General features: G+C 35.8%; 1 protein-coding gene across 1 annotated transcript; it reads left to right on the top strand.

The window, feature by feature from the left end:
• The first annotated feature begins 24023 nt into the window (after window positions 1–24023).
• On the top strand, window positions 24024–102543 carry LOC111504793 (uncharacterized). The gene is made up of 9 exons (XM_074186374.1): window positions 24024–24428; window positions 37700–37852; window positions 45773–45930; window positions 47242–47845; window positions 49991–50273; window positions 73461–73728; window positions 80346–80477; window positions 90273–90538; window positions 101575–102543. Exons 1-9 carry the CDS (start codon window positions 24350–24352, stop codon window positions 102476–102478), a joined length of 2847 nt encoding a protein of 948 aa, XP_074042475.1. The 5' UTR covers window positions 24024–24349; the 3' UTR covers window positions 102479–102543.
• The last annotated feature ends 1665 nt before the right edge of the window (window positions 102544–104208 follow it).

Genomic DNA, 104208 nt, shown 5'->3' with positions numbered 1-104208 from the left:
TGAATGAATCTCTAAGCCTTTACCATGCCTCCTATTGCCAACTGTTATATTCATCACTCTTCTGATAATGAATATTCAGACCTTATAGCCTATGATAGTTGTAATCGATTCTTACAGAAAAAATTCTTTGGTCTCAATGCAACTGAGAATCCGTGACTCTAGTCACGGATCTCAGGGGTTCCCGTCAAGTTCACTTTCACTGCAAAGACTGTCAAGAAGGTCTCTGACAGGTCCCAAAACTCATAAAGGCTGTAGAGGAATCACGAATTGAAGTTTAATAAATCAAATCTTTGGGTAACTACAAGTCTAATTCACCGCAATATCCGAAGAAATATGATGCATGCCAAAGACGCTCCTGCAATCTGATGGTCTTCAATTTGACAGAAAGTGACGACGAAACCGGGAAAGTCGAAGATGTGTTATGTGAAATCGTGATCTCTCTCCCACCATCTTCAACATGCAGAGGATGCGGAAAAATAATTCCAAAAGGGGTAGAGGCAAGTAACATTCAAGTCTACCTATGACGTTCATAACGTTATGAGGAATCGAAGCAAACTCAAAGGTCAGAACATCTTTTTAAATAATTCAATAGAACTGGCCGACACAATAGCTTTCTCAAGCGTAAACAATCAAACAACGTGAGCGGAAGAAGCTTTTGAAGAACGAACTGAAAACAAGGATTGATAACGGAGAAACCGACATTGGTATGAGATTTGTAAATGGCTGTCCTAAAATAATGAGTATGGAAAAACCCAAAATCTCAAATTTGCCACACCACTCTCATCACAATATAACCAAATTAAAATTTATTATCAAAATATTCCAAGTATAAACCTGTAAACTCCCCTCTATTATCTGTTTTTAATATGTGCCTGTCAACAAATCTATGAAATATTTAAAAACTTGAATGCTTCTAAAAGTCGTGGTCCAGATGGTATTCCTCCATCATTATTGAAGCACTGTACATATTATCTTCAACAACTGTGTTGGACTGAGCATTTTTTGAGACTTCTAGAAATATAGCTTCATAACCCCTATATACAAATCTGGCGAAAAGTCTGATATAAAAAATTACAGAGCAATCTGCATCCAAAGTAGCATTCCCCAAGGATTTCATTTAGCATCATTGATACAATGTTTTATGGACAGTATTCAGTACTGCTTTTCCAACTCCAGAGAACTCCTGAGCAAGCTGAACCAACTTTCGAGTTGGCTTTCTAACAGATCTCATTTTGAACACGTATCTTCTGTATGGAACCCATCATATGCAAGCCACATCCATATATTAGAAGTAGTTCAGAGAAAATTCCTGAAATTGATCGCGTTCAAATCCAGAATTACTTTATAACTATCCTCAACTACATTCTCTTAAATCTCAAAACACTCCGTAACAGAAGGGATACTGAAGACTTGAAGATATTATTCAAAATTTTTGCTATCAAAGATCGGACTTTCAGCCTCTCCTAAATTTACTCGAAATACTACATTTTCTCAACTACACTGTACAAAAAATCAGTACCTTCATTCCTTTCTATTATAAAAACAGCAAATGAAACGGACCTCAATTTCTTTACTTCTGCACCTGAGTCTCAGTTTCAAAGGCAGCTTGATTCAGGGTGGAGAATTTCTGATAGAACATTCAAGCTAGTGATATATGTACAGTTATTCGACTCTTGGTTGTATTTTGTATTGGTTGTATATATATATATATATATATATATATATATATATATATATATATATATATATATATATATATATATATATCTGATTTTATATTTATTATACAAAATTTATCAGATATCGTTATACCAGAAGATATAACACATTTTCTCGCCTTGGGTTCCAATTTCAGCTTACCACCAACTACCAAATAGGTCAAAATACCAAATTTACTTTCAGATATTGAAAACCTGATAACTGGGTTTTGTATAGCAAAAATAATCTTTTCAGTGCGAAAATAACAAATATTGTAACTAACTTTTTGCAGAAACCTCATGATAATGAAAATTATCTTAATTTCCTATTTGAAAAAACAAAAAAAAATTTGATGGATTGTCCAGAATTGATACTTACAAGTTCTGATAAAGGCAACGTGACAGTGATTATGAAAAAATCTGATTATATTGAAAATTTTTTGCCAAAAAAATTATCCTATCAAATTTGTCTATTTCTAGTCATGTGTGTCGAAATAACCAATGAAACCATCATTACACTGATAACTACCCATGGATAGTTTTCACGGGTAGTTATCACTTATGTCATGACATTGCTAAGCAACCAACACAATAAAGTTGTTTGACAGGAATAATTTTGTTCGAATTGCAAAAAATTTTCTCACCAAATATCCCTCGAACATTGATAAATAACTCATAATTTTATCACAACTTCCTCAAGCACGTTATTTTAGGTAACATCCCTCCGCCTTCGGCGTCGGGATGTTACCAAATAACGTGCTTTCGAAAACTGTGATAAAATTATTTCGTTAGTTATCAATGTCCTTGGGATATTATAGCTGAAAATTCTCTTGGGATTATTAATGATAGTGATTCTTATGTTGAACTCAATAGAGATCATTTTCCAACAATACAACAAAAGACGAATAAAATTTTTGGTAAAGAAAGTTTTTGGCTTTCTACTACTCCATCTTGATACAAAAAAATGTGGGAATCTTCCAAAGAAAGGAAGGAAGTATTTAATTTGAAAATAGGTAAATCTATACATGGATGTGTAGATAATGCAAAGAGGCAACTTTTAGACACAAACTGGTAGAAAGCCCTCCTGAAACAGTTACTTTCATATGAACATTGAAAATCATTTCGAAACAAATACTTTTATATGAGCACTGAATTATACAGAAGATACTTTTTTCTACTCATTTTGTATTCCAAACATTCGTTATGGAATAAAATCAGATATCATTCACAGGAGTTCTACTTCAAATGAATGGTATAAAATTGCACTTACATGGAACACTGTCATCCTCACTGGTAGACAGCGATGTTTCGCCGTAAGACACTTGCCTTAGGGCTCTTCAGTACCACTCTGGATAATATTATAGAAAATACACACAATTCATGCATGAATTACGATTTTTCATGTCACGGAATAACTTTGATCTACTTATGTCATCGATGACATCGTAATGACATTCATTCACATATTTGATTAAATCCCAGCCAAGAGGAATCTTATTTGAATTGAAGGGGTTATATTTTTAGGAGTGAAAGGAGGGAAAGAAAGTTTTTGGCTTTCTACTACTCCATCTTAATACAAAAAAAAAATGTTTAAATCTTCCAAAGAAAGGATGGAAGTAATCAATTTGAAAATAAGTAACTCTATACATGGACGTGCAGATCATGAAAAGAATCAATTTTCAGACACAAACTGGAATAAAGCCCTCCTGAAACAGCTACTTTCAAATAAACATTGAATTACAAGAAAGAAAAAAATTACTTCAAAATACTTTTATATGAACACTAAATTATACAGAAGATACTTTTCTCTACTCAGTTTGTATTCCAAACATTCGTTAGGGAATAAAATTCTCACAAGTCAGTATGACAGTGTTCCATGTGAGTGCAGTTTGTTACCATTCATTTCTAGAACTCCTGTGAGTAATAACTGATTTTATTCCATAACGGATGTTTGTATTTATATGTTTGTATTCGTTTCGAAAGATTTTTTTTCTTTCGTGTAGTTCAATGTGTATATGAAAGAAGCTGTTTCAGGAGGGCTTTCTTTCAGTTTATGTCTGGAAGTTGATTCTTTGCAGGATATAAACATTCATGTATGAAGTTACTTATTTTCAAATTGATTGCTACCTTCCTTTCTTTGGAATATTTTTATTTTTTTGTATCAAGATGGAGTAGGAGAAAGCCAAAAACTTTCTTTACCAAAAATTAATCACTCCTAAAAATATAACCCCTTCAATTCAAATAAGATTTCTCCTGACTGGGATTTAATCAAATAGGTGAATGAATGAATGTCATTACGATGTCATCGATGACATAAGTAGATCAAACTCATTCCGTGACATAAAAAATCGTAATTTATGAATGAATTGTGTATATTTTCTAAAATGTCATCCAGATTGGTACTGAAGAGCCCTAAGGCAAGTGCCTTACGGCGAAACATCGGTGTCTACCAGTGAGGATGACAGTGTTCCATGTAAGTGCAATTTATTACCATTCATTCAAAGTAGAACTCCTGTGAATGATATTTGATTCAATTCCATAACGAATGTTTGGAATACAAAATGAGTAGAAAAAAGTATCCTCTTTATAATTCAGTGTTCATATAAAAGTATTTGTTTCGAAAGAATTTTTTTTCTTTCGTACGATTCACTGTTTATATGAAAGTAGCTGTTTCAGGAGGGCTTTCTTCCAGTTTGTGTCTGAAAGTTGTTTCTTTGCATGATCCATACATCCATGTATAGAGTTATTTATTTTCAAATTGATCACTTCCTTCCTTTCTTTGGAAGATTCCCACATTTTTTCATATCAAGATGGAGTAGTAGAAAGCCAAAAACTTTCTTTCCCAAAAATTAAGCAATCCTGAAAATATAACCGCTTCAATGCGAATAAAATCATTACAGATTTGAAAAAATCATAAATGTTATCAGAAAATGAAGCAAAAATGTATATGATTCATAATTCTATATCACCCAAGTATAATGGACTCCCTAAAATACATAAACCGGATATGAAATTTCGACCCATTCTTTCTTCCGTTGACGCTCCAAATAGCAAAATTGCCCACTGATGGATATAATTATGAAAATGAATTGTATATTAAGGATTCTTTCGATTTTTCCAATTTCAAAAATGAAAAATCATTTCCCCTAGGTTATATTCTGATCAGCATAGATGTGATTTTACTTTTCAGTAATATACCTATGAATCTATGAATCTAACTCAAGTTATTTCTCTTTCGAAGGTAAATACTATAAACATATTCTTGGTACTTCAATGGGAGCTACTATTTCTCCTATTATAGCTCAATACGTAATGGACGATCTTTTTGAAAATATACTTCCTAAACTAAGTTTTGAAATTCCTTTTTTATAGAAATACATTGACGATGTCATTTGTGCAATACCTTGTAACAAATCTCATGAAATTCTTGATGTTGTCAATAGATATGATAATAAATTGCAATTCACTATCCAAATAGAAAATACTCAGACCCTTGCTTTTCTTGTTACAAGAGTTATTTGTGAAACTGATAATTCCTTGATCACTGATTGGTATATCAAACCTACTAATTCAGGAAGATATGTCAATTACTATTATTTTCATAAAAAATCAGTTGAAATCAATTCAATACTGTGTTTGAGAAATAGAAAGAAAAATTAGTACCTACACCCTTTCCTCAAGAAAAAAAATCTCAGACTTTTTAGAGACATTTCGATCTAAAATTCCTATCCCAGAAAACTTCTCAATAAAATGATTTTCAATACTGGCAGTATTACAAATTCCGATGTAATCAACAGAAATTTATATAATAATAGTTCACCTATCAATTTTCTCATAAATTTAAACCTAATCTTGGAAATTCATCTTCAAATATCATAAAACTTTTTCATAATGTACAAAATATCAAAATATGCCAAAAAATATCAAAACTATCAAGAATTTGAATACCAAATCGAAAGATAAAACGGATACTAAAAAAAAGTAATTCCTTGTAACCATTGTAATTTGGATTATATTGAAACAACATCTAGAATTCTTGAAGATAGAATAACTTCACATAAAAATTATATAAAGCTTAATAAGAATTCATGAGCCCCAGTGCAACATCCAATTGAAACAGGACATAAATCAAATTACTCCAATATCAAAGTTTTACATACAGAAAAAAATATTTCCAAACGCCTTCTTCTTGAAATGGTTGAAATCAATAAGTCTTATAATAATAATAATAATAATAATAACAGGTCTTTATTCATCGTAATAAAAATAAACAGTAGAAAGATATGATGAAACATAATATGATGAATGGGCGAGGTTCAGCTATTATAGCTGCTTTTAAACCTAACCTTTCAAACTATAAAAGAATGCATGGTATCGTAAATAAATAATAAATTATTATGAAATAAAATAACACAAAATGATAAAATCGCAATATGGTAAAACAACATCTGGGAAATCGAAACCTATTTGATAAGCATGAGGACAGTATTGTGGTAAGTTATTGACTCGTTGACATTAGAGCTTTGAGTCTTTTTTTAAAGTTCTTGAGAGGTAACTGTTTGAAGTCTACAGGTATGGTGTTATACAATTTAGCTGCCATGTATGAGAAACTACGTGTAAAAATAGCCGAATTATGATTGGATATAAACAAGAGGTGTTGATTGCGACTGTTATTGTTGAAAGATAGTGAAATGAGTTTATCACGCAGATAGGATGGAGTTCCAGTTTGCAATATTTTATGAGTGAACGTGAGAAGGTGCAGTTTTCTCAGGGCATTAAGTTTCAGCCAACCTGAATTCTCAAAGGAAGAGCTTATGTGATCGTATTTACGGATTCCATACGAAAATCGAATACAACTATTTTGTATTTTCTGAAGACGCCGATCATCAGTTTGTAGTAAAGCTGGTCCGTAAATGCTATCACAGTAGGCCAGTCTTGAGAGTATCAGAGACTCACAGAGGCTGAGTTTCAAGTTTTTAGACATTACAAGTCTGTTAGGATATAACTGCCTCAAAATATTGAAAGAAGACTTGCATACGTAATTAACATGTTTTGTGAATCTAAGTTCGGTGTCAAGCCATAAACCTAAATTTTTACTTGCCTCTACAAAAGGGATAGCGTGATTATCGATGTGAATAGATAGAGATTCACGCACCGTACTTCTTCTATTTTTTGGTCCGAAAAGCATAACTTGCGATTTATTTGGATTGAGTTTTAAATTGTGTGTGCACAGGATATATCAAATAGCGATTTAAGATTTCTATTGATGAGTTTTTCGACCTCTTTAGTATCATGAAAACTGAAAGACGAATATAGTTGGGTATTATCGGCGTAATGGTGAATTTTGCATGTCTGTATGTATTTATGGAAATCACTTATGTAGAGAGCAAGAAGAAGTGGTCCCAACACTGAACCTTGTGGTACTCCATATCTCCTGACCAATGAAGTAGATTGTTCACCATCCAGTATGACATTTTGAGTCCGTTCTGATAAATATGTGTCTAAAAGAATTACTGCGCTGCGAGAAAAACCAAAAAACTGAAGTTTTTTATACAAGATAAAAGAATCTACGGTGTCAAAAGCCTTGCTGTAATCAAGCAAAATGAGACAAGTGAATTTTTTTCCATCGCATGACTTGAAAATATCATCAGTGATAAGGGTCAGTGCTGTTGTTGTACTAAATTGTGGGCGAAACCCCGATTGCACGTCAGAAATGAGATTTTTCTCCACAGAGTAGTTGGAAATTTGATCCTTCATTATCATCTCCAGTGCTTTCGACATAGTAGGAAGTAGGCTGATGGGTCGAAAATCAGTAATTCGGTGGGATTGCTACATTTTGCTAGAGGGGTAACTCTGGCATGTTTCCATATAGATGGAAATCGACTTGTTGTGATAATGGAATTGAAAATAAATGTAATATGCGGCAGTAATTGAGGTATCACCAGATGTAACATACGGATAGAAATTTTGTCACAACCTACGATACTACTTTTGATTTTATTTAAATATCTTCTGACTGTTTCACTATCAATAGTTTTGAAGAAGAAATCATTTTCAGATATCTGTGAAGCATATCTCCCGCAAAAATCAATTTGATAGTCTGTTTCATTTACAATGGGTGCATTTGTAAAATGTTCGTTTAACAAGTTCAAGTTTTTCATTTCTGGAGGTATGGCAGGAGTACTTTTATCACGAAGTATACTGAGCGATCTAAGCGTAGTTCTGATTGTATGAATAAGAGAACTGACATTGATAATCTCAGCAATATATACAGTAACTTATTGGAACTACACCAAAACACATAATGATGATAATGAAAATTGTATCAATCCCTATAGTCAAAGATTATCAAATCATCATGCCCATTAAAAAATGACATTTATGTGAAGGTATGACACTATACATTATTTCTGTGTTGGGTATTTCAGTCAATCTCTGCGGGCTATGGAAACACTATTTTTTGCTATTCAAGCTTTCGGAAATATTATTTTCCTTTATCGAAAAAATCTACAAAATTAAGATCATGCAAATATTATATGGAAATAGATATGTTACAAAAGACTCACCAAAGTTAGTTTAACGTATAAAAAAAGGCATTTAAATCCAAACATAAAAACGAAAAGTCAAATGCAAAATTTGAAGTTGAAAATTTTGTTACAGCACCAGAGAAAATGTGATTATTATGATATTTATACTTTTCGTTTTTATGTTTGAATTTATATGCCTTTTTTCATATTTTAAACTAACTTTGGTGAGTCTTTTGTAACATATCTATTACCATATAATATTTGCATGATCTCTATTTTGTAGATTTTCTTGATGAAGGAAAAAATGTATATTTCCGAAAGCTTGAATAGCAGAAATGATGAGACATTGGTGGAGATAAAAATTTATATACAATTCTAAATGAGTACATTTTTTTTTTAATATATTTTTTTGTCAAACCGTCGTTGACTTCGTGTGTGCAAGATTCAAATGATTAAGTTCCAGGTTAGAACTTTGAAATATGACAGACTGACTAGTGACAAGTGATAGAAGGCTTGAAATTTCACTAGGAGTACCAAGTGTACTCTAGTTCATAATGTAAAATTGTTATGTTTAAAATTTCTGTGATCAGATCAAAATTGAGATCTGATTATACAATGGAATTGTTCAAATTGATATTATCATTGTAAAAGTTCTTGTCTAGAGTCAATAAGTAGGAATAAATTTCACTTAGGTGATTATTGTCTGTTCTTTTGTTCATACAATTTTTGTTTTAAAAAATGTAGAACATTTCTAGAAAGGACATTTTAGCTGAGATTGATTCAGTGGTTAACACTTTCATTGAGTTAATATCCATATGGTGGTTGAACTTATTCACATGGTCTGCTGAAGAGCATCTTCCTGGGTGTAATCTACAGTCACTTTTGTGTGAAGTAATTCTAGCACCTAATGACCGCAAAGTTTGGCCAACATATATCTTATCACATGATTGACACGGAATACATATGACACGGATAAGACATATGTTATCCAAACTTCGCGATCATTAGATGCTAGAATCACTTCGCACAAAAGTGACTGTAGATTACACCCAGGAAGATGCTCTTCAACAGACCATGTGAATAAGTTTGACCACCATATGGATTAAATCTCAATGAAAATGTTAACCACTGAATCAATCCCAGTTAAGCCGGCTTCCAACGGCGCGGGACTTGGCGAGTGACTTGCCGAGTTCATCGGTTTGGCAAACAGTTGGCCAAGTGGCAAGTCGACGAGCCGTGACTATTCCCACGGCGCGTTGAACAGCTTGCAACGTCACTCGCCAAGTTCTAAATTTCGCTCGACGCACCCACTGGATTGTTATTCTGGTGAAAACAATGGAGTAGTTTGCATCAAGGAAAATGATGAGACGCCAACAAGAACGAAATCAGCGTATTGCAACTTGTGCTGCAGCTTTTATAGTAATAAGCGGTGAATATTTAAAAGCAAACAAAAATAAAGAAAAAAGAAAAAGACGATGGTGGATGACGTCTTTGTATAAAAGTCGAAGTAGGTAAGTAAATCATTTGCAGGATTATCTAGACTGTAGAGATTTCGTTTATGAAGTGAATGCATTGTGTTATAATTTTTTAGCTGGTGATTGGTTTTTGCTTAATAATAACTCACAAGATGAGGCTTTATTATGGTTCAACAAAAAGAAAAAAGTTAACAAATTTTGATGAAATTTCAAGCAAATTTATAACATATTTCTGGGGAGCATTACAACAAGAAATAGAAAAAGACGAATTATCAGGTGGTAAATATAATCCAAATAGAGGGTAGAAGCTGTTCCCGCCTGGCATCGCTCGGTGAGATACCATCGCAACGGCTTAGGCCGCGTGAAGTTGCTTTCGAGCTAATGTTTCATTGCTGTGCCGCTGTTCGGTTTCAAGGGTGGGAATATTAGGAAAAATGCATGATGGCGCTCATAGGGTTAAAATACGCCAGAGGTAAAGTAGCTCCTCCATCGGATCTCCGGGTGGGAGCTGATTCAAGGGCATCATCCTGCAGAAGTTATTTGAAAACCACTATTTATGACAGTCAGTAGGGTCTTACTAACATCAGTCCACAGGGATATAGCATGGTAACTGCAGTTGCAAAGAGACCCACTAGCAACTTCAAAGTCGATTTCTACAACATGAGAGGACTCAACTCAGATATAAACTCGTTGCAGCAACATCTGCAATAAATTAGTCCTCATATTCTTGCACTAACAGAAACCAAAGTCAGTGCTTCAACAAACCCCGTCAATCATCTATATCCCGGTTATGATTTCCACTACCGATTCAGACGTAAATTTGGAATATCTCTTTTTATCAGAAGCGATATATCCTATCAACAAAGTGAAATAATAGAACCCTGAAACTTTGAAGTTATGTGGTTCGAATTAATATCACAAAAGTTCACCAAATTCATATGTTGCCTTTATCGACCACCTAGTGATACACAATATAGGAAACTATCCTCTTAACTTGCAAACACCATTGATTTTCTGCAAATGAATCATCCCAGTGCCGAAATTTCCATATTCACTGACTTCAAAGTCCACAATATAGAATGGCTCAAATTTTCAAATATCAACGACGAACAAGGTTTCGAAGCAGAGGCTTTTGCAATAAGCAGCCGACTTACTCAAGATTATAAATGAGCCAACCAGGATTCCTGACCAAACCAATCAAAATCTTGAAACACTGTTCCAAACAAGAAAACTGTACACACCTCGGCAATTTATGATGCTTTATAAAGCTTAGATGAGACCTTCATTGGAGTATTGTTCTCATGTATGAAGCTCCGCCCTGAACAAACCATCACTTACAACCTTGATAGTCTGCAACATCGAAGAAAGGTCGGACATTTACTCTTCAATAGATACTTTCATGGGAAGTGTTCAAGTGACTTGGCCCATTTGATTTCACCAAGAGCGGTACATATCAGAAATACGCGACGGACTGTGGCTACTTATTGTTATGAGGTTCAACTCAGTTCACCTCGAACTTCACTGTTTAAGAACTCTTTCATTTAGAGAACGGCGTTTATGTGGAGTAAATATCCTGAGAACGTTTTTTCAAGTAAATTTAACCTCCAGCGATTCAAATCCAATGTAAATCACTACTTTCGCACAGGCACCGCTTTAAGAGCGCCTTGAGGATTTTCCTGTAGTGGTTTGTGCTTGAAAAATCATATCATAAATATGCAATGCAAATTCATAGTTCATCACAATATTTCAATTGTAATTTCACTGAGGAGTATATAATTAATTTAATAATCCAGCATCAGTTTGTCAATTTCTAATAACCCAAAAAAGACGAGAAATGAACTATAGTATATTACAGAATAGGGCAAACGATAATATCAGACAAAAGTATAAAAATTACAATGATGTTGAGTATAATTACAATAACAAAAATACAAACACTCAGGCAAATATAAGTCAAAATTTCAACATACATTATTGCAATAACAATAACAATGGATATAATAATAGGTAACAGAATGATAATGATTATAGATGTAATAATACAAATGATAGCAATAACAATTACAAATCACAAAGATATAACAGTAATAGAGAATATAATTCAAATAATAACAGATTTGGACAAGACAGATACAATCATAATAAATTATAACATAAAACATATATGATAATACATGAAAATAGGTATGAAAATAGATAGACATAATGACAGAGATGATATAGCTCACGATGACGAAACAAATGAGGGTATGTACCTACTTACAGACATAGGAGAAGTAGAAGTGTGGAAAGAAATCAGACTGGTAAATAATACACAACGGACACACGCTACGAATGAGGTACAAAATACTAGTGATGAGGTTGAAATGACTAATTAACAAATAACTTATCTAATAATTGAATAACTTATCTAATACAAACAAACATTTGAAATATCAAAATATTAGTGAACTTATCTAATATTAACATGCATTTAAAAATAACAAAATAGTAGTAAACATATAGATATATTACATTCACAAGAACATTATTTTGAAAACAAGCATATTGAAGATGAAGAAAATGTAGTAGCAGATGCACTTACTAGGTCACATAGCAAGGTGGAGAGTGAAATAATATTCCAGATTAGGGTGAACTATATATCGACCAACAGGGAATATTTTCAATTAACCAAATTGAAGAAGATCAAAATAATTTAGAGAAAAAAGATATAATGAAATGTAGAAAAGTCAATGGTATTTGGATTAGGACGATTAAGGATCAGGAACAATAGGAACAATAGTATTGATTTAGCTTATAATATATTGAAATATTCATATGAACATAATGGTCATCCTGGAGCGAGAAAACTATTTTTGTAGAAAAGATATCCAAATTATCAAAGATTTGACTAATAATTATAACATTTGCCAATATATATAAGAAGAAAAATTTTGTTAATACCAATGTTCCGAAAAATATCAGTACCACAAGTAAATATGAAGGAATTGCCATCGATTTTATTAGCGACTTAATAACAACAACAAAGAGAAATGAGCATATTCTTGTAATAGTAGACATATTTTCATCAAATTATACTCTTGTAACAGAACAAGTGTGAAAGTAATTACAAATTTTCTCAAACAATATTTTGACGAAGTAGTTGAACCATTAAAACGCTACATATTTTCGAAATGAAAAATTCAAAGATTTTTGTAATAGAAATTGAATGAAGTTAATATTCACCGGCATAAGACAATCATGTTAACAGAAGTAAAAGGTAAACAAATTGTAAGTCAACTAGTTTTAGAAATATGTAATTGCCTGAGAGAGGAAAATACATAACTACATGACATTTTAACAGAAGTGAAAAATAAACAAATTATAAGCTAAACAGTTTTACAAATATGTAACTCCGAAATTTGAACTTGTGATAATTAGTGATTCATATCCAAGCAAAGGAGATATTCAACTTTCTTGTCAACAAAAGTATTTCTCCCCCAGACTAAAGAGAGAAGTCTCGCTCATTTCATGCTCCAAAAATATTTGAAAATTTGATGAAAACAACATTTACAATCCAAGTATAATATCAATAATGAATTATAATTCAATGAAATCTAACACTACCTACCAATCCAGCGAGGAAGAAAATGAAGAAAGTATTTTGAAAAAGGAATTCTTATTTCCAAAGGCAAGTCTCGGTGATTTTCAGCAAATTGGTGCATCACTTCACACGAAGAAGATAAACCAGGTATTTACACCAACAATATCCCAAAGTTCGAACTTGTCACCAAATAAAAATATGCATATATTGTCCGAATAGACAACAAGGACAATACATTTGAAATTATATCCATGGATATCTCCTGAATTTCCAAATAACGAAAAGGCGATTTGTGTCTGAACTTATATTTGATGTTTCCACAAAATAAAGTGCGTTTTGTATTCAACTCACAGTTCGGGTTTAGCATAGAACATATTTTTAGGCTAGATTGATGTTTTATTTATTTTATTTATATCAAATATTCTTTTACACTTTTATTAAATTGCACAGTATTAATTATCCGATTGTATGCGTTCCAAAATTTATCCACAGGTACATCTGCAGATCGTGTTGTTTCCTGGTCAACCCAAATTTATAAAAATTGATAATAATTGATAAAAACAACAATTTTTCTATAAAAATCTTTAATCTTCCATTCAGATCATCGGCTTTTTCATAATCAATACATCGAGAAATGCGAGCTGGTTACCTTCTTCAACTTTTTTCGTGAATTTGATCCGTAGATAATTTCGTTTGTCAATTAAAATCCACGATGAAGTGCACACATTGTGAACACTCATCTGTAACCTTCGACCCTTTCTGGGATTTATCACTCCCCATATCACAAAGAACTGGAGTTTATTACAGTGCTTGAATTTCTTCATAAGAAAGGAAGCTTTGGATGGACATGAAAAACCGACGTGTTCAAGTTGCAAAGAAAGAAGAAAATGCACAAAGTCTCAATCGATCCATAAGTTTCCCTGTATTTTAGTCATTCATTTTAAAATATTTTCTCTAAGGGAAAGATTTAGAGGCAAGTTGAATGTTGCTATCGAGTTTCCTCTAGATAGATTAGATATGTTCATGTAACCAAATCAAGAAAATGTCTTCGACATATCACATTTGACGTCACACTTGAAATCTAAACTTTGCCTGAGATATGATCATCAGGTCCTACTACTCACTTGACACCACTGAGCTATTTGGTATAATTTACAAAACGATAATTTCCATCTTGAGGCCATTCCACTGGCAGAATTTATTTTGTGAATAAAAATATCTATAATGATAACATTGAAGCCGTTTCTGTACAGAACAAAAAGTACCTACTGAAGCGTCATATCAATGCGGTTGGAAAAAATATGTTTGATTCGATAAAACAAAATTATTATGAGTAATCAAGTTGTCAAATATTCTCAAGTATATAATGACAATGTCATAAATTATTGTAACTACTGAATATTTGTCGTTTTCCCATCAAGAAAAATGTGATATATTAGTATCCTACTTGGTTTGCCAGAAAAAGAGCATAAGAGCACTTCAACAGTTTAACAATTCATTCTTCGATCGTGAATTACCTAATCGGCGTTTTTTTTTGCTGTGCTTCATAGTCGATTCAGGAACAATGAAAAAGTTTTTGAGAAAAGGAGAACTGAAAAACGTTTTGTATTATCTGTATTATCAAGAAGGCTTATATATGAGCTGGAAAAAACAACAAACAATCAACAACGTATAATTGAACTGTTAGACAAAAATTCAAGCTATGACAACATTAAACAGAATCACACAGTTGACAGCTACTCTTCAAAATTAAAACAATCCGATGAATCTCGAACCGGAAATCAAAATGTATCCCAGGGTGGAAACAAACTTATAGTAAAGAAGAATGCTTCTGATTCGAAATTAATAGGACAAAAAAGTAAGAATTCCATCATCAATCAGAAGGATGTAAATTCTGCTGTTATCCAAGCCGAAACTCAATCTGTCCTCAATCATTACATTAATTTAGCCGAAGACAATGCTGGTCTTCCCAGTACCAGCGAAACAAAGCAAGAGAGCTGGCAGATGGTTCAACCTAAAAAATCCAGATCAAGAAAAAATCTACTTGTTGGTGAAAACCCTGACAAAATTAAAGGTGTCCAAAGTTCATCTATTTGCATGTGTGTAGAGTGGATCCAAACACATCAGCAGAGGAACTGTCAGGACAGCTAAGGGAAGTTCTTCCCGAAGTTACTTGTGAGTTTCTAAAATCAAAATCTCCCACGGTATATTCATCATTTAAGGTTGGTCTGTATGAAAAACATTTTAAGGCTGCCAAGCATCCAGAATCATGGTCAAATGGTGCATATATAAGCCATTTTTTACACTTTCGTCACAAACCAATTGTAAAGCTTTAGTTCAAACTTTGTATAAACCAAATTTATTATTGTTAAATGTGTAAACACCATAAGTGTAGATAAAATTAGTATTTTAGAGACAGAATTAGGGAACCTTCATACCTTGCAATTCTTGTGTATAACAGAGACAGGTGTTAACGAGGCAGTATTGAACGGTATACATTTTTCAGGTTTTACTTTGAGAAGTTTTATACGAGACCCACTAAAAAATGTGGAGAAGTTGCCATATGGTCGAAAAATGATATTATAACAGATGTGATTGATTTTGGCAAGTATTGCATTGAACAACATATTGAGATTTGTGCTAGCCTATTTACAATAAATAAACGCAAATTCATGATAATAAATTGCTACAGATCCCCTTGTGGAGACATTGATATATTTTTTAATAATATTCGTGACGCAATGAACTCAGTTTATAAACCTGGAATAATTTATTATTTTTGCGGAGATTTCAATCTCGATTTATACTCGAATAAAAATTTCAAATCATGATGTGATCTAATGTCTTGTTTATGACCTTCGCTCATTGGTTGGTTGGCCCACAAGAATCACAAACACCAGCTGCACCATAATAGACCAAATTTTTTCGAATTGTACGGACGGGGAATTGTGTTACGTTGTAGATAATAATATCTCTGATCATCGCACAGCTTTACTAGAACTCGACGAAAATCTCCATTTGAGGGTAAATAACAAAAAGGAAATGAGAAGATCCTTCAATGAGGGAAACATTACAAATTTCAAAAACCTTTTAGAGAGGGAAAATTGGTCCTGCATTTATGCATATGACAAAAGTGATGAAGCCTTCCGTCAATTCCATAACATTTTCATGTACAACTTCGAAATTAGTTTTCCTAAACGGAAAAGGTACTTAAACAGTAAAGATGAAGGCTGGATAGATGATACAATAAAAAAGTCTAGTTCCTCATTAAAGCATCTTTTTAGTCAAAAGCAAAATAACTGTTCTTTAACTGAAATGTACAAACAAAACAAAAAAAGTCATATAAAACTTATTAATGAAACAAAAAAAAGGTATTATTAGGAGAAAATAAGTATGTCTGACAACAACCCTCGAACACTGTGGGGTGTCGTATCAGAACTTTCAAACAAAGGTAAGAAATTATGTGAAAATATCGTTAATAAAAAAAGAGATCACACCATTGAAAATACTTCTTCTATTGTCACTGAACTCAACAACTTTTTTATTGAAGCGCCTCAAGTCTTGGTACAAAGTATTAACGTAGAAGATTATAATACAAACTGCCCTAGCAACATCGGCTTTGACTCTAATCCACACACAATGTTTCTGAAGCCATACAGTGAAATGTAATTGCTTGAGTTGATTATTAAAAAAATGAAAAACAAAAAATCATCGGGTATAGATGAAATACCTGTTTTTATTATAAAAAAATATTGCACGTCATTATTGAACCAATTACATATATATTGAGCCTCTCTTTCCTAACTGGTACTTTTCCAACGGTTCTGAAAGTTGGAATTCCTATTAAAAAAAACAAAAAACTATCATCCATAGAGAATTTCAGACCAATCACTATTTCCCAGAGCTTCTCTGAGGTTTTCGAGTACGCGTTTTTGGAACGTTCAATGGAATTCATAAATTTTCATAGAATTTTAATACCAATGCAACATGGTTTCAGATCAGGAAAATCAACTCAAACTGCTTTACTTAGTTTTTATGATGACCTAATGAAGTTTATTGATGCGGGCGAGTACCCTGTTGCAATTTTATGTGATTTAAGCAGGGCGTTCGATTGCGTCAATCATGTAAAATTATTGAATATTCTGGAATCTTACGGTCTGAGGGGAAATTCTTCCAATTGGGCTTCTTCGTTTCTCACTAATCGAAATCAATGCGTGTCTCATAAATTTGATTATGGAGATACTATCTGTTCTTCCACATCCGAAATGAAAACGGTTCAGGCTGGAGTGCCACAGGGATCCATCCTGGGACCGATTCTCTTCATACTGTATATAAACAATAAAGATACAGAAATTTCATACCCTCTATTTTATGCCTATGCAGATGATATATCGTTACTTATACCTGATAAACGAACAGATGTCTTAATTAATAAATATGAAAATGTTATGACTCTGACTCCCAAATATCTCAAAAATCAAGATCTAGTTTCAAATACCAAAAAAACTCAAGTAATTCGTTTTCATAATTACCAAAACAAACTCGAAACACTTGATCTGAATATCAATAACATAAACCTGCAAAGTACTCACACTGCAAAATTTCTAGGTATACATATCGATGAAAATTCAAATTGGAATGCCCATTGTGATCAGCTAGTATCCAAGTTCAGCTCAGTAACTTATATGTTCAGAAATTTGGGGGTTGTTCTTAATAAAGACCAACTAATGAAGGTGTATTATGCTCAGGTCGAATCCAGGTTGCGTTACGGTGTTTGCTTGTGGGGCAACTCAACAATGAGCAAGAATGTTTTTACTGCACAAATAGCAATACTTCGATGATTATTTGATATTTCTCAGAGAGATTCCTGCAAAATAATTTTTAAAAGATATAAACTTTTAACTCTAGTGTGTATATATATTTTTGAGTTATGCGTCTATGTGTTTACGAACAAAACCGATTTCACCCTGAAAAGTGATATCCATAATTTTGATACACGTCAAAAGGGACTAATATACACTAAGGCCCCTAAATATAAAATTACTCAAAATTCTCCTAAATCATTGGGACCTAAAATTTTTAATCAATTACCAAATATAATAAAAACCACCAAAAACCCAACGAAATTCAGAAATAGACTGAAGTCGTTTTTGTTCGACCATTGTTTTTATACACTGAATGAATATTTTAATCTTTTTGCCTCATGATTACTCATATTTTATCTGAATATTTGTATTTGTTTCACCTCGTATATATTTATTCACTTGTTTTATGTTGAATATGTGTATGTGCTTTGACAATTCCTATACGAAATGTAAATGTTCGTCATAATGAAGGAAATAAAGAAATCTAAAGAAATCTACGATACAGAAATTGACGTTTTAGCCTACTTTGAGGTAAATCCAAATAATTTCATCAGAGATTCATCTAGAGAAATAGCTATTCCACCGTCCGTTATTCAACGAATTCTGAAGAAACATAACACAAGATTATTCCTCATAAGTTAGGACCAGTGCAAGCAAACAATATCCAAATTTCTATAGAAATATCATATGACGCGTTGTGGCTAATTTTTCAAAATGTAGGATGTGTAATAGAAATAATATTCATTATTGTAGTAGACATAATTAATTTCTAGTCCATCTCCACAATCCACAAAGACAATTTTTGGTTTGGTCTATTTAGAGGCAAAATTATCAGTAGATTTTTTTTTCTTGGTTCTTTGAACGGGCCCCCTTACATTTATTTATTAACAAAAGTGTTGGAAAAGTTTTTCGATTATCTTGATCTGAAGGCTCGTCGGATGATCTATTTTCAGCAGGATGGAGCACCAGCACGTAATGTTAGTGTCGTGAAAAGAATGTTGCAATACTGTTTTAAAAACAGATGGATTGCTACAAATGGTCCTGTTAAGTGGCCTGCTCGTTCACCAGACATGACACCTCTAGATTTTAATTTTGGGGTTTCTGAAAAATGAGGTGTACAAAATAAAACATAATGTAGATGAATTCAAAATATATATTGAAACTATAATTAATAGAATTGATGGCCGAATTGTGTACAAAGCAACACTTAGTGTCAAGAGAAGGACCCAAATATGTGTTCAATGAAAAGGCGATGTTTTTGAATATTCACTCGATATTTTATAGCTCTTTATTCGCCAACACAGACATTTTTGTACTAGTGCACGAAATAAATATTTCCACATAAGTCGCTCATTTTCAACTTTAGGAAGAAAGGTGATATGATTCGAAATGCATGATAAAATATAGGTTGAAACAAGAAATGTTCGATTGCTATCAGAAATTTGAGATATTTCAACGAAATGAAATTTTTAACCCTAAACAAAAATCCCAAAATTCGTCTGATTTTTTTTCAACATCTCAATATGAGTATTCCAGCCAAATTCTCTTTGTTTATTATTTTGTATATAGTTATCAACATCGAAGGAGACCTACCAATTCCATCCCTACTAGCCACTTTTTATAGAACAACCACGATTTCAACAAGGACTACGATAAGTTACAAGCAGAAAATAATGAATGAAATGAAACCTGCTGGAATATGTGGAAATCAATGAACGCAAACATAAAAATTTCATTTTAAATAAACAAAAAGAAGTTATTCACATACAGCTGATAAACCTACCTGTATATCATTATTATGAATACTGATATTAGAGTACATGGATAGTCATGAAAAACGTTTAGTGGAGAAATTATTGTTTGAAAATTATTGTTTTTATTTACGAATTGAAGGTCAACATGGTCAATAACGTATTCTAAAAACACTTTATTGTGTGATTTTCACTAGATAGTTTTACAAAAACGCAATACGTGTTTCATATATTCTACATATATATATATATATATATATATATATATATATATATATATATATATATATATATATATATCGATTTAATTCGTGAGGTTGCAGTCAATAGCTGGGCTGTTACAAAGAAAACTCTTTGTTATATGTCAAGCTTTCGGTATATTTCACACCTTCGTCAGGACAACTACAATAATAAGATTATATATCTTGTAAAAAATATATAAATATGGAGAACTTACTAACGTGAGAATAAAATATAAAATGGTTCAAAAACAGATAGAAAAACATTAATAAATGACAGTTAATAAAAATTTTGGCTGACAATGTCAAGTGGGAAAATTCTGAATGATACTCGAATTACTAGATTTTTTATTTTCTTTATCATATTTCAGTAGGTACGATTTATAGTTAATCCAGTCACTAATTATTCTGTTATATATATATATATATATATATATATATATATATATATATATATATATATATTTATATATAGCATTTAATGTGTAAAATTAGTTATTAAGACACGCCCGAGGAAGCCATTGTATGGCGAAACACGTGTTGCATTTTTGTAAAACTATCTAGTGAAAATCACACAATGAAGTGTTTTTAGAATACGTTAGTTATGGATTTTCATCAAGTATCTGCCGATTCCATCATATAACATGGTCAATGTTAACAGAACAAGTCAACAAAAGAATATAAAAATACATATTGAGGTAAATTTATAATAGAAACTTGAATTTGTACTGACTCTGTAATTGACGATTTTTCTACATTTATCGATAGTGAAATGAATTACTGATACTTTAGTTTAGATGAACGTAGTACCACTATGATTCAACCGGTAGCAATCACTATGATTGATACTTGGTCAAGAGGGGTCTGCAAAGCAGGATAACAAACTGTCGTTCCAAATGTTTTGGTTGGGATTGAAATAGTTCCCCCACGATCGAATTTTGTTTTGTTGACAATTTGAATAGTCATCATTCATAACTATCTGAGGTAATATTTATCTGAGGTAATATTTCACTTTGATTCAAGACCTGATTCCAGTTATAAAATATTTTTGGACTTTGGGTAGTTCTGGTTGAATGAAATTTCTTGAATCTAGTTCCGAAAAGATAGTTGTTGAAGTATGGTTCAAGTGAATATTAGACTTTTGACTGCCTTCGATAGTTTTTGGGCCAATATTTCAATATAGCTCCAGTTACTCCTATTCATATGAAAGGTGAGTTCAAAAATACAGACAATTATAGGCCTACTTTTCCATTATACCTGGTATTCCAATAATATTTGAAATTCACCTAAAAAATTGATTATTAGAATACTTTGAAAAAAATCAGTAAGCAATGCTCAATTTGGTTACAGGCAGAGGAGATTTACAGATACAGTGGACCACGGTGTATTTTTACAAAAATTAGAATATTATGGGATCAGAGGCAAAACCCTAAATCTATTTACATCCTATCTTACAGGCCGCCAGCAACGTGTTAAATCCAACGGAGACATATCAAAGCCTTTGAAAGTCAATTATGGAGTACCGCAGGGTTCAGTCCGGGGTGCATAAATTATTCACATTAACGATATTCCTTTTTAACGTAATGTATGTACGGTGATGATGCCACTTTTTTGTTGATTAACACTACGCCATACAATCTACTTTCTAATGCTAATGCATCTGCAAACTTTATTGCTTACTGATCTAGAAACAATTATCTTACTATAAATGATGATAAAAGCAAAACGTTACTTTTCTCAAATACGAATAATATGAAAGAATAATCAACCAATCAAGCTTCTCGGAGTGTATTTTGACTCATCTTTGAATTTCATTCCACATATTAACAAATTATCAAAGCGCCTATCCACGTGTATATACATGATAATACAACTCAGCAACATAATAACAACGGATTGTTCAAGAGTAGATTATTTCGTAATTTTTCACAGCATAATGACATATGGACTAATAGTATGGGTTTCATCATATCATCTAGATGTTATAATAAACTACCGAAAAAGTCGTCAGAATTATGGCACAGGCTACCTATATATAGATTAGGTAAATCGCAAAACTCTTATTTATATAACATCTTTAATTCTTTTTATATATTACCATATGAGTTTCAGACTTTGGAAGTAAGTATAAACACTTCTGAGGTTTAAATCAAGAATATTCTCTTACAAAATGCCTTTTACACATTCGAAGAAGAGTATTATGACACATCAACTAATTCATTGCCTGTCTAATAATAGATATATTTTTGTATAACAATAATTATGTTTTCTACGTAGGTCTTCGTTTCGCGAGATACCAAAAGCTGCTTATAGACTATATTGTATTACATTGATTTTAATTAATACTACTATTTATCCCATTTGACGTATGCGAACATTATTCATGTATGCATTGCACGAATGAATTATATTCTATTCTTACAATATTATTCCATATCTTGTTTACAGCCTATTGATTATATTGATGCCTCAAATTATGAATAGCGAACAAAGATCCTCATGTTCCTACAGGAAAACAAGGATCCTACTACATGGGCTGAAACGTCTGGGACCTAAACTTTCTAAGAATTTTTTAATTTTATTGTACTTTGAAAAATTCTGTGCAACAAAAGTTGCATGAACTACTCGATTTGTAAACTAAAAAAAATATTATAACTTCAAAACTAATGAAGATGTGAAAAGACCCATACATTAGAAGACCAACTGGAAAACCCCGATTGGGAGACCCTTGAGAATAATGAAAAATTGAATAACTTAAACAAGATTTGTTGAAAATACCTAAATTGAAAATAATACTATGAAACAATCTGTTTTCTTGTAGAAATTTTAGAGCTGGCCAATCTAGGCTAAACACTAAAAATTTAAGATTCACAATTCACTTGAAAAAATAATAATTTCGATAGCAAGATTTTGAGACCGAACAGATGTACATTTGTGTATGTATATATGTGTATATGTACATCTGTGTAAAAATTGATATAGTGTGTATATTTGGTAATTTTATATTTATGAGTATCGTCTTCATCGCAGTATTTGTATGAATGAACTATCTTTATCTAACTGTATATTGACGAACTTAACATATTTTATATGGCAAAAGAAGTAATAAATCTTCCAAATAAGTTTTTCAACAAATTTGTCTCTTAAATTGATTAAGGCTCTCGCGGCCAAGATTTTCACTATTACGATCTTCATTCGCATTTGAAGGCCGGCGTGGTTTGGAGCTGTATCCTAACGTTTCGCCAGCACGAGTGGCTGGCTTCTTCAGAGGTCTACTCATCCTGGTGGTTCACCGATGACTCGTGATTTCTAGTTCGTAAGCTGTATTGATGTTGACACAGGTTCTCAGATGTTCATTCTGCCTTGTACCCATGGATCTTTTGGTGATACCGATATAAACTTTTCCACAGGTGCATGGTATACGGTATACCTCCGCAGCTGATAGTGGATCTCTTTTGTCTTTCGCAGATATCAGGCTTTGCTGTATTTTCCTGGTGGGCTTGAACACTGTTTTTATGTTATGCTTTCTTAGGATTTTCCCGATTCTATCTGTAACCCTACGGATGTACGGTAGAAATGCACGTGCAACCGTTTGAGTTTACTCCCTATTTTGACTTGTAGAAGTCTTCAGTTTCATGGCCTTGTTGATCTCGATTAAACTGTATCCATTCGATCTTAAAGCCACTTGAAGATGTTCCAATTCTTCTTGTATGTGTTCCGGTTCACATATTCTACGAGCACGTTCGGTCAGGGTGTTGATAATTCCCCACTTTTTATTTATTCAAAAATAACTTCACTCCTAAAAATAACGTCGTTTCATTTTGTGCTTCCTTGTGTTGGTATATTTCATGCTATTATCATTTATATAAATAGATTGGAATCAGTTAATGATAATGTTTGAACAGGTGATAAGTTACGTTTCAGGCCTTCACAGGAACTCCACTTCAATTCGGTGATGTTATTTTATTGAAGTTAAATATTACTGAAAGATATACATTTTTTCAGCGGAACGCGCTGATTCAGTAGTTTGAGAGAATGAAATTGAAGATTAAATATTGATTGGGGCTATCGAAGATTATCGTGCTATCGAAGATTGATAGGTGTTATCAATATGTTATAAGTATAGTTTAATGGTTTCATATCTGCAATTCACATTTCGCACTATTACTTGTGAACATTGTTACGTAATTTGTTGGATGAACCAGCCTCCTGATGGAAAGTACTATCACGTTTATCATCAAGTACGAGAATAAAGAAAATATTTTGACACTCCAAGGATATAACACAGTTGGTGAGTTGAAAATTTGAAACGATTATTTGAAAATACTCTCTATTATTGATATGTTAGTCATTTGCTGGTTTCGAGAGAAGAGTTATTGATAATCGTTAACGTGTGAGGATGGTGGATGCAAGAAAAATCAGTGTAGTTTGCAATTGGCATTTCACATGATTTGAATTTGTCTCCATCGAAAACTACGTCATTCGATTCGTCATTTAATCCTTTTTTTCATTCCACTATACTGTTCATAACTCTTGAACAATTTATTTCCGTAACTTAGCTTGAATCGAAAATCGCTCTTGTGAAATCACGAATTAAATAACAACTCAATTATAAATTTCCGAGAAATCGAACAATTATTTGAAATAGCACTTCTGACTAGATTATTATAGTGAACTTATAATGTCATGGATAGTACCCTTCCCATCTAGAAATTACGAAAAATTGAGAAGTATCCCTTAATAAACTTCATATGAGGCTGAAGTTAGCTTTAGATTTAAATCCAATTACTTCAAATTCACAGTTGACCAGATGAATGGTGGTAGCAATAATAATTCGTCGACATGCGTCAACTTATTTTTTCACGTATTAACTTTCATTTGCTGAAGCAATGATGGTAAAATCAACCCTTGAACATCAATGCCTTTTTTCTACATAAAAATATTGGTTCGAGTCATTTTGCATTGCAAATTATTCATGGAGCTAACGCATTTTGATAAATTATTATCGCAATCACCATTCATCTGGTCCACTGTAAAAATGATGGAATTGGATTCAAATCTAAAACTGCTCTCAACCTCATAAACTTTATGACACTTCTATAAAAGATAAGTTAGTCTTCATGTACCTGACTGTTTGATTGATAGGCGTTAAAAATTATACAGATAATCTCTCTGAATGGATATTCGAACAAGACCTGACACTGACACTAACACTGATACCGCCAAATACGTCCTCACTTTGCCGTGGTTTGTAAGCATGTGAGCCCTGGTGAACTAAGTCGGCCGTAACTTGCTTCTGGTAGAGCCTTCCTTGCCAAACAGGTAACGGATGTAGAGTCAGAAAAATATAGGCGCACAAGAGGCTAAGAGACAGTCTCTTATTACCTTGACCCGTGATTCAACAATATCAGTGAGGCGTGGCTGCGGTACGTTGCACGGGGACCCCGGGGTATTAACTTAGCTGGCCGGCCTGCGAGTAGAAAAACTCTATAAAACATCCAACAGCCCAGTCAAAAAAAACCTCTAGGGCACTAAGGCCGACCACAGACTACATATGAGTAGAGCGACCAGATATCGACCTTTCTGGTGGAACAAAGAAAAAAGAGATAAAAGTGATAAACACCGGAACAGTTGGAAAAAGTACACCTGAAGCCGAGTATAACCCAAAGAAAACACAATACACATAGGGTAACCCTTTCGCGAGAAGTAGCAAGGTAAAGGAAATCCTAATGAATGAGGTGCGAGCAATCTCATTAGGGACACCAGAGACATTACCTGATCTGTATCTGTAGAGTAGGGGGTGAGTGTGAGCCCACAGCACTTAGGCCACATGTGACCCATTGTATATCCTCCCGAGGAGTTGTCCTCCTAGGTCATCGTCCATCCTATCCTTTCCAGGAAGGTGGACTCGCCGAACACACACTCTCTTATTGACGATAACTTCGGGCATCCGCATAAGACATGCTTAGCAGTTTCATCTTCCTATTCACACATCCTGCATAGAGGTGTGTTTACTAGCCCCGTATTATGGAGGTGTTTCCTTAGTTAACAGTGGCCAGCCAGAAATCCTACTGTTAGGCGTATATTTTTTCTGGTCATCGCCAGATATTACTTCGGCGCCAGCTTCCCAGGGTCGCCCATGGTGATCCTGGCAAGATTGCATCCTTTGATTCCATCCAATCTCTTTAGAGATTGAGCATGGGTGTAACATTTGGCTGGTTCCGCAATTGCCGAAGTCATAACGCCTTAGGTGCCACTGGGTCCTAAAATTCTTAGTTCAGCCGCTTCCATGGCCAAACAGTCGGCAATGCCATTACCTTTACTCCTGTCGTGTTCTTTAACCCACCTCTGGATAATGTTATTATCTACCAAGGCTTTTGCTAAATCTTGGTGGCTATTAGGGTTTGTCTACTGTCAGAGCAGATTGTTACGTTTTTGCCAGAAATTCCTTTCCTGGTTATTTTTTTTGTGGCCATTGAGATACTAGCCAGTTATGTTTGGACCACGCTAGTATTCTACCCATTCCTCACTCAATCCTTAGGCTTAGTGATCTGGAGTACACTCTACATCCTGAGCCTGCTTTGGTTTCTGAGCCGTCTGTATATATGCGTATTACATTCATGCATCTGACTCTGTGTTCTGTTATATTTGTATTTTGTAGGGTTTACTTAACAAAAACCTAGGTTCAATTGCATCACTGGTATTTTGTTTTACTTGTATTTTGTAGGGTTCACTGAACACAAACCTGGGTTCAATTGCATCATTGGTTTTCTGCAGCAGAGGTTGCGCAGTGAACGCTTCTCGCCATGGGCTCAGTCTCAATTGAGCCATTCCAACTTCGAGGTTTACACCAGCCGTGCGTAGTCGTTACATGACCATTAACGCAACCTCCTTAACGTCATGTCGTGGATAGTACCAAGGTATTTCACCTCTTTAGAGAAGTTCAGTTTGCTTTTGAAGATTTCGGGAGGTTTTAAGCCCGATAAACTTCTTTTTCTGGTGGAAAGGACCATCTTCGTCTTCTTGGGATTGATCGACAGTGAGTGTTCCTTACACCATGTTCCTATTAATTTGCACAAATCCTGCACAATCCTTGCGGTCTGCAAGATAACTATGTCATCTGCATATGCAATTATATAGATTCCATTATTGTTTAGGTGATTAATCAGGGTATCCAGAACTATATTCCAGAGAAGGGGTGATAAGACCCCTTCCTGTGGACATCTCCTCATGACTAGTCCCCTCACTGTGATGTCTTCTACACTGATACTTATTGCTCTACTAGAGAGCATCACGTGTATGCATCATTCTTATACTACCAGGGGTACATTCCTGGAGTGTAGTTGCTGGGTAGTTGTTGGAAAGGTTGTTATATCAAACATTCCCTTGATATCTATAAATATACCCAAGGTGGATTCTTTGTTGTCCAATGATCTCTCGATTTCGCCCATCACATGGTGAAGGGCCGAATTGGTAGACCTTATCGAAGTATATGCATGCTGATTTGAATGAAGTGGGTTGTGAACTAGTACATCATTTCTTATGTAGCCTCTCCATAGTTTTTAAGAAGAACGATGTGAGACTAATTGGTCAGAATGCTTTTGGTAAGGTGTAGTCCATCCTACCTGGTTTGGGTATGAATACTAATCGTACTTCTCTCCACTCACTGGGAATATACCTCAGAGCTAGAGAGGCTCAGAATATTCCAACCAGGTGTGGCATAAGAATATGCAGTCCTCATTGAAGTAGGGCTGGTCTTATACCGTCAGGTCTCGGGGGAAAAGCCCGATACGGTCCATCTTATTTTGTCTTTGTCAATTACTGCACTAGCAGATTGACAGTCGTATTGTGAGGGTGTTGTTGGTACTTTCAGGAAAGACAGAATCAGGGAAATGAGTTTCCATAAGAATCCCAGCACTCCCTTGAAGGTTGGCGGCTTTGTCGCCACTTTCCCTCGTCAGGATGCCGATACTCTTATGGTGGTCATTTGTGCCTTCTGTAACCTAGAAGCTAGTGGGAAGTTTTCGACTGCCTCTCAGTGGGCTCTCCAGGCTTCTCTTTGTTTTTGTCTGCAGACTTTTTTGAACTTTCTGAGGTTAATATATACCCCAGTCCTCTTCAAGTCTTTTACGTTTTGCCTTGTTAGAAGTCATTCTCTCTGTCTTCCTGAGGTGTTCCAGTTCAGAGCATCTGTTTAAACCATCTGTTTGAACCATCCTCATCGGACAGGATTCCTTGTAAGCAATGCCTATGTTGTTTTGGATAGATACCGTGTACCTTTCCAGTTTTTCATTATTGCCAGGAGTCAGGACCTTCATTCCCCGCAGAGCTCCTTCTAAGAGTCGATTGTAGAAGAGTCCGTCCTCTTTTGGCACGAGATTTTACAGTGATTCTGAGATTCTAGCTTACCGTATAGGTCAACCAGCGGTGGTCTGGCATAGAAATATGGTCCGAGACTTGCCAGTCCTGGATTTTGTTTGATATTTTGGCTGTCGTTAGCGTGATATCTACGGGCGTTAATAAAGGTCGGCTCCATGCCTCTGTTCAACATTGTTAGATCATTCTTAATTATATTCATATAGGGACTTACCTCGGACGTTGATATCCTTGCTACATCAGCTTAAATGGTGAGAGTTTGAGTCGCAACCCAATATAAGCTCCACTCTCTGGTAAGGCAGTGATGTACTAGTACATCTATTTCTCTGATGTGTGGTAGGGTGGCTACATCTGAAAAGAGGTACACCGATGCGAGTTTCAACGCCGTATATTTGCCTTTTTCATCTGGACATTCCACTTTAACCGTAGTGAGGTCTGAGGTGCTGAATTGTGCCATCAAAAAGGCTATGTAATCCCTAGGAAAATAAACGGCGGTCGTAGGTTGCTGATTGCTTGATAATCTGAAAATTTGACCAGTTAGGCTACTGAAACCAGTAAATTTGGTCTCTATCATCCAGGGCTCCTGGATCAAAGCTATTGCCTCCCCCAATACATTAAGGTGGCGACATAGTGTTGCCGTTGCCGCCTTTTTGTGTTGGAAGTTGCATTGAATCATTTTATTTTTTCCCAACGTCCTTGCCTATGAGACAGTTGTTGGATTTAAAGTTACTTCTAGAGGTCTATTTGCTCCCCCGCTGTTTTTGAGTGCCTCCTCCGTCAGGTCATCGACTTTCATCTGTTCAGATGCTTCGACTTCCTTTTCGGGACCCATGGTGGCCTTGGGGTCAATATCCACTTTGAGTGGCTCGACTTCCAATGACCTAGGATCTCTAGAGGTACCCTCTGCTTCTTTTCGTGTTACTTTTATAGTTAATGAGGTGAACGCGTAGCTTATCCTCATCGACTTTTTCTTCAGGATAACCGTATCATTGTCTCCGATCTCGAAGACAAAGAGGTGTCCTTATGGGTTCACCTTCACCTCATGGTGGAAAGTGCACCATCTTGCTACTCTCAGGTCGGGGTTCTGCGCCTTCAGCCGACCCAGCACCCTCTCATTCTCACCGGATGTCGTCTTGTGAACGTCCTTCGGCATCCAGAGCGAGGCTTTGGTAAGCTTTGGGAGCCTATCCACATTGACGACCGCAAGTGATGCCTTTTCCCACGGCTTATTATTCATTGTAGCTTTCTTCAGCCACTCTAGCATCACGTGTCGTTATCGCAGACCACTCTGATGATCACCGGAGTATGTCCACGACTTTTTTTTTTATTAATATACTTTATTGTCTGAAGAATAAATTCTTATTGACAAAGCCTTGTGCGAAATATAAATAACATATACATGAAATCACAAAAGTAAAATCACTAAAAGTAGGTTATAACATGAACTGAAAAGAGACACGTAAATAATAACAAACGTTCAGGATATAAGAACATGGTCAACAAAATGTAAATAAATCAATTTAAACTAAATTGAATGAAATGAAATCAATAAAATACCGTTGATATTACAGTTAGTCTTCTCAATTAAAATTATCATCATAGAATTCTGCTAAGCTATAATAAGGTCTCCCAGAGAGCAAGTCTTTCAACTCTTTCTTAAGAGCTCTAAGGTCATTTATGGTTCTTATAGCTTGAGGAAGGTGATTGAACATTTTAAGACCGTTGTAAATAATAGAATCTTTAACTAGCGACGAAGAAGGCAGCGGTAATTTAAAGCTGAATCTTTGCCTGGTTTGATACATTGGCGCATCCAAGTTGTTAAACAATACCCTATTTTTGAAGACAAGGCAGATTGTCTCGTATATAAATAGGGAGACCACAGTTAGGATTTTGTTAGAGGCAAAAAGAGGTCGACAAGAGTCCCTAGGCTTGGCTTTGCATATGCATCGTATTGCACGTTTTTGTATTAGTAATACTGATTGAAGGCATGTGGTAGAACACACACCCCAAAATCAAATACCATAACGGAGGTGTGGTTCAAAAAGGGAATGATAAACCATTCTAGCTTCTGCAGATCCAAGCTTGAACGTGGGCGGTTTCCTGTTGCTGCTGGAGGCGAAAAAGATGATCTTGTCCAGCTCCTCCAGCAATTGTATTTTGATGAGACTCCCCCGTTCTGCGGTAACCTTACCGTACGGGTTAGTCTCATCTATGAAGGCAACCTTGAGGTTCCTCAAGGCGGCCTCCACGAAGATTTTGGAAGGTGCAGCGACATTATTGTCGCAGGAGCAGCCAATTCCTTGCCTTTTTTCAAGGTGGAGCTCTTGGCGCTCGCCGCAGAAAGTGCCCTTGCTGTTGGAGGTGGAGTGGAAGTGCAGAAGGGTGCACTTATAATTGCTGCCACTCCTGCCTCTTTCGTTCTTTTTCTCCTTTTGGTCTTGGCGACGCAAATGCGCTTACGCCTTCCTGTTCATCCTCAGCCACCCTCATAGATTGAGGTGAGCATTTCTGTCCAGCCTCGGGATTGGTTTTTGTTTTTGTTGTTTCTGTTGTTTCATTCAGGTGTATTCCTACGAGTAGTAAGGAAAGAGTTCGTCACCTCTGGCGGAGCCCCGCATTTCCAGAGGTAGGCTGATTAGAATGAGGTTTCGCCCAAGGGGATCGTTCGTGACCGCATATCACCCTGCGGCCATTCAGCTGTCGGCACGATTCCTCACACCCTACTCATTTCTGCCACTGACCAGGAGTCCGACGATCCCATCCGTAAGGCCACATTGGCTTTCCGGGCAGGGCCCCCAGACCCCTGGCCGTTCCCCTATCTGCCACCTGGGGACGCGCTCAATAGATAACCCACGGAGACAGTACCTGATGAAACTAGAAGCGGAAAACAGAAGAAAGTGTTAGCAAAGGGGCCAACAAATCTTCACATCGCAGATACTTCACGTGGGAATGAAAACGAAAACAACCGGTAGGAAAAATGCAACGGATTCAAATCCGAAGAATAAAGGGTAGGCAGATAATGAAAGCCCACCTATTGAGGCAAAGGATAAAAAACTCATGAATGAGTCAGACATACGGATCAGGAAAATAGCGGATGCAGTGAAAATCAACGTGAACAAAAAGAAAGCCATCAAAGACTCCAACGCAAAACTTCTTAATATCAGTAAACAACTGAAATTCCAGGACTGGCTCAGACGGGAAATGGAACTCAAAGTATAGTTTGAGATGAACTCCTTAAACAACTTGTCAACCTGTGAGGTACAGTACTCTAGAAAACAATAGGAAAAAATAATGTGCTCCAACTAGCTAGAAGGCGACTATTAGAAAACCAAAGCGAAAGTCGAGAACCCATTCTACACACCGACGGAATGGGAAATTGTCGCACTGGTCAACCCGAAGAAGGAAAACGCTTTCATTACAAGAAAGGCCAGGTTAAGTCACAACACTGGAGAGTTGCATATCGTCATCGAGAAAAATGGCATATTCAAGAAATAGTAAGGACACTGAAGTGAAAGAGAAAAAAGAAAATAATTTTTCACAAATACACATTGAAAACGAGAAGAAGAAAGATAAATACGAGATGTCTGAATTCTGAGTAAATTGAGAAATCTCGACAAGAAAGAGACTGGCTATAACAGTGACACATGATCAATCATGAAAACACCTGCGAAACCTAATGAATTGTGCTTTGAAAAACAATGAGCTAAAAGCATATATCTGTTGGACCAAGGCTCAAAGAAATCGGTAGAAACGACGTAAGTGATACATGGAATCAAACGAAGCCGAAAAAGTGACCAGGGTTGCGGAGAGATACTTTTGTAGTCAAACAGGAGGTGAGCTCAAAAAACACACATTATGTAGATCTGCTGAGGAGGATGAAAAAGGAGATATATGTTGATAAGATGGAGGTTGAATTTGAATCGGTAGAGAAAAATTATTCATGACACGTCGGAATGAATATCATTTCGAATATAGAAATGGCAAGGAACAATCTGTAAGAAGTAGAGAACAAAGCCACAACAGAGATAGCGACAAAAAAACAGTTTTGAAACCTGGATGAGGTGACAAAAAAAAAAAGAGGTGGGAAAAGCAGTTAACACGTAATATCACAAATAGAATATAAGCTACTCACTGTGTATATGATGAAAAATAAGAATCGAAGGACCCGCACAGCCACATTACTGGCCCAAGAACAGCACCAGACAAACTGGCAGAATGAAAGTGGAATGGACAGGCCGTAGTATAGGGAAAACAAGATGTTATAAATATAGTACCGGAGGCAACAAATCTTGGCTTGATGTTGGATGATAATTTCAGTATAAAAAAGCAAGTTTCATTATATATTCAGAGAGCTTACGCGAACTTAAGATTAATTTACCCCCACCGAGCATACCTAAATACTCAGACAAAAACCAATTGATGCCAGACTCTCATCCTTTCACAGTTCACCTACTGTTCACCTGTATATTTTCCCTGTTTGGATATTCTAGATTTATGCAGGATACCAAAGGTCCAAAATTCCTGTTTACGCTACATCTATGGCGTCCGTAAGTTCTAGCATATTTCTCATAAGCTTTCTCAGTCGCAATGACTGTCAATGAAGAATCGTTCCTTATTGCAATATCTAACCTCATTTCACAATATAATCATCAACAAATCACCGCAGTATCTTTATGATAAAGTTCGATTTCGTGAAAATGAACATGAAGTGAATATCCGACACAAAAATACAATCCCTGCCCCTCACCACAGCACAGCACTGTTTGAGAGATCGTTCAGTTTTTCTAACTACATTCATTTCAATAGTCTTCCCACACATCTAAAAAAATTGGAACTGCCACTTTTCAAGCTTCAGGCTCGAAACTGGTTATATGAAAGACAGCTATCGTGCAACTAAAGTCTCGCATAAAATGCAAAAATTCAAGTTAATCTGTAAGCATTATGAATTACCCCTCGTTTATTCCTTTTATTTTTTTTCTCTCTCTTACTACATAGGTACTATAATTTTTTGTACATCATATGTTCGATGAATACTTTTAAGTTCTGTATATTGTAAAGGAGTTGAATGGAAGAGCAGGATTCGGCGTGTTGCACACGCTTGTCACCTGAATTCCGCTCCGGGATTTTACCAAACCTTTGTGTATTTTCTTTTTTACCTTGGTAAATAAAAGACATTATTATTAAATTGATGGATGAAGCCGTTACTATGTGGTAGGAGATCATGATGAAAAGAGAAATGAAAATTTCTATGTTTTTCACCACTTTTATTTGTAACTAACGTTACTGCAGTTTCGTCCTATATGGACATTTTCAAACTTAAACAATAAACTAAGGAATGGTTTGAAAACGACGTTTTCAAACCATTCCTTGGCGTGCAACCACAAGTTTCCGAATCTAAACGATACGGAAATTCTGCACTATGTAAGGAAGGGTTGCAAACTCAATTATTTAGAGTCCTTGTGCGCATTGTGAACTATAAATTCAGGTACTCAATCAAGTACCTGAATAGTATATATTAGCGAATGTAATGAATCATTCTTAGTTTATTGTTTAAGTTTGAAAATGTCCATATAGTAACATGCAGTAACATGCAGTAACATTAGTTACAAATAAAAGTGGTAAAAAACATAGAAATTTTCATTTCTCTTTCCAACATTATTATTATTATTATTGTTATTATAATGCATGCCTGCAAAGAACAAAACTACAAGCACAGAGAGGAGATACCATGAAGGAAATGTTTGTTTTCGACACTGAACAAGGTGATCAAAACTCTGTCGTGTTATGGGTATACAGGTTCCTGCCATAGGTGCAGGTCCTGCCGTGATGCTTGAGACCCTAATGCACATGTTGCCAGCATATACCATCTCAGCCCTTCACTCTGGAGAAAATTGAATCCATTGTGAGGAATGAAAATATCGAATTTATTCGAAACTATGCATTCCTCATCCTCAGACTCATTCAAGCCGATGAACATTATGCTATTAATATGAGAGCAGTGAGACAAATATTATCCGAAAATGATTGTTGGAGTTCTTGGTGGAATAATTCCCTTTCCTCTCTCCAATCTCAATATCATGCTGGCTTGCCGGACTGAGGCAAGAATCCTGGCCAGACGATTGTAGAAAACTGCCATCCTGCTCAGAAAACTTGAATCTGGGACCAAATGATTACTCCAATAACGAAGTGGATATTGTTCATTGGTTGATGATGCTGGCAGAGCCTTCCGAATGTATCCGGTTTCGCGGAGAGGATAAGAAAAGCGAAATCTTCTTCAAAAATAATAATAGATGTAACTTTTGTCGACCAACAGAGCAGAACGATACTCGTGTTGCACCTACTACTTCGTGTGAAACAAATTTAGTCTTAAAGAGACGGAAAGACGAATAAAATAACAATACATTTTTTTCGAGCTCCGCAAGTTTCATCTAGATCACTGTGTTCGATGTTTGAACTGATTATTGGTGTCTTTGATGGTATGCCCACCCTCCCTATGATTCAATCTCGAAATCAAAGCGACTTGCCATATCAAGGGAGAAGTCTTGGCTGGACAAACGAGGAAGGCTGTCCTTCTTGCTTGATTGCGTCTACTTACGGCATATGATTTTTGGATAGAGTGATCACTCACCTCATGATAGATTAGGTCAAAAATGGGTAGGTCTATCCGACTCTCCATCGCGATCCGCAATGGTTTATTGTGGCACACCTATTCACACTCGACCAAATAAACCCAGCTTCTTTACGAAGCCGATTAGTGAGTTAGTAATCTTTCAGGTCAGATGGTAAGAGTGCGGCCCTGCCAAACTCTGAAAACCTGATTTAGTCTGCAGCAGGGCAGGCACAAAGTATGTACTCTGATGTTTCACCATTCTCCAAACAAGGTCGACATACACTGTCTTCCGACAGTGTGTCTCTGCATATGATGATTCGGACAACAGTGACATGTGAGAAGTTCATCCTTACTGTGGTCCAGCTTCGAAGGGTGAATGAACGCCTTTGAGTAAGCCAATCCTGGAAGATTTTGCCAGAAGTCCATAAATCTTCTTGACATCCAGGTGTTCAACATTTGTTTGGTAAAGCTTAAAGCAATGTCAATGGCAGGTTCTGGTCCAATGGAGCTGTTTGCAGCACCCTTCTTTGCAAGGGAGTCAGGAGCTTTATTGCCTTCCAGGTATAGTCAGGGTCAGGAATCCAGACCAGATACAGTTTGTTGAGTCTTTCTATTGAGGAGGATCGTTTTTGACAATATGATACCAATTTAGACGTTACTCGGTAGGAGCCAAGATCTTCCAACGCTGTTTAACTGACCTAGAATATTTGTATTGACTTGTCTATGAGGTTGGATTCTACCAATCTCTCTGCACACAATTCAATTGCATATATTTTCGCTTGCAATATAGTCGCAAAGGTCCCTAGGCAGGTTGACATCTCTGTCCTGTGTCTGCGACTGAAAATACCTGCACCAGAACCCGAAGGCGTTTTTGATCCATCTGTGAACCAACAACTATCTGCTTTTACTATTTCATTCTTCCGGAGGAACCAGTCCTCTCTACTTAGGAACAGTACTGTATAAGGCAATACGTTGTTGGCAGTTGGAGGCTTAATGTAAGAGGTCATTTCCAGAATGCTGTGATTTCCAGTGTTAATAAGCAGTCTATTGTAATCTGCATTAGATTTATTTGTGCAATTGGCGATGTGCACAAGTCTATACAAATACAGTCCATCCAGCCTCTCATTCCAGAAAAATGTGGAGAGGAGGTAGAGCTAGAGGAATTTTCATGGGCGCTGACAGTGGTGCTGATGAGACCACAGATGGCCAGATAACCCTGTCCCTGTAAGCCAGAGAGCTTCGCCTGAGCCGTTTTTCTGTAAAGCTTTCGGCCGCCAGGAATTTCTCCATAAGTGATCATTTGTCTAACAATCGTCACATAAATCCAATGGACTTGTTTGGTACCTAAACCCCAAACTTAATTATTTTTCTGACATGTCCATAGGGCTTTGTATGAAAAACTTTCTTCAAATGTGCATTCCTGATAAGTTTTTCGTCAAGGACAATGCCAAGATATTTCACCTTCGTTCAAAATGAAATGATCTTACCATTGGGAAAGAGTGGCGTTAAATCGTCCAATTTTCTTCTCCTAGTGAAAGTAATTGTCACAGTTTTGTTGGGGTTGACAGACATCTGCTTCCTCTGGCACCAACTGTGCACAACGACCACCGTACTTTTGAGAATACTACAAGCTACTCTTTCTGAAGTGGACCTTGCCAAAATGCATTAGCTTGCAGACTTCTTTTCTGTCGATAGATTATCCATCAGGAGCGACCACCTTGCGGGCAGCCCCTGGTGACCCTGAACCCAATGGCCTCGTCGTAGTTGCAGTTCTATTTACCAGCATAGCATAGATCCAGCCTGTTATGGTCGATTCAATGCCTTTTCCAGCCATGAATAATCCTATAGATTCATGTAGTGCATTGTCAAATGGTACTTCAATATCGAGAAATACAGCAACCTCCTTAGTATCGAAAATCCATGAAGAGACCCCTACCGACGCAACTTCTAGAAAATATGTTAATAACACACTCATAACGGATTTTCATAATGTGAAAAGGTGGAGTAACATTGCAGAGTATTTTTCAACTTGGTAAAATATGAAAACCAAAAATATTATTCCACATGAACAATGAAAAATGTAACATCATTACAACCGTTTTTATGTTTGGCTGAGAAAAAAATTTGAGTTGTTTTCAATAATATATGGAAAATCAATGATTCTGGAGGCAATGAATGACAACCCTCAAAAATTGAAACGTGAGAGAGCTGAATTACATGAACATAAAAAATATATAAATTGAAAGTATATTTGTGAGTGTTTGCGATTCGGATATACACTTTTCTCATCAATTTCAGCTACCACCATCATAGCACGTCCAATGTATTTCTCAACATTTCGTTCCAGAAATACATTGTCGAAGTCAGGTTATACTATTTCCCGTCGAAAATTGGAACCAATTTTCTTCGTTTTTGAGTCTCGGAAAACATACATTATCTTCAAAAGTCATTCAGCACATTTTCGATAATGTATCAAGGCACATGTATTTTTCAAAATTTCTATTCTGAATGACTCCTTTAGAAGTAGTCCGTATTTCTTATTTCAAAATGTTATGTGACCACTCTTTCATTTTTAGCTCAATTGAAATCAAAAATAAATGAAATTTTCGACATAACGTCGGAAAACCTATTGATTCGTGGATGGGTCATCGAACCGGAATCTGACAACATAATATTGGCCGTTTGTACTGATCCATCTATCATCAATCGCTTGGATGTTTTTTATGAAGGTAAAAAAATCAACTATTTATCATAATATATTTTATGAACCTCGCCCGGGTTGGGCAAGGCCGGGAATGTAACTAATAAAAACGATCTTCGTTGAAATTTGCACAACACAAAATATTCAAACAGAAACGAAATAATTTTGAAATAGGTGAGCACTCATCTACATAAAAACAGCACAAAATGTAACCTTCAAAGTGATTCATTAGGTAAAACAGAAACAATTCAAAGATGGAACTGGAACAGCTGGCATAGAATGAATCCAAAACAAGCACTGCAAACAGAAGTGTACAATTTATATAAAAAATGAATATGGAGAAAATTGTTAGTTATGCTTTTCAATATAATTTTGAGATGATCAAACCTTAAATCCCGAAGCCCCGATACATTCGTAAGGGCGCGCCAGTATTTACAACAAACGTCTCACACCGTGAGGTGAATGATCATTGGGTTCAAGAGTCATGTGCCCTGAGAAAGATCAGGGAGCCAAGAATGAGAGCCTTCTGCATTTGTCCGGCTAATATATCTGCCTTGAGTAGTCTGCATAAAGACTGCGGAGTTCGTAGAGTAAATGTTTTCAATTTTTCTTTTCGGACGATATTCGTCCTGTCAGGAGTTGAAAACTCCACGGCAAATATTGTCTTGGTCTGTTGGCCGAGAGCGGCTACATCAGGCTTATCAACTTGTATGTTCCTGAACGTGGGAAACGAATAGTTCCAATAAATTCGCCACTTCTCGTTCCTCACAACGAATTCAATATCCCTTAGAGCGTAAAGCAACACAGGAGTTTCTTCAATGCCGAAAGAGTGATGCAGGTGGCATTAAAGCACTTTCAGGGCCGCGTTATGTCAATGAATAAAGACCAACCGCATATGAGTATGCTGGACATGCTGATAGCAAGTGCAGTAGAGTCTCAGACACCTCACTTCTATGGAGATGCATCAGTTTTTGCGTCCATAAGTCGAGTTTATACAGCTTTTCTTTCAAATGAGTAAAGTAAGAATGGAACGGCGAACATATTTGTTGCAACAACTTTGTTTTTCCAAGAAAGTTCCGAAGGCCAGATATGTCGAAGTTTGTGCTGATACTTGTCGCGGAGAGAATCCTTCACCGCTGTTATCTTTTGTGGGTGGCGTTATTTTACCCCAGGGTGAGTCTAACGATAGCATGCGTGTACCCTTTCACCGAATTCAAGAACTGATTGAGATAATTTTTTTCAGAGGCCTAAAGTTTGAGATCATCCATATCAAACAAATTAGTGACCTTGTGTGCCTATGGTTTCCGGAGGTGTCACAGTTATATTGTCACAGTTATAAGTTGTACACAACTTATAACAGGAATTTAGGCATGGCATCGATCTGTAATTCTTAGGAATCAACAAATCTCTGCTTTTGAGAATAGAAAGAGTCTGCCTCTCAAAAAACCATTCTGGAATCGGCTGCTATCCGTCCAGCCATGAGCCCATCTGAGCCAGGAGCAACAAAGTTCTTGGGAGCTGCAAGGGCTCTTCGAGCGGCAATTAGGTTCGGAACTCTCTGCTGAAAGCTTCGAATTGCGTTAGGGCTGTAGTGTGTAAGTTGAGTGGCTGCGGGTGTTCATAAATGTTTTCCAGAAGGATTCGACCTGACCAGTGATCAGCTCGTGCCGATCTGTGGTGTGGAACACATCCGGAGCATACCGCCTTTTCCGCTCAAAATCTTAGGGAGTAAGTATATTTTTTATGCGGCAGGGCTATATAGCTTCTTCCCAGCCTGCTAACGAAGTGGTAGAAGTGATAGTTCAACCACCCGTTGGCACAGCTGGAGAGGAGACTCGCATCATGCTACCAATAGAAACAATAAGAATAAACAGGGCGCTCCACAGAATAAGGCTCCTGAAGTCACAAGAAATGGCTTGTTTGAATGCAGAAGTTCATAGTGTTCTAACAGGAGAGGCTGAAATCTGTTAAATTGACAAATTAACACCGCCGTGTATAGCGTCGTCTAATCGCTTTCCGAATCAGAAGAACCAAATCTCGGCCTTGCGGTTCGAAAGATGAAACGGCATTCAACAAGATGGATGCTTAGATCACGTAGGCGAGGCAACACGTGTGATGGATTACAGGTGTTTCACGCCCGCAGTGGCGACTAGCCACACGTGCTGCTAGCCAAGGCGTGCTGCCAATCACCAAACAGTACTGCCTTGATAGGATACGAATGCTAGTGGCTGCAAAGAAGTCGATCGTGGGGCGAGCGAGGAGTATCGCGGAAAAACTCAGTTTTCGCGAGAAACCCTCTCGCTTATTCCAAGAGTCTTCACATGTTGTGGATAAACCACTGAACGCTGATCAGGTGGAAACATTCTGGAAGGACATCTATGAACACCGGCAGCCACTCAACCATAACACTCCAGCCATAGCACAGTTCAAAGCATTCAGCAGAAAGGTTCGAGAGCCTAAGCTCAATGAACAGCGCAACCCAATAACCCTGGATGACGTTCGAAGAGTCCTTGTGGGTTCCAAAAACTTTGCTGTTACAGGCCTGGATGGGCTGAACACTTACCTATTGGTAAAAAACCACTTAGCACCCACCGCCATATGGCTGGACGGAGAGCAGCCGATTCCAGATTGGATTTTTTGAGGAGCGGACCGTTCTCAGTCACAAAAATGGAGATTCGTGTTATAAGTTGTTTACAAGCGCATTTTATACATACAAATACTCACTGCAGTTAACCGAGTATTTGAAAGGATATATGAGCGGAGAGAGTCGAAAAGAGGATTCTTTAGATGTAAAGACAACCTGATAGTCGATAAACGTGTAACATAGGACTCGATACACTATAAGCCTACTCTCTCTTTGGCTTGCAACGATTACCGCAACCCATTCGATACAACATTGCATGAGCTCATGTTACATTTGCTCAGATGGCTTGCGGTGCCCGACAAAATAGTGAGATGCTTCGAACAACTGATACCACTCTGGTGAACTCGTTTCACTTCAACATCTGGTCAAGCTAGAATCCAAACAGGGTGGGTCACTTTCAGAAGGGCTGTATTTCAGGGTGATTTCCTCAGTCCCTTCCTCTTTTGCATCTCACTATTGCTATTATCCGTTGCGCTCAGAAATACTCGTGGGTATAACTGTGGCATCCCCAGAAACCAGAGGCACAAGGTTACGCATTTGTTTCGTATGGATGATCTAAAACTCTATGCCTCTGAAGTGAAGGATCTCTATCAGTCCGTGAGGACGATGATAGTGCACGCATGCTATCGATATGAAATTCGGAATAGACAAATGTGCAATGGTCACCACAAAAGGGGACGATACGGTACTATGGAGGAAATATGCAGTTCGTAAATAGAAGAATCCTACACCATCTCGATACCGGAGAGACGTAAACTCACCTTAGGGTGAAATAACGCAACTAACAAGAGGTAACAGCAGTGGAGAACTCTATTCGCGGCAAGTATCAACACAAACTTCGACAGATTTGGTCATCGAAAATGCCGGGGAAAAACAAAGTTCTAATCTACTTTACTCATCTGGAGTAGTGAAGTGGACTCAGGTATTTACATCCCAAAGTATCCATTCCACGATTGTACTTCCCCTGACAACCGGGAGGCCATGGACTTTTGAGTTCGGAGTATCTACATAACAGAACGGTACTGATGGAGCCTGTAAAATCGTTAGGAGTTAGGAATTTTTGACTCTGAACGAGGTGATCAGAACTCCGTCACCAAATTAAAACCCGTTCAGCAAAAGGTTAATATCAGCGATCACCTCACTTCTGCGGCAACACAAGGAAAAGCCTATGCATGGGGTCTTCTTCAACAACATTGAAGACCTTAGCTTATCAAAGCGGCTGACTTTCGCAGGTCGAGTGGGCTGTAGTCAGAAACTGAAGAGTTCATCATGGCCTGCCATAATGGTGTCTTCAACACCTTCAACGAGAAGTACCGAATTCATTGACACTATTCGTTTTCCACTCTCAGGCTCATACAAGGTAATATGTCTGATGCAGTTGATCTCAACCATCACAGCAAGACGATATTTATCGTGGAGTTTTCAGCTCCTGGCTGCTCGAATATCTTCCGAAAACAGATAAAATATCGAGATTTTCTCTTCGACCTCTATCCAGACCAGTCTGTTAAAATAGTTGTCCTCATTATTACAGTCCTTTGTGGGATGATGCCCTATCCACTCTTCAATCTCAAAATAAAAATCATACCGGCGTGCCGTACTGAGACAGAAATCTCAGCCGGACAGATGCAGAAGGCTATCATTCTTGGCTCGCGACGTTTACTCAGTGCACATGATTGTCGGGCCCAATAATCGCTTACTCCACGGTGTGGAGAGCTGCTATTGGATGATAATGCTGGGGCGCCCGCCTGAATGTATCGGATCAAAAGATTCGAGTATTGAACTGATAGAGATAGACCTTTACGCAAATTGAAAATGAGGGAACAAATGAGCAGTTGGAAGTAACTGCCTGAATCTTAATTTATCCAGAATCTACTTTTCGATTAACTTCAATCAAACTCGATAATTATTACCCCCGTCAACAGCTGTCTTAGGTGCACAAAGAAAAGGAAAATGCTTAAAACTATCCTCTAATTTTAGGAATGAACTGTAGATTTCAGTACTAAGACCGCTCCAAAATATATCAACAATATCGGGGCTTCTACTCACGGGTTATCATCATTTTTTATATTTTTTCTTATATACTTGCTACGGCTCTCCCTTGGTACTTTTTAGAGTGCCTCCTCATATTTCAAAGACTGATATGTATGATGCAACTATAGCTTTTCCGAAGTATTTCTTCCATTACCAGACAAATATGCATTGAAAGCTTTTTTTACCACCAAAAAAATAAATAAAAGGTCTGACAGTGCTCGACGTGAATCTTTCATAGGTGATCTTATTATTCTTGTCCAAAAAACCTGAAAACATGTGTTATGGAATTCTCTACCGATATTTCAAGAATAGGAAATGAAAATATTGAATTGATTAATTTGACTGACCTCAGATGTTTTTAGTTTTCAGACAGTCCCTTGCTAGAACCTTGCTTATGTGTTGGCTTCACGATAGATACTAATCTGAATCGTTTTTAAATCCTGACCGTGAAAATCTCCTCGGTTTTATTTACTCCTGCTTTACTCCGGCTCTACTGATTCTTCTGAATTCAGAAATTTAAACCGTTACACACTCCCCTTTCCTCAATAAAATTTCTTCTCTGGAAGAAATGTTAATGAGTTCTGATATTTTTATCACCTACTATTCACAAACTATTTATAAAACTGAAATAAAACGGATCACTTTCAATATATTAACAAGGCTGCAAAAGGTCGAAATAACTCACAGGAAGATGACGCTATGACTATTTGAAGTGAAATAAAATTATGATTCTACATTTATTCCTCCATTCGTATTCCATCTATTCGCGCATTAACATCGGATCAATCTTCTTGTTCACCAACATGAGGTTTGAGGTCTTTAACGTGCCACCGCCTATAATTTTTTCTTTCTTGCACATCTTTTAGCTCGTGAACTGAAGGTGAAATAACTCTAAGAACACGACACAATATATTTTCGGAGCTAGCTTGGCTTCAAAAGCTTCAGAACCTCTCGACAAAACATAGTTCATCTTCCACATGAAATCTCCAACTTCGTATTGATCTTCTTTACGCTTTCTCGGGTAATAGGTGTGGGCATACTTTTGGTACGATTTTGTTAAACGTTCTTGAACTTCGACATATTCGAAAGACAATTTGGCTAGTTCTTCACGATAGGCCTCTCTATTGAAAGGGATCAGGCAATATCCCTGACAGTTATCTGAACGACCATAATATCGACAATTGGAACATACCGTCCAAAATTCAAATAAACAGTACTGCACCCAGTAACCTCATGGATTGCCGTCCATAAGGCATAACCTATCTTTGGGATTTCAGTTTCCCAATCCTAGTGCTTGTCATCTACAATATAAGAGCGCACTGCAGCACCCACTACTCTATTGACCCTCTCCACTGGATTTACTTGCGCATGATACCGGGCGTTATACCAAATTCGAACACCATATCGCTCACAGAGGTTTTTGAACTCTTTGCTCGTGAATTGGACTCCGTTATCACACAAAAGTATCTGAGAGCTCCCGAACATAAGAATAACATCATTTTCTATGAATCTCGTAACAGTTCTTGCATCAGCTTTTCGCATAGGGTGAAGAAGAACAAACTTGGTAAAATAATCACGCACTACGAGCATGTAACTGTATCCCTTAGACTCTTAGGCAGTCCCTTGCTAGAACCTTGCTTTTGTGTTGGCTTTTCGATATATATTAATCTGAATCGTTTTTAAATCCTGACCATGGAAATCTCCTCGGTTTTATTTACTCCTGCTTACTAGACAACCCACCATCCCAGCAATATGCTGTTAAAATAACGAACCTACAGGGCGGCTCTACTGATTCTTCTGAATTCAGAAATTTAAACCTTTTCATTAGTTTACTGGAAAAGTATTCACTGAAACGTGAAGATGAATCGATTAACAATCCTGAACTTTCATGATATAATTACATAGGTATTTTTGCATCGCTCATTATTAAATTAACACCGACGAATCGACTTTTTTTGGTTGCATTTCATTTTCTGATGAATTCACTTTTCATATCAATGGCTTAGTGAACATACACAACTTCCATTATAATGATGTGAATCTTCATTTTTTCCGCACTCTGGATCACCAGAATAGATGGTCTGTCAACGTGTGGGAAGGAATTAATAGGTACACAAGTTATAGGACCGCACTTTTCTAATGGAAACTTGAATGATCACATTTCAAATTCAGTGTCAAACAGTTTTTCAAAATATGCTTTCCAATAAACGGATTGGTAGGGAAGGACCACAAAATTGGCCAGCCAGATCACTAGATTTGACTTGCCTCAATCTTTTCCTATGGGGATACTTGGAGAATGAGATGTATGACACTCCTCCAACGACACTGGAAAATATGAAGGAGATAATAAGGGCTGCTTTTTGAAAAGTAACTCCTCAAATGTTATTAAATGTTAAGTAGTCTTTCACAGAGAGAGTGGATGATTGTATTCAACAGGGTGGTCGTCATTTCGAGCACTTACTTTGAATCAAATACATTTGTGTTTGATTTTTTGTTTTTGTTGCACTTGAATAATAAAAAAAATGCATAGTTTGTTTGATGAACTATTGTCAGAATAAAAATGTAAATGATAACTACATTTCAGTGAACAGTAAATATTTTCATTGAAGTGAAGTAAAACAACTGTCAATGAGAATTCTGTGGGCAAATCAAATATATCTTGATTCAAAGAATGCATTGAAATAAGAAATACTAGTTGAAAAAGTCAATATCTAAAAATTTATTTAGGTTAGGTATAGGAAACCCCAAAATGAAATGAAAGATAATTGAATTTTATATTTTTCAGACCAAAAAAGTACAGGGTGTTCTATCTGAAATATAAAAGAGACAATGATTTCTCAACAATTTGAGTGGTACTGAGAAACGGGTTTCATTGAAATCAATAACCTAAAACCTCTTTTATGCTTGGTCAGAATCCGAAGGAAAGATTTTTATACATTTTATGGTTATTTAGTTCCCATTTGTACCTATCATTTCCATGAAAAAGTCAACTCGAAAACGGTTATAGTTAGTTACATAGTACCTTATATGAAATCATATTATTTTTTCCTGACCCTTTAAAAAATGTAACGAAATAGAGAGTGATCCATTGAAAAAATACAACTTCAATATGTCACACTTCTTTGAGCCACCCTGTAGTCTTCAAAATATTTTTTTCCTGCAGCTTCAATTAATATACATATGATGAAATCGAGAATGCGGTTTACAGGAATCTTGTCGTATGGGGTGCCCCACCCTGTATATAAATGTATTTCAGAATCGTATCTTTTTTAGAATCATCTGACTTCGAAGCACCAAATACTATCGATGTTCAATCAGCTGCTTCATTCTGCAAAAAGTTGAGAAAGGAGGGTCTGCCAGATGAAGTTCAGTTTCACACTGTATCATTGATAGATGCAATTGAACAATCGTGTTTAACAAATCTTTCAGAGGTAAGATATTCACGTGTGATGGTATTAATGGTGTTATCTTCAATGAATATTATTCAAGTAATCTTTAAAAATCAATTTTTGTTTTGGACATTTTTGGAGCTACAATTTGAATTCGTCCAAATGAACAATTATATGATAGCCAACCACTCATGTTGACGACACAATCACCAATTCTGAACACTGAATATTACTGAAGTTTTTTCCCAACACTAAATCGTTATTTTCAACACCTCGACACGTGTTTCGATCACCAAGTGATCATAACGATTTGGTGTTGGGAAAAAACTCCAGTAATATTCATTACTACACCAAAGGTTCCAAGCAGTGCATCATAAGTACAATTCTGAATACATCAATACCATTTTTTTCTTGAGCTTGCCTTCTCCTGCTGGAGAACAAATTGACTTTTTGAAGTATTTGGAATGGAGAGGTATAGTGGGGACAAACTTTCGAATCCACCTCGATAAGTTACAGCAGGAATAAAAAGTACTGTTTTTGAAAAAAAACTCTATTTTTCAGTTTGTACATTGAAGATAGATCAAAATACTATTGAATTTTTTTGGAAATAAAATATGTGTGCGTTTGAATTCATAAAAATTGATGATTCATATCCAGGGTGTTTATTCAGTATCAATTTGTTGTAAAAAAGTATAATTTTTTTATGTTAGACCCTCGTTAATCCTTAGCTCACACAAGTGTCGACTTCTTAGGGTTGCCGTTCGTAGGGGTGAGACAGCTGGTTAACGGAAAAACAGATTTTAAAAAGATTTTTTCAAATAATTAATCAATTGAGAGATGATCAGATTCTGTATCCTGTTCTGCTGTCTATCTTTATAGAAAATGATCTTATAGAGAACGTATTCAAAAAACAGTTTATCGTGAGATTTTCACCAAACAGTTTAACAAAAACGCAACACGTGTTTTCCCATACAATGGCTTCTCCAGGCGTGTCATTGCTCTTCAAAAATAGAGTAAAAACACACCCGAAGAAGCCATTGTATTGCGTTTTCATAAAACTGTTTGGTGAAAATCTCATAATGAAGTGTTTTTTGAATACGTCAGCTATTGATTTGCATCAAGTATCGGCAAATTCCATCATAGATCTCATAGAGATTAATGCTCCTGAAATGAATATGAAATTTTTCCCCCTCGAGTTCGAAGAATGTCAGAAAGCCTTCCTTCATATTTTTTGCCTTAGTAATTTTACCCATAAACCTTTTTCAAGAGTTAGATTATACTTATTTTTTATTGATCATCTGATTAAAATATAAGTAAATAATTTCGAAACGATGAATGAACATGTTTTTTTAGCGAAAAGTACTCTTGCTGTATCTTCATAATGGGAACAAAAAGTTATCAACAATCTTCCTCAGGAATCTGCGACTTCCAAAGGTTAGGAAAACATTGGAGAGGAATTTCTACTTGCTTGGTTGGGATGTAGAGGAAACCAATTTTCACGCTGGTCTGGAAGAAACACTGAAACAATCAAACCTTCTACAGGTATGCGCTCTGGTTCGTTGCCAATTCTGTGCGATTTTGCTTATCCAGAACATCAACGGATGCATAAATCTGAGTTCTTGTGTAAGCGACGAGAATATATCAGACGCTGATTTCTATAAGTCATTGGAAGATGTGGCTAAGTTTTTGGAACAAGAGAAACGTCAAGAAGATTTACTGAAGAATCTTGAGAAAACTTCAGCCAATGAAAATGATATGGATTCCACGAGATATCAGCAGCTCATGGCAGATATGTTAGGCGACAGGGATTATGACAGTTTTGAATTTGATCAGCATGAGGCGTTGAAACAGAAAATTGCATTTTCGCTGTTTGGGCCTCCTGAGACAGAACAAGGATACGATGAGAAGAAAAACATTAAGGTCAATGAGATTTATGAAATCGTGAAAAGAAATAGCAGTAAGTATAATATGCAGTATATCTCACTTCATTACTCATCACTTGTTTCTTGGTTGCTTTCATTGTATATTTCTCAATTTTCTAAAAGTACAAACCGAAGGAACAGAAACAGATTCAGATAAAATAATGTGAAATAATATTTTTGTAAACGAAGAGTGGTAGAACAATGTCGCGAATAAGTGATCTCTTCCTATCACGAAAAAGGCCCACCAACAATCAGAAAATGGAATTGAAACTCTTCAGGATGGAACAAGGGGGAAGGTAAAAGCTTCGTCGATTATTCAATCGAAATGATGAGTCAGGTGAGTGGGAGATTTATAAATCTACTTCAAAAATTACAACATATATATTGAAAAGTAAAATGGGGGCCCTGGAAGACATTCTGATTGCATAAAGCAAGCACCTAACGACCAATTACCAAACATATTTCTTACTGAAAGTAATTGAAACGGTACTGAATGGACATAAAAGGCGAGTCCTCCAAACCATTTTGCATATCAAACTGTGAATTCGACGGATTTTGTATTACATAACCTGAATATATGTGAAGGTTTCTTCAACTATATGAGGAATTGGGCAAATTTTGGATTTGCGGTTGGTTGTTCACCAGATGGAGCGATGACAAATTTGTTGTTTGTCGTTTCCTTCAGTTTGGTTAATTATGGAATATGATCAACTTCAGATTGATGATGGCCACTACTTTGCACTGTCTAGAGGCCCAATAGCCCGAAACGGGTATGAACGTGTGCCCGTTCCTATAATTGAAAATCGATTCAGGCAGTTATATCGCCAACATCATATGCAGAAAATACTTCTGTGAAGATTCATGCACTGACTCCTGTTGGATATATTCCAACGCCCTTCGTGGTATTAGCCAGGAGGATAGTTGTTTTCTGATAGGTGTCAGTCCATCAACCTACAGTTTATGGAGTTGAGACTTGCCTGAACAAATTGTTCCTGTAGCTGTAGATCATTTGAATTACATACTTGTTTCCAGTAGTAATCTTTTATTTTTATAACGTACTATAGGATTTGCATAAGGAAGTCTAGACTGGCCTGAACAAATTATTATTTCAGTTAATTTGCCTAGGATAGGTTAGAGGTCCAAAATGAGTGGGTCTATTCGATTCTCCACCTCAACCCGCAACGCGGATAAGAGCTAAAAGCTTCCAACGCCGCTTGACTGTCCGAGAATATTTTTATTCACTTGTGTAGGTTGGATTCTTCTAATCTCTCCGCACACAATTTCCGCTTGAAATACAGTCAGATAAGTTCTCAGGCAGGTTGATATCTCTGTCTCGGGTCTGCGACTGAAAACACCTTCACCTGAACCTGAAAGTGTTTTTGATCTATCTGCCTAACCTCGAAATTTTGACAAGGATCACGTTGAGAAAGGTAACCTTAGACTGTTGGACAATGTTGATGCCAGAAGGAACAGATTCAGGAAAACCCCAGCAAACTATGATGTTCTCTTAACCAGAGAAATAATTCAACTCCGCTTTTGTTTAACGGTGAGGGTATACTATTTGCAATGAAAGTATATTCTTGGCCACACTAGCGTAGAAATAATGAAGTTGCTGACTTCCACGCATTCTCATCATCAGATCAGAACCTATTATTGACATTACTTCAGGCTTCGCCATACAAAAATCGAATAGGTACCTGCAAAGCAAGGAGAGGATCATCATATGAAGAGACACGATATGTTGGAAGACACTGCATGCCGTCTTTGTTTGAAAGATGATGAAACAGCAGAGCACATGTACCACCACAGCCCCAATCAGGTTTCCAGTATTTGGCAGAGTTTCAATTTTGCCCTCCAACCTGAAATAATACTCCTCAAAAATAAATTAATTGAAATCGTTAGAAAGCTTACAGTCGTACTGAATATCGTTATCATTGATCACAAGTAAATATTATATTTGTTTAGATTTGTCATCCCCCGCAAAAGGCAAACCTTTTATAAAAAAAAGTTGATTGAAATTTTACGGTAGATCAAGAAACGAGAGGATCATTACCTGATTCCAAACTAAAACTAAAAGCCCACATCGAACATGTTCTCCAAGAGAATGTAAATACCCACACTCGTATTTGATTCATATACATACATTTATTTATATTCATATATATATTTTTATATTCCAGATCAATTTGTAGAGTACCTAGATCGAGTCGAAATATCATTCATTTATAATTGCACCGAACCGTTGCCAGAGGTAAAACTCCAGAGGTCAAGACAATATCCTGATTACAATCCCAGAACGGACATAATGCCCGTTCCTATTATTGTATTGCGAAAATGTCACAACAGCTCTAATCCTTGCCGACTGTTCATTGACGATGTCGGACGAGTCTATAAATCCTGGACAGACTACATCGAGAAAAATAAACTTCATGCATGCAAGATGGTCTTACCACACAAAGGAAGGTATGTTTGAATTTTTTAAAAATTAGTTGAACTCAATTTCAATAATAATGTTGAGCTCAATTTCAATAATAATGTTGAGCTCAATTACAATAATAATGTTGTTGCGGAAGTGTCTGAAACATTGAAATTTGATATGAATTTCCAAAGAGAAGTTTTTGTAAAAATAGTGAAAACAAAGCCCTAGCGAACAGATAATGCACCAAACACGGTCAAGATGTTACTAGTGATTGACGATTTTTACGATAGGAACATATACCGGGTGTTTGATTGCGACTGGTATGCGCGTACAATAATATAATATGTAGTAATGAATAATAATGTATAGGGTGATCACTTTCATGAGAGAAATGATAACAAACATGAATGACGGAAAACAAAACTACTTGAATATGAATATAATTGATGGAAACCCTAAGATCAACGCGGTGTGTCAAGAATTGATTTTTTCCAAACACGTGTTTGAAATTCAATTCAAACCCATAAATCCATCTTCTAGTCTGGTTCACATGTACTCGATTTAGCTCTTTTTGGTGGCATTTTTCAGCCCTGTCCAAAAATTACGACCAAGGTTTCATTCGATTCGTATTTTTGCCTAGAGAGTTTGAGAAAAGGTCCGAAAACGCGCCGATAAAAATTACAAAAGTTATAAACAATTAAGTGAAAAAAAAATGGGACTTTAGTTTTTTCTTAATATCTCGGGAAATTTTCAAAATTTTGAATATTTGAAAAAAGATTTGAAAAGATCAATGAATTTGCGTAAAAAAAGTCCCGACTGCCGAAACTGTATCTCGATTATTTATAATTTTTACAGAGCCCTGAAAATAGAGCCAAAAGCGGGTAGTCTGGCTTCCGCGCGCCTTTCGTCGCATAAAAACAAAAAAAATCATTTAAACATATTAAATGTAAATATTAAGGAATGAAAAAATTCATGTAATGTTGGGATACATCAATAAACAATAATCCGCAGTCAAAAAATATTTATCCCAATTTTAACGTTAATTATAAATTTGTTAATTAATAACTTTTTCTGAATTGAAAGTTAATATAAAAACCCTATAATTATTAAACTAAAACCCTAGCATTTTTTTATAAAATTATAATTTTCAATTGTCAATAAAAAAAATAGAAAATAACAATTTTTTTATTTTGGCAACGGTAATCTATTTTTTGCCTATTAAGGATAACTTCACCAAAGGAAAAAAATGCCAGGGTTTTAGTTTAATAATTAAAGGGATTTTCATATTAACTCCCAATTCAGAAAAAGTTATTAATTAACAAATTTATAATTAACGTTAAAATTGGGATGAAAATTTTTCGACTACGGATTATTGCTTATTGATGTATCCCAACATTACATGAATTTTTTCATTCCTTAATATTTACATTTGATATGTTTAAATAATGCTTTTTGTTTTTACGTCAGAGTGACGAAATGCGCGCGGAAGCCAGACTACCCGCTTTTGGCTTTATTTTCAGGGCTCTGTAAAAATTATAAATAATCGAGATACAGTTTCGGGAGTTGGGACTTTTTTTACGCAAATTGATTGATCTTTTCAAATCTTTTTTCAAATTTCCAAAATTTTGAAAATTTTCCGAGATATTAAGAAAAAACTAGAGCCCCATTTTTTTTCACTTAATTGTTTTACAATTAATTTTTATCAGCCCGTTTTCGTACCTTTCCTCAAAATTTCTAGGCAAAAATACGAATCGAATGACACCTTGGTCGTAATTTTTGGACAGAGCTGAAAAATGTTAAAAAAAGTACATGTGAACGAGACTAGTGGAGAGATGTATGGGTTGATGTGCTGTAGTAAATTGGAATTATAAGTACAAATATTGAAATAAACTGAAATTTGGCAGACGTATGTTTCATGAATTGTGTCTTCAGTTCATTTGAGGATGAATGAAACTTATGAACAGGTGGACCCAGAATTATAACTCAGCGTTCTGGCGGTGTCGTGAATTTATTGTAGCCTCCGGAGTCACCCTCCATTTTGTTTTACGAAAGAGAAGACATTGGCAAATCAAGATCTTCAGATGATGTGGTGGTACAGGTTTTTTCGGATTTTCCTGCAGCTGAAAAAGCAAATGCGCCACTGAAATCAATTGTCGCCCCGGAGCGCCATTAATTTTTATTGTTTCATAATTTCATGATTTGTATGAGTAAATTAATTATATTTTACCTAATCTACTTCGTCCCCGAGCAGTACTAGGTGAAAAGTTCAATCACCACAAAAATGTTTATCTTATTTAAATATATAAGTAGGATTATTCTTCAGCTATGACTCAAATTAGACGAATATCACAAACTTCATTGTCAGATATGATAGATAGATAGATAGATATATTTATTTAACAACTTTACACTTGAATCTCTGTTGCAAGTCAGTTAAAATGTACATTGAAAAGAAATAAAAACTAGTCACAAGTTGAAAATATTGGATCATAAATTGTGAATAAAATGAAAGATAATTTTGAACATTACAATAAAATCAGTCTAAAATTTTTGAAAGTGTCAAAAACAAATATTATGTATAAACATGAGCTTCACATATCAGATGAAATAAAATCAAATTTAGATCGGCATAATTGAAGTACTCAAATAATCCTGAGTACTATAAAAACAGTTTTCCAGGAGAATAGTTCTGACTCTGTATTTGAAGGAGCTTTGTGTGAGCACTTTGAACGAATTAGGAAGATGATTGTAGAGATTGATATTTAATGAATTTTTAATAGACCTTGTGAGTTTGTATCGAGGCTATATGAACAGATCTGCATTTCTTGTAGCATGATGATGAATATCCTGATGCTGCGAATAGATTGATTTATTTTTATGGATTTCAAGTAATTGACTATACATGAATAGCGATGGTAGTGGTAGTATACCCATTTTTTTGAAAATCGGCTTACAGTGATCTCTATAATTGGCATTCATCAATATTCTGAATGCTTTTTTCTGAAGTCTGAAGATTTTAATGAAAAGAGAGGAATTACCCCACAAAACTATGCCATAATTCATATGTGAGTGGAGCGAAGCAAAATATGAACTTCTCAGGGCGTCAAGAGACAATACTCTATTTAGCTGTCGAGAAGCAAATATACTCTTACACAGCTTCTTACTCAGTTCATCAATGTGAGCATACCATGATAAATTCCGGTCAAGAGTGAGTCCTAGTAATTTGGCAGTATCATTGCCATTTTCCGTGATTTCAGTATTTGAGGTCGTAAACAAGGCCTTCTGGGTCTTGCATTCATTTAATTTCAACTGATTTGTTGTGAACCACAGAGACGCCTGTCTCAGGGTATCATCAGTAATTGATGGTAATTCGTTTATGTTTTTCTGAGACGTTATTAGAGTTGTGTCATCTGTGAAAAGAACACATTTACCTGGTGACATAAAATGACTGAAGTCATTGAAATATATCAAGAATAGCAATGGTCCCAGAACGGATCCCTGCGGTACACCATTCTTGATAGTTTTATTGTCAGACATGTTTCCATTCACACACACAGATTGGGTTCTGTTACATAAGTACGACTGAAATAAACTGAGTGGTAGCCCCCTCACTCCATAAAACTCCAACTTTTTGAACAGAACATCGTGCAAAACGCAGTTGAATGCTTTAGAGAGATCACACATGGTTAATATAACGTGTTCACTTCTCTCAAGACCCTCGATAACCAGACTCACAGTTTTTCGAATTGCATCTGTTGTTGATCTACCCGTTCTGAATCCTTATTGATCTTCACTAAATAATTTGTTATTGATAAAAAAGTTCATGAGCCTGTTCTTCAAAATAATTTCAAAGATTTTCCTAAAACGAAAATGATTGATATTGGTCTATAGTTACCAACCAAAGACCTGTCTCCTTTTTTAAAAGGAGGCAACACCTTTGTACATTTAAACATGTCTGGAAAACACTCTTTTTGTATACACGAGTTGAATAAAAATGTCAGAGGATCTATAATTGCTTCAATTATACCTTTGATCATTGCACTGTTCATACCGTAAATATCTAAGCAAGAAGAATTTTTCAAGGATGTCACTGCATCAATTATTTCTGATGGCGTTACAGGTTCAAGAAAGAATGAAGAACATAATGATTTAGCACCATTAAGTAAATCATTCAAAGTGAATTGGACTTCGGGTAGTTCTGAAATAACATTTTCTGCTATAGTAATGAAGAATTTATTAAAAATATCCCCGTTTATATCACAAGCTTGGTTGTGTCTAGGGTTTCTATTCAACTCATGATTCATAATTTGCCAAGTACTTTTTTGTTTATTATCAGAGTTTCTAACAAAATCACTATAAGACTCTCTTTTTACATTTTCAAGTTTTTTTCTATATTGCTCACGATATAGTTTGAATGCAAGAAGATCTTCCGCGCTTTTGGTGGTATCACAGATAGTTTTAATTCAACTGAGATTTTCTCTCATTTGCCGCAAGTCATCAATAAACCTTTTCATTCTTGTTTTCCCTTGTCCAAAAACTTGTTTCATTGGAAAGCACTGTTCGGCATAATGTGGGAGAGTTTCTAAAAATTGTTTACAAACTCATCTAAATTGTGTACTAGTGTTCCAATTTATATTCATTAATTTAGATTTAAATTTGGTAATATTTTTATCATTAATTTGTTTTCTCCATATTTTTTCAGGTGAATCACTATCGACTAGTAAACTTATATATTGACCATAGTGATCTGACAGGCATGGTTCAATTATACCTGTTATATATATATATATATATATATATATATATATATATACGGTACTGATGATGCCCAATAGGCTGAAACAGCTGTCTACCGGTGGCTCTTAACCATTCCTCTTATATATATATATATATATATATATATATATATATATATATATATATATATATATACCTATATAATTAACCTTTCTCGATTTGGATTCGTTTTCCGATGGCATTCCAGGTTAGATTCCCAAATTTCTGCTACCTCAGTTGTCAGTTGATTGGTCAAACCACCAACACTGACATAAAAAAGTAGACTTGGGGGTCACACCAATAGGTGGTTCCACTTATGTCTTGCTTGAGTTTACGCAGTTATTTTTATTAAGTACTTTTCTGGGTTATTCACATTTTGTCTTCAATCGAGGACCGCCTACCCTGTACTGACGATGCCCAATAGGCTGGAACAGCTGTCTACCGGTGGCTCTTAGATTGAAATCAATATGGGAATGATCAGAATAGTATCTATTTATCTTTTGATTTTCATGAAATTACTTTCCAGCATATATTGGTCAAACGTCAAGACTACTCAAGAATAGAATCAGTTCACATAAAAGTGATAATAGATTACATGTCTCCAAAGAAGGTCATCTCAACAATGGGGAATGTTCCTCAATTTGGGTTATTACAGCAAATGCAAGTTTGAACAAAATAAAGTTGAGTTTAATTCATGAGTTTTTCAAAGTCTCTTCGAAAAGTATTCAAATTGATGTTTCAAATGGTGGGTTTTAATTTTTAAAGGGATTTGTTTCTTATTCAAATATTGTCAAAAGGGGCCGTTCAAGTATTACGTAAGCACTATTGTGGGGGTGGAGGGTCTTTGTTTTGCTTATTTTGGATGACATGGGGGGTAGGGGAGTCTAGATGATGATTACGTCATCGGTAGTTATTTACTTTTTTACACGAATGGCAACCCTCACATTGTCTATGCTTGAAAACGAAAAGCATTTTTGGGGATTTCCGCACGAATACGTTTAGGCACTTGCTTTAGAACCGATTCGGGGAATTACCGCGCGCTGTTCACTTGTCTAAATTTCTTCTCGTCAGTGTATTGTTTTGTTTGGATACTATAGCGAGTAGACGTACGTGTTGTAAGCATAGCAAAGCAACTTAACATTTGTGTTACCGTTGATTCCATTAGCCAAAGTTTAACGTTTAATTAAATAAGATGTCGTTTCAAATAGACAAATCCAAGTTATACCAAAAATTGTTTGAAAGTTTCAAAAAATCTCATACAAGTACGAAAGTACAAAATGTCCAAAAGTTAGTTAACGAAGTGTGGCAAAATTATAAATTACAAGCAAAGTCCGACAAGGAACTAGATATCATTGTATCTAAGAGAATTGAAGAAGAATTGCAAACGGCGACTAAGAATAAATCCAGTCTACTACATTTTTTTTTCCAAGGTGAGTAACGAAATCATTTTTGGTACCTATGAGTACTAGAAATATTAGAAATCGCCAAAAAGTTTCTCTTCACATTTTGTAACAATAATTTAAACGTTTTATGATTTATGAAAATATGGCCTATCTCAAAGTATAGAGGTAAGATTCATTATATAGATTTATTTCTTAAGATTGATTCCGTCAATTGGTCACAAAATACAGGATGTTAGTTTTCTGTGTGTGATGGGTTCGATATGGCTTTAAATGCAGATTTTTATTGCATACTTTGTATTTTCGTAGCTTAATGAGAGGATTGTTAGCAAAACCAATAGAAAGTTTTTATTTTTAGACAACGACTACCTGTAAACCTGCAGAAAAAACACAAATAATACAGCCAGCTTCAAATATTATAAAACAGGAAGAAAATAAAATAAAACCCGGTAATGAATCACAACGGCAATGCGAAAATAATGAAAATGCAGATAAACAGAGAGCAAAACCTTCTCAGGAAGCTATGAAAAATAAGATTGCTCTACTCGAAAAAAATCTGAACGCTTTGTATTCTGCCAGAGATACTATGCCAAGCCGTGCTGAAGTTGATAAACAGATCATTAAGTTACGTGAGGAAATAAAAACAGCAAAACAGTCTTTAAACAGGATGATTCAAAACGCAGTTGCCCAGAAGAAACACAGGGATGGTATGAAAAGAAAGTTAGAAGATATTTGTCATGAAAATCCAGAATTAAAAAAAGACTATCTCTGAGAGATTCAGTGGGACGTCCTAATCTTGAAAGCAATCAACTATCACTATTGAAAACAATTGCGGAAATAGCTTTATTTGGGAGTGCAGCAGATGATAGAAGACGTACGGAATCTATTCGCAGCGTAAAAACTCTTGATGAACTCACAGAAGAATTACGTAAAATAGGATTTGACATTAGTCGCAGTGGGACATATCTTCGTTTGATTCCCAAAAAATCTAATTCTGCAGAGGGACGAAGACATGTATCGACAGTCCCTGTTAAGCTCATTCGGGCTCAAACTGATCACCACAAGAGTCATTTAGATAGCAAGTTCGCTGAAACATCAATCCATTATTTAGAGAATATAGCATCCATACTTGGACCTGATCAAGTATTTTTCATATCTCAAGATGATAAATCTCGAGTCCCTATTGGCGTAACTGCGGCAAATAAGCAAGCACCTCTTCTAATGCACATGGAATATAGAATCAAATTGCCTGACCACGATTGGGTAATCGCTGAGCGTCATAAATTAATACCATCTGTTTATGCTGGTATCAAAATCACTTCCAGTATGCTAGGACAACCGCAAGCCGTTGGATATTCTGGACCAACATACATCGCTATTCGAAGTGGAAAGCATAGTTTATCTACTGCTAATACTCATGCTCAGAATTTCGAGACGCTTCTCGAACTTGAAGAGTTTCGACCGTTAGCTAAAACTGACCATGGACTAGTAAAACCAGTGGTAATCATGACGGTTGATGGAGGGCCAGATGAAAATCCGCGTTATGAAAAAGTCATAGGGTTTGCTATACAACACTTTAAGCGACATGATCTCGATGCGTTGTTTTTAGCTACCAATGCTCCTGGAAGAAGTGCGTACAACAGAGTAGAGCGCAGAATGGTTCCTCTTAGTCGGGAACTGGCTGGTTTAATATTGCCTCATGACCATTTTGGGTCTCATTTGGATGAACGTGGCGTTACAATTGATGAACATTTAGAAAGATCTAATTTCGAATTTGCAGGAAATGTATTAGCTGAGGTATGGAGTTCAATGGAAATTGATGGCTATAATGTTACTGCAAAATATGTTGGGGCAGGTGAACAAGATGTTCCTGATTTTCCAGACATTAATTGGTATTCAGAACATGTGCGTGAAAGCCAATACTTGCTTCAAATTGTAAAATGTAGGAATACAGAATGCTGTCGTCCAAGAAGTGGCCTATTCAGATTATTAGATAACAGGTTTCTTCCACCACCTGTAAAAGTAAAACAAACAGTTGATGACTTGGTTTTGGATGAAGGAGGGCAATTTCTTGATCTTCCAGTCAATTTAGCTCTACGCTTAAGTGCTTCACTCAAAGATTTCTTGCAAATGCCCTACGATTATTTTTGTCCGACGGTTAAATTGAGGCTATCAAGTCGAACATGCAAAACGTGTGGTCTTTATCATGCTTCCGTCAAGTCACTAAATCGTCACATCGAGAAGATCCATAAAAAAGTAAACACCCACACTGATAGGAAAGTTAGACCTGTAAGAGTCGCTGCTCGTCGTGCTAATGAACTGATGTGCATTATTCAAAATTTAGAGCACCATGATGTTGAATGGCTCAATGAGAACGACGTAGACATTCCAAAATCGGATGAAAGTGAGCAGACTCACAACACTGAGCAGCAATCCAAGCAATCCAATGTCATCGAAAACTTAGAATCATGGATTCGGGTTTCATGGACTGAAGACTGTTAATTTGAATTTAATATGTGTACCAAAAATTTTAAATAAGTTTGTTATGTTCGTAAGATTATAATATTTTTGTCCCTTACTCTATGTTGAATACTGCATCAGTAAAATCTAAACTCTATCCTAAATATATTTTCTTATTTTTAAAATTATACCATTATAATTATAATATATAAAAAATACATTTTTATCTGAAAAATGTTTACGTAAGCATGGGGGGAGGGGGTAAAAGCTTTGCTTACTTTTGCTGACAAGGGGGATGGGGGGGTAAATAATTGTAATAAATCTGCTTACGTAATATTTGAACGGCCCCAAAGCGCCTATATCAAGTTGAAAAAATTTATACGTACCTAGATTTTCTACTTTAAAAAAGGAAAATGATCTTTATAAATCAACAATTGAGGCAAAATATAAATTATTGTTCAATACCACCTCCACAAGCCACATAAACAACAGCTGTTGTGTTATTTATTTATATAGAGGAAGATAGGTTAAGTGCACAAAATGTCATATATCACAGAATGTCTCGGAACTCGAAACATGAGTAAACAGAACATCACGCCTCTGAAATATGTCATCTTTGTTTGTCTCATACAGGTAACAGATTCATTGTCCTTTATTAGCTATAACCGATGTTGCCAAATGGTGAAATAGAAACGAATCCGTTTGTTTGAAGGTGATTGACAATGTTTCGTGATGAATTTCACTAGTTCGGACTTCCATTGTCTACTATATAAAATGATTTGAAATCCCTGAAACAAGTAAAAAAGAATAATTAAAAAGAATAGTTGAAAATAACAATTATATTAAGCAACAATAAACCTGAAATGAAATGATAGTGAAATAACCTACAAGTAAAAATATAATAATTGAATAAATGAAAATTAAAGGAATGAAAAAAAGAAAATAATAAAAAAATAAAAAAGTGTAGAGATTCCAAGTCACGTTAGTTCACGACGTTTCGATTGTTGGTATCTACAATCGTCTTCGGGTGATGACTGGACTGATTCCTCCGAGAGATGACTATTTTATAGGTCGTTGAAATACTTTCACTTTCTCTACTTTCCATTTTCCGCTTCACTGATTCTGTGAGAGATGACCGTTTTGGCGGGAGTTGGTCATTTTTCGTTTGATGATGGGTTTCCATATGTTTCGTATATCTACGCTGGCCTGGCTGAATACGTTGTTGGACAACATGTATGCGGCTTCCTTGAATTTTCTCCTGAACCAATGTTCCTCTCTGTGCAAGATCTCAGCTTGGGACCACTCGATGTTGTGTTGATGGGTCCAAACATGGTCTGCTATTCCTGATTTGCTGGTTTCTCCTCGCTGTGTGTGCTTCTTGTGCTCGGCAATGCGAACATTCAATGGCCTCTTAGTTTCACCAATATAGGATTTTCCGCACTCACACTCCAACTCCGTTGGAAGAGGTCAACTTTGCTGCAGGATGCCACAGAACGATTCGAAGAAATAAGAAGAGAGACATTGGAAGATGATCATGGACCAATCTTTGTCAAGATTGAAAGCACGTGCTTGAAGATCCGCCAAGACATGGAGAATACCCACAACAGAAAGTGGGGGAAGTTAGTGAGGAAACAATGCCCAAATACAGACCGAAAACAGGACAACTATGAAGCCACCAACGTCATCAACATGAGTTCCCGACCGCTCACGGGAATAGAAGAATCCTTGTTGAGGAAAGGCCTGAATTTTGCCATTACGCCAATATCTGTGCCCACTTTAGAGATAATTACTGCAGTGGAATCCACCAGTTCCCTCATTGACCAGACCGAGGCAGAAGAGTTCAGATGGAAAATTAGAGAACAGTTGGATCGAGAACCAGTTCCAACATCTAATATCAGCAAGGAAGAACGTAGAGCTCTGAACGGCCTACGTAGAGACAACACCATCAAGATCCTACCTGCAGATAAAGGAAACGCTACTGTGGTAATGAATACCGTTCTCTACGAACAGAAGATCGAAGAGGTTCTGCAGAAGGGACGATACACAAAGATCGTACGGGACCCTACTGCATCAATCGAAAGGAAGTTGTACCAGATTTTGAAAAAACACCAAGTCTTTTTTTCAGACAAGGAAAGATCATGGCTAACACCGCACCATAGTAAGCCCCCTCACTTGTATGGTCTACCCAAAATCCACAAGAAGGACGTTCCGCTTAGACCGATCATCAGCTCCAGAGATTCGGCTACTCAAAACTTGTCTAGATTTTTACTTCCCTTAATACAACCATTACAAGGAAAAACATCGTCTTTTGTGAAGAATTCAAGGCATTTTGTCGAACTACTAGGGTCAATTGAGGTTACACAGGAAGATCACCTAATTAGTTTCGACGTGGAAAGCCTTTACACCAACGTTCCGGTCGAAGAAGCACTCCAAATCATACAGAGAAAGCTATCCGAAGACGGGAACCTGAAAGAGAGAACGAATCTACCTATAGAAGTAATTATGGAATTACTAGGATGCTGTGTACGAAACTGTTATTTCCAACTGAAGGATGAATTCTTCACACAAGATGAGGGACTGCCAATGGGATCGCCACTTTCACCACTCATAGCCAACATATATATGGAGTGGTTTGAAACTCTGGCCATTGAAGAAGCCCACAAGAAACCTCGAGTCTGGTTGAGATATGTTGAAGACACCTTCATAATATGGAACCATGGGAATACTGAACTAGACGCCTTTCTGAAACACATCAATAGCGTGAGACCTTCCATCACTTTCACAATGGAGAAGGAAATCCACAATGAATTGCCATTCTTAGACGTTTTGGTGAAGAGGACCGACACTAAGTGGGAAACATCTGTATACCGAAAACCCACTCATACGGGACAGTATCTGAACCACGAATCCAACCACCATCAATCGACAAAAAGAGGAATCATCAAGACTCTATTAGACCGTGCTTTTGGGCTCTGTAATACAAAGGAAGGTCTCGAGAAGGAACTAGACATCATCAAAAATGATCTTCAGCGGAATGGATACTCCAAAGCGATGGTAGAAAAGACTTTGGCTAAAAGACAGCAGGAGCCTCGCAAGGAAGAGAAGCCGTCACAACCAGTGCTTGCACTTCCCTACATCAGAGAATTATCGGAGAGGATAAGAAAAATTGGTTCCAAGTACAACATTAGAACCTGTTTCAGATCCGGTAACACTATCCGTAGCAGCCTCACGAAAACCAGGCCCCCAAACGCGGACTGCGATTCCAAGAATTGCATTTACCGAATACTCTATGAGTGCGGAAAATCCTATATTGGTGAAACTAAGAGGCCATTGAATGTTCGCATTGCCGAGCACAAGAAGCACACATAGCGAGGAGAAACCAGCAAATCAGGAATAGCAGACCATGTTTGGACCCATCAACACAACATCGAGTGGTCCCAAGCTGAGATCTTGCACAGAGAGGAACATTGGTTCAGGAGAAAATTCAAGGAAGCCGCATACATGTTGTCCAACAACGTATTCAGCCAGGCCAGCGTAGATATACGAAACATATGGAAACCCATCATCAAACGAAAAATTACCAACTCCCGCCAAAACGGTCATCTCTCACAGAATCAGTGAAGCGGAAAATGGAAAGTAGAGAAAGTGAAAGTATTTCAACGACCTATAAAATAGTCATCTCTCGGAGGAATCAGTCCAGTCATCACCCGAAGACGATTGTAGATACCAACAATCGAAACGTCGTGAACTAACGTGACTTGGAATCTCTACACTTTTTTATTTTTTTATTATTTTCTTTTTTTCATTCCTTTAATTTTCATTTATTCAATTATTATATTTTTACTTGTAGGTTATTTCACTATCATTTCATTTCAGGTTTATTGTTGCTTAATATAATTGTTATTTTCAACTATTCTTTTTAATTATTCTTTTTTACTTGTTTCAGGGATTTCAAATCATTCTATATAGTAGACAATGGAAGTCCGAACTAGTGAAATTCAGAAACGAATCCCTTTAAATGTTGAATGCATCATTTCATTCCTCTTTTTTAAGTATTTAAATAATTTTTTAAAGAAAAAGGTTGAAATGATAAGTTTGAAATGCATTGTTTTAGAGCTCTTTCATGAAAACTACTTGATTTTCTTCAGGAGGAACATTCCCCATTGCAAAAAATACATCTAAAAGATTGTTTTTGAAAATGTCATCCATTTCACAAACAAATAATTACCCTAATATAGAAGATCATACATTGATCACCTCAGTGAAATATATATGCCTTCCTACTAGATATTGATAAAAATTTACATGATATTCAAATCAGAAATAATTCTGAATTTCAATAATATAATTCATAACATTTTAAATAAAGTTCCAACCTCCCTATGCCAGGGTTTCACTTTCAAATAATAACACTTCTTCACTTGTTTTTATCAAAACTAATAAGGGTGTTGTCAATTAATTAACTTCAAATTGGACATATTTGATATTGGATTTTCTCATTGATTCACTTATATTACATCAGATGTCTCTGATTACACTTGCACCATAACAGTTCTCTTTTGTTCCATAGTTTCAACATAGACAAATAAACACACCTTTTGAAACTGAATCACATGATAGCTGTCATTGTCAATTGTTTGTTGTCTCTCTCTTTGTTCTTCAACCACATGTCTTTTACCGGTAATACATAATTTCATAAAAAATAAACGATTCTTAGTAAATTAATTCAATAATCTTCTTTGTATCAGCAAGGAGTCAACCTCTTTCAATGTAGTGACTTGTTTTATTGTATTGACATGTTTCAATTGTTTAAATGTAACATTCTTTTCGACACGGCCATTCTCACTAACAGTAAGTTGAGTGTTTTAAGAGTACACGATATTTTAAATAGACTAAATAATTCATCAGTTCAAGAAAATTCAGTAGTTAGCGAAAGTAATACTAAAGTTCCAATACCAATAATAACAATGGCACCACAACAAAATGTTCAGATGAACTGGGATCTTTTGAAGTCTCGACTTGATAATCTGAAACCTTTCGATGGTGACAGTGTAGCATGTAAATTTTCGATATTTTATTTTGTTAATAAATAAAAAAAGTTTTAAAGCAACATAGATTTTACTCCGTGGTGACCTACCCTCAGCGAACATGAAAATGACAAATATATATGTGTAAACTCATCCACAGAAACCTTATAAAAATCCCATTGCTGATCTGGATTCAAAAACCACCTTCAATGATAAATAACATTTTTACAAGTTGTCACTACAAGAAAAATTTTAAGTTCTTGATTCACCATCAGAATAATTCATAACTCCTCTCACTGAAACTGCATACGTTATAGTCCTATTTGTTTTTTAAGAGTTACAACTTGTATTTCTGCTTACTCTGGCAAGTGTGATTTATTTTACTGTGTACCAGTCTTGATCTTGAAATTATTGAAAGTAGGTAAATAAAATTACTTCAAAGAAAATATCCTACTCATTTGGCGTCCGATGTCTGTTTTCAATGGAATTTTCCTGGGTGATTCATATGAATGTCTGTGTTTTGGTTATTGATAAGGTTCACAAGGAGTGTCTTCTAAGTGAAATTTTCTTTTGGTATTTTTCGTTTGATTTCAATTGTCAGCTGTTTGATGACATTTCGACTGTCAACTGTTTCAGTTTTCGTCAGTGCAGCCAATTTAGCTTTTGAAGGTATCTGACCAGATACAACCAAACATACCATTACTTTAATGGGTTCAGATTAATCCGTTATGCATGGACCTTGCAAATATTGAAAGGTCGAAACGCTAGTACCCTATCTTCTAAAAAGAAAAAGGGGAAGAAAAAGGAATTCTTTTCTGGGCAAGAGAAAGGAATTTTTTTCTGATCAAGTTAGGATGGTAGAATTCGCAGAAGCTACAGGTGTCTGTCAAACAGGCGTCTGCCATACAGGTGTTTCTGTTTTTGTTCGGCTGACGAATCCTGAATTTGTTAACTGATCCTTAGTGGATATTCAGTTCTACCCATCTCATTATCAACCACAACGTCCTGGCTTTTGATAGAGGCCTATATTGGACATTTACGACAATTTGGCGTTTGAATACTTTGTACCACGCCAACGCCTTTTTACTACAAGATAAAACCCTTCACGGAAGATGTGTTTTCCAACTTTTCTTTTCATTGTTCTCTTACTAGCGACAATATAGGACAGTTTAAAAAAACATTTATAGGGTTGTTGTACCCGGAGGATTTTCACCCAGGAAATCGTCAGAGTTTCTGTTCTGGTTGGTTATCTCCCAAGCTTTGGTTAACCCCACGTTTACATATTAAGAATATTTTTGGTATTATGGTTCCAATAGGGCTCACTTGCCCGAAGTATGCAATCCATGGGTCAGCCTGATGAACAGCTGATTGCACTCTGATAGAATGAAGCTATCGTAGAATCGCTTCCCTCATCACTCCAGTCCTGGTTGGCCTGGGATTCAGTACTGAGTTTTGAAAGAGCTGTCGCCAGAGGAACAGGTTTCACTTATATATTTTTTATATAGGATAAAATCCTACCATTCAAATTTTTAATTATTAATGTACATTCAATCTAGATACACTCAGGTTGAAATATATGTTTTTCAACGATTATATGTATATGTATACCACCACATAGTACTATGCGCTGGGAAAATGATTCCTACCTAATCAATTAACCTCTCGAAGTATCAATATTGAATAATATTACTAGAATTACAAGTCTTATTTCTGGGAAATTTTACTCTGAACCTTTGAAGAGTTATCCATATTAAATGTGTGTATGTTTAATTATGTTCTGTTTATTTAATGATTAACACTCATCAATTTGATAACATCTTATGGTAAAGTCTCATAGTTTTGGGTATAACAACTACTTAGTCATTATTCGGTTGCTCAACTTTCCAAATAGGAACTCTTTGACATAGACATTTTGAAAGTTGCAGTGGCCCCCCTTTTATTTTTTTGACCAGTCAGTTACTGTACAATGATATAGTTTTGTTTGTAAACGAACCCATAGTGCCAACCGTTGCCGTCTGGATTACTCCTTTTCATTTATTAGGAAAAGTGCTGCACCAGTAATGCACTAAATGAATTTATTGATAGGTGATTCATTGATCAATACCTATGAAACATTTAACGATGATTCTTTGAATGAACACATCTTCGAATGTATTCAGGAAAAATTGATTGGAAAAGCCGCGTATATGGTTGGAATTAGACCAGAGTTCAACACTTGGGAAAGTTTGAAAAATGCTCTGAAACAGTGTTTTTCTGACTGTAGGAATATAAATTTTCTTGTTCTGGAACTTACTCTGTTTGGGAAGTAGGTTGCAACTGATTAGAAGTAGCGTGGTACAGAGAATCAGTAATGATTCTAATTCAAGTAGAGAACAGAAACTTTGTCAAATTTCTCATTATGATAAGGTTGCACTTGGCACATTCATCGCTGGATGTACAGACATTCTGAGAAATAATTTACATCTCAAAAACACAAATTCTCTTGAAGACCCGATGGCCGATGTGAACGAATATGAAAATTTTGAAAAATTATATGACACCGCCCAAAATAATTATAGAACCAAATTCAATACTCCTACAAACAGACATACTTACACGAACAATGTCTCAACGAACACCACTTTTTGGCAATCAATCACAAAGACAATTTAATTATCCCAGCACCAATTTTTCAAATTTGAACTCCTCTTCGAGACCCGTTTGGCCCAATCAACCAAAAATGGCCAACCTAGGCAACTACCACCTATAAAATACCCTACAAATCGAGAAGGGTTTGGTACCCCCCAAAATGTTTTCAAACCCAAACAAATCTCTCCAAATGAATTGCCAAAACCTGAACCCATGTCGACTACTTCTAGGAACCCCACTAGGATGTCCCACCAACAAATTCCCCAGTACCGGCAAGACCCCAGAACCAATTTCAGAACGCAATACGGTTTAAATCAATTCCAGAACCAATCACGATTCTTCCAACAGAATCAAAGGCAAATTTTATTTCAGAAAAATTATTTTCGAAAGAATATGAAAACTTGATTGATTTCTATGATCAACCGGCTAACCAATATCAATATTATGAACACCCAATATTTCGAAAACGAATTCGATCAACAACAATATTGTATCTCAAACGATGAAATTTCAGACCCTGACGAAATCGCAAATTTTTAGGTAACGAGCCAACAAGACCAATCGACTTAGCCGAAATCAATCTCTCATGTAATAATGCTTTACCATATGTAGAAACAAAAAATCCCAAATTAAAATTACTCATCGATACGGGAAGCTCTCGATCGATTATCGAACCTTCGATAATTGAGAAATTATTTCCAGATAAAATATATCATTCCAATACCGTAATAAAAACGGCAACCGGCTGTCAAAAGCTCAGATATCAAGCTTCAATACCAGCCTTTTCTAAATTCAATACGAATTATGAAATTTATTTCATTTTATTCGATTTTCATGATCGAAAATCCATTTAATTATCGAGAAATTGATAGGAAAAAATGCTGAAATACCTTTTAAATTCAGACAACCTTCAGATTTTAGTGTTTCCTTTTCAGTAATTCGACTGGAAAAAATAATAAAAAATCTGCCAGTGAGTTTGTACGAAGGCAAAATTTTGACGATCGAAGGAAGCATGAATAATCTCATTATTACACAAATATTGGCTATCGCAAAAAACGGATATGCCCCGATTGAAATTCAAAACCCCACCGATGAAAAGATTTCAGTAAAATTACTCGAACCCCTACCTGTCACCCAATTTGTATTCTCGACATATGGAATATTCACTTTCGAATCTTTCACAAATCCCAACGGACAGACAAATGACCATTCTCTATCAAACAGAAGTGACCTGAATATCACAGACTTAATTCATGTTGACCATATGAATTCAGAGAAAAAGACCGCTATAATCAGAGTATGTGAAAAATATTCTGATATCTTCCTCAAACCAGGAGACGAATTGACATTTACTTCAAAAATAAAACATGAGATAAAGACTACGGACCAAAATACTGGTACACACTAAATCCTATAGGTATCCATACATCCACAGACAATAAGTCCAACGTCAAATCAACGATATACTCGAGAAACATATCATACGACCCAGATGTAGCCCGTGGTCGTTCCCCATTTGGATCGTGCCTAAAAAACTCGATTCATCTGGTAAACAAAAATGGAGAATAGTCGTTGATTATCGTAAAATCAATGAAAAAACAATACATGATCGATACCCAATCCCCAATATTAATGACACATTGGACAAATTGGGACGTGCTCAGTATTTTACTATACTCAATTTACCCAGTGGGTTCCACCAAATCGAAATGGCCCAAAATTTTATCGAAAAAACCGCGTTTAATGTGGACTATGGTCACTATGGATACCTGACGATGCCGTTTGGTCTCAAAAACGCACCATCAAGCTTCCAAAGCGTAATGGATGAGGTTCTCAAAGACTTGCAAAATAAAATTTGCATGGTCTATATTAATGACATCATCATATTCAACACCCGATTTCAGGAGCACATTCAAAACCTCAAATTGATTTTTTCCAAATTGCGCGAAGCTCGATTGAAGATTCAATTAGATGAATCGGAATTTCTTCGAAAGGAAGTCGAGTTTTTAGGACATGTGATCACACCTGAAAGTATCAAACCTAATCCTCTGAAAATTACAGCTATCAAAAATTTACCAATTCCGAAGACTCAAAAGAATATAAAATAATTTTGGGATTATTGGGTTATTATCGGAAATTCATTAGGAACTTTGCCAGACTCGCGAAACCTATGACCAAATGTTTTAAGAAAAATGAAAAGGTAGAAATACGAAAGACTTTGTTCATTGCTTCAATACATGCAAGTCAATACTCATGTCCGAACCTATTTTAGCATATCCTGATTTTGAAAAACCATTCGAATTGACCACAGAAGCCTCAAATTCCGCAATGAGCACAATATTATCCTAAAATGACCACCCAATATGTTACGCCTTCAGGACACTGAACCCAGCAGAAGTCAATTATGTGACATTCGAAAAAGAAATTCTTGCCATCGTCTAGAGCTGTAAATACTTCCGGCCCTACTTATTTGGTCGAAAAATCACAATATTTTCCGATCACAAACCCCTTCAGTGGCTCTTTTCTTTGAAAGAACCCAACTCTGGTACGCTGGCGTTTGAAACTCGAAGAGTTTGAATACGCCATAAAGTACAAAAAAGGCGAATCAAATGAAGCAGCTGACGCTCATTCTAGAAACCCTTCCAACGTCGACTTAAATGCCCTTATAAACTTTATCCATTCAAAATAATCCTGATGATGTCGACGAAATAATCAGAGACATATTGACAAACCCCTAAGAAATCCCCGATTTGGACGAAACCGTTCTCCAAATTATTGAACCCCAAAAATATTCACAGAAATCAATATAATTTCCGACGTTCAAGAAGAAAATGAAGAAAATTCTGGCTTAGAAACTGTTCAACTTGTGAAAATCCTATATGCAATATTCCTATTTCAGAAGGCGCTTCAAATACATATAAATCAATTAATTAATAAATCAATTCGAATCGAACATGTGTCCATTATTGGACACATGTTACCCACAGGACCAGTGTACAACCCAGCTGATTGAAGGCAATATCACACTAATTGCCAACCCATTTCAATCAAGGAGGCTAATCTATAGCCTAACAAATTACTCATGAGGGATTGCTGATCATCCCCGTACGAGAAGAAAGAATTTTCTCTAAGTGCAGAGCTGACCGATATATCGAGATAAACACCCCCGCACTCGTTAAAATTTCCATAGCAAGTGAAGTTCGAATAACCCATAAGACGTTTCTCAACAACATGGTGATTCAAAAGGGAACACCTCTGATTCTACCAAAAATCTAAATCAACGATGTGGAAACCCCAAATGCAAACGAAACACAAAATTTCTCCAATCTCAACTTAGTTGAAATGTACGGGTTCCACAACTTAGCAGGAAAGTTGTCACCAGTCAAAAAGATCGACGTAGCCGATAACACCAATAAAATGTTGATCTTCGAAATCATCTTCGGATCGATCATATTGGTATTGATTCTGATAATACTTATCAGAAAAAAGAACGAAAAGGGTACTACACTAAAATGGTCTCACCCTAAGAAGACAAAGAAAGACGAAAATATCCCGGAAATTGAAATGGTTCCATCCAGACAAAAATGACTCCGTCATTTTTAAACTTAAGGAGGGAGGAATTATGGAAGGACCGTTCCCACGATTTGCTGCTCTCATAGAAACATGATCTGCTGACAGCGCTTTTCCATGAAATGCTTATCTGGACTTGCGGAACGATGCACATCATTTTAACTCATATTTTATTCATTCTGTTTGTAATTTTTGCTGGAGAAAGTCGTCTCTTTTATAAAATAAATACTTTTTTAAAAAGACAATTTTCTGTTTCGAGTATTTAACTCGCGTACTTCGGGTGCATCAATTTTCTACTGTGCGGGCGTAAGAAGCCTAATTTTCTTAGTACTTTCGACAAGATATCAAGGTAGTAAAATGTTCACGTTGAAAAAATCATTTTACGAACTCATTATTGAGACAAAAAATAGAGTGGATTTTATGACTTTTGTGGTTTTGGATTTGTCTATCGTTACATATCTGACGGACTACGAATAGCCATGATGTTCCCTAGGACACTAGACTAATGACCAATGTAGTCGATGCCGATGACACCCAAAAAAAAAATTAAAGAACTCAAGAACGGCTGGACCAATTTTTATCATTTTTGTGTTTTCAGATTTGTCTTCGTCGGAAATAGGATTAAAAGTATTGAAATATGATGGTTCATCAATAATAATAACAATATTAAAAGAACTCAAGAACAGCTGGACCAATTTTTATGATTTTTGTTTTTTGGATTTGTCTTCGTCGAAAAGAGGACAATAAGAATTGAAATATTATATTTCATGAATGAAAATAATAATGATAATGATAATAATCATAAGAGAACTCAAGAACAGCTGGACCAATTTCTATAATTTGTGAATTATAGGATAATAAGTATTGAAATATGATATTTCATCAATGATAATAATAATAACAATGAACGAACTCAAGATCGGCTAAACCGATTTTTATAATTTTTGTGTTTTGGATTCGTTTTCTTCAGGAATGAGATAATGAGTATTGCAATATGATATTTCATCAATGAAAATAATAATAATGAGAGAACATAAGAACGGCAGGACAAGTTTTATGATTGTTGTATTTTTGAATTTGTCTTCATTATGCAAATTTAACTCTCACTCCCCAGCGAATACGACGACCCGCTCAGCAAGTGAGGTCACAGTAGCTACTGTGGTGTAGCATTCTTTCATTTCGCCAATTCGCTGATGTATGTTCATATGTGCATTTTGTACATCAACACACTCCATTTGACAACCATATAACGTTTCACTACAAAAGGTAATGAGAAATGCGTGTTATTTCTAATTTATTAGAGAAATAATTCATATTTTATCAAATGAATGAAATACCAATGGGGTGAGCCAACTCTCCTACAGCAGGAAATCTTCGATAAACTGGTACTGGGTTTTTTTCATCTGAAACACTTCTCACTACTACTACTGCGATGATATCATGTTTACCCAAAACGTTACGTTCACATTCAATATGAAACCCATTGAATACGTTTATTAGGACGATCACAACAAGCTATGCGAACGTCTCAAATTATTGATAGCCTATCGAGATGCAGGAAATACTTCACAGCAACAGAAAGCAAAAATTGCCAACGCCCTCTGGAAGATGTTTGTCGCGTTATACCTCAGATGGTGATATTAATTGTGGTGATTTGAATTTGTATCATATGGAGATCCACACCACTGATTACGATGTTGCTAATAGAAGTTACGTGGATGGAACCGATAATGCTTACTTCAATTATATGTCAGCTAGCTAAGCAATACGAAATAACCCAAGTAAATGAAAAACTAACAAAATTTCCAGGTGACATCTCCAAACAAATCACCGAAATAAATTATATTCTGCAAAACTAATTTTACTTTTGACTACATTATATCGAATTCCCTTTGATTTCTTGAGAACTTTTCTACCCTGCACTTTGTAGTTGTATTTGGAACGTAACCCTACAAAGTGCGTGATGATTTTACTATTTGCTCCATCTTTCATTAACCCAGGAAGTTTTTTATTCACGACTGGAATTTGAAACTTGTTATCTGGCGAATAATCAGAAGTTTCAAATTTTGATAGGTTATTTTTGATGATTTCTGAATAGACATCTTCACACATTATTTCGTAGATGAAGCTATCTGTATCCAAGCGACATTTTGTCGCTGACATGTCGGTGACATTTTTTTGTTTAGCTCCAACTTAGGAAGAGGAATTCCGATTTTCAATTATGGAATATCATTGACCTTAGGTCGATGATGGCCACTATCTTGCACTGATGAGTGGGTAATGAGCCCGAAACCGGTCTGCAAGTGTGCCCGTTCCAAAATTGAAGGTCGACTCTTTCAGTTGTATTGTCAATTGCATATGCAGGAATTTGTCTGTGAAGATTCCCGCACTGACGCCTGTCGGATATGATAGTCGTCAGTCCATTCAATCTACTGCGTAGGTATATTCGAGACTGGCTTAAACGTTTAAAGTTCATTTCTTCAGTTGTTTACTGCCAGTCTTCAAACATAGTCCACTGACTAATAAGAAAGTAATTACGCATAACTCTTGTATCAAGAAAAAGAAGGGTCTGATTATTTTCTATTTCGATAGTGAATTGCAATTTTTTATCATATCTATTGACAATATCAAGAATTTCATGAGATTTGTCATAAGGTATTGTACAAATGATATCGTCAACGTATTTCTTTAAAAAAGGAATTTCAAAACTCAGTTTAGGAAGTATATTTTTTCAAAAATATCGTCCATTACGTATTGAGCTATTTGTATTTGTAGGTTTATTCTGATTATTTTGTAACTTACAGTAATATTAAAATACTGAAAATGAAGGAAAATTAGTTGCATCATTCAAATATATATATATATATATATATATATATATATATATATATATATATATATATATATATATATATATATATATATATATATATATATATATATTTATAGTTATTGTGATTCTTATTTAATCAGTAATGATGATTGAATAACGAAAAAATGGATTGTTGGATGCATACGGAAGTCTGAAAATAGCAAAGTTTGGCATGAGAACTATTAGCAGTGGCAATTATAGGGAATTTCCTTGCAAATTCCTACCCGAAATCATTCATGTGTATCGGAAAGTGAGTGTATCATTAGATATGAAGAGAGGTAATTTTCAGAAATAAAAAATAAATTCCTTTTTCTCCTGAAGACGCCAAATTGATTGGTGAAACGCGCGGCGAGAAAACAATTGCAGTTCTGGTGATTGGAGAAGGTTCTCGTTTTGTATTTTTGAAGAAATTTGTTGAATACGAAAGAATTCCAACCAATTTCTTTTGCTCATGGCAGTTTTGCTGAAAATTAGTACAATCTACTTTTTTTTTCACAGGTACAAAATGAGTGATACATATGGCGTGATATTAGAGAATCACTTATCACCCGCATGTGGTATGACTGCAAGGATCTTTCAAAAAGCGGACATTTTAAGTACTGGAGCAGGTCTGGCTTCGGGAGCAGTATTTCTTGCAGCGTCTTTCACTAGTATAGCTATCGCTCCAGCAGTATTGCTAACAGCAGGAGGTCTAGGAGTTACTGCCGGAGTATATGCCTTAGGACGAAGTATATACACCTTGATCGATCGCAAGAGGCACCAAGAGGTTCATTTCTTATATTATTATCAGTTCAAATATCGCGGATATCATCCATTTCGTTTTTCTTTAGAGCTTCATGAATTTTGTAGATTCACACAATACCATTATATCTGTATGATATTCGAAATCTCTGACTCAACTCTGATGCATATTGAAATATTTTCACTCAACACGCATAAGAACCTTGGTTACTGTGGCAATAAAGTTCTGCGATACTTCTTATTTTTTCCTGTCACACTAATGGCAGGAAAATCATTTAGAGACAGTTACAATGATTGAAAAAGGAGTGAAATGTCAGAGATAGTATGAAACATTCGGGTGACGGGGGCAGCACAGCTCCAGCAATTGATTTATTAGTATTAATATTTCAGCACCGTTCTTCATTCTGAAAATGAAGTGACGTCGGGGACAGCATAGCTACATCTAATTTTTCATTGTTAACTCTGCCACCTCCATAATTTAGCACGATATTTCTGACAGAGAAAGAGGTGAAATTGCAGAGACAAAATAGGGAATCCAGGTATCAGTATCAGAGCGGCACAGCTCCAGCAATTTTTTTATTGTGGACCCTGCCACCCTCAAATTTCATTAACCAATTACTGACTAGGAAAAAAGTGAAATGGCAGAGATGAAATAAAAACTCTGGCATCACGGGGGCACAGCTCTAGCAAAATTTTCTTCAGGAATTCTGGAACCTTCATGTTTCAGCACTTCATTACTGACTGGAAAAGAAGTCAAATGACGGAAGTGAAGCGCCTTCCATATATTTTAGCGCGTTTTTACTGAAAAAGTATTATGTCAAGGGTGGCATAGCATAACGTGTTGATTTTTCAAATACGATATCCGATAATTGTTTACCGAAATTGGAAATGACATAATACCTACGTATACATTCATTATTCAATCGCAGAAAAAATATCAAAACTTTCAATATTTCTTTCCTTTGAGTAGTGTTTTCATATGCTCCATTGAACTCTAGAAATACCAAAATTCATTCAATTCCAATATGGATTCATTTAACCAATTATCCATTATCAGTTCTTATTTGTAATTCTGCTGGTGCTCTCAAGGTTCTCCGAAATCCTTGCAAAATTATCCACTCATATATAATTTATAACACCTACATAGTAACTTTTTTGTCAATATTCAATTGTCATTGTTGTTTCTTGATAGACTCGATTTTTTCCACACCGAATATCTCTATTTTTGCATAGAATGTAAAGATATTTTGAAAGGTAAAAATCAAATTTTCTTTTACAATTATGTCTTCCATTACCATCTTTATATTTTTATGGTTTCAATTCATACTCAAAAGTTTCCTCTCTTAACCCAATGCACTACTCATTGTGACGTCTGGTAACAGCTGGTTCGTGTTCAGGACATGATATTCAAGTAAACATCACATCTCATCAACAATGGTAATATATCCATGAATGTCTTATCTCAAGGTCAAATCAAAATCTCGATATCACTTGTTGAGAATAGAGAATCAGCAAGGTCAAGATCATATGTTATGACATCATTTAAGGTCAAACATTGAGGTCACGTGTCGAACAAGGTTGGATCTCAAGGTCAAACTCCGCGTTCGGGGTCATATTGCATTTTCATCTCCATGTCGTGAAACGTCCTTCACGAACAAAACTTGCCGTTATAGGTCAAAAACTATGATCACATAACGAATTCAGGCTTAAGTCTCAAGATCAACCCCCAACTCAAGATCATATGATCTTGTACAAAGCCCAAGGTTGTGTTGTAATTGTCGAAGTCTTTGTTTAAACTAATAATACTGATGTTGATGTATTACTCGACTTCGCCGCATACCTTCAGAGCGCTCTAGAATACCCTCTCAACAGTCAGGGAGCAATTATACTGGAGATGATGGATGAGCATTCTGAAACGTCGTCTAGTATGTTACAAATCGGAATAACCCTGTTCAGAACCGAGCGGTAAGTTCTAAACAGGCGAGATTACCTTTTATGTTTAACTAGATGTTTAGTCTAAACCCAACTGAAATACGAATCTTGTATACTTTAAAAATTTTATTAAATAGTAAACTAACAACTCCATCAACATACGCAAAACATCCAACAGTAGGTGTTCTTTGAATAGCGAACCTTATAATTTTTAACAAGATCATTCATTCAAAAACCTGATTCTTATCGAAACACTTTCGTTAACAATCCTTAATACTATTAATAGGTACGTCGTCTTACTCAATTTTTTGTCTCAGAGAAAATACCTTAATCAGTTTACCAATCATATAACATCCTATTTAATCTTACAGTACTCAAACAGTATAATCATATTCTTCAATATCTATTCACCTAATTTATAACACAGAATCTCTCCAGAAACATAAGTATGATAATAAACACATAAGCAATAGTAAAACAATTACCTGAACTCAGTAGTAAACGATAATTTTCAACATGCAAGAAAATACATATACATAAAACATTTCAGAACCTTTTACAATCAATCAACCTGTTAACATAGAATTCAGATGTACATGTCTGTAATGGACAATAAAATTCAATTTGCAACAATAAGTAAAACGATTTATCAACATAGATTGGGTATGGATTCATTTCATATTCAAAATCAATTCATAAATCATGGCCGTTCAGCGTAGCCAGTTCGACAGTCATTTTCTTATCGGGTTTCAGAAGGGTGCGAAATAAACATGGTTTGTATTCGCGATCCTTATTTAGTAACTTTTTACCGTCTCAGCATATGACTTTTCTTTTTTATTTTCTTTTGATAAATACTCACGTAGGGTCATGAATATTTTTGAATTTTCCATTATTCTATACTTGAAAGGACTTATTTATCTTCCCCGGAATATTTTTCATTCGTTTACCGGTACACACTTTTATTTTTTATTTAGTTTTTTTTTTAATTAGCTACTCGCACAATTTAGTCGCTTAATTTACGTTTTACTTTACTTATTTTCTTAAATGGAATTTGATTCCGTTTCCAAATACATTTTACATTTTTCGGAATTAAACACTTGCATTTTACTAGTGGATTCGTGGATTTTTACGCACAATCACCGATAATCATAACTGCACAGAGACACGTTTAGGCCGCGGTACGATTTGCAACTCCCCTTCAGCGCGGTTTCCTCCGGTTTTTATAGCCCGCGTCTCGCGTCATCAAATCAGCGTACGTGACCTGGCGACATTCGCACGTGAGGCTGTTTGTCGGGCCATTAATCTTTCGGCGGCAATTAACGGTGACAGTTTTATGATCCCATAACATATTAATTTCGACATTCACTAAGATTTATGATCTCTTATCGGTGCCGCGAAAAGATCTTCTGCGATCGCATAATTAGGTCAATAGTTTTCATAGTCCGGTTCGTATAGGTTCAATTTATCCACTTTAAATTTTTACTTAATATGATTTGCTTTTCGATTCATTACAGTGTGACGTCATTCGAGATCAATTTCCAAATGAACTTTTCACAAAGATCTACAGATCATGCAAAGAAGTATCTTTCAGACACAAAGTGTAAGAAAAAACTACTTTCATATAAACATTGAATTACACGAAAGAAAAAATAGTTTCGAAATAACTACTTTTATATGAAATCGGAATATACCTTGAAACATTCCGATATTTCACTAAAGCAATTAACTAACTCTTCAGCTATGTAAGTCTTCAGTGATTAGTAAATAGGTTTTCAAAGACGATTTAATTAGAATTTCATTGAACTGTGATATAGTTCTATCAACAGAATTTTTTATATAATCGGCATATCATTCTTAATGTATTTCTCAAACAGATTCCTGTTTGCAGCTTCTAGTTTTCATTTCGTTTGAGGTATATAAAAACATTTCGAGCAGTTATAAGAATTGCAAAATGATCACTTTCTTACAGTATAGTCTTTGAATATGGTCAATACAAATTTAGATCCATAAGTATTTTCTATGAAGTCATGAGAAATGAGACATAAAACTGCCTATGTTTTATACCACTTGTATTTGTAACTAACGTTACTGCAGTTTCGTCCTATAAGGACTTTTTCAAACGAATAGGTACAATAAACTTTCAGATACAAGTGGTATAAAAACTATGGAAGTTTCATTTCTCTCTCTCCTATCACTTAGTAACGGCTATATCCATCAATTTATTTTCTATGGAGTTTTCCAGTTGTTGGCTATTGGGTGCAAATTTTGGGGAGTGGTTGTCGATTATTTTTTTCAGGCTTTCTGTATCTATTAACATTTTAAATCTGCTTATCATCGTCATCCATAAATATTCCAATTAGTGGCACATCTTTATCTTTTTTTACATGTGCTGTTCACAATTTTATCTATTTAAAACACGACTAACCCCACTGACAGTAAATTATGGCTATTTTGAATTATAATTTCGTAATCATCACATATTTTTGTAACTGTTTTCTGTAGCAGATCTGAGATTTTTTTAAAAGAAATTATTGGTCTCTCTTGTTTGATGATCATTTATATTTCTATATTCTGTAAATGTCAGTGGAATTTTTTTTCTTTATGGTAAGTATATACTTTCAATTCATGAATAGAATCAAATGTAATCAAGTAAACGCTTCTGTTCATATAGAGTTTCAGTTCGTTTTAAGAAAGGTACATGAGAAATGTACTTAAGAATTTCATTTTGTAAACTCTTTGAAGGTTTCAAAGTTGTATTTGAAGTATTTCACGAAAAACTGATTGAATACTGTAATTTTGAATGAATGAGTAAAAAGTAAATAGGCTTCAGATGCTTCAGAGAAATATAATTTCTTATTTTATATAGTATCCTGATAAATTGTGGTACTTTCTTCGAGTTGCATCTACCTGAATATTACACGAAAAAGTTTCCATCGATTTGTAAACTAAAAAACTCAATAACAGTGGACTTTCCAATTCTATTATAGATATCCTAACACTAGTTTGAAAGTTTATGACTCGGAGGGCTTCAACATAAATAATGATTTTCTGAAATTCAAACTGAATTTGTGTATATTTAACATAGAGGAGGCATAAAGCCTTGCGGTGCAAGAGTCTCGTGCCGAAAATACATTTTGAAAAAGTATGGAAAATCTAAAAGTACACGCCATGATTTTTTTCTGTGCTCTCGTCGGCGCGGCGCACGAGAGCATATGAATGAATAAATCAATATAAAAAAACCTACAACAAGTTTTTTTATTAACGCCCTAAAAAGATGGAAATAAGATTTAAATCACATTAAACATATTCATTTTCCAATTACTTCACAAAATATAATTGTGAATAATAAGATTTGAATTTAACTAATCATTGAGATTTAGCCTCAATGCTGCACAATGTAAATTCGAGTAATCTCAGTCCGAAATAGTCTCGGACACTTGTTTAAACCAGAACGAATTTTGAGGAGACCATTGTGTCACCTATCGTATATATGAAGAGACGAAGACGACAAAAAAACTGTTGATTATGTCCATTTTGTTATGTTGCGTATCCTTGTAGTCAGTTCAAATGTTATCTAACCTCAATCATCAATTATTTAAATCAAATAAATAAATAAACAACCTAGAAAATAGCCCGAACAAATTCCCACATGAATGCGCATGAGCAACGGGAACAGTTCTTAACAGTTCAGCCTCGAGAGCAAGAACGATTTGGGATGGGTTATGATAGTTTAGGATCATTTCGCAGTCGACACCAGAACACAGGATTCATCAATCCGAACTTATCCCCAATAAACCAGAACGCTCCTACGAGCGTTTTGGTTTATTGGGGATAATGTTCCTACGAGTATCGAAGAAATATCCGTCAATCATTCCAGAGCTTCGTTCAAAAGAGTAATAGCTAATACAAAACAAGGTTTGCCCTTGTGCCCTGAGGCGGTACATTCATGATATCATTTTATACCCTGATGTCACTCAGTCCTCGGCACGCCCTCAGCTTGACGTGGATAGTAATTTGGTAATATATATATATATATATATATATATATATATATATATATATATATAATAAACAACCTAGAAAATAGCCCGAACAAATTCCCACATGAATGCGCATGAGCAACGGGAACAGTTCTTAACAGTTCAGCCTCGAGAGCAAGAACGATTTGGGATGGTTTATGATAGTTTAGGATCATTTCGCGCACCACTTGTTTCAGCTCAAAGCTTACTCGTGTTTGACGAAACACCGTTTGACTTTGAAATGGTCCGTCTCTTAGACAGATTGCAAACCAATACTATTGACGCCCATCTCAACAAATTACACAAATCATGGTATGCATCGTATGCCTGTTACTACTGTTGACCATTGAGGAGTTTCCTGATTTGGAGCCAACCCTGGACGTGGCAGCAATATACGGTACATTATCTGTATGTACCTTCAACGGTATAGGCAGCGCACGCCAAGATTGCTCTCAGGAAGCAAGAATTTTTATGACTTACCGAATACTTATTGTTATATTCTTACCAAAATTACACAAAACATTTGTGAATTGTAGCCTATATGTTATCTAAATCCGTTCAGTCATTTACGCGTGAAAGAGCCACAAACATACATACATCCATCCTCACAAACTTTCACATTTATATCAGTATAGAATATCAGTACAGATTTCTTCATATATTGCGAGTGATAATATCGTATTCATTTCAGTCGATGAGTTTTTCAAATTCAGAAGCAAGGGGGGCGTATTTAAATATTCTTGCTGGAGCCCTAGGATTTGCTGGATCTGGTGCGACTATGGCGGTTTCACAATTAGCTACTAATGGCATCGAAATTGGACAGGTAAGTTTAACGTTACCCGTGAGGTTGATATAAATGCTGGTCCAAACAAAGACGTATAATTTTTTAAAAAACTCAAAAAGTAATAGAATCACCTCCACTATGTGTTTTTACTGTTAATCAATTTTCCTATGAGAAATTGTAAACGGTTTTTTCGAAAGGAGTATTTGCAGTATTTTTTTGGTAACATTACGGTAGTGTTTCTACAGGGCTTCTAGGCCACCTGATTCATAAACATCATATGATTTTGCTAGGTCTAGAAACCTCTTATGATTCCAAGCTGGCCTATAAATCTCATACGGTTTGACGGTCCGCCAAGTTCGATTAAGGAAAATAATTCATTGCTCGGAATCGAACCATAGTCCACCGCTATGGTTGGCTTGTTTGTGAAAGCACTCACCTGAAATATAACTGGTCGAATGAAGTGATTGTTGGTAGTGAATGGGACATACTTAAGTCAAAAAATTAAAGGCTGTGGAGAGAGGTGGAAAACCACAGCGACAAGTATCTGCAGGAAAGTCCATATGGGGTGATATTCATGTTAAAGCGGATGGAGTTATTTAATTTATCTCGAGCCTATGAAAGAGCCGCTTTGACTTGTTTACTGTGAGTGTTGATGTCGTTTGTGGAAAATACCACAGTTTCTTTTTTTTAAACAAATAGAATTATATCATCACGGACAAGTGGATGCAGAAAAATCATCAATACCCAGGTCAAGTTGATTTTCTTGACATACTTGCGTCGATCATGAGAAACTACGCAGTTTGGGTGATTAGAGTAATCCAGTCTCATCATTCGGTTGCTTGAAACGCAACGAGTGAACGCTACGTTTTGAAGTTCCATTAGTTCGAAACACGATCGCTCTAAAAATGACACTGCGAGTGGATGTTGCATCATGTGTGTTGCTTGCTACCGCTGCTCACTGTCACTGCACTTTGCGCTTCGGATTCAAATGATGTATGGAATTATGAAAAAATGCAAATCGGGGGTGCACCTTGAAAGAATGATTCAGATATGGAGTACGCGAAGTTCATATGATGTACGTATTAACTTGTACATTGAATGTCGATACCACATTCATACGAAATCGTGATGAAAACATAAGAGAAGCCGTTGTAATGACAAATTTTCATCATTATCATGGATTGTGCAATCCATCAGCGACTTTATCTTCCTTCTCCAAAGGAACAATCATTCTCCTTCGCAAATAACAGTCATGATTTCGAAGATTGCACTCAATTAGTCGTTGAATATAAACTTTATTCCTTATAAACTTTCAATATTGTCCAATTCATCGGCAACTCCGCCTTTCTTCTCCGAAGTAAAAATCATTCTTCTTCGCAGATAATAGTCGTGTTTTCGAAGGATGCACTCAGTTCAATGTTAAATTCGAACTTCATTCCTTAAAAAGGTTCAACATTCCACCCTCCATTAGCGTTAGTTGACTGAAGTCAATTTTTACTTTTTTGTTCATCTTTTTCAAGTGAACTTTTGCCAAAGTCGAAGTTTTATGCAACATCACTCACTTATTAAGTTTCTCGATGCGTTATTTCAATACTTCCATTTGTATTTGTGAAGCTCTTCTACTGCATATAGGTTGTCGTTTGCACCTCACAACAACGTTGCCAGCTGAAGCTTTGCGAGCATCCTCAATTGCGAATCTTCGTACCTACTACTTAGTGGTGGCATCGCTGGGAAACATCGGATATTTCAAGTAGCTGATTTTTACAGACTGAATGTCTGTATCTCCATCAGTAGTACGCAGGGGTCGATGACGAAATATGTAACAGAGGTAACGGTGCAGGAGTACTTCGTACACCGGAACGATGAACATTCGATCATTTGGTCTATTAATTTCATTGACTTCTCGCAGTTCTTTAATGGTGGCCACTATTTCATTGTCATGTGACGTATTTTCTTCTTTTTTAAAAGCCACCAAAAGACTTGGGCGAACACATGATTCTTTGGAATCGTTCCATTATATGTACCTCAGCAGATAGTCATTACATGTTGAGAAAATTTCATCGAAAGATTGTCGTTGGGCATGTATCAGGCTAGATAGCCCTCTACATGGGTTTGATGATGTCCTCGTTTTTTATTTCGTTCGAACCTTTCGTGCATTCCATTGCATATGTGAGAAGCGTCCACTGTCAGTGACATCTGGAATCTGAATCTGAACTGCCTGGTTTCTCACGAACGACGTCATTTTTCATCATCCACTTATCTGTGATTTTGATATTCTGGAAATTTCTCTATTTTTCATGAACGGCGTCAACTCTCATAGTAAACAACTTAAAGTGTATCACAAACATCACGTTTCATGGGTTATCCTGCACAGACTTGTCACTGTGTGATTTCACCGCTCTTCAAGTCGAAACTTTGATGAATAGACACTAGCATTGGTATTCATGGAGGCGGTTCATTTCCCCTCACTTGAAAATCCCCGATAAAACAGTTTTTCGATGTTTTTACTAGCCAATCAGGGCGCATATCTTTATACTCGGCAGCCATTTCGACTCAAGTACGTTCCATTCACGACCAATTATTCACTTCATTCAACCATACACGACCAAGAACATAGAAGGAAACCTACATATTTTACACTACAACCAATAACACTGCATGGCTTTCTGTCATCCAATAATAGCGGCAGCCAAGGACGTCTCACTCTGAAGCCCATCTGTTCAAATCCATCCCACACCTCACATTAATCAAAAGCACTTCAACTATTGCTCATTTGATAATGGCACCTGCCAATTACATTCCACTCTGAAGTTCACCCAAAAATCGCCTAAACTCAAATCACCATTACACCCCACATAAACACCCTCCGGTACAAAAACACCTCCGCCCATATGTCGCTGTCACCATAATACACACACTATCGATATCATAGTTCCAACTTTTTCTCTATATCTTGTGGGATCTCACTTTGGCGGAAAACTAACGTACCAGCCTCTCATAAAGATCAACTGCAGTTGAATTCCGAACGGTGAAAACTTTTTTCATCATTTACAGTCTGTGGACCGTGAAATCGTATGGGGTTTCCAGGCCAGCCATAAATAGTATGGAATTTCTAATCCAGTCGAAGCTTCTAGACTAGGTGATCTAGAAGCCCCATGATCCTAATGAATTAATATTTCATGTCCAAAATAAGTAGTTTTCTGAAATTACAGTAAGGTACGAAGAATTTCATCGATAATAATCAATCCACTTTCGAACAAGGCAACTGTGATTTGAACATTTTGAAAAAATTGTTCTCTGTTCATAGGAACCATAAGTTTGCAAAATCATACAACATTGGCTGAATTTGGCGTTCACATTTTCCAATTTTCCGAAGATAATTATTTCATTGTAATCAGAAACAAAAAAAATATAACCGATAAAATATATTAATCATATTCAGAGGTGCCTGCATAGTAAAAACTGATGGCATTTAGCATTTCAAGTAACTTATTTTCAAAAGTTATTTATGAAAAAGAATTCCTATGAAATGTTTTACATTGTCCGAAACAAGCACTGCCTTCACACACTGGAACTGCAAAACTCACGTCGACTTACATTTCTCCAACAAAGTTGGCGTCATCAGGAAATGAACTATATTGATCGAATCTAGTTTGGTCTCTGAGATGAAGCCAGTTCATCTCCTAGTGACACCAATAATTCATGTGGATAGTTTAACAATAATAAACAAAAAACCCCCCTCCGTACTGTTTTGAAACTTTCAATGACGCTTATGTCAAGAAATATATTGTTGAATTAAAACAGTTGAAATTTTGAGTGGATACTTTTCAAATAAAAATTCATGATTTTAACATAACGCTGAACACAGCCTCTATCTTCTTCTCTAAATGTATATAACTTAAAAATGACTGACTGACTGACATAGTGATCTATCAACGCACAGCCCATACCACTGGACGGATCGGGCTGAAATTTGGCATGCAGGTAAATGTTATGACATAGGCATCCGCTAAGAAAGGATTTTGATCAATTCTACCCCCAAGGGGACAAAATAGGGGATGAAAGTTTGTATAAAACTTTGTCAATTTTAAACCGATCAGGCTGAGACTTGCATGCATAAAGCTACTATGACATAGGCATCCCCTAAGAAAGGATTTTGCTAAATTCCAAACCTAAGGGAATAAAATAAGGAATGATGCAGGATGTAAATGTATTAGTTTGAACCTATCAGTACCTAATGGAACGAATAAATTGAGACGAACAAAATGATTTTTAGTTCTAAATGGTGACAATAGATGGCGTTAATAGTATTTTAAAACGCGCTATCGTTGTGTTTTCACTGAGTTACATATACCCGATGATGAGTGGCCAAAATGTTGCGGAATTGATTGAGTTTGATATGTATCCTCAAATGTCGGATTGAATCGTCAAAGGTTTTCACCTTACCTGCTCTTACTCTGCAGCTTCCGGGTAAAGGGGATGCATCCGCCCAATCAGTAGCTAATAGTGGACTGTAAGGGGTTGATTGCTTTGTGGGTATGAGTGAGTACACGTAAATCGGCACCTTAATCTCTCGATACACTGTAGCACACCGTTTTCTCATTCGTACTATCACTGTCCTTTTTTTGTCCGTCCATCGCGGAGAGCAATATTTTGGCTAGTCCCCTTGACGATCGGCGCGAGCAACTATATATATACGGGGTGATGCAAACAAGAGAACTACAATTTGATATTCATATCTAATGGTAATCTAATTCGTATCTATGGTATTCGTATCTAATGGTACATATTATATCTTAATATTTCTAACGGATTATATTTGACGATTTTGGTTGTTCTTTTCTTGGCATATTTTGGATTGCATTTGCTTTGTTTCGGTTCAGTAGTTTTGGTTATAGACTTTGCTTTGTATTTGGCATTTGTTTTGTTATCGTTTGGTTTAAGTATAGGTTTTGTCGGTTAGACTTTTATAAAATGGCTAAAGAAAATCTGAATGTTAATGGAGAAGTTGAAGAATGTACTGTCGTCCCTATTGTTGGTGACGGTGCATGTTTGTTTGGTGCTCTCTCTTATTCAATGTACGGAACACAAGATAGAGCGACGAAGGTGCGTTCAGAAATAGTCAGATATGTGGTTAATGACTGGAGCAAGTTTTCAATTATGAACCACGACAGGAATGGTGATAACTACGTAACACCTGACGAATATTTTGGTGATATGATGAAAAATGCTACTTATGGCGGATTTTGTGAGTTAATAGCAGCAGCATTAATATTCCCATTTGAGTTTGAAGTTTATAGAAACGTTCTCATATATACGGAATCTGGATCAAACGACTATCCGGTAAGGCGATTACGATTCAGCAAAGGTTTGTCCAGTGGGCATTTTGATGCCTATCTTCCCATAGCAGTACAGAAAATTACTCGGCGACGAATGGAGGTAGCTGTAGAAGAACATGATTTTGGAATTGATACACCTTCGCAACTTAAAGTTGATAAGGGTTGTCAGGAGGTACCTGTTTTAGAGCGTGAACATTCACCTATTGTATCTTCAATAAATTATGATGAAAATTTAATAAGAAGTTTATTGTCCCAATCTGAGTCTGTGACATTAATAGAAAAACAAACGTAGGGCAAGGTTTACTAATTACACACGAAAAAATCAAATGAAAAAAGGCATAAAAAGATATGGGCAGACTCTAACCTGAATCCCACCGTAACGCTGTGTCTGAATATAAAAAACCCTGATATACAGAGACAAGCTGTTGCCACCTATCAGGCTACACACCCTGAAAAACACAGGCAAGCTGTCGCCACCTACCAAGCTGCACACCCTGAAAAACACAGGCAATCTGTCGCTACCTACCAGGCTGCAAAACCTGAAAAACAGGCAATCTGCTGCACCATATCAGGCCAGGAATACCAATGTGCGAGGAGTGATTCAGTCACGGTATAGAGAAAATACAATTCAGCGGGTATGGAGAAGCAAGTTACTTTCGAGTTTGGCGTATGACCCAGATATTGTTTATGGAACTGACAGCAGTGTAGTCTTAGGTTCTATGACGTACAAGTGTTAGTGGTGTAACGCCTTGAAATGGAAAGATGAGACACCTGACGTGTTGTAGCGCCGGTAAAGTACAAATTGAGCCGTTTGAACAACTGTTTGAACCACTTTGCAGTCTGGTTAATGATTTACACCCAAATCATGTACACTTCAAAAATATAATGCCTGTTTTCAAATGACTTCTTTTGGTGGAAAACAAATAAGAGAAGGCAGTTTTTCACCAACTTTTAGAGTTCAAGAACAAGTCTATCATTTAATTGGAAGTATATTACCGGAACCTGGGCAGGATGCACAGTTTCTGCAAATTTATTTCTTCGGTGAAGATAATAGAGAAGCTAATATTCGATGTTCTAAATTTCCTGATTTGAGACCAAATTTAATCAAACAATTGCAGCTTATGTTACATGAGGTGAACCCATATATAAAATATCTAAAAACAGCCATTAATAAAATATCGCCTTCAGAGTCATTCAAGGTCGTAATACATGCAGATGAAAAGTCAAAAAGAGAACACAGAGGCAGATTCAATGCACCAATGGCAAATGAAGTGGCTGTTGTATTGGTAGATCACTATTTTGACCTAAGAGACATCATCCTCGAAAGCCGAAGTAACTCACTTCAGCGTATGAGTGAGATACATCGAGCTTATGACGCGCTGCAGTACCCGTTGATGTTTTGCTGTGGGAATGATGGCTATTCAATCAACATACCATAATGCTTTCCCACAACTAAGTTGCCCTTGAAAAAACAGTCTCTGCTGTAAGTTTTTCATCATATAGAATAATGATCAGAAAAGGAGAAGATAACTGTTTGGTTAAATATGGCGCTCTTTTTAGTCAATATTTGATAAATGAATACGCAAAAATAGAAACTGAAAGACTGAACTACATAAAAAAACAATCGAGCCAAATTGCACGCAGATAATTATATTCATTTCGAAGGTGCAATTGGACGGCAAGATACTGAAGCAAATCAGCTGGGACAAATGGTAGTACTTCCATCATCTTTTACTAGTGGACCAAGATACATGCACGAAAAAATACAAGACGCCATGATCTATGTTAGACATTACGGTTGTCCCGACCTTTTTATTGCTTTTACATGTAACCCACGCTGAAGTGACATAAATGAGCACTTACTTTCAGGAAAAAAATCTCATGATCGATACGATATTCCGCTTGTCTTTCGATTAATGGTAAAAAAGGTCATGGATTTGTTGATAAAAGGGAAAAAATTCGGTGAAGTGAGATGCTATATGTATTCAAGGAAATGGCAAAAGCGAGGTCTTCCGCATATTCATATACTTTTATGGCTTCAACATCGCATCACTCCGGATCAAATTGACAATATTATTTGTGCTGAAATACCTAACCCTGATCATGCAGAACTTGTGCGACAAATTGAGTAGTCCTCCTACAACTATACTCCTCTCTTTTTTCGATCTGTGTAACGTGGATGACTTTGCAAAAACATTGCTATACTCGGAAGTCCCTGCGTATTACGTATAGAACAAGCGATCATTTCAGAGACGACAGAGAGGAGTGAATGTTGAAGGATGGTCAGGGGTTAAAAAAGAACACGTTCTAGGTAGGGTTCATACTGTTCATCCAAACAATACAGAATGCTACCACCTTCGAAAGCTTCTACATGAGATCAGAGGCCCAATTTCATTTGAAGTGTTGAAAACTGTAGATGGTCACTTACATCCCACTTTCTAATCCGTGTGCAATGCTCTAGGTCTACTCGAAGATGATCGGCATTTGGATTCAGCTCTTGAGAGGCAGCACTTTGTCAAACACCGCATATGATTCGAGAGCTTATTGCTATCATTTTATTGTTCTGCCAGGTTTCCGACCCCCAATGTCTTTGGGAAAAATATGAAGAATGCATTTCTGAAGTCTTCAAAAAACAACTGGAAAGGCAAGGTGACCTGGATGTAGAGCACTCATCGGACCTGATATTTAACAAATGCCTGTCGATATTAGAGAATGCCGTATTATCATTAGGCGGCCGTCCTCTTAAAGAGTATGGATTACCTCAGCCAATAACATCAATACATTTTGAAAATAGAGAGTACGTGATGGAGACCAGTTACGATACAGTGGCCTAAGAAGACGCAGTAGGAAAAAATGAAGCATACTTGAATGACGAGCAACAGGAAGTTTACAATAAAATTATCATAGGTGTAAATGCAAATGACGGTCGAATATTCTTCTCAAACGCCCCAGGTGGAATTGGTAAAACCTTTCTCATTAATTTACTTTTGGCGAAGGTAAGAGGTACTCGCGGTATTGCCCTGGCTATGGCGTCATTCGGCATAGCTGCTACATTACTCGAAAGTGGGCGAACTGCTCATGCTACTTTTAAGTTACCACTCAATTCAATCACTGCCGATACTCCCATTTGTAACATCTCCAAACAAGTAATTTTGCTGAAGTTTTAAAGAGTATGAAAATAATCATATGGGACGAAATAACGATGCGTCATAAAGGTGGTATTGAAGCCTTAAACAGATAACTAAGGGATATAAGGGGTAATACAAAATTAATGAGTGACGGAGACTTTCGGCAGACTCTACCAGTGGTGCCAAAAAAAACCAGAGCTGACGAAGTAAGGTCGTGCATTAAGAAATCTAATTTGTGGCCCCAGGTTGATATTCTTAAGCTCTCTAAAAATATGAGAGCACATTTAGGCGAGGATGAGTCTGCTGGTACATTTTCAGATCTCCTTCTTAAAATCGGTAATGGTGATTTTCCATCGTTTGATGGAATGACAACCATCCTAGAAGAATTGTGCACAGTTGTTACTACGGTTCAAGAATTGCTGTCTAAAGAATATCCAGACATTATTCATATACATGACAAGCCTATTGAATGGTTATGTGAGCGTGCCATACTTACCCCAAAGAACGATCAAGCAGCAGCCATCAACGATATTCTGCTCATGCCGTTTGAGGGCGAAGAAAAGGTCTATACTTCGATTGATACTGTGGTTAATACAGATGACGCTACTAATTACCCTGTAGAATTTTTAAATTCATTGAAACCGCCAGGTTAGCCTTGTCATAATCTTATTCGGCGTGTGGGCACTCCAATTATGTTGTTGCGAAATTTAAAACCACCAAAACTTTGTGACGGTACGAGACTGCAAGTGAAAGCATTACATCGCAATATAGTGTAAGCCACTATATTAATTGGGTGTGCGAAAGGGGAAACTATATTTATACCACGAATCCCATTAATACCTGATGATATCCCATTCGAATTTGAAGGAATACAGTTTCCCCTAAAAGTCTGCTTTGCCATTACAATAAACAAGTCTCAGGGGCAAACTCAAATTTGCGGGTATTGACTTGAGAGAACATTGCTTCTCTCATGGACAGTTTTATGTTGCTTGCTCATGACTGAGTTCACTCAATAGCTTGATAGTTTTAGCGCCTAATGACATATTGGTTAAGAATATTCTGTACAAAGAAGTTTTATAGGCCCTGATTTTTTACACACGTTAAACAAAAGTAAAGCCGCAAAAACTATACCTTATTGATAATAATACTTCTTAACGCGAGTGAAGCCGCGGGCAAAAGCTAGTTTTCAGTATATGAGTCTACTAGGCATGAGTAGGCATGGGTTGATTGAAAGAAAAAGGGGTACTTAAACGTAAATATGAACTTACCCCTTCTTCATTGGTGGTAAATCTTGTATATCTTGATATTAAACTGAGGAATGACCATCATTCAAAGTTTCTCAGTTCAAAAATTTCTTTCTCTTGCAGGGAGCAGGAGCAGTTGTGAATTTTTTCGGCGTGGCCAATATTGGAGCTAGCGGAGCCAGCATTGTTAATTCGGGTTATGACGTATTTGACCAATGGTATAACGAGAACCGAAAACCATCCCTACTGACCATCGTACAGCTGAGCTCATCGATACTTTTCTTCGGAAACGCTCTTTATAACTTCAAGACCTGCTCAACTATTGTAGAAGAAACTCAAGCTAAAACATTGCAAGACTATCAGGCTTCGCTGAGGAGTAATAGACATAGGTAAGATTCGTAAAGTGCTGTTAGATTTGTAGATTACAAGACAAAATTAAGATGAGTTATTGATATTGACTATTGACTAATGTCATGAGTACAATCTTACATTTTAGATTGTTATGTCCATGACTTTTTTATTTCATTCATATGAAATGCGTTCTCAAAATCTCTATATTATATACATGGCCGTGGATGTCAAGCAGGTAGCTATTGTTGTCTTTGTGGAGACGTTTTATGATGCCTCCAACTCAAGGCCATCTGACGGAGACCACAAAAACAGGCTATGATGCTCATTTTTGCACTCAGTTGTATCGTATTGAATACGGTAAATAAATCAGAAGCTTAGGATCTGAAGGACTCCCGCACCAAGCCTCATGTGAAACAGTTTCTGTGGAAATCTCTGAACTTTTTATATGTAATCCATAATGTTCTAATGGACATTTTTCGCAATCAAATCTCTCTACTCTCCAGTTTGAATTACACAAGGGTTCAAATAGAAAAATATTTTCAGTCTCATCGGATTTGATTCACTTTTCAGTATAATGGTTTCAAATAGAACATATACCACAAAAATTTGTCATTAAAAATGATCAGTCTTGAAAAATTTGAATTTATTTATTCGGTTCATTACTATCATTACACATATTGTGTGACATCCTGTACATAAAGTTCGTGATCAAAAATGGGTTTACCGCCTCTCTCAATTGTCGGTCGTGCACTGTAAAAAAACAGAAAACGATCGAATGCATCGCAAAATCCGATTTGATATCGCTCTCGATTAATCAGTCTACTGAAAGTCCAAAAACTATCACTGGTTAGGCTACAACTGAAAGGAAAAACTGAATGGTAAGATCTATTACATGACTGACGATTTTCGGATCATTTGGCCTGTTATTGATAGATGATTGGTGAAATTGATTTTCATGAATAGAATTTGAAAATCTGTCTCTTATATTCACTCGTTTGTTTTGAGTAAAAATAAAAACAGGAAATTGGTTTTGGAGTTTGTGCGTGATTTTGATTTCATTCTCATATCTCGTGAGTGGTTTGTTCGATTTTTTCATTTGAATATGCTTTTTTTGATGAATAATCAATATTTTGAATTACCTCCCTTGCTTACAGTTGAATTTTTTTCCATTAGAAACAGTTTTATATATGAATTGAAGGGGTTATATTTTAAGGAGTGATTGATTTTTGGGAAAGAAAGTTTTTGGCTTTCTACTACTCCCTCTTGATACAAAAAAAAGGATGAGGGAATCTTCCAAAGAAAGGAAGGAAATAATCAATTTTAAATACATGGATGTGTAGATCATGCAAAGAAGTAATTTTCAGACACAAACTGAAAGAAAGTCCTCCTGAAACAGCTACTTTCATACTAACATTGAATTATACGAAAGAAAAAAATCTTTCGAAACAAATACTTCAATATGAACACTGAATTCTACAGAAGATACTTTTCTCTACTCAGTTTGTATTTCAAACATTCGTTGTGGAATGAAAATCAGATATCATTCACATGAGTTCTACTTTAAATGAATGGTAACAAATTGCACTTACATAGAACACTGTCATCCTCACTGGTATACACCGGTGTTTTGCCTCAAGACACTTGCCCTAAGGCTCTTCAGTACCAAATTGGATAACTTTTTTTTTGTATCAAGAGGGAGTAGTAGAAAGCCAAAAACTTTCTTTCCCAAAAAGTTTTATATAGTTTGCTCAATGCTTAATGAATATCTCCAGGTTCATTGATTTAGGTATATTTTCCCAAATTTGAGTCTCAAGACAACTCAGTGTTCTCGTCGGGTATCCCATTAGGGGAAAATAATATTTTTTTTATTGAGTTTAAAGTTAGGACGTTACTCAGTAACTTTGAAAATGTCACTCGAAGTTGAAAAATAACCTGTCCTTAGAAAAATTACAATGGATAGGCTGCTTGGATTATATAATGTTGCCTATAAAATCAAAGTGACAGTACTCATGACACTGCTTTGAAAACTAAATATCAGAAATCACATATGACATATATGAAGAATTTGATGTAAATCACAGTGACATTATAAACATTTTTGCTGCTTAAAAGATGAAAGATACTACTCATGTGATATCTAAACAATGAATGTAGTTGTAATTTATAAGATCATAAATTAGGTAGTCAAATGAACCATTTATAATGAAATACGTGTTAACTTGAGTTGCCGGCAAATTAGGAAACAAAATTGCCCCTGTTATGTGATACTAAAAACTTCTATCTGGTTTGGAGCAGTGTTCCAAGCTTTTGAGAAGCAGCCTTCACAATTCCAACGACATGATTGTGCCAAGACATATGTGTGTCCATTTTAACCTCCAACAAACTTATCGAAGCAGAAAGCGGAATTGTCTGACCTGACATTATTATATCCGGTTTCGAGACATTTATCTTCTTGAAGAAAACCAATGCCTGGGTTTTTGTGGCATTGAAATCGAACCTGATTACTTCCACCCCAATTCGAAATCACTTCTAGATACTCATTAAGATATGTATCCTCCTGCTGCCTGTGAAGATGTGCCTCCGTAGCCAATGTCCTGGAATACAAATGGAATGACGAGACAAGTGTACTGTCGTCACCAAAGTAATATACTGGGCTCTTGGTTTTTTCCAATAAGTCGTTCATATACAGTAAAAAGAGGGTTGGAGGCAATATGGACCCTGGGGAACACCAGCGTTAATGGTGAAAGAATTTCGAAGAATGTTTCATTAACTGCCAATAATCTGTATGATAATGAATAACGAATAATAATAATAATGAATAATAATAATGAATAATAATTATGAATAATAATTAAGACATATTTTATGCAAATCCTATAGAACGTTATCAAAATAAAAGATCACTCATACTGGAAACAAATATGTAATTCAAATCATCTAAAGCAACAATTCGTTCAGGCCAGTCTCAACTCCCTACACTGTAGGTTAATAGACTGACACCTATCAGAAAACAACTACTCCTTCCACGAAGGAATTTGGATTGTATCTGACAGGTATCAGTGCACTGAAGTATTTCCTGCATATGCTGTTGTCGATACAACTGTCGGAATCGATTTTCAATTATTGAACGGGCACACTTTCAGACCGGTTTCGGGCAATTTGGTCTCTCCTCAGTGAAGGTATTGGCCATCATCAACATAGAGTCAATGATATTCCATAATTGAAATTCGACTTCCTTTCAGTGTATCATTCCTCGAACTAAGCTGAAGCAAATCAAGCAACATGTTTGTCATCACCTGATAAACAAGGTATCAACCAACCGCATATCTGAAATTCACTCAATTCAGTGATAATACTTGAAGACTGGCTATAAATCAAATCATCTAAAGGTACAGTCCATCCAGGCCAGATGATTTGATTAATAGCCAGTGTTCAAATATGCCTACTGACGATATGTGAAAAATATGTAATTTTTAGAGATATGAAAAAATAGTTTAGTGAAACTTATTAAATACAAAATGCAAAGTAAAATATTTTGAATGAAAGTATATACATACAAAATGCAAACTACGTAATTTCTAAATAGATTTTCCAAATGAAGTAACTTGTTACCCATTCAACTGATTTCAATACTAGTATTTGTTCAAAGAGTTGATCATATTTTATCTGTGGAGCTTCCTAATCATTCCATCACTTACCAAGTTCTGCACCGTTCAACAGGTGCAGAACTTGGTGAGAAAGTATTTAAGAAAGAGTTTTTTCATATTTAGATATCTGTTCAAAGATTCTAGAGTATTATCTCCATTATTGTAGTATTGACAGTGTCACTGGCTGCTGCATAATCAGAGTCCTCAGTAAACATATAATAAGATTCAGCCCTTTCTTTCTTTTCATCAGAGTCAGTATGTTGGACTTAGGAACTCTTTTTGTCTTCTCGTTTCATCTTTCTCACTTCTGGAACAAATAGTCTTTCAATGTATCCTCTTTTGGCTTTTGGCACCCATTTCATTTAGAAAAAAATTATAAGATGCGAATGACATTATGGAATCTTTTGCTTTCGACTCCTCTAGTTTCTAAAATTTCTGAAAATTCCTTTCAAGACTTTCTTTTAAAACTTCAATCAATAGATCACAATATGTTATCCATTTGCAAACTGCTTAGAATTCTTCGCATTTTCAGTAATTCTGGTGTAAGTTTCTTTGAAGTTTCACTAAGGGTATTCATTACTGTCAGTAGATCTTGAATGCAATTATAATATGAATATGTTGGAAATGGAGAAGTGAGGGATTTAAATGGTTTTCACAAGCTTCAGGAGATCTTGAACATTGATTCCAAACCGCTTGACATTTTGCCATAGCTACGTCATAAAATTTTTTGTATGAATTACTTTGGGCTCCAACCTCATCCATATATTTTGCAGTTATTGAATGTAATGTATGTGTGGCACACACAAATGACCCCGGAAATTGCCTTAGGGTTACCACAATATCATCATCACCATCTTCAATATTATCATACATAACTTCAATATTTTGGATAAGAGCTGAATCTCTTTCACTTAGTTCTAAATATGAATCTCGTCCATATACATTGAAAGCTTTGACCATATTTGATCCATTGTCTGTAATAGTCTTTATTATTTTTCGCAGTATTAAATCAAATTCAGAAAGATATCTGCAATCAGCTGAGCTACTTCATTATAACTATGTGTTTCCTTAAACCTCCAGCAAGCCAAAATTGCAATTAATTCGATCAAATATATCACAATCAATCCAATTCTTCCCTTAGATAATGACCATATATCATCCGTGGTGCATACAAATTAACCTTTTTCAATTGTTCATTTGTATTTTGTACATATTTGGTGTCTTGTTCTGCAATTTTGTATTACATGTTTGCCGGCACAAAATTTTTGGTGGAACAGTCAATTGCTGTGCACCCTGAATAAGAGCTTTGAACGATCCATTTTTTACAATTGATATGTGTGACTTGGTAAGATGGCTAAAAGAGTTGATTGTTTCAATATTTTAGATGAATGAACCACTCATCAGCATCACCAACACATTTTCTCTTCTTGTTATGTTGAATTTTGACTTTCTCATACTCTGCTGATAGATCAGCATATCCTTTTCTCTGCAAAAGTATAATCAATAGTTTATTGTTTGAAGCATAGAATATCTGCGGTTATATTATTTAATATTGAATAGAATCCTATTTCATTAGCTTATTAGTTATGAAATCGAAATGAATTATGTTTTACGTGATGAAATATGAATGAAATCTTAGTTTTACTCACTATTAAATGGTTCAAAAAGTTGGTTGTAGGTTGAAGCATTCAAACTTTTTTTCAGTGTTTTCAAACACTTTTCACAAGTTGCAGATATATTTGTACCGCTTCCTCTGTAATAATGTCTTTTAATATGAATGGAATGTTCTTGTATCTAACAAATATCGTGCAGATTTACGGTTATTGAATGTTTCATTGTCAATAAAAAACGTAAAATTCATGAATTGAAGAATAACATACAATAGAGATGAACAATGCGATATTATGTCCAACCAGCGCTTGTCGATAACGGTTGATTTTTATTTTGAGTTATATTACTAGAAATATTATGACGGTTATATAGTTGAAAAAACTTTTAAAAGTAATGTTTTACTTAAATTTTATTCATTCACATCCAGTAAGTGAAGAGAACAGCAAAATCACAAAGAAAACAAAATAATCAACTCACAAACACAGCTCTCACAAAAATATATAGTTTGATTGAAGCCATTACCGTCAGATTTGTTTGACGCACAATGTTGACGTTATTGTTCTTGGTGATAACATTTAGGATCACGATCTATGCGTTGTATTTTGTGTTGGCATTTGAAATACATGTATTTAAAATAATTCACATCTCTGGTTATTTTCTGAAGTTTCTTTCAGAATCTGGAACTCCCAGTCGACAAATGACATTTTGTGTTATTTCATATGCTCAGTAAAAAGTTATGAAAAGCTGGAAAAATTCGCGGTGAAACATATGGCACAAGCGGTATCCCTCGGTGTCGACTTTCTATGAATTCCTAGGGAAATAATGTATTGCTTATGATTCTGTGTCTTTGATGCAATCAATAAAGAGGATGGTCACTCAAGTTCTCAAATGAAATATCACACATAAAATTATTAATGAAACACATTTTAAGCATCCTCACCTTTTTTAATGAATACGGTTGAGGGCAGCAAATAATGCCTATGTGAAATGGAGCATTCCATTCATAAATGCTCGAGACTTTTGTATACATCTCCTGAAGTGCGTTATCAATTGAGTAAAAATAATAAATGGTGAACGAATTGTTTGTGATCAAAACACATAGTGAAATCCTGTTCTTTGTATCTCTTTTGTGGGTTAACATGAGAAGCATCATACTCTCGAGTTTTGAAGAACAAATAAATGAAAATTCGAATATTGTATCAGATATCTCTCTGGTCCCTGTGATTGAAAGCTCTACTTCATTCCAGTTAACATATCAAGCTTTAACCAATGTTCTCAACTCAAATACAGCCTTGTTATTCACTGTACAAGCACTGTATAGTGGATAACTGTACACCATACGTATTCGATATTCATATTTTATCGCATACAGTGAGAATACTCCTCTACTTAGCTAGTCTTCTTCTCTTCAAATACTTTATCAACCAATACTGGACACTATTATACAAACTATTCTGCTTCTTGAATGATGTTTTGGACTATAAAACCCTATAATCAAACCACTCCTACTATTGAAATTGAAACTATCATTTTAACAATAATTTGTTCTGATACGCCAGCATGTTCTGTAGATATGATTTTGGATCAAGATATTTTTCCTTCATTTTTGGATCGGAAAAATCTCAGAAAAAGCGAAGAAACGAATGGACATTTTTGGTTGGAAAGTAGTTGTCATAGTATGAACAGTTTCTGCTCATACTATATTAGCTGCTCGTGGATCTTACATTTGAATGAAAATGAGAAGGTTTTGGGAATTAGAGGATATCCTTCATAACTTATCAATGACTCCTGAAATAAAACAAATTGAATCTATTTTCATACTCGAACTATTTCTGGCCGATATTGTTTCTCTCCCATTTGAAACTTCCAATCCGTATTAGGGTGATAATCAATCACTTGCCCTCACGTTTCTATTCCTTAGAAAAACGTTTACTATGGAACCCTAAGTTGAATTTCGTCTATTTAGCGTTCCTTGGAAATTACCTAATGAATAATCATATGGTGGCAGTGAGTCTTCCTTTGTCATTTGATAATATTTGTACCTTCCCCACCAGTGTGTGGGGAAGGGAAAGTAAAATCCATGTATCAAGTAAATTGTCTTTAGATACATTATTGAATGATAATCTTTTGGTTAGGAAAAAACTCCAGAAAGACAAAATTAAAATTATTCACCAACCAATTATATACATCGTGAATATTAAATGTATGTACCGACAGAATATTGTGTTTGGTAAAGAAATGTAGATAATATTATAAGCGGTTGCAGAAGAGTCCATTGCCTTCCAGAAGAGGGCTGGATTTAAACTGAGAAAATGGGCCAGAAAAAACATGAATTTTCTCTTACAACTCCCCCTCATCAGATTGTCAATACTCTGAAAGTTTGATTGTTACAAGTCTTGTGCTCAACTGGAACCCATTGTTAGACAAGTTGTTATATCGAGTTCAATATTTAGATAGAGGCTATTCCAAAAAATAATTTTGTCAGAAGTGACTCCAATTGTTTGATCTTTTGGAATTGTTTGCTCTTATTTCGTTTCCTGCTGAATATATAACAGTTATAAACTTTGGGCTTGAAGTGGGATCAAACGACCCTTCACATATTTGAGAATTATAGTTTAGATTTTTGAAAGAACTCACAAATCTCTCAAATATAACAGTATCTCGTTGTTTTTCTTGTCAGTTTGGTTCTTGCCAGCCGCATAGCTTTGCAGACAGCTCCGAAAGTTTCATACTTTTGGAAATTATTACTTTCGTTTCTCTCTTCCTAATAGAAATATTCAGAGCACATTTGCGGAAAGTCTAAAGCAGTGGTCGCCAACCTGTCGATCGCGAGCTACCGGTAGCTCGCGGAGGCAATTCTGGTAGCTCTCACAACGATTTTAATTTAAAAAATACAAACTGCAAAAATCAGAGAAGCTTCCGAAAATTCCACAAAAAATCTAATTGTCATAATATTAAACATAAATAGCGGCAACATTGCGGTGAGCGATCTGCCGCTGACGCCATCAAGCTATAATCGGCTAGAACCGACCAGCCGGATCAGCGCGTTAGTGTTCGAGAACGATCTGGATTGCTTTGAACGGGATAAATACGCACGGCGCGGCGACATTGCGCTTAGTTTAAAACTGAACGCGTAACCAACGTCCAGCGGTTGGGTTAGTAGAGAACAACAAAAATAATATTATGGCAAGCAGTTGTAAGAAGGTAAAGATATACCACTTTCATTCGGAATGGGAAGAACAATACTGTTTTACAGAAGTTGAAGATAAAAATGTGTGTTTGTTATGTAATACTTCGGTCTCCGTTGCTAAAAAAGGAAATATTGAGAGACATCATAAAACTATACATTCTAATTTTGAAAAATCATTCCCACTACATTCTGCCGCCAGAAAGGAGAAACTGAAACAGTTAAAAAAGCAGTTAATTGGACAACAATCAATATTTTTAAGAACAGTTGACAAAAATAAGGCTGCAAAACTGAAGCATCGTACCGTGTGTCCCAGATAATTGCACAAAGAAAAAGAAACCTTATGAAGACGAGGAAATGATAAAACAGGCGTTTTTAGAAGCTGCTGATTCGTTATTTGCCAACTTTAGAAATAAAGACGAGATAGTTTCAGCTATAAAATCTATGCAACTTTCTGCTAATACAGTGATGAGACGTGTAGAAGTAATGAGCAATGATATTTTTTTTCAGTTAAGAACTGACTTAGATAACTGTGTTTATTTTTCACTCCAACTGGATGAATCAACAGATGTCGTTGACACTGCCCAGATGGCCGTGTTCGTCAGGATGGTTTTTAGTGATTTTACGATTAAAGAAGATCTTTTGAAGTTCATTCCACTGAAAGGACACACTACTGAACATGAGTTGTTTTCTCATTTAAAAAATATTATTTCTTCCGAGAAAACTCCAATATCGAAAATGGTAGGCTTGACAACCGATGGCGCTCCAGCTATGGTGGGTTGTGGTAAGGGTCTGGTGGCGTTATGTCGTAGAGATGAAACTTTTCCGCAATTTCTTTGTTACCACTGCATTATCCATCAGCAAGCATTATGTGGAAATTTCCTGAAACTAAACAACATTATGAAACTGGTGGTAAAAATTGTGAACAAGATTAGAGGTCAAGCGTTACAAAGAAGATTATTCAGAACCTTGGCCGATGAAGTTGACTGTCAATACGGGGACCTACTCCTTCACTCTGAAGTCCGATGGTTAAGTAGAGGACGGGTGCTGAAACGTTTTAATAATGTCCTATCTGGCAAAGTTCAATTTTTCAAACCACGCGATGAACCGACTCCGGAACTAGAAAATTCAATCTGACTTAGAGATTTTGGTTTTCTCGTGGACATTACAGAGAAATTAAACAAACTTAATTTGAACCTTCAGGGGAGAAACAAAGAACTAGCGGAAATGATTTCTGATATAAAAGCATTTATCAAAAAGCTGGAGTTTTGGGAACAAAACCTAATTAACAGCGATGCTAAGCATTTTCCTATTCTTTCAGAAAAAATATCTCAAAATCCATTAGAACCCTATGACAACAAATACCATGTAGAAATAATTTCTACCCTAAAGAATAACTTCAAAAATCGTTTTAAGGATTTCAATGAAATGGCTTCAGTAGCGCAGTTTGTTGTTTCACCCTTTATGGAAATTGATATCCAACAGTTTGCAACTTGTATTATGCAGAACTTTGGCGAAAACATCGCTGCAATAGAAATGGAAGTCATTGAGTTTCAAAATGATTTAGCCTTAAAATCGTTAGTCTCAAGTACTGAATGTATCTGGCCTAGTGTAAGTAAAGACAAATATTCAGTTCTATGCCGTGTTGCCTTGAAAGTGAAAGCATTATTCAGTTCAACCTATTTGTGTGAATCTTCTTTTTCCAATATGAAGTTTATTAAGAACAAATATCGCAATCGACTTACAGATGAACATTTGGATAATTGTATTCGAATGGCTGCATCAAATTATACTGCAAACATTAAAAAAATTATCGATGAGTCTGAGTGTCAGCCTTCTCATTGAACGTGCTTTTTTATTTTTCAATGTTTATGTTCATGATAGTGCGTTACTTTTTTGTTGTTATTATTAACGATTTTCAAATCATACGTGACATGCCGTTGTGGCTGGATAAAAGTTTGTGTTTATTTTTCAAACACCTTCGTTTGATAGGTAGGAATGTAGCTATGAACAAGTAAGTACTAGTAATATTAGTTATTTTGTTATTAGTTTATTATTAGTATTATGTATTACCAGTTAAATAGTAAAATAAATACATATAATGATAAATTATTTGTGGATTATTTCATTTACGTTGCGTTACGTGGCTTCCGTGTGGGTAGCTCGCTCTTTATTCCAAAATTAACAAAGTAGCTCAACACATTGAAGGGGTTGGCGACCACTGGTCTAAAGGGTCCACGTTGAAAGTTCTATCAGTACTCTTTCGGTTGTCGGCCGAGCACAATGAAAAGAGACATAAAATCTCGTTCGAATGCATTGCAAAGTTTTCTCCAATACAGTCTACTGGGAGTTCGAGAAGTATCGCTGATTAGGTGATTACCATCCCCTAAAATTGAGGGAAAACTGAAAGGTGAGATCTCTTAACGTCATAGATGATGGAGAAAACAGCCATACATTAATCAAATTACCAACCATAAAACTAGTATCGAAAATAACAAATATACCAAAGATAAAATTTGGATTTTTTGATATAAGTATATTCTCGAACTGATCTATTCCTTAATTTGAATTTTTGTTCTGTGTTCAATCTTCTTCCAGTTACTTATACATCTTTGTATTTTCTTCACAGGAAAATATTCAACAAAATGATGAAAGAAACCATCCGCAGAAATAACGGCAACAAAGTCCAAGGAAAAGCCGAGGTGATATCAGCGGTTCGTAACTTCCCGAATAAAGACGAAGTATTCGCAGCGTTGACAAGATCTAACAAAGCCATGAATCAAAAAGGGGTGAAATTCTATGCCAGCGGCGGTGATCTCACGATGAACGGACAGAAAATAAATACGAACGACTTCACCAGCATGAGTAAAAAAGACGTGGGTATTTTCTTGTCGAAATTGCCTTCGAAATCTGTGATATCACACTCGGACGTGCTTATGATGCAAAGGCAGTTCTCCATCAACAAGTTGGCGATTCCAACTACCGATCAGTTTTCGCAGTTCGCTGTGAAGATGATGGGAGCATACGACGGTAATATTCAGAAGATGATCATCATAGCAATGACAAAACTCTATACGTCACTCTCAGAATCTATAAGAACAACCTTGGAGGAGGTATTCCCTGATCAACCCTACTGCTACAACATACTCAGTTTGGTAATGGAGTTCTTCCTAGTCAAAGCATCCAACTTGGGGAAACAGTATGAAATGTGGTGTGAGACGGGAGAATCCAAATTCTACCAACCGTGTTTCGCAGATCTTGACGGATCTGAGGCAAAGAGATACAAGTTGCTATTTGAGAAAGCAGTCAAGATGTGCTATGAAGGGATTATGTTCACCAAAGTTGCCCAAGAAGAGTTATTAAATTACTTCAATAGCTGGCTGACGGAACAAGTGTATGAGTTTCGAGTCGAAACAGAATCTGCGCAACGTAGGAGACAGCATAACGCTAGGGAGCCAAAACGTATCAAAGTTAACTGCGAGAAATGTGGAGGTTATTATTATCAATGTGTTATTATTCCACGAGGAAAGTAAATCATATTTCATTAATTTTTTTTTTGTATTTGGACTAATTATTGGGTAATAAACGATTAACTGCTCGTGAACAATTGTCACTTGTAATAATGGAAAATGTTGATGTTGACAGATGGTAAAGTTCTCAGTAATCCCCAGAAAACTGTCCGAACGTCTACTAATCAATTAAGTGGTAGATAAACGTTCATTTGGGAACTGAATACAGTACAATATAAATTACATAAGCGCCATCAATTTGTATATACGAAATAAGTCAATGAAGAAATGAAAACGAAACAAAGTGGTTATTATTCCAAACAACCTACACCCAATGAAAAATTGCTTTTATTCATGAAATTCACTAAAAGGTAACCAAGTTACCATTTTGATCCAATTTCATAAAATTGCACAGCACTTTTTCAATTATTTCATAAATACACTAAATAAATACACTGACCCACTACTTATGAAAATCGATAACACTATTTATGATAATATTTTCCAAAAAAAAAGATGAAATCAAAAGTGTCCGTTAGTTTAAAAAAAATTGGTTCATTCATCATGAAGAATCACCCAATTGCTTCATTTTAGAAAAAATCGAATTTTAAAAAATGACTGCGACGTCACTACCATTGAGACTTAGCCTCCTTTTCAAACCACACTCCAAAATGTATATGATTCTTGTGAAGCAGATAATAGTACATGAATGGGTTTACGACATAACTGCAGTGTTACTATCTTCATTCGGGTTGTAAGGCCATCGTAGTTTGGAACTGCATCCTTACGTTTCACCAGCATGAGCGGTTGGCTTCTTCAGAGATTTATTAATTTGATGATTCACCGATGACTGGTGATTTCTAGTTCGTAGGTTGTATTTATATTGACTCAGGTAGTCAGTCTCTTTTATTGATGCGTTGTTATTGGCCGGAGTACTATATTATCTGGTAATGATGTAACATAGCATTGCGCTGTTGCTCCTTGAGCATCTTTCAGTATGGTATTCCAAATTCGGTTAAGCGTTACCGCCTCCTCTTTTCTGATGTGCTTTTTCGTATGTTTATGGATTTCTATGGCTTCCCGTTCGAGTCAACTGTGGTATCCATGATCGGGGGCAAGTAGTTTCAAATCTTTAAACAGTATCACATGATCTCCTTCACTGAACGCGTGTTCCGCTACCACCAATTTGTCTATTTGACCTAATCTACAGTTTCTCCAATGTTCATTCAGCCTTATACCCATGGGTATTTTTTTCCACAGGTGTATGGTATCGATATAACCCCCACAGCTGATAGTGGATCTCATTTGTCTTTCGCATATCTAAGGCTTTGTTGTATATTACGGATGAGCTTGAAAACTGTTAAAAGTTAAATAGGACAACATAAAATATAAGTTGTGTCCTATAAAGTTGTCATACTGTGATGTCATATACTTGTCATACACTACCGTCATTTTTTTGTCTCGAAAAAAATGTCAATGTCAATAAAACTCTCTCCTCTCTCAGTTATTCCTATAAGTAAAAGAAAAGGAGTTATGCTTTACCTCATCCAAATTCCAAAATAATCTCAAGAAATCTATTTGCTCATGTCAGCTATCAAAGTGAGGACACAGTTCAGTCCTAACCAAGTGAGGACCGGGTGAAGGAGTTGACTGGGAATGTTCTAACTTTTAACCTAGCCGCGGCCTCTGTTTTCCAATAGAAAAATGGAAAATATACTCGTAAAAATTTGAATAGGAATTTTTTTTTCAATATA

The sequence above is a fragment of the Leptinotarsa decemlineata genome, unplaced genomic scaffold, assembly GCF_025532065.1.
Source record: "Leptinotarsa decemlineata unplaced genomic scaffold, Ldec_3_MD MMD2_tig00078422_RagTag_RagTag, whole genome shotgun sequence".
Classification (NCBI taxonomy): domain Eukaryota; kingdom Metazoa; phylum Arthropoda; class Insecta; order Coleoptera; family Chrysomelidae; genus Leptinotarsa; species Leptinotarsa decemlineata.
The sequence above is the reverse complement of the archived record's forward strand: the minus strand, read 5'-3'. Positions and strand labels throughout refer to the sequence as shown.

Coding starts and splice junctions, on each gene's coding strand:
- LOC111504793 (XM_074186374.1), top strand. CDS start 24,350: ATGGAAAGTACTATCACGTTTATCATCAAGTACGAGAATAAAGAAAAT. Junction 73,729..80,345: donor ATCGCAAGAGGCACCAAGAG/GTTCATTTCTTA, acceptor TATTCATTTCAG/TCGATGAGTTTTTCAAATTC. Junction 80,478..90,272: donor ATGGCATCGAAATTGGACAG/GTAAGTTTAACG, acceptor TTTCTCTTGCAG/GGAGCAGGAGCAGTTGTGAA.